Source organism: Hydractinia symbiolongicarpus, chromosome 4 (assembly GCF_029227915.1).
Source record: "Hydractinia symbiolongicarpus strain clone_291-10 chromosome 4, HSymV2.1, whole genome shotgun sequence".
Taxonomy (NCBI): Eukaryota; Metazoa; Cnidaria; class Hydrozoa; order Anthoathecata; family Hydractiniidae; genus Hydractinia; species Hydractinia symbiolongicarpus.
In genome coordinates, this window is record NC_079878.1 from 48,993 (window position 1) to 193,171 (window position 144,179).

The following is a 144,179-nucleotide window of genomic DNA, read 5'->3' on the forward strand; positions in this document are numbered from 1 at the left end:
CTTATTTAATCAGAAAATAATGTAACTTTTTATTTCAGTCATCTTCAGCCTCTGTTTAAAAATGTATAATTTTATGACTTTTCAGATTATTGGAAACCCTGAGGTTATGTGGAGATCTTCAAGCCATGGCTTTTTTTATGCTTATTCATGCGGAAAGCATACGTCACCAACAGAGTTACTGAATAGAAATGTGAGATGTACTCTTTTATTCAACAATGTTCATGCAGATAATGTAATCACGATTAATAAGATTTCGCACATTTTTTAACTAAATATTTTTCACAGTATTTCTATGCTTGCTTTCTTTTTGTATGATTTATGTTATGAGAAATTTGCAAAAAACAATGCTTTGAAGGTACCATTTTAAGATTCGTGCATTTGCTTTTTTCCTGTATGCAAAAAGCCTCTCCGTAAATTACACTGTCAAATGAAACTTTGCTTTACTCTTCAAGCAAAAGACAAGCTGATACTTAGACAAAAGAAAAAAAATAACAAAAAAAATCTCTGTGAAGAAAAGAAGACATAGTAGAATTTTTTTCCGTTAGAAATAGCCATCATTGATTTAAGATATTAATGAATTGTTTTTAAAGAGCTTAGAAAACGGCTCATGTGAGCTCTCCGTCATGGATGTTACTCTCCATCCTCGTACCTTCTGGAGGAGATGTGTAATAATGAATACTCTAAAGATCAAGTACAAGTAATTATACACATCACAACTGTATAGTCAACCTGTTTATGAGCAATTTCTGTTTTATCTCTGCTACTTTTTTATTGTTATTTTTAAAATAACAATGGTAATAAAATTTTAGTATTTTCTTGGCGGTAAAATGTGCTACGGTCTATCAAAAATATCAAGTATCAGTAAATTAAAATTTTGTATTGACTAGAAAAGAAAGACAACGCGAAGAGCTATATTTGGTGAAAAATACTACGTTACTAGTTTTAATAAGGTAATTAAAACTCTACTAGCTAGTTAGCTAGTTCAAAAAAGTTTGAAGTTTACTTCATCAGAAAGCTTGATTTGATGGCTAGGTAAGTGGTTACATTGAATAAATTATGGATATTATATATACGACACGGAGGCTACTGTTCTGTTATTTTCGGTTACACTTATATGTCCATGTGAAAATTAAGATGATTTGAAATGTCGATTTTCAGTGCTCATAAATTTATTTACCGCCAGTAGCCTGACTTTCGTTTATATCACTGTTAATGATGCTGGGAAATGAAAAAAGAATTTTTTAAAAGCACCTTTACGTCTAATACCATCAATGGATGGCTTGCCAATGTTTACAAAAATTAAAAAAGTTTGTAGTTTTTTGCATATGCGCAAGCATTTCTATAGGTAAAAAATATGAGCAACAGAACGCAGTAACCAATGGAGTCCATCCAAAAATTGAAACATTCGCTAAAAGATAATTAGAAAAATTAGAAGAATATAGTTAAAATTTAATTTCAGTTCCTCTTATACTACCTAAAAGTCTTTAATCTTCATTAATAGCTTTCTACCCTTTGTGTGTCCTGTTTTTTACCTACACAAAAGTGCGCGCGGATGCCCATTGTTATCTATTATGTGTGATTTTTCCAGATTGTCTGTTGCGGAATAAGGGAAACGTGAGTGCTAGTTTAAATTTCAGCTATATTCCTTTAGTAAAAACATCTACACTATAAAAAAATAAACCGGAAACAGAATTCATGCGCACAGAAAGTTCTTTCCCCAACCTTTCTCTTCCGGTTCATCGATTTGTAAGCATTCTCCTGATTTGTCGTCTTTTCCGTTGAATGACCAAAAGAATTTATACGGGGCTGCTTTCTTTGAACACAAATAATTATTATCCCAACCATCCGTGTTATTCGATCCTGTGACTTTTACGCACTTCATGTTTGGAATGGTGCCTAAAAAACGATTATTATTAGTTATAAGTAAGAGGTCATATCTGTTTCATAAATTCTTATTTGGTCTTCCAAAATTGGACAGCAACAACTGAGCAAGGGTTGGAAAATACAGAAACGCAAGCAACTTTGACAAAGCATACAATTCAGCATGACTTGTAAAAATTATTGCTCGCAAAAATATGTATTATTTAAACAATTAAACAACTTAATCTGGGATTCAATTCTTTTAAACATTACCTTTAGTTGACCATCTCAATGATGGGTTTTTTTCTTTATCTTTGTAGCAGAGGAAGTTGTTAGACCATACAGGATTCTTTTTAGCTCCTTCGATCTTCACACAATTGCATCTGCAAGATGGGGCTGCAGTATTGCAATTACATGAAGATGGTAGACCATTATTTGACCAAGTAAAGTCTTGGGGCCAGCATGGATAACCTAAAGTAGGAAAGGAAATGACATCCCGTAAATCAAAATAAATTTTGGTATAGATGTTTTAAATACTTTCATGGTAATGAAAATAAGAGCCTTACTATCTATTAGTTTTACAAAATTAATAATACATCATTATACGTAAATACTATGACTAGCTCAATTGCAAGGCACATAGAAATTGCTTATGCTGCCATTAAAACACTGTTACAATACCTTTGGTCTTACCATCTTAACAACCATCAAAATTTCAGCTTATACCTCAATTGCACTGCACATGCATTTTAGTATATTATAAAACATTATATTATACTTTTTTTAGTATTCTTTTTTCAAAGCTGAAACATCTCCGTTGTATTAACAATGTGACTGAACGCGACATAAATATGCTAAAATGTTCACCACATTTTAAGCTAGTGGTAGTTATCCAATTGACCTTTATCTTATGAAACACATGCATACTACCAGTGACGTTTCATATTGTATTTATATCAATAAATCAGGCAAAATATTTAAATTAATACCATTGTTTGTTGTACATTGAGGTTGCTGCTGACAGCAAGGAGCTGCTGGTGCAGGTGCAGGTGCAGGTGCCGGTGCTGGTGCGGGTGCGGGTGCGGGTGCAGCTGGCAGGCAACATGGCGCAGCTGTTGTTGTTGTTTTCGTAGTCGGCTTTGCAGTAGTTGGCTTCTTTGTGATGGTAGTTGGAATTGTAACTATAGAAGTTACAACCGTCGGGACAATTTTAGAAACAACTTCTGTTACTACAGTTGGTATAACCTTTGTAACTTCCTGCGTTGCAGGAGCTGCTGTTCCTGATGCAGCATCTGCTGCTTTTGATCCACCATGTCCTGCTTTTGATCCAATGGCCCCGGTTGTTGATTCAGAATCTCCTGTTTTTGATCCAGTATCCCCGGTTTTTGATCCATCGTCTCCTGTTTTTGATCCATCGTCTCCTGTTTTTGATCCAGCCTCTCCGGTTTTTGATCCAGAGCTTCCTGTTTTCGATTCATCATCATCTCCTGCTTTTGATCCATTGCTGCCTGATTTTAGGCCACTTGTTGGACCTGCTGTAGCCGAAGCTCTACTGGAAATAGTCGGTCCAACTGTAGCTTTTGCTTTGTCTGACGAGCTTATGTCGGATGCTGAAGAAGCACTCGCTTTGCCAGTAACTGAATTCGTTGCTTTAGCCGTTGAACTACTTCGTGCTGTTGGCCCTGCTGCATCATCGAACTGTTTTTGTTTTGATTTGGTACTCGTAATTGGTGCATCAGTGCTTATTTTTAATACATCTGCGGGTTGTGTAGAACGAAGCATCGTTTCTGTTGATTCTGTTGGTGATGCAACTTGCTTGTCATCATCTTCCTTGGATTTTTGATTTTCAGAAGATGGATTTTCGGATGGTGATTTAGTCGTGGTAGCACTTTCTTCCGTTTTTGGGGACGGAGAGGTACTAACACCAGTAGCGGCAGTGGTAGTAGCTTTTTCATTACACTAGAAATAATGTCATGAGGATTATCTGTGCAGCCATAATAACTTTCATGAGCAAAATAATCGAGTAAGAATAATGATAGGTTAAGATTGCTATTTGTTTCCTCTTTTTCAGATAAAAAATATGTATTTGAACTTAGCGCCTTACGTAAGCATTAGAAATTCTTTGGATGTCAATGTTACTTAATCCAGATCTTTGTCCCAATTCGTCAGAACTAACGCTAGCATCTAATGGAATAATCGTTTTCTGCAGTCCTGCATCTTTACCAAATGCACGCTGGCCAAGATGCATAATTGAATAGTAGTCATACCTAAAATGATGGGACGTCAACTTCCTAGAAATATATTTTTGTTACGGCGCTAATTTTACTTTATAGCTTAATTTAAAAACTGCAGCCCTTTGAGAGTTCGCAATTTTTCTAACATACAGTAGACGTCCGGTAATTCGAATACCGCTTAATTCAAACTTTGCGATATTTCGAACAAATTGCCAAGTCCCTTAAATTTGGTTTAATAAAGTCTTATATTTTGAGCTGCTTAATTGGAACTCCGTTAATTCGAACATTTCGCTAATTCGAACAATTTTTTAGTCCCAAGGCTGCATTATGCTCGTTAATTCGAAATTTTGTGTATCAAATATTAAAATCTTATGGGAAAATAGAAAAAATTGCATTGCATCAATGGTGATAAAATTTCTTTCAATTTATCAATTAAATTGGCATTTCCAATAAAAGTTTACAAGGAATTTGGAGGCCTTGCCCATCGCCTAGGTTTACTCTTTTCCTTAAAGTTTTTTTAAAGTTGTAATATAAAGTTATATTAGCATAAAACCTTTAAACGTTTATTAAAATTCTTGTTTTTTCTGAACTTCCGATAATTCAAACAAATAAATAACAAATTCGGACGTCTACTGTATTTAGTGGTTTTATAGTCTAAAAAGTGATATATATACTTACCTAATCATGTAAGAGTTTTTACTTACGAAAAGCTTCGTTTTTTTATTTGTACATTTTTAGATGTTCATAGGAGGATAAAATTCTATCCTTCTAAGGTATTCTTATTCTAATAATGTCCTGCTATGAATTTCTGCGCATATCGAATTTTGATTTGATTCCATGAAGGTATGCATGTATTATTTTTATAAGCAACTCCACTATTGTCCTTGAACTTTAGGTTGATAAAAAAAGTGGTGTAATTTGAGAGATAACAAAAACTTTGCTAAAAATATGTCTAAAACCCAGTTCGAAAAATAAGATAAAAGAGATTTCCTACAAATGCGTATAAACAAGGGTCTCGGAGACACTGAAAGAACAACATTTCGTTATACCAAGAAATCATTGGTTGCTAAGCGGTCGTGCAAATTTTATAGCAGTTACTTATAAAATATACGTCTGAGGAAGAAAATTAACCTAATAAAGGCTTACAGTAAAAAAAAAGAATCAAGATGCAAGTGATAACATTTATGTTATGTTATGCAAGAGTAGAATTGAAGACGTTTTTGAGCAGCATGAAACATATGATAACAGTAATCTAATAAAAACACGATAATAATACGACACACTATTAAAAACAAGGTTGTCACTAACAGAAAAAGCTGCAAAAACCAATATATCAAACAAATGATCACATAAATGCTTTGACAGAACACAGGGTGAATGTGTGGTCGACAAGTACGGTGCATTAAACCGCATGCAAAAAAGAGATAAGTTAGAATGCAAGAACTACCATTTTACTGGAAAAAAATACAATACGCCTTCTCGTTTACGTTTGGCGAACAATAGGCGTAGAGATGGTGCGGAGATTGATACCTGAAAAATGCTTTAGCGTCTCTCCTTCTTAAAAATGACTTAATCGAATTTATTGAATGTTTGGAAGTTTGCACTTGTTACGCTTTCGATTGTGTAAAAGCTGTTTATATAATGCAGCAAGTATTTTTAAAGAATCCTTCCGTATATTCCGCAATAACAAACTATTATTTATTAGAATCCCTATTATGGATTTATAGGAATAACATCAAATAAGAAACCTGCACACAGGAACAGCCCTGCTGCCATGCCTAAATACCCTAATGTTGTGATATGTCAATGTTTAGGCTATTGGAAGATTAAAATGACACTTAAGATTCGAAGATAACAAGTCACTCTGTGGATTTTTTTACTGTAGGTTCACTGCAGGATAAAGACGTTACTACCAAAGAAATAATTACCTGGCTATTTTACTACGAAGCTTGTATTGTCTAAAAATATGATCTCAGAATCTGATAATTCGAGCTTGTTTTCAGAATGTCTGCGTAAACGAATGAAAGAGACCAGAAATAGATAATAAAAAGCTTCAGTAAAGGAGTAAAGAATGTTTTATGCTTGTCTTTTAAGATGATTGACCAAAAAATTAAAAGGAATTATTTTAACGCGTAAGAAATACAGTTGACTCCCTCTAACTCGGATCTCTATAGTTTAAATATTTCTATAATTCGAAAGAGTGCTCAGTCACCGTCAATTTTCCTTTAGAAACTCTTATAAAAAACTTTCTACAATTCGAATTTCTTTAATTCGAAACTTTCTCTAATTCAAACAGTTTTTCAGTCCCTTCGAAACGATTCTCTTCCTAACTCGAATTTTAGAGTGTCGTTTGGTGTCGACCTGAGAAAAGCACTTGTCAACGCAACTCATACTGTCGAAAGAGATCTTCTCTCCAATGTAAATTAATCAAATATCAACGGGTTTTCAAATAAAGTTTCTCTTTTGTGTGAACTATGAAAATAAAGATTGAATGAAACTTGAATTATGTTTTCTTGATTTTAAAATTAACGTAATTTCTCTCTGCAGTTCGAATTTTCACTCTCTGAAGCTAAAAGTTCGAATTATAGAGACATCTATAATTCGGATCTCTGTGTAATTCAAACAAAAATTATTCCCCCTGGCAATTCGAATTAGGGAGAGTCAACTGTAGTATTATTTGCTAATTCGCTTTGCTCAACCGAAAATAACCTTATTTATTTTCAAACTCCATGCGGGACAATAATAACCATATAATATCCAAGCTGTAAATACGTAAATACATAAGTGTAAAAATGCAAATGTAAAGCATAGATGACTTAATTGTCCTTATCAATATGTCCAATGGCTTCTCTACTAAGATCAGGCTTCAAAATATTGAATTTTAACCTATCCTCCCCTTTAGCAATATGCCTCCGTGGCTTCTCTACTAATCTACAACTTTGACTTATGCTAGCTAACAGTTAGCATTATTTTGATCTCAATATCACGTCTTTATTACACTTTTTCAAGATCGTTACAATTTTTTATTCGCCTTTTTTCTACTGATTTAAGTTTTTACTTAGAGATTTGCCTTTTTTAGGATAAAAATCTTTCCGATAACTCGTAATCAAACGAGGTTGGTTTCATTCACCTTTTTTCCGGAAAGAACCCATAGAAACGGCGTATTTCTAAGTTTAAAAGGCAATACCCTTTTCATTTTTTAGAACATTTTTAAGGGGTGGGGAGGCGGCCCTTCTCTTTAACTTGTTACAGCTCTGATGGTTAATCAACTTAGGAGAATTTATAACCCGTGCAACAACTCCCACAGTTGTTGCACGTGTTATAAATCTTAAGACGGTAACGGCACACAAATATTACATAAAAATAAATACAACTAATGAAGTTTTTTTTGGAATATTAATTACTTACGGACTGTCTTGTTGCTTTGCAATAATTGCGTTGCTTTCATGTATTTTGAAATTGTCTCTTTTGTCTAAATTGAAAAAAATAAAAAATAAGGACAACCCAGCTAATAAAGAGAATACCCCCTAAAACAAAATTGCCGTTCTCTCTTCGACTTGAAACGTACCATTTTGAGGTTGTGGGTAGAACGCCAAATATTTTAAAAAAATAAAATGTCATATGAAAGTACCATTGAAAGAGCCCGTGGAAATAACAAATATAAGTTTTTTTTCTAAATTTTGTGTGTTCAACAGCTAGTTGTGACATCAGCCATATTTGTTTTTAATTTATTTTTGGGTCGCCGCTTGTCGTTCAATTCGTCGTCATTATTTTTACGCGCATTTCGTAGTATATGGACTTTATAAGAAAATGAAGAGGAAATATAGATATCTTCTCTTCAAAATATCTAAAATTCATTTCAAAGTCAAAATTTGTTATTTACAACATAGCATTTAAACAAAAATACCTGTTTTGACATTTTCTAAATTAACTTTGATGTATTTGTCTCCTAAAGAAATAAAATTGAAATAGTGGCCAGCGTAATAAATTGAATATGCAAGGAAACGTTTTTGCGTTTGTATTGACTTTTGTATTAATAGAATTAAAACAGACATACTGACAGGTCTTGTATGTTCGTGAAAGAATCCAAGAGCGTGCATTATTTCATGTATTACAGTTCCTTTGAAGCCACATCCAGAACCAATACTTATGTCTTGTTTTCCACCAACACGTCCAACGTGGGACCAGCATCTAAGATTTTGCGGGGAAACTATACAGGTACAATAATACACGGGCGTAGATGTTGATTTTTTGTTTGTTTTGTTTATTTGCTAAATTTTTACTACGTTACAAATTATGCGACAAGGCTAAAGAAGGTTTTAGCGCGATTCACCGATAGAAATATTGAGCGGGCACGAAACAAATTCTACGTACTTCTTGCCATCTTTAACAAAATTAAGATAATCTTTGTCTTCAGCTCCAGGCGTCACAAATTTTAAGCAAGTATAATCTTCTAAATCCTTTATGGCGTTCATCACAACCGCTTTCTTCGAAGCCGCTATTTATGTTAAAAAAAGAGAAAACTTTTGTCAGTAAGCTTTTGCGATGGAAAGTTTCGCGAGTTCGAAAAATTATTTCAATAAATAGCCGACTTACTCATCGAACCATCAAACATATACGGAATTCTCTTATCCCATTTCGTATTTGCTGTTCCTGCTCGCTTGGAGGCGCTTCCTGACCTCACAGCTTTAACAAAATCATCATTTCGAATATCGCCTTCGACGAAGTTGTTCGGTTCGATGTCTTGTGCTTCAAAACGAATCAAATGTAACTCACACACGACGAGGAAAATATTAAGAAGAGAAAAAGCTACGTTAAGATAAAAAAATAAAAAAAATAAAAAAAGGCTATGTATGTACCTGCAAGTTCACGATTCAATATTTTCCACAACAAGGGTTGCAATTTTGGTACATATTTATCTAAAATTTTGCATTTGTTTAATTAGTGGATCTATAGTTGCCCAAATGCTTTAAACCTTAACTATCCAATGAGGTAAGAACAACTTTTTGTATATGATGTGCTGCATACCGACTAAACAAAACTAGTAAAAATAATAACTATTACTTACTGTTGGCAGTTCCCATAACGTTTTGTGATAATTTTTCTGCATTGCCTGCCCCAGTTACCTTATTAGCTAGTTTCTTTATGCCAGATAAAAATGCTTGATTTCGCTCCACAATGCAGCAGATGGTTACAAATAAACCAATTAGAAGCTTCATGCTTCTTGTTAGACTGCTTTACCGAAGAATGCAGTTTTTGATGACTAGTTTTCTTTTTACTGTAAGAAACAAACCACACGCTTTTTTATTTGGAATATTCATGTTTATTCTTATTGATCAAATCTACACCTTCTGAATTCTGTAACTGAAATTAAGCTTAAATTGATATTAAGGATTTTGCTTGCCAGTTGTCTAAAATTTATATTCTCGTGTTGTTTGCAAAACTGGGTCAAATGCAAAAAACAATCTTTATAGATAAAAATGAGTAAATTAAAAACAGGCCCGCCTTACCTTACTTCAAACGGCTTTAAAATTCGCCGGTTTTTCTTGTCAGTTCGTCTAACTAAAGCCTGCAACTGGCGACTGTTTGAAAAAGTTAATTTTTACTTTTACTACCGATTTTCACGTTAAAAAAACACAAGAAACAGAGAAAAACCAGTTTGTGGATTTTATAATTCAGTCATGTTAATCAATACAAAAACATTACCTGATTACAGCAGTAAGTAAAAGTACTGAGTAAAAAAAATTCATGTAATCCTAAACAAATATATGTCAAAAAAATTGCTACAGCAGAAAAAAAATAGAAGTGCAAATGTACAACCAATAAGCAACTTAAAAAACAAACAACTTTTTTCACATATTTGTACATCTTATTTAAATATTTTCTTCCTTTTCTTCTTCCGTTCTCCAGCTATTGCTGGTTATTCCAGCTAGCGCTGTTACCTACGAGAAAAAAAATCTTGTTTGTGCGCATGCTGTTAGTCGATGAAATTAAAAGCCGAATATGAGTTAAAGTAAACGACAATTTTGCGTTCTAACAGCGATACGCCATGCTAATCACACTCAATAGCAATTTCATTTCTTTTTATTTAAAATCATGCTGAATCTGAAAACAGAGGAACGACAGTTTAACTACTGAATTCGTTTTCTCACGTATGTGCAAATTCAATTAAATATCCACATCAATATTCTTCTTCTAATAATCATCAATATTCTTCTTCTTCTTCTTCTTCTTCTTCTTCTTCTTCTTCTTCTTCTTCTTCTTCTTCTTCTTCTTCTTCTTCTTCTTCTTCTTCTTCTTCTTCTTCTTCTTCTTCTTCTTCTTCTTCTTCTTCTTCTTCTTCTTCTTCTTCTTCTTCTTCTTCTTCTTCTTCTTCTTCTTCTTCTTCTTATTCTTCTTCTTCTTCTTCTTCTTCTTCTTCTTCTTCTTCTTCTTCTTCTTCTTCTGAGACTTAGAAAATTCAAGAATACCGGTTGGCGGGAGGATCCACAAGTTTGTTTTATAGCAGCAGCTCCACGTATGGCTATTTGCCTTTTAATTACCCTCCCCTTTTTCGCGACGGTATCTGATAGAATATTTTGCTGGTACTCAATTTTGCGAATAATCAAAATTTAGCAAATGTGCAAAAATCAATTTACGCGAAAATTAGAACCAAAAAAATATTTCACCAAACATACAAAGCATACCCGTTCGTTAACTTTTTTAAAATATATGTCGAAACTTTTAAATACTGCTTATAATGCACATCTCTGTTCCTTTTTCCCACCTCTTTTTTGCTTGAGTCTAAAAAAGTCAGTAGCTTTTTGCGAATATTGACACATTTATGTAGTTTGACATGAAAAAGCACCTAAAATGAAACAATTCGAGGCCATTTTAAAGGATCTGAAATCCAAATCACTTCTCGGCGTCTAACCATACGGGGGCACCGTTTTCTGTTCACTTTAAAACAATGTCGTCGGCTCTGACCTCCATGGCAAGTAAACATCATAGAATACGGATATCTCTACTTTTATAAAATCTTTATTTTAGCCGCGACAGTCAACGTTCTTAACCTCATTTTATTTATTAAATTAACGCAAGTCGTCTGAATTTTGTAACTACGTCGTTCTCTATCCTATATATTCATTTCAAATAAGTTGGAAAAAAGAAGGTTTTTATATCATTTTATTAAACCTATATTCCACTATAAAAATCGGGCATTTTGGTTTCTTGATAGGTTTGTTAATGCGGCAAAAAGGCCACACCTGGCGCACCTTGAAAGTAGTTGTACCGGCTCCACGGCTGTTTCAGAGCGGAAACTAAGACTGCGCATGCGTCAATAATTACGGCCACGTTGAGGCGCAAGATGGCGGGCGCAAATAAAAACAATCATGATAAATAAGTAACTAACTTTTTGAAATCGCTTTTGCATGATAGAATCTATTTCAGTGGATTTAATTTAGTTTTTTAAAGCATTTCAACACGCTGGAAGCTAAATCTTTCTTTTACCTTTGCGACAAGCATGCTGTTGGAGTAATACTGTGGCAGTTTTGAAGGCATACTTTTTTTTGTTAAAATTAACATGGCAACTTGTTCCAACTAATTTTTGGTTTTGTGGACGTTGCGAAGTTATGTGGCTGGTGTATTATATATTTTTGGAAAGCTGAAAGGCTCATCTACAAGGTAAGAAAAACGAAAAAACTGTATCAGTACTTCTGAAAGAATGCTAGAGCGCTGAATTCTGGCAATAAAAGTTAGTGTAAAACCTGAAAATTTTAACTCCCTCTTTGACATAATCTACTGTATGATTTATTGTAGGCATTAAAACTGTTGTAGTTTACTAAGCTAATATTTCACAGAATAACAACACTAAACAACATTCTATATAAACAATTCTGTAACTCTAAATAAGGTTTCTGCGTCTCATACACTACTAACGTAAGCTCGACAAAAAGTCAAATAAAAATGAACTATGCATGTAGTAAGCTAATTAACTGTTCAATTCTTTTTCTTTCTAGACCAGCTGATCCACCTTTGAAATAATGCAAAGACTAAAGGAGCTTGCAAAGTAATGCTAATATGCAGTTAAAGATATAACTAGCTATCTAAGCTGTAAGTCTAAAAGTTATTCTTCACGTGCAATTTTTCTTTTTTTAATTTTTGGTTTTAATTGGCTCGATTCAGGATTTACATTAACAAAATGTTGCTTTAATGTATTTCGTAACCGCTCGACTGGGTTTTTGATGCAGCTGTACCTGCTCGACATCCTGTTGATTTCATGATGCAAGCTTTCTCCACCTTAAAAATGTTATAATTTGACATTTAAGCTAGCTAGCTACACATTTTCTGAAAAATAACACATTTTGGTAAAAAACACAAATTTTGGTGTTACCAGGTTACAAATTTAAGTGGCTGTTTACCTTGTTCGCCATAAAACCCAAATCCAACATTCCATTTTGCTATGAACTCAGTGACATGATCTTCAAGCATATGCAGTTTTGGTGAAATATTAACTTTTGGCCAGTTAGTTCGCAGATGCATCATGAATTTATTAATTGAAATTTCTAGAATTATGTACTATATGTATATTATTCTTTCTTTTTGTTTTGTTTTTGGCACATGAAATTTTAAAAAAAACTTATTTATTATTAAAAAAAGGAACAAGTTTCTCACCTAAAGCCAGTATTTCCTCACATGACAGATATTTTGCCGAATTGTAAATGTTATGAACTTCTGCAAAGTAAGTAAATAACATGTCGTACTTATCCATTTCTAAATTCACACTGTGAATAAGCTGGTCATCATGCTTTTGTGCTGCAACAATCTCTTTAATGCTGGATGTTAAATTTTGGATGTTTTCTTTCTATAAGAGCAAGATTGTTTTTTTAATTTTCTTTAAATATGTTATTTTTAAATTGCTACATTATTGTTAGTATTAACAAACCTTTAGCAATTTATGTACATGGTTGCCGATAAAACTTTGGCCATGGTAGGCCTGACGTTCAACACCCATTTTTTGCAGCGTTTTATCTATTGAAGAAGCACAAGGACCAACACCTAAAATAAGATGAACAAACTATTAAACATAGCTTTAGATTGGAGAGAATATAAGGCTTGCATCATAAGATCAGAATGAAAATTATAATTTTGGAAAGTTTTTTTTCGGGAATTAAATTTCTTGGAATTTCCAGACAAAAAAACATTTGCGAATATCACAAAAAATTACTTAGGTAATAAAAATGATCATACCCACTAAAATTCTTTTGTTGTTTCCCAAGGTTGAGATTTCTAATTCTAATTCTGTGATTTTCTTCTCAGTTTTTATTATACTTTTCTCGTACGTCAGTATATTTCGTTGTAAGCCACCAGATATTACAAGCCAGTTTAACTGATCTTGCTGGTTTGCTAATTTGGCTTTTTCATCTTCCAGCTTTTGCTGCAAGTCATTTGTTTCTTTAAGGACTTCGATGTAGTCACCATAATCTGAATCCAGTTCATTGTCTTCTGTTGCCAACAGCAGAGCTATTTTTACATCATAGTCTTGGCAAGAAGACTCAAACATTTTAAACATCTTTTGATATACACCCAAGGAAATATGAAGACCAGGAATACAGACCTAAAATTAGGTGTTTATATAGATTTTATTTTGGGATTATTAAATCAACTTGCAGTGGAAAAGCATAAAAATATGATGTATACTTGATCAATAGGTATGTCAAAAAATATGTTGTCAATGACATTATAAAATTCTTTCGCATTTTTAGGGCTCCCACCACTTTCACGGAAATCTGCTAAATTTTCTTCAAGTGTCGCCAGTGACCTTTTCTTAAATTTCTTGCGAGTAAACACTGGGATGTTCATTAGTTTTGAGGTAATGTTGCAAAACAAACAGCTGTGACGCCCTAAACACAAATGTTAAAGTATACATATTTTATTAGAAACTTTTAAAAATAAACCATTTTTAACTATGCATTTCCCATATCTGCGTAGTAAAAACCCATTGTTAAACTACAGGAACTTTATGAAGTTGCAAAAAAAGTTCTGTAAAAATTAATTAATTTTGATTATCAACTAGCAACTTGCCCCAGATCTTAAGTAATTAATATTTACCATTTGCACCAGTTATACCATACATTGCACACAGAAATTCGTAGTCGCCATACATAAATACACGGAATATCGACTCTTTATATTTGACTTGTTGCAGCATTTTTATTTGTGGTCAAAAATTAATTAATTTTGATTATCAACTAGCAACTTGCCCCAGATCTTAAGTAATTAATATTTACCATTTGCACCAGTTATACCATACATTGCACACAGAAATTCGTAGTCGCCATACATAAATACACGGAATATCGACTCTTTATATTTGACTTGTTGCAGCATTTTTATTTGTGGTCGAAACCGTTCAAGGCAGACTCTTAAGTTTGTTCTTGTGTCTTTCCCTAATTTAAAAAAAAAATATAAAAAATGTTTTGATTTCTACTTTAGATCACTTAGATCATTTCTACTTTAGATCACAATTAGACATCACATGCATAGAATTTTGGAAATTCCAGTTTTAATTTTTTTTTTTTCATATTTGTAATATATTGCATTAATGTTTGTTACCTTCAAAAATGCTAAACATTATTGTGTTTTCCTTCTTGTTTGGGTTTAGAACATTGCCTATTTGATATGCCATTTTAAAACTATTTCCTCCATGGTCTCCACCAATTTTAACATGGATCTCATTGTCAGGAATGAAACTATGTTTTACAAGTAAATTGTGACATTCTAGCTTTTTGAGTTGATACAGAATGTGGCCAACTACATTATACAGATACCCCCAGGGCCTAGGTATAACGGATACCCTGTTTCCAACTGATAATTTGGTGAGAGGAGCCAGCTCAACTCTCAGTCCTTGGCCTACCCATTCAGCAGCGACACTTCTTGCTTTTTTTTCTGATTCAATTTTTATGTTGAATGTTTTCAACCAACGTGATATTTCACGTAGTTGATTCCATGGCATGTTTAAATTTGATTTCATTGCTGTGATGTGATTGGCTGGAATAATGACTTCTGTACCCAAATTTTTAATGATAGTATTTCTGTCACTTTCTTCCATAGACTTTAGCAGTGCTGTGGTCTGTTTTGTGACAGATTGGGTTTCTTCACCAGACATCAGATGGATTAACTCCTTGGCTGTATTTGCTCTTTTCCGCACATTCCTTTCACATGTTTCATCAGAAGACTTGCGAGGAATTCTAATGGGTGTTATTGTCAATGGCTAAAATATGGAACATATGTTATTAATTTGTTTTATGTAAAATGTAATATTACTATTAAAATTATCATATTGTTACAGACAATTATGTGTACATTATTTTTAATATAACATAGCATAGTTTTGTATTTTTGTATAAAGTAGTTATACACATTTTTTATATAAGATCACTTAACGATGTAGACGCCTTAGCATTTAGGGTGGGCACATCAAAATTTTAGTAAATCTCCTAATATATAGAATGGTTTTTATTGACCCCCAAAACTTCCTATATTCTGTGACCCCTCTAGCCACTTACTTATATTTATTATTATTTTTAATTATTTACTCTGAACATTTTAAAATTTGTCTTGTTCTTATTATGGCTTGTTTTTTGTATAAAAAATGTGTATAAGAAACATTTCACTGGAATTGTAAAAAAATGATAACCTAGGTATGCACATATATAGACATATACAAAAGCAACTTATTTTCAGTTTTGATTTCAGCCTTAAAATTGCTAAGATCAAAATTTTTTGCTTTATCAGCCGTTTGAAAATCAGTTGCTTGTTAAAAAAAGTCAATGTCAAATCACTTTTACTGAGTCCACTCCATACATAAGTAATCTTACTTGTGAACTTCCACTGGGCAATTGGACAGTTTTATTCGGCAAGTTTGACTGCTGCATTTTTATTCCAACCACATGAGCAATGCATTCTTCTACCTTTTTCGGTACAGGCTTGGAAGGGCTCAACTGCATCATCTCTAGTGTTGTAAATGACAATGCTGGAGAGCATGTGTGCGATTGTGCAGACAGCAGTTTAAATGAACAACCACATGTTCCCTTGACAACTCGTGTGTTTAAAATCCTGGAAATGCACAAACCAGGCGAGACATCCCCGGGTGTTGTTGGGATGCTGCAGGTGGGACATCTATTTGAATTTTCCAACCAATTTGTTAAACACAAGGCACAAAACACGTGGTTACATTGGTTTATCATTAATGGCCTTTTTAAAATATTGCTACACAAAGCACAAATCAGATGTTCCCAGTTGCCTTCACTGATATTTATGTCTGAGAGAACGTTTCCACTATAGTCAAAAAGTTCAGAGGTTTTTCTGTAAATTTTATTAAGTTCTAGGGGTGTCCAAGTTTTTTCTGCGGAATCCACAGCTTTGTGTGTTGGGTTACCACCGCCCCTTCTTTTCATAGGTTTGCCACCTCTCTTTTTTTGTGCACTTAATATGCATGTTTTGCACTCGGTGTCTTTATGTGTATACCATTTAACAGGCACAATAGCGGTAGCTGAGTCACGTTTTAGGACATTACTTATTGTAGCAAAGCACGAGTGACAGAATTTTTTTGGGTGAATGCCTGCCCGATCAGAATAAAAATCAGCTCTGAAAATACTGTCCAAGTTCTTTATGTGCTCTTGGACAATATGTGATCGTCCAGGCAGAGTGTTTCCACATATTCGACACAGCTTGTTCAACCGAGCTAGGTGTAAATCCCCAGTAGCCATCTTGAACTTTAACAAAAATTTTGAAAAAAAAGTACCTAATGTTTGATACAATATCAATTCGTAATGTACTGATACACCTACAGTTCTTTTTTTATTCGTATCTCGTAACTATCTTGGAATGATTTTTATAAAAATTATCTGTGGGATAACTTCGTATCTGAAAATATTTTGCTTTAAGTTGGCATGGTGTCCACAGTCTTCAAAATGGAGGTTGAAAGTTTTTGTTTTGTTTTAGCTAGGCAACAAGCGAATAGCTTTGTATTTGAATTAATCTTATTGGTATAGGACTATATTTTATTTAAACCACTTAGTTTCCAGTCCTTAAGTTGGTTTATGTGATTAAAATGCCTATTAAACCTGGTGCTAGCTACCCTAAAATTTGTTTACTTTTAAGCGCAACTCGCCCCAGTCCTTATTTTAAATTTTTTTTTGACATGCGCAGTCTGAGTTTCCGAAATCTCGCTAGCTGAAACAGCCGTGGCTCAGGGGTGGAAGAGAGCCCGGGGACAAAGACGCTGTTAACGAGCTTGCATGAATTAACTGTTACTTTGGCGCCTGTTAAAACCGAAGAGAGTTTGGCTCACCATTATGGCCGCTTTCTGTATTGTTGATCCTTGGTATGTTCCGTTTAGAAAGACGGATGTTGTCTTTCTTGGTTCTTCTTAAAGTCTTCTTGTGTGTAGCACGCTGTTCTTTTTGTAGTAGTTGTTCTTGTATGAAATCGATCCAAATCAACAGGAATCACTAACACTATAAAGTGGTGGGTAGCTAAGGGCTTGAAATCTGACGTGAGTCTTTTTAGACTCCTGTCAACTATGGAGATACGATGCCCATGCTCTCTAAGGTCGCAATCACAAATCATTTTGGTTAGGGTGCTTTTGACCTGTCAATTAAGGATTGGGTGGTGGATAGCATTTATGAAATATACAGGATTTTGGAATTAGGATCTTTAATTTTCTAACATAGGGGGCCAAGCTGGAATTTGAACCTTCCATACTCGTGCCAAAGCAAAAAGAAGTGCTAAAAGAAGAGGCTATTTTGAGAAGTTTATTATCTTGGCATGTTTTTGTTTACATTTGGGCACTATTATTAAATCCTGGAGCTCACCTTTAATTGTGTACAAAATTTTTAATAATAATAATATCAGAAAAGAGATTAGCTATAATACTAATTATTGAGAACCACTTTGGTTTCTTTGCATCCAATAGAAGTTTACTGAAAGTAACAATCACACACGCGCATGGTAAGGGATGCCAGGAACCTCAGAAGCAATATTTTTTGTTTATTTCATTTTATTCTGCACAACATTTACCCCATACTAGATCTTACACTGATGATTTTTGCCTCTACATGTGTCATATAGTGGAATTGTATATATAGACTTAGTGGAAGACCATAGTAGACTTCTGAATTTTTCCAATTATTAAAGTAAAGGGCACAATAAATGTCCGGCTGGTCAATCTCATCATCCCCAGTGCTGTTTTCACTTTTTGATATTGGGACTGCGTGCAAGAAAAAGTAGATTGTGCCAATATCCAAATTGCAAATATATATTTTTAATCAAAACTTCAAGCTCTTCATGTTTGATGCAACGGGTTGACAAATTTCTAAATTTTTTGTGTGCTGACATCTTTAAAGTAGCGGTATGGTAAATAATTACTTTTTTTACATTTTTTTAAGGGACATCTTACTTTTAAAACTGCTCTTTCCAATGAACTAAATTATATTCCAAAATGTTTCCTTAAAATTGAAGGATTTAGTGTTACAAAATCTTCCACTCCATATGTCTTTGTTCTGGTGATCAAATATTTCTGTGCACGAATGATTCACCTTTACTAAAAATAATTTGACCTTCAGCTTTGAGAACTGTTTCTGTTTACGCAATAATTATGCATAAGGTGTGAGATACGCGAGACAAAAAGTACTGAAAAAAAGTTGGAATATAACTAATGAATAATTAAATATTCTCTTTTCAATTTCTTGTAAACAATCACAGGTTGATAGAAAAAACTTTGTTAACGAATATCTCTAAATAATTTTTTTATAAAATTTTTGGTTGCCTACTCTTCTTATAAGAGATCTGTCTCAAAAATACATTAGATGACGTCATGAAACTTTCGTTTTCGGCTTCACTAGTGTTTGATCTCTACTCGCGTGTCTTATTTTAATTTTTGGTCAGCGGATTTGGATGCAGAAGTGATTGAAAGAAAAAGGAAAAAATGAAGTGTTATTTTAAGATCTTATAGATGATTTACGGCATATTTTTAAAACGATTAAAGTTGAGAAAAAATGAGACACACAATGTAAATTCAGGCTATGCAGAACATGTGGACATATTTTTTAAGGCTTTCGACTATATTTTTTTTCTGTTACAACATTTTAATATTTTTTTAGTAATATTGTAGAACAAACTTCTGTTAACAAGTACATATATACTTTTGTAATGTTTTTTTTAAATGGAAAGTTGAAACAAAATGCTTTATACAGAGAATGTGTAATTACCATACTACTAAAAATTCCTAAAACATAACTTTGTGATTGTTTTTATGCCTAATTGGATTTTCCATAAACTTATTCACAAGTATATATATAATATACAGTAAGTTTGTGACAGGCATAGCTGATGTATTTATTTTTGTTCAAGTCACTAAAAAATGCATGTCTCAAAATGTTAATTGACAAATATATGTGTCATGATGTCAATAAAGCTATTTTAATGTCAATAACCTAAGATGTGCATATTTTACATGGCTAACCTAAATTATATTAATAAAGGTATACCACAATGCTCTATTAACTTTGAGGCCAAAAACAAGGTGGTGACACCAGTTGCTTTTTACCAAGCAGGTAACTAGGCACCACCCAGAACCAAAATGGAACCAATTTCCTAAAGCTGGGTCCACCCACCTGTTTTAGAACAGACAGATGACCTCCTTTAAACCTTAATATCCATTTGTCAAAAGCACATGATCTTTCAAGCTCAACACAATGTAGGCACATCATTTTGATCAGTTTTTCAATATGTACACAACACGGAATGTTAAACAATTTGTAAAAAATTCTTTGTGTATATAAATTCAAATGACAGATTTTTCAAATTTTTTTCTGTCTAATTGGATTTGTTTGCTGGTCTATCAACTAGTTGAAACTAACAGTCATGTTTTCTTATGTATAGTCCTTTTTTGCCAGTCTGGGGATAAGTGCACTTACTGGTAACTTTGTAAACATTCGCAACTGACCTACTGTTACTACCAAAAGTCTTGTTTCTTCACACGGACTGAAACAGACACTTTTCCTTTGTTGGGAATTTATCAGATTTTTTCAATTCCTGTCAAAGTATTAGTCTGTGTCAGCAATATTTTGGTGCTTACAGACCTGTTCCCCAATAGCCCACTAACCAACTAAGATATTTCTGAGGCCAAAATTTTTAGACAGAGTATTTGACATTTCTTAGCTTATTTTTCTGATAAATCTCGGCTGTTTGAAGCTAATAAAATTGCCAAAAATTTATTGACAAGATGTTAAGGCAAAGGATTTTTGAAAAAAAATAATTTAAAGAAAGCAATTTCTGAACACTGGAGAGTTATTTTGTTAAAAGTTATTAAATTTTTTTATCTGTATATATATTTAGTTTTGACATACATGTTAGTATCATAAAAAAGCTTTTAAGATGTATATATGTTTTCCTCATCCAGGTAACGACGGTCAAGTGAATTTTGTCCAGACAGGTAAACAATGCTGAATACTTTTATTTACATTTTCATTTTTTGTATAATTAATTTGATGTATATTATGTTGTTCAGGTATAATAAAGTTTTTACTTCAACTTCATAATTTATGCATTATACTTTTTTTGCTTCTTCCTTACTGTGAAAAAAAAAATAATAAAAAGTGTAAATGCACAGGCTTTGAAGAAATCATTTTGTTAATAAATTGTACCCATTTTCTTTAAAAACTCTTAAAATGCCTAATTTCGGAAACTCAAGAAGTACAGCTAATGCCAAACTATGTTTATGCTATGTAATTGCTATAAATTGGCCTGAGAACATCCCATAAGAACTTTCAAGTTAATAATCCTCTTTGTACTTAATGGACCTGGGATGCTTAATGTTATGTCAACCCCTTGCCTTATGTGTGAGAGAATTTATACTTTTATACTTTTATATAATTATAATATAAAAATATATATAAAAAAATTTTGAATTAATAAATTGACTTTCTTGATTTTACTATATCTATATGTATAAAATTTATGATATATTTACATTGCTATTTTTTCAGTCTGCAAATTTTACATGATACTTTTAAACAAATTACATGTCCTTATTTTTAGGGTAGCCGTTATGTTTGGGAGAAAACTTGTCGTTTAGGTGGTTATTCCTTTATAAACAGGGACTGAATTTTCTTTCACTTTAAAGCTGACATTTTGTGTATTTTTATGTGATTTAGCTTTTTAATTTTGCTGACTGTGATACATTCAGACTACATTTCATGCAGTGGCTTAACGTCACACCAAACCCTAACACCGCCTTAACATCACACCTAAATAAATCTATGCTGCACAAAACTTCACCTCCTGTCCTGCGAAAAAACACTTTAACACTCTGTAAGTATATAAACAAGATACTTTTAAATTTCCTTTGAACATTAAGCTACAATAACAACAGGCAAATATTTTATTTTTCACAAAAATCCAGAAAATAGCATAAACGTTCCTGTGTCTTTTTTGCACTAAAGCTTCAACACCATTTGCTTTACTTGAATTTGAGAAATTGATGAAATAGCAAAACACAACAGTCTGCCCCAGACCAACCCCTTGCTACATGGTAGCATTTAAAAAAAATTAAGTAAAATTAGTCACAAATAAATCTTCTTTACAATGTTTTTAAACCAATCAGGTTTGTTTTTAAACCTGATATTTTTTTCAAAATCACAAACTTTATTATGAAGACAATAAAGTCACAGCCGCTGATGACCAGAACTTCAAATAAATGATATTATCCTTATCTTTTATAAGAGCTTTTTAATTTATTTATCCTTTTAATCAGAAAAATGATGTTGAGCTAAATTTTTTTTATTACTTTATTTGATTTTAGTATTTTTCTGCTCTATAAACATGTGTCTTTTTAAATTAGTAATCCTTCTACAGCTTTCAGCTTACAAGAACTGGCAAGAGTTTTGTAATCAAACAAACTTTTATTGTTGTTGTTGTTAAATATTTATTTTTTCACACCTTCTGTCCACATATTACAAAATACTGCAACAGAAGGATCCTATCATGTTCAACATGTGTCATTGTTAAGCATACCTGTATGAATAATTTTAATAAAATATGTATGTGGTTTTCAGAGTTTTAGAGTTTAACTTTTTATTGTCTAAATCATTTAAATTATGTTTCAAACATAGTTCAAATGAAAAAATTAATTTTATAGATTAAAAATAAGTAATACAAAATGACAGATTTAGATAGCAAGCTAAGAGGGGAAGAGAATATTAACTATGTATCAGATTCAGATGAGGAAGAATGCAGTCGGGGCAGAGACTTAGATGATGAAAGTTCAACAGCGAAAGTCGATGTTCCTGCAGAAATAAATGACCTGCCACAATTTGATACGTCTGGACCAAAGACTGGACCCAAAGGTGTTTTAGAAGATTATCGGAGATATCAGGAATTAAAAAAGTTACAAGATGCTGAAGAAACAAAGGAAAGAATTGCACTGCATAAAAAACATGCTTTCACTGTTGATGTGGATAAACACAAAGTTGAGGAAGAGGAAAACTTTGACGTTGATGATGATGATTTTTTGAAGAAATACCACGAGAAAAGGCTTGCTCAGTTGCAAAAGGAAATGGAAAACAAGTTGACAGAAAATGCCCCAAAGTTTGGTCAGCTGTTGGAACTAAATGGAAACAAACTAAGTGAGGCTATTGACAAAGAGGATCGCAAGGTCATTATTGTAATCCACTTATATGAAGACACAAATTCTTCGTGTAAACAAATGAATGCATGTTTAAAATGTCTTGCGAAGCAGTATCCATACATAAAATTTTGTAAAGTACGAGCTTCAACAGCCGGACTCAGTTTAAATTTTAAGATGAATGCTTTGCCAGCATTGCAAGTTTACAAAGAACGTGTCTTAATTGGCAATTTTCTAAAGATGCAGGACAAACTTGATGAAGAATTTTATGCATCTGATGTTGAAAACTTTTTGATTGATTCTGACATTCTAACAAATGGGACTAATTTCGATCAGGATTTGGTGGACAGTGATTATGAACTGGATTAAATATGAAAAAGAAGATTTATTTTTTACTAGTCAATATAAAATTATTTCTTGTAATAAAAGGTTTAAATTAGAAATATAACTTAAGTTCGCCAAAATTTTTCAATGAAAAAAAAAAAAAAAAGAAGAAAACATCTTCTTAGCTGGGAGCACTGTACGCCACTTGCCATTGATCTTTTTTATTGATTATGTTTTTGTAAAATCTATTAAGAATTAGGTCATACCAACGATGGATAAAAAATTGGATTCGCAATTTTAACTTTATTGTTCATTTAATGATTCACAAAAATGAATCCTGTAGAAGCCTTTCTCTAAAAATTATTTTTAATTCTGTGTTTTCTTACATGAGGATTTAGTTACAGATACATAATATGTATTAAATAAATATTTCCATTATTTTGATTTATTATTATTGTTGTTACTTCTGTAAATACAACTATGATATACAAAGTGAATTTAATTTATATATACTATAGAACTTATATGCATAGTATCTGTACATCAGTTGTGCTATTATTGTGACATGATTTTTAGCATTTGAATACTGTAAACTCGTGATTGCTTCAATGTTTTTCTATGCTTGATTGAATTAAGTTGCTTAAACTAACTATTTTAGGATTTTGGTAACCAATCTGTACTGAAAACGGTTTAGTTGTATTATGTAACACTTCTATATTTATCTCCTGTGAATCTATGTATAACCATTCAGGCATTTTAAATCTATATCACAGGTCTTTGTTTTTTTTATTATAGTTGCCTCCTTTAGTTTCATCGATTTGAGGTCAATGCTTCTAATACTCTATTGGGGCATACAAAAGATGAATTTCATGTTTCACTAATGTAATTAGCAGAATATTCAGAACAAAGAAAACATTATGTACTACTTTCGACATTAACATTTGTGTTGAATACAATACTTTTTAATAAGTTTCACATTTCCATGAACAAACTGTATAATTTAATGATCCAGCTAACTGTTGGCTTTATTCTACATCCAAATAATTACAATATTATTATCAGTGGGAAGTTCTGCCATAGTGTTTTATTTAACGGGCAAGTAAACACAAAAATTATAATTTAATTTTTAATAGAACTTTGCTTCATTAAAAAATGGGTATGTGGCATTGCCTACCTCTTTCAAGAATTCTGTATGAACATTGAAAAAATTTTATATCTTGCCAGACCCCCTTTTGATTTTCGAAAAGACCACAACGAGTTGAACTTATGTCACAATTTAGTGCGGAAAACTTGTTCCGGGCTGGAAGTCATGGGTGGCATTTTGTTGTTGCTTAGTACAGTGATCTCAACACATTTTACTGGCACTTTTGAGACATAATGTAAGTGGTCAAAAATTTTATTTTACAGAACTTGTTTTTCATCAAAATCAGTTGACTTTAAGAAATAAAAGTAAATAAAGATATTTTTAAATAAACAATATAATAACTTGTTTTCTGTCACTCTTTACCAGAGGTACTTTAAATAAATAAATGACATATGAGCCTGCCTTTCTGATTCAAATTTTTCACCATCAGCATTTCTTTACCAACACGAGTCTTCATTATACTATTTTGGGTTGGCATTTACCCATTTCCAGTCACCCAAAAAATTACGACTTGAATTTTTTGTTTTTATGAACAATTTACAATTTCACATCAGCAAAAACGGTGACATGAACTTTTTCTCAGTGTTTGACATCGTCAAATTACCTAAATTCGAGCTTTTTTTTCCAAGCTGGATTGTTCACATTTAAACTACTTTAATTCTAATTAAGGTTAATAAGCAAAATGCTCAGAAACCACTTTTATGATCTTATTTAATTCTTGCATGAAAGGAATATTTTCTATCGCTTTTTTTGCATCAGTACTTTTAGACCTGTTAAGAGATTTGCATTCAACCTTTATCATGTCCTTAAAATGTCTAAATTTTACTATTAGTTAAATATGACACCATAATTTATGCAGCATAATTAAATCTAAAATTCTTTAAATGTGAATATCTTGAGTACCTAAACAGCTTTTTAAAAAATTTACAAAGTTTTGTTGACCAACCATTTTTATCTCTATAATATAAGTCCAACATCATTTTATACCTTGGGTTCGCTTTAGGTTTATGCCTAAATACCTGCATTGTGGGCAATAAAGTCCCCTAAATATTTTTTTGTGTTTGTTACAGCAAAAGTTCCTACAATCCCAAGTCTAAGGTCTAAAAAATTAAGAGACAATAACAGTACATCGTCCAGGCTCAGGGAAGGCAATTGTTCTAAAATTAAATAAACACATGATTTTTTATAAGAACAGATTTATAAAAACACACACCTCAGATCCTGCCAAGAAGTAAGAACAGAATAAGAACATCTTAAGGCTCAAATTATTCTTGTCATGACTAAAAGGAATTAGACTATTATTTTCCAGTACTCTGTAAAACTAACGAATGGTTGTTTTCGTTACTTTTCTCTTGCTCGATTGTTCATGAACACATAGAGTCTCATTAGCAAAGAACATTGAAAATTCAAATTAAATTTGATAAGAAAATTCCATAATTAAAAACAAAATAAGCTATATATTTTGAAGTTGTGTTTTATTATTAAAATGTTTTACAACCAATCAGGCCAAAAAGACTAAGAACAGTCAGCAACAGGTTAGATTTTAATGAGTTTTTTAAAAAATGAGTGTAGCTTTTGGGAATATTGGCACTGAAAATGTATCTGAAAAAGACAATTTTAAGGGCTGGTTGTTGAATTGTTTTTTAATTAAGACTTTTTAACAAGCATCTTCTGTTACTAAGAATATCAGAAAAAATACCTTGAAAGTGAAATTTTCAATTTGCTTGCTTCCTTTTGTTTACCAAATGACTAATTAGAAATGTGAAATTATCCTAGATATCTTCTAGATATGTTTTTTCAAAAAAGAATGTTCTGTTTGCTACTCTGAATCTGCTAAAGTGAATTAAAATATGTTTTGTTGTTAATCTAACATTGTTAGACAAGGCTTCTTTGTATCCTTTTAGAACCTTTAAAGCACTAAAAAACAAACAAAAACAAGTGGTGAATATATATAAGACTTTGGTTCTTATGAGAAATAGTGTTTTGTAGTTTTTTTGGTATTATTGTATATAATAAAACATAGTTTCTGTTTCCTGTCAAGAAGTTATGACAACCCGAGGTGCACTAATCATATTAGAAGGTTGTGATAGAAGTGGAAAGAGCACACAATGCAAGAAGTTAGTTGACTATTTGCAGAACAATGGACAACAAGCTGAACTGTGGAGATTTCCAGGTGATACATGTTTCTACATTTATAATTGTTTTTATCCTAATTTTTTGTAATCCTATCCCTATTGGGTAAATTCACTCTAAATTTTCTTTTTGCTATAACTCAATGATGTCAAGGAATTCCAAAATGCTAAATAACCCTTGTTAGGTCTAAATAGCTGTTGTTAGGCCTAAAATGGGAACTTTCTGTTTCGTTTTTAGAACCATGGGGAAAATCAATGATGATGCCATAAGGTCAGCTGGGAATCTTTGAAGCGTAATATCTTGAGAACAAAATAAGATTTTTAAAAAATTCCAAAACACTTGATAAATAACTTTTTGTTCTTCACGACATGTAAAAATCATTTTTAGGAAGGAATCCCCTTAATAATAAAATTCATTGTATCCAAGCTGCTTATTATGATGAACATCATCAGTACATTGGCAGTTTATTTTTGAAAACAATTACTAGATGTATGATGGTTTGTCTGTATTTTTTTAAAAAAGCTAAAGGTGATTTAAAAAAACTGAACAATTTAAGATTAATTTTGATTGTGAAATCACTGTTTGACACCTACCAAGCCTATTCTTGGTACAGTTAACCTTATCTAGCAATACACCAGAACCTTTTTTGCAATTTTCAATGAACAAAGTCATTGCATTAACGTTGACAAAGTTAGGTCAATAAAATTGTAAATAGTAAAGTCATTATAAAATTTGGAAACAAATAGAAGTAGCTGATCTTTCCTGTGTTTTCCAAAAATGATCAAATTGTTCAAAGGGGGAATAACCCACCTAAAGCGAGAAGTTGATATAGGAAACAGAAGATCCTATACATTATTGTAATCCGTGTTCAAGCTCTTTACAACGATAGAAGTTTAAAAAATACTTACTCCATGCCCCACCCTAAAATTATTTTTCAGAATATAAACACCAGGGGCTCTTTTGAAGGTATATAATGTATAGGGTCTTATATTTTAACCACTGGAGGGGCTTCAATGACTCTTGCAATTAGATTTGCATATTGATCTTACATGACCTTATTTTTTTCAATGTAGAACGATCGACTGCAATTGGCCAAGTAATCAACAGTTACATTGCAAAAGAAACAGAACTGCATGATCGAGCTGTACATTTGTTATTTTCGGCTAACAGATGGGAATTAGTGTGAGTTTAAAAGTTTTTTTATGATTTTTACTTAGTGACTGACACACATCCACAAAATGTTCATTCTTGGGTGGTTATAAAGTGGTATAAATTTTTGGTTTTTTCTTTAACATGTACAAAATATTTTTTACATGCAAATTTAAAAAGTAAAATACTTGGGAATTCTTCTGTCATCTCTTCAACTGTAACTTTTAGTTCTAATTTAGTCAATTTATTTTGATAGTGTTCAAACAAAAACCTTTTAATTGTTCAAATTAAAAGCTTTTTAGGTCTAATATTTTATTTTTAGCTAACTCTATGAATTTTTTTTAGACCTTTGATAAATGAAAAACTTAAAAATGGTGTCACTCTCATTGTAGATAGATATGCGTACTCAGGTGTAGCATTTACTGCTGCTAAGGTTAGTGTTATTGTTCTTTTTTTAAAAGATTTTGTAAGCATTATATAATTTTATATTACAACAAGAAAGCACATCAAAACACAATCTCGAATTGTCATTTTTATTTTCTATTGTCATAGTTTGCATCCTGTTAAAAAATTCAAACTTACAGAAATTGCGACAATTGGAATAATGACAATTTCTATCATAACTTGAGCACGATAATGAAATGTCAATATTTTTGGACTTAACAACATAAGTTCAACATCATTTAGCACCTTAGATTCTCTTCAATGCGATATGCATTCAACCATGAGACACTGTCAGCACAAACTAATATTGCTTTCCTAAGCTAGATTGTTCTGTTCAGAGTTGGTTTTTTTAGCCAATGTTGGCTTTATCTCTCTGCATGGCACTGCTAGAGTTATAAAAGATATGAATATAACGTCTCTAATTTATATGTAATTACTTCCAGTTATAATTTACGTGATAATTCCTAAAGTGATCCTTAGGATATCATTCAAATCCTTTACAAGGAAATATGCAAAAATGATGGTAGTTTCCTCATTCACGGCCTTTTAAATTGTTAGTGATGGTCTATAACTTGGGATCTGTATGTTTAAAATAAATGTTAAACACATTGCTAACAGACACATCAATCGATTTATCACCAAATCTTTGAAAGGATTAAAATGATAGCGTGCTCACTACTCTGTAAACCACATATGCTCTTTTGACAATCCTTAAGATCTTAAAAATCTTAAAAATTTGACTATCCTTTTTCTACCATTATTTGGTTTTGTATAAAAATGTTTATAGATTAATCAATAACTGTAAATGAGATAATCTTTCCTACTTTTGTCTGCTATTTTTTGAGTGTTCACCCTGAATGAGTGAACTAAGCACTTTCTTCATATATGTATTTGTATTTTTTGCTAATCAAATAGACTGTCAGTTCCAAAATTACTTCTATATAATTGCTGTGTATAGTTCATTAAATCTTTTTTGATAACAGTATTTGTCCTAAAGAAATGATAATGCTGCATTTTAGGGTTTAGATGTGGAGTGGTGCAAATCATGTGACACAGGTTTACCACAACCAGACGCAGTATTTTACATGGACATTAGTGTAGATGAAGCAAGCAACAGGGGTGGTTTTGGTGGTGAGCGTTATGAAGTGTCTGATTTTCAAAAGAAAGTGCAGCAATTATTTTTAACCCTAAAAGATGATTCCTGGAGGGTACTTGTTTTTATCATTATTAATTATATCCGTGCAAATATAAAATGTTGTTCATTAACCTTTCTGGTTAAACAAGAATGTTCAAAGCAACTCATTTTTTTCCCATCTTGTTTGAAATTAGAATGTCTGTATTGGTATTCTCTGTTTGTCACTTGAATACATTTTTAGCACTTGAAATCAAAATTTCAAGAGTATTTTTACCGTGACTAAAAATTGGCAAAATAAACATAGTGAGGAAGCAGTTAATAAAATGTTGTCTTTGTTTTAGGTAGTTGATGCTAGACTGTCAGTGGAAGAGATTCATATGAGTTTGCGTGAGAAGGTTTGGGATATCATTGAGCAGTGTAAGCACAAGCCGTTGTCAATGTCACTTTTTAAAAAACCAATCAACGGCTGTAACTAAAATATTAGGCTTTTTTTTAATATATGAAAGAAAGAATGCTATTTAGGATTAGAAGCACATATACAAATATTTATTACAAAATTTTAAGCACTTGCATTAAATCAAGTTTTATACATTATATAATATATGCTTACAAATTCTTTGATTGTCCAATCTTTCTTGTGATTTACTTTTCTTTTTTACAGATTTGTCTTTTTCTGAACATTTCATTCCACGCACTTATAGTTTTACTGTAATCAAGGGAAGTAACTTTGCCCCACAATGAAATAAATACATTTTTTCGTCCTTTACTTTGTGTAAAATGCAAGACCATCATTGCTTTTATACTCCCTTTATCTACTGTATGCTGTTTTCTCCGGAATCCTATATTTATTTGCATAACTTTCTATAAATTCACAAGTATAGATATTAATAGGTATTGTGAGTATTTTTCTGCTTTTAAAAGTTGATCACAGCAAACAGAAGCTACCTTTCAAATTTTGACAAACGTCACGATTGCTTCTCATTTTCATCATGCTACACTAAACTGCAAATAAGAACATCCTTGCATTTGCATTTAGTGTCTGGCAGTGAGCGGCTCAATCTGCAGTCCTCATCACTGGGAGTTGCAGATAAACTAACAAGAAAAATCTTAGTTTTTTATAAGTAGTTGCTTTAAACCGAAGCTTTATCCTTTCAAATAAAGTCAATTTTCATATATAACTGCAAATAATAATTGAATCATTTCTTTTTCTGAAGCAATTATTTATAGAAACTACTTGCTATTTTTTATAAAGAATTGGCAACAAAATTAGTCCTTTGAAAAATTAAGTAGCCTGAGAAAGTGTTCTGTTTTTCTGAAAATAATTTCGATGAGAAATCGTTTTTCCTTTGTCTTATTTATAACAAATTAGCTTTCTTTGAAAAAGTATCTGATTAACAAAGCAACCTTGAAACAATCTTTAACCGCAGAATTCGCTATATAACAATTAATTGCTTATTTATCGTACAATCACTGTACATCCATTTTCTGTTCAAAATGTTAGGCTTTTTCTGTCCACTGTTTTTAAGGTATCAATGTTGGTCAGGACATTAAAAATACATATCTCTAAATTTACTTTCATTTTTTCGTCAATATAACTTGTAGTGATATACATAAGGATGTCATAGTCAAATTAGCAGCATCGAAAAGAAATAGAAAAGTTGGATCTTAAAATGAGTTTGTTATTATCTCAAGTATGGAAATCTTGTCTTCAACAGACCAAGAAGGATACGTCGACGTTGTTTTTATACTTAAGACGTGGTGTTTGCACAAGAAATATTATGTCATGCTGTTGCTTGGCAGCGAATCGAAAGACATGTGATAATAATAGACAACCTAAGTTGGTCTTTATTACCAGACAACTTCATGTATCCAAAACGAGACATAACACAGAGAAAAAGTTTCAAACCAAAGTTTTAACATTTAGCAATCCCATAAAATATATTTCGTTGAAAATTAAGTTATTTTTAATGCAGACCTATTTCGACCGTGACTTTCGAGAAGATCAATTTATTGCTGGAGCCAAACAGGTAATTTTTTGTTGTTGCGTTTTTATTTTGTTTCCAAAGAGACCTCTTGATCCCAAGGAATCCGGAGAAACTTTTAAAACCTGCCATTACAAGTTTCACTAGGCTCTATTTTGCAGAACATCAAAAAATGTACTTTCATGATTTTATCTTTCACCAAGGGAATCTACCAACTTAAATGAAAAAATATGCTATGCTTAATGGCAAAATGTTCTGTCCGCTAATTAAATTTTAAAAAATAACAATTTGGTTCAAATATATTAGATGACAAGGAATCTATCCTGTTGTTTGTTGATAATTTTATATTTAATTATAGGCTATTGTTTTTGTGTCCAATCATCTTTCAGATGGTAACTTTACTGGTTTAAATGAAGTCCTTACACCTGAGGTACGTTAGCACATGTACTTGTGTTTTGTATTAAGTTGGTAATGAACTTGTGTTTTGTATTAAGTCGCTGATATACTTCTGTTTTGTATTAAGTCGCAGATGTACTTGTGTTTGTATTAACCCGCTGATGTACTTGTGTTTTGTATTAAGTCGCTGATGTACTTGTGTTTGTATTAGCCCGCTGATGTACTTGTGTTTTGTATTAAGTCGCTGATGTACTTGTGTTTGTATTAGCCCGCTGATGTACTTGTGTTTGTATTAACCCGCTGATGTACTTGTGTTTTGTATTAAGTCGCTAATGTATTTGTGTTTTGTACTAAGTCGCTGATGTACTTGTGTTTTTTATTAACCCGCTGATGTACTTGTGTTTGTATTAACCCGCTGATGTACTTGTGTTTGTATTAACCCGCTGATGTAATTGTGTTTTGTATTAAGTCGCTAATGTACTTGTGTTTTGTATTAAGTCGCTGATGTACTTGTGTTTTGTATTAAGTCGCTGATGTACTTGTGTTTTGTATTAAGTCGCTGATGTACTTGTGTTTTGTATTAACCCGCTGATGTAATTTTGGTTGTACTAAGTTGCTGATGTACTTGTGTTTTGTATTAAGTCGCTGATGTACTTGTGTTTTGTATTAAGTCGCTGATGTACTTGTGTTTTGTATTAACCCGCTGATGTAATTTTGGTTGTACTAAGTTGCTGATGTACTTGTGTTTTGTATTAAGTCGCTGATGTACTTGTGTTTTGTATTAAGTCGCTGATGTACTTGTGTTTTGTATTAACCCGCTGATGTAATTTTGGTTGTACTAAGTTGCTGATGTACTTGTGTTTGTATTAGCCCGCTGATGTACTTGTGTTTTGTATTAAGTCGCTGATGTACTTGTGTTTGTATTAGCCCGCTGATGTACTTGTGTTTGTATTAACCCGCTGATGTACTTGTGTTTTGTATTAAGTCGCTAATGTATTTGTGTTTTGTACTAAGTCGCTGATGTACTTGTGTTTTTTATTAACCCGCTGATGTACTTGTGTTTGTATTAACCCGCTGATGTACTTGTGTTTGTATTAACCCGCTGATGTAATTGTGTTTTGTATTAAGTCGCTAATGTACTTGTGTTTTGTATTAAGTCGCTGATGTACTTGTGTTTTGTATTAAGTCGCTGATGTACTTGTGTTTTGTATTAAGTCGCTGATGTACTTGTGTTTTGTATTAACCCGCTGATGTAATTTTGGTTGTACTAAGTTGCTGATGTACTTGTGTTTTGTATTAAGTCGCTGATGTACTTGTGTTTTGTATTAAGTCGCTGATGTACTTGTGTTTTGTATTAACCCGCTGATGTAATTTTGGTTGTACTAAGTTGCTGATGTACTTGTGTTTGTATTAGCCCGCTGATGTACTTGTGTTTTGTATTAAGTCGCTGATGTACTTGTGTTTGTATTAGCCCGCTGATGTACTTGTGTTTGTATTAACCCGCTGATGTACTTGTGTTTTGTATTAAGTCGCTAATGTATTTGTGTTTTGTACTAAGTCGCTGATGTACTTGTGTTTTTTATTAACCCGCTGATGTACTTGTGTTTGTATTAACCCGCTGATGTACTTGTGTTTGTATTAACCCGCTGATGTAATTGTGTTTTGTATTAAGTCGCTAATGTACTTGTGTTTTGTATTAAGTCGCTGATGTACTTGTGTTTTGTATTAAGTCGCTGATGTACTTGTGTTTTGTATTAAGTCGCTGATGTACTTGTGTTTTGTATTAACCCGCTGATGTAATTTTGGTTGTACTAAGTTGCTGATGTACTTGTGTTTTGTATTAAGTCGCTGATGTACTTGTGTTTTGTATTAAGTCGCTGATGTACTTGTGTTTTGTATTAACCCGCTGATGTAATTTTGGTTGTACTAAGTTGCTGATGTACTTGTGTTTTGTATTAAGTCGCTGATGTACTTGTGTTTTGTATTAAGTCGCTGATGTACTTGTGTTTTGTATTAACCCGCTGATGTAATTTTGGTTGTACTAAGTTGCTGATGTACTTGTGTTTTGTATTAAGCCGATGATGTACCTGCGTTTTGTATTAAGGGCATGTCGGCCAGCCGTCAGCTGTATTTTAATGCCAAGAAGAGTTCATCTTCATTACGTGTTGATGAGTCAGATTTCGTGAATATTTCTATGAAGGATGTTGATTTCGAATATGGCGATGAAGGTTAGTTTTGAGATGTTTCGTTGCAATACAATGTTTTGCAAGATCGTATGCTAAAACCTATATTTTTGTAAGTTAGAGTACTGGTATATTACAGTATCCTGTCAGTGATTGTGAATATAATTTGAGTCGAGTCCCGTGTCTAAATTTTCTAAATTTGTCACTGACACCCATGTACGACAAAATTCGCAAGCACTTAACTTATAGGTTTTTGCAAGAAACAGTTTTTATCTCTACTTCACTGTTTTATTACAATTTACTGCAGGTTATGGTGTGCCTTCGGTGTTAGTAGTGTTAAGTTTGTAGACGACGATGATAAATGTAATGAATTAGGGGGAAGTAATAGAAGTAATTGACAAAAATACACATTTATTTTTCAAAATTGTTTTGTTTTTTATGTAAAACATAGCTATAGGAATGCAAAACAAAAAAGATCTCGGTTCCATGTCTTAAGTTTTAAAAAACTGAGATTAAAGATGTTGTTTGGTGGTTACTTGATATTCTATTGCTTTCAGTTTTGTTTATAAAAAGTGAATTTTTAATTGTCATAATATTCAATAAACTTGGAAACTCAATTTTTAAAATTTTTACCGTAAATGTTTTAAGGGCAAGGCCGTTCACAAAAGCTGTGCGTTATCTGAGTCTTTACATTGCATCTGCAATTTTTTCATATCTTACTTGTTTTTTAGGGCGTAAATGGGCGTATGTTCTAGTTGTATGTATCTGTACGGCCAAAGAAGCTGTGACAAAAACATTTGGAAATATTGATATTATAGCTACTCGCACTAGAATACTAAAATATTCGTAAGTTAATTTCTTAACTAGGTTTACTTACATGAGTCATGGACTATAAAGTTTAAGAATTCAATTTAATAAAATTCCTTCTTCAAATGAATTCATGGTTTTGCTTCCTTTTCGTGAAATAAATTTTTTTAGTTTTTAAACGGTACAATTTTCCGCTAATTTCCTTCATTATGCCATTCTAATTTAACATTTTTGCATTATACCATGACAAAGCCATCGTAAGTTTTATAAACCTAGAATTGAACTAGCTACCACAAAACGTACTTCTTTTTGTCATTTGAGAATTTGAATTCGGCGAAATTGCTTTTAACTAAACGTTTTGACTTGTATCTGCGGTAACTCCATCGCAGATATTTGACTCCTTCTATATTTAAAAATCCGGTTAACGTCTAAATTGGCTTTCCCAGTGAAAGACGATGGTATCTGCTAAGTGAGCGCATTTTCCTATTATCTGCTAGGATGTTTCTTTTTACGAAATTACGGCAGTTGAGTTCTCGTAAATATGTGTTCTAAACTTCTTTATTCTATTATCGAAAAATATATCGCCAGAAATGTACGCTAAGGGAACAAATTATTTGAGAAAGAAGTTTTTGTGTATGCATGGTCCCATCTCTATGCGGAGTATATTTTGGTAGAAACGAAATCATTTATTTTTTGTCTGAAATAAATTTTTTAAAAAAAACAACAAAGAAATCAGTGGCTTTCATTCCACAGAAAGTGGAAGTACGAAAAAAGCAAAAATTTTGCTGGCGACGTAGTTATTTTTATGGATTTTTTAAACTTTTGCTTAACTTCAATTTGCTAATTACGGATACTTCTACAAGAAAAAATTTCATTTCCTTAGGACAACAAGTTTATCAGCGTCTTCTGTGACAGGCGAGAAATAAAAACATCCCAGGAGTTGCAAACTTAAAAAAAAGTTGCAAGTTCGTAAAAGTTTCTGATTCTGAAGTATTTTTCTTCGTGTTTTAGATTTCGTCGCGAATATACTGCAGGTGTCGAATCATATTGGCTAGTTGATCGTCTAGAACATGCTTAGAAAAATGTAAATTCGTAATATTTTTGTTAAATACACACCGTAGGTTAAATTGACGATTTTATTTTATGTTTAATCAGGGGTTCTTTTAAATTTAGTTGATTATTGCGCAGGTTCTTTAAGTTAAATCAATGCAAGAGTATTTTGATAATGTCAGAAGGGGTTGTGGTCACGTGATGTGGGAGCAAAATAATTCTTCGAAGAAAGTGCAATGTAAAAAAACATACATACTTTAGGAGTAGAAACTTTTGCGAGCAAAAATTTGTCTCCCTAAAAAAGATTTGTAAAAGAGCTGTGAGAACATATCTCGCAAATGAAAGTTTTAAGTTTACCGAGTTGTGTTTAACTTGGCAAAAAAAAAACAGATTTAATCCCCAGTTTTTTGAAAAAAGTAGCATAGAATACTCCTCCAGTCCTTTATCGCCCGCCCTCACAACGCCATGTGGAAATTGGCAGTAAAAGGTTTGGATATTAAAGAGAGCGTTTTGTTCCGATTTAAATTGTTCGTGTAAACCACGCTCTGGGGAGGGTTGCGTCAAAGAAAAATAAAAAATGTCGTCGATACTTAAAATAAATGTTTATAAAAATAAGCTCTTTAAATTTCAAATGATATTTACAATAAATACGTTTTACAAAGATCATTTCACTCCTGTTTCGGAAGTCTGGAAACAAAGTTGCTAACCTTGATTTTTTTTTGTTTAGATATAAGAGACAGTGAAAATTTTAAAGTTTAAATTTAAACAGGAAGAGACAACCTCATACTTAAATCGCCTTTTTTCTCCTCAGATAACTTAACCATTCACATGCTGGATTAAAAGAGATGGGACTAGAAACGAGGTTGCACTAGCAATATGAAATTGCAGTTTAAAATACAAAACACTTTCTTTAGAGAAGGGAATATGTTTATAAATAATTTTAAGATAAAATATATTTAGGGAAAAACATTTTTGGGATATAATTTTATGGAGCAGTAGACTCAGCCTGGTGCTAAAATATTGTTGCCATGGCATTCTACCCGAGGTTAATTTTAAGAAGATATATAAATATAATACATTACTCATGAAAAATATACAAAAAATAACTGAAAAAATATAAAACGCTGTTATAAATTAAAATAGAACCAACTGTATATGACGAGACATCATGAACAATTTATATCAGTGCACCCACATTGGCGTGATTTTAACGACTGTAAGTCTATGTAGTTCTCTCAGGCTCTATATACGTTAGAAATTATCAGGCATGAAATGTCATAATCAGCTGTCGTATTTTCCGCAATTTTCCGAATTATAATCAGACCTTAGCATATCTCATAGCTTTGTGAATGAAGTTGATAACTGCAGATGCTGGTTGATCAGGATCCATTTCAGCGCATATGTGACATTCATTTTGAGAATTATTTGATTGTTTACGAACGACGAAACCAAAACAGCTAAAAAATAATGTTTTGAAAAATTAACATAAACTTGTGTGGTACAGTTAAAACCTTTGCTATCAGTTACGGTTGATGCTTCGTTGGCTGACTCCAAGCATTGCATTATGTCTGTATTTTTTAAAAGGTGTTGTCATAGTCGCAACAGAGCGGCGTAATGGTAAATATATTTTATCGAAAGTTTCAGAGCTGTTTCTTATTTAACATTCGCGACTACGAAGCCTAATTCTCAGAATGTGACTTATTTTTTTAATACTATAATATTATAATGGTTTTTAAAGGTGCAGATTAAAACCTTCCTTGAAATGAATTTTCTAGCTTTAGGCAGCGTGACTACGATATCCATATCCCACGTGTCAACCAGGCGTAGCCACCTAATTTATTAACGATTGTTCTGAAAATTTGATGCACACTTACCCGACTTCCCGATCGACGTCTCCGATAATCGGTTTTAAATTTATTTGTCGTCCTTTTGGATCGACACCACAGTGTATGACGTTTGCCATTTGGTAGTGACGACGGAAGAAAAGTCTGAAACGAAAAAAACAATATTGTGAACACATGACGAAGTTATTCATATTGCTATACGAAATTTTAGTTTCCATACCTCCTCTGATTATCAGTTAAAGTGATTCCTTGTTGGTTCACCTTGATATTAATGGTGGTTGTTTTTTGCGTCATATTTTGCGACGTTACTTTGTTCATCGCGTAATGCACGGCACCGTCGCCAGTTAGCGATTCGACGCCGACAGCTCCAAGATAAACTAAATTACACGCAGCGCCTTTCTCTAGTAGTTGAGATTCAGTGAGAGAGGATTTCATACCGTTCGCTGCACCGTCGACGGAGTCTATAGAAAAATTAAAATATTTGCAATCATGCATAGAAAGTTACGAACAGAAAATGTAAGCCGTAATAATTCGAAGCTAGGGTTAGGGTTACGCGGTTATGCGGAGGTGGTGTAATGGTAGCGCATTCGGCTTGTAATTACAAGGTTTCATGTTCGAGTCCCCACTCCGACACACTTTAAATGTAGGTTGTCAGCCCATTTGGTGCTATCTACTGAGCGCTAACCAACTTGTGTGGCAGGCAAGCAAGTTAGAGCAATGATATTTGTATCTCTGGTGGTAATGTAACATAGTTACAGTTAGAGGGGAGGAAGAGCCAACCATTAGGATGAAATCTCCATAGACATTAGATTTTCTTGTTATTTACTCACTTACATTTACTTACTTACATTGGATTGTGAATTAAATTCATCACGCAGGCGGTGTTTAAGTTATGAGATTCATTATAAAGAAAATCGATCTATCACTCACCCATCTCGGGAATGATGAGAGGTACAGGAAGCGCCATTTTAGTCAACGTATGTTGATAGATCAATGCTACCAAGCTTGGGAAAGCTGGTTCGTTGTTACTACCCTTTAATCGGACGCCTTTTTTGCACGGTTCGATCAAGAAGTGGCGAACTAGTTCGTTATCCAAATCAATTTTAGCTAAAAAAAATGTGACTGATTATCTATATGGTATTGAGGTATGTTGGCTTTCTCTTAAGATTGAAAAACGCATGCATTATATAAAAGGCCAATACACATGCAAAGCAACTTCGCTAGCATATATGCGCAGAACCTTCAAAAATTACTAATAAAACACATAACAAATGCATGAATGAATAAAAAAAAGGGGAACTTTAGTATCACTTAATGTTTAGCCAATAAGATTGCGTTTTAATGTTTATTCAATAACATCGCATTTTTAATGTTGACCAATACGATTGCGTTTAAATGTTTGACCAATAAGACTACTTCTTTCGAAGAACGGCGGCAATAATATTTAGGGTGCCTTCTATTTTTTTTTTAATACTTCAAGTTATCAAGTTCTTTTTTTGCTATATTTTTGCCATATTCTACGGTTTTTAGGCACATAGACAAATAGAAAGTTTAAAAGGTAAAAAGACACTACAAACCCCATAGAAAGTATTTAAAAAAACAAGCAAACCGAATTACGACGGGACATTATATTAACTAGGGTGTGTGCTCCCTCTATGAGAAGAGCAAATAAACAAACATGACGTCATTTCTATTGTTTTAATAACCACAATATGTGACGTCACACAAACAAGAACCACAGAAATATGTAGATATTTGTGAGATATTTTTTCTTGTTGAAACAGGAAGGAAGAAAACTTACAAAGGTCACCTCCCACTTGTTGAAGAACACCCAGTGGGGGAGTTTCCACTTTCACAGCTAAACCAAACGCTCCTTCATAGGACTGGCTGTCTCGCACAACAAATGCACCAGGTTTCTTCTCTCGCAATAAGCTCGTAGCTAAAAGAAGAAGTTAACCAATGATATGCCTGTTTATTCGTACCAGACCTCTCAAAATTAAAAAAAAATTTTGCATCACAGAAAGAGGAAACATTCTATATTTCTATTATAACATAACTGTGTTTTGCATATAAAAAATTTAAACACATTCATTCCCATTTAAAGTTTTTATTTGAAAGTAAACGAATTACTTCATTGTAAATGATATTTTCGTATGTTAAAAAGAATAAAATGTTGTTTATGAAGTCTTTTGGAATTTTTAAAAAATATTTTTTCGTTCTTATTCAGCTTCGAAGATTTCCAGCTGACCTTATGACATCATCATTGATGATGTCATAAGGTAGTAAGCATAAATGCATAATTTAAAAATCTTGCAAACTTGCAAAATATCAAATTTTTTAGCAGTGTGGACTTATGCTTTTGATAATGTCTTGACATATGTGAAGTTTGTGATCTCGTCTTTTAATTAAAGATAGAAATGTAACGTTAGCAGAAAAGTACTTATGACATAAGTTCTCAGGTTTTTAAATTTAACCTTGAAAACCTTCAAAACGAAAAAATAATTTTAAAAATCATTAAGGACTTGATAAACAGCAACGTTTTAACCTCCACAACATATCAAAGTATCATTTTCAATGTAGGAATCCCTTCAAGAAACGCAGATAAAATTCCCCTCAAAGAAACAACAACCGTTGCTCACCTTCGTCGCGCGATATATTCGGTTTATACCATAAACCCATCGTATCCTTTTCGAACTTTATCGAGGGGTATCGTGAAACTTCGTGAAATAATTCTAAACGAAACATATTTTTAAAGTTGCTACAACGAAGACGAAAATATTTCCTTTTAGATTTCTTCTTCCATAGCAATGAAAAGAGAAAAAAATATATATCACAAAAATAAATAATGAGTTAATACTAAAAACAATACAGTATAAATACACGTGATTCAAGAAACCGTTAGTATCGAAACCGCAAACACATCAATAATTTACCATCTCGATTGACGGTAGATCAAACATTTACACGACTCTATTTGCAACAAGCAAAAAAAAGCTATTGAAGACTTCCCATCATTATCATATTGTTAGAAGAGATTATAAATGTTTTTGAATTCACACAAAAGCGAAAATGAAGACACTTCGCATCTGATTGAAAAAATACACTTCCCCACAGTTTGCTGGTTTTGCAAAAAAAAAGCTTGTTGGTTATAGAACATGCAAATTTATGCGAAGGAGGATGTTGTGGTAGTATATTCCCTCCTATATTCCTCTGCACAACTCAAATATTAATTAAAATGACATTATATAAGAAAAACTAGATATTTTTTAAGCGAATAAGATGAGTAAATAGTGTTAGGAGAAACAACATCATGGAGACTTTGTAGTTTCCACTTTGTCATAATGACCCTGCTAAATTTTAATGCATTTTTCAGTTTTAACGTGGTATTTCCAATGTTTTTTTTTTAGAAATAGGATTGTAATATTTGGAGCTAAGAAAAAAGAACTTCTGGCACATAATTCATTATTCCAATAATATTTCCATTCTAGCGCAAGAATTCAACTTAGTAAACGCATCTAGAAAACATTTTTGATTGAAATTACGAAGGAAACTGCTGGGCACAAAACTCCACCACCACACCTTGACTGAAATCTGACACCAAGATAAGATTTTTATTAGTTTGGAGAATCTATAACACAGCCAGATTTGTTTTATCAAATCTACCAGTTATAGGTTCCGTTTCACGCCGTGTAGTAGGTAGAATAGTACTGTGTTTTTTAGTCTATGTAAAACTTGGCTTAGATGAGTTAAGACTTGTGTTACACAAAGTAAAACTTGGATCAGACGAGTTAAAACTTACCTCAAAATAAAGCACTCTCTACAATCAGGAATAAAGTTCTGTTATTAGACTATCGAAAGAGATTTTATGAATACGTGAAAATTTGTGAAAAATACTGGTTTTGAAACAAATATGCTTTGTCCTGCTCACATGACCACATAGCTACCACAATTTCGTTGTCGTCAAATGGAGAGAAAGAAAGAACACTACGTCATCAAGATTAAGCAACAGAAAAAATAAAAAGAATTTTGTTGTTGTTGTTGTTGTGGTTATAAGATTTGTACTAAGGGGATGTTAGATGGTTATCATCAACCCGATTTGTTATTTTTACATAGAAAAAATAAACAAAATAGTTGCAAAGACAATATAAAGATAAGAAAAGATCGTTTATAGAAAATAATAAATTGAATATTATAATGCAAGACTATACTTGGAAGAAACTCGGGACCGGTTAATTATTCAACTATATTGAAAATAATTGTTAGTAATCCATGAAGGGTAAACTATTTTTTTCTAACTAGTGCAAAAATGTAAAGGTTTTGTACGAGACAAGCAGACCATGTTAAATATACAAAAAGAATGTGAAGATTAACAACAACAATTAAAACATATTACAAGCATAAACAATTCTTGTATTTGATATGACTTCACGTCTACAGTAAAAATCTCTTCGAATCTTCATCTCATGTGATTGGATTTGTGTAAACATGAATATATTAAAAAGTTTAGATGTAGATAATTGATTAAAAGCATATGGAAACCAGGTTAGATAGAGAAACCATGTCAGATCGTCAAATGTAGTTTGTATGAACGTGGTATTCATAGACCAATGACGATTTTTTTATCTCCGTAAAATATATTTCCATGAAACATATCTCCATTAAACATATCTCTATGAAACATATCCCCATGAAACATATCTCCATGAAACATATCTCTATGAAACATATCTACATCAAATATATCTCCATGAAACATATCTCTATGAAACATATCTCCATTAAAACATATCTCCATGAAATATATCTCTATGAAAACATATCCCCATGAAACATATCTCTATGAAACATATCTCTATGAAACATATCTACATCAAATATATCTCCATGAAACATATCTCTATGAAACATATCTCCATTAAAACATATCTCCATGAAATATATCTCTATGAAAACATATCCCCATGAAACATATCTCTATGAAACATATCTCCATGAAACATATCTCCATGAAACATATCTCCATAAAAAAATCTCCACAAAGAATATTTTCACACAAAACGTCTTTCCATTGAAGTTCAGTTACTTACGCAATAAAAAAACAAAGGTTTTAAGCAATTAAACTTACCGGCAGACGATATTGACGAGTTACTACTTCCAGATCCACCTCGCCTTCGAGTTCTTAGAGTTCCAACATATCTACCAGGCGATCTTGGACTCGATGGTTCATCACTTGCAGAACTGCCACACGACATAGCACGTTCAAACGTCGGTTTGTCGACGAGGTGAACGCCATATCCATTCTCGAACGAGTGATCCGTGTCAGATGATAGATAGCGATTTTCTTCTCTTCGTGATGAGGATTTTATAGTGCTTTTTTTAATCCTGTTAGTGGAAAGCATGCATATTAATAAACTACTAACTCGAACTAAATCTGAATGTTAGGCCTTCTTCCACCTTTGTTTCTTATGAACAACTTTATGTTATAAACTCTCTAACATTTACTTACGAATTGCAGATAAACAAACGGGCAGGCAGATAAATAAATTTTTTTTATATATAACAAAACAACTTAGCTAAAAACAAACAAATTTTGCAACGATTAAATAAAAAATTCTACAAGAACAATGTTACCCCACCGCAAAGTAAAATATAGGCAAAAATATGCAGAAAAAATTAGCTTGTTTGGTTTTACGCACGCTTAGTCTGAGTTACCAGATTTTCTTTAACGCTAAAAGGCGAATGAAGCTGCCGTTATTAAATTCCTGAATTAAATATATCTAAACAAAACTTATAGCCTTAAAAGTTTAATAACCAAGACATTGTGTTTCCTTTTCAAAAAGTTGAATAAACAAGACATACGTGTTGGTATTTGGTTGTTTTCGATGTAAAACGTTGCCAGATATGTGGACTTCGTCTTCGTTACTCGACGTCGTCAAACGGTCGTCATATGCCGGCATTACATATGTCGGCATTCCTACTTCATTTGTTCGCTTCAAATCGTCAGCCAGTAAATGTTTGAATATATCTTCGTTCAAACACTCGACTTCTCGTTGTATATGCGCGGGTTGGATATGTTCTTCTACCACTGTTAAAGTACTATACGAAAAAAATAATCTAAACGTAACTTTTAAAGTTCGAAAACTCGTGATTTTCACTTTCCACCTTAGTGGGAAACGTGGATCTAGTTATAACCCCCAATATGGTTACAACTACACTTTTCCTTTTTTTAACTAAAAAAAGAAAAAAACTATAAATGGAGAAAAAAAAGAAATAAAATATAAACGTCGCAAATCAAAGATAAAAATACACGTGCATGCAAAAACCACTTTAACATAAAACAGAAGATGAATGAACAAAGTAAATATCGACAAAGAAAAATCACAACACTTGATCTAAATATTGACGAAAGAAACAGAAAGATAAAATGACATATTTAAATACACGTCTGTATCATTTTTTTACGTGAGTGTGGATATAGCTTAAGCGAAATATATTCCTAACAAACGAACAATCAAACAACCTAATAAACAGACAAACAAACAAACACAACGCACGTAGAAACATGGCACAAAGATTCCCAAACAACCGACATTCGAACACAACAACATCAAAAACAAATATGTCATGCTTTTTTTCTCTATCACGAAAGATCTTCATCAGATATTAAGTTGATCACAAATAAACAACACATCAACATTCTTACCTGGTCGATAAAATCTCCCATAACTGATCGAGTAAAGTCATCGCCCAAAACTACAGTTATTTAGAAGCTAACAAACTAATTCTTAAAAAGGAAAGCAAAGATTGTAAAAGAATACTTTTATACGCGCCACCGATATATCCTACAGGCTATCCAGTACCTTTTAATATCCGAAAAACACCCAGCTAATTTCTTATCTACTTTTCATAATTAATCGTGTCATAATTAAACGCACTCCACCGTTGTTCTCCACGTGAGAGAGATTAAAAGATTGCTTAACCGTAGAGATCAGAAGACGATGAGTCGTCAACATAAACAAGGCCAGCTTATTTTCTAACTTGGACAAATGAGTCAAAGTTGAACAAGTGAGTAGGTCCATATATTTATATGAGAATGAGTTAGCTAAGAGAAAAAAGGGTCTTTGTGAGGCGGAGTGATGGAGGGATGACAAAATATATATAACACAAAAACATTAGCTCTGATTCATACATCCTAAACATTATCCTGTCTACTTTTGTTAAGCTACCAAAAGTCGTGTGGTTAACAGCGTTTTGTCGGACATTTTTACCGACAACAAACACAAAGCAACTTTTAAAAACACAAAGATGTTGTTGTTCTTAGTTTCACCAACAACTCGTAATAAAAAGGAAGCTTTGAAAGAATTGCTTATTCTGAAAATGTGGAAAGGAAATTTAACAGATCTTATATCCTTTAAAAGAGTGAAAAATAAAGTTGTCATCGCTAGTAGCAGTAACATCAAGATCATTGTTCATGTAAAGAAGAAATTCTAGCTGACTAACTGCACACATTTACTTGGGTGAGTATGAACATGACAGTAAGTGATGAATAAATGTGTTTAAGAAAGAATTTCTTAAAATATCAACGTACAACATCCTTTGGTATCTTAAGAGAGAGATTAATTTAAAAAAGAAAATATTAAAGATGAACATTAAAAACCCGAAATAAAACATTTTTTTTTCCAGAGGAACATTTTATCTAAAGCATTTTTAGTGCATTGATAAACGATGAAAAAGCTGAAATGCGACATGTGGCGTAAATGGTTTTTATAATATCAGAAATTAAAAATCACAAGATGACTTCACTGACTGAACAGAATAGACTCAAAGATTTCGCAGCGACAACACGTAATTATCAGTTCCAACAACGGTATGTGACCAGTATTTCATCATTGGTGTAAAAAATAAAATTCATAATAAAATAACTCCATAATTTTATTTTGCAGCATTTGGAAGTGAAAATAGTTTAACGTTTTTAACATTTTCTTTCATAGCTAGACCCCAATCCTCTATGCTCCACAGACCTGTCAATAATCCCAAACGAACCCCAAACGCTACACATAAAATTTAAATGCTTATACCATGATGTCATCAACTCATTTTTTTAATAAGAAACACAAATCTAGGTATATATAAGATTATATAGCTAGTTAGTTTCAACTGAGAACTCGCGACATACGGAGAAAATTAATTATATACCAACAGAAATATTAGGCTCTTTAAGCTTCCAAAATTATTTTGGACTAATCGAATCCAAAAAGTATGATTCTTACAGAAAATATAAAAAAAACGTGTTGGTAGCTAAATATACCTAAAATATTACTATCTATATCTAATAAGTATTATAGCGTCTGAAGGTGAGACAGAGTTGTCCCGCGAAATTTAGAAGCATAAATTATAAGAAAACTTACTAATTTTTCAGCGAGATAAAGTTATACTCGACTTTAACAAAATGACATGAAACATATAAACAAATCACATTCTCATAGGTAGAATTCACTTGACAATCAACTAGTTAGTTGCAACACCATCAAAAGAACTGAGAAATTAATTTTTCAACACAACACATTACATTTTAATTATGTTTAATTATTTAATGTTATATTTCTTTTGTAGGTGCGTTTTTTAAAAAAAGAATTATGTGTGTTAAGTAAGAATGGATGAAGCTTGAGACATCTCTCAGCTTATAATTATAAATTATAATTTTATATAATTATAAATATCTAATCCAAAAACACGCTCGTTAAAGGCAAAAAATGTAAGAAAACACTTGGAAAAACAGAAGAGAATTCTAAACAAGTGTTTCGACCAATAAGTCATCAGAATGAGAAAAAAGAGGAAGGCGCCACGAAAAATAAATAAGTAAACTAAAGTATTTTCAAACCTTTGAAATATTCCTTTAATCAATAGACACAAGACAAAGCTGATATAACCAGAACAGGTCTCGCAACGTTTGCAACATATAACTTTTCAACTCTACATCAACGCACAAACTTAGATCAGCGATGGAATTAAACCCTGCCGTGCAAGAAACAATAACCTTTTGTTGACAATGTTATCAAGCATCATTTCTTATCATTTCTTGATTATATGCTATCTAATCTATCGAATTCAAAATCAAAAGAAAAAACTTATGCATAGCGACTTTAACGGATAAAGACAGTAATGCAGAACTCCACCACACATGTTTTTTACCAACGCCATCATGCGCCATAAAAATGACCGATAAGAAGTGATTTACACAAGAAACGGTTGAGACGGTGGAGATTTTCAAAGATGTAAAAGGAGATTTTCACGAAGCGAATTGTGAATGGCGAATTTGGCGGCGAATTTAAAATACTGGATGTAAGCACACTTCTTTCCAGTAATGAAATTTTCTAAACACTGAAGATTGTGTTCTGATTGGATGAAAGTTTACAGCGAAATACTTCGCCGCTGAAAGTGAGGACCGTTATTACTTTTTCGCGAAGCGAGCCTTTTGAAGTAAAATCAAAATCAAAATAAGCAAAACTGCGCATGCTCAGATACATCTCGCCAGCGAATTCGCCGTCTAGTTCGCTTTGTGAAAATCCCTCTTAAGTTACTTTAACGCTGCACGTATGGAAAGTTACGTGTGTGCTAGCAATTCGTCGAAATAAGTCCTCTGTGGAGGAGATTTTTTAATGAAGTTTAATGTTTGGTTGCAAATTACATGTTTGACAAGTTGCCAACATTGCATAGAAGAAAACAAATTCCCAGAAACATTGTGTATGTTTCATTTTCACGTGCAAACGCAAACAAACAAATAAACAGCAGGTCACGTGACGGTACAAACAGACATGGATGACAAGTTAACATGTTTAACTACAACATACGTCAAAGTTCAAACAATTCCCGTGCGTAACAACTGCGCCACAGGCATAACTTTAAATACAAGCAACACGAAAGGTTGAAAGCTAGTATATAGCTAGCTAAAATAAATAGGGAGATCTAGAAACAAAGTTGCTGCAACAGCATGCAAGGACACCAGCAAAGGATTGCATTCAAGAAATACCGCAATCCTTGCAAAACATTTGCTGTTTCTTGTGTCGCTTAGTTGTGTGACATGTGTTTTTATGAAAAACATAACTGTGATGTACATCGATTGTTCAACAATTTATTTATGTACAGAATCCAAAAAAACAAAGAAGCTACCCGTACATAACAACTGCGCGTAAAAACTTGTCAGACTTCAGTTCGTATGAATTTAATGTCTTGTTCAGATTGCATCGCTAATAATTCCATGTAAAAAAACTGGTCGTGCGATTCTCGGAGGAGGTGAATAACAGAGAATAAGATAGGATATCACAAAACTTGGTGTGAAAGATATCACTTGGATAATAATTTTCAACAAACATTCAAAAATGACCTTTTCTTCTTCATTTAAAATGATAAACAATAGAAAATAGTGAACGAATCAGATAATAATCTCCTGACCAACTTAGTTCTTATGCTTTTTTTAATTCTTTCAAAACAAAGACTGGGCACAAAGATGTTAACACAAAAAGAAAAAGACATGGAAGAAGCTGATTGGACGAAACAATAAGACGCCATCTTATTATTAAATTAAAAAAAACTTGTTTTTGTTGCAATGAAAAAGCGAAGCAAGTCAAACACGCGATTAGTAAAGAAAAAATAAGTAATCGAGACAAAATCAAGACCATGCTTAAAGTAAGGCGAAGCGGAGAGAGAAAATATATGAAGCACTCACCGCTTTGTTGAGCGTTGATATGGGATGGTTTCCACTGCAGGAACTGCTTTTAACTGAATGGGAATGGTGTCTTGAGTTGATTCACTTTTACCTTTAACAGGCGTATACTTCACCGGCACCTCAGGCTCACTTTGAGTGACTGTTTTGTGCACAAGTGGTTGACGCTTGATATCGTCGACTTTCACGTAACCGGCGCCATCTTCTTCATATTCTAAGCTGGTCATACTAGATGTACGGCTACCGATGCCTAAAACACCCAACGAAGAATACAATTTGACATGCCAGTTGAAAACGAGACAGTCGAAATGTAAGCAAAGTTGTTTTCTTTACTGGCACTCAAATATCGTAAAATATCGCAAACTGAACATTGACAAAAGCTGAATTTGAGAAAAATCATACATAATGCTCTATGCTGCAATCTGTCAATATTGAAAAAAGAGAGGGAAAGGATAGTGCAGTCTGTGTTGGGTCTGCTAAATTACTTGTCTCGCATTGGCGCCTCACTGCTATGTTTTTAGTAAATAACGTACCTTGGGTTAAAGAAATTTAGCAGGTTTAAATGAGCGAAAAAATAAGCTACTAAACTTTTACTCACTTACTTACATCTGTCTTATTTTAGAAAAGTCATTCACAGAATAAAAATGAAGTATCAAAATCTGCTTAGAGCAACGCGGAGACAGAAGAAATTAACAATATGGTGTTTTCACAACAATAGAAGTTGTAATTCACAATAAGTTAACTGGAAAATAGACTTTTTTATAAACAAATGATAATAAAATGTCGAAAAAAAGAATAGCCTGGCGAGAACGTCTGTAATATAAATTCTTTTGCGTGCAATTTACTGATAGAATTATGTTCTGTTTAACTTTTATGTGTTTGTTATTTCTCCCTGTTTTTCGCACACACGCAACGTATAAATAAATAATACCGCTAGAAAAAACGAACACGTGAACACGTGGACACGAAAGGCATATAATTTAATAGACTCTTTTCAGATCTTCTTAAATTTTGTTTAAACAATGTTAGCCATTATAATATTTTTAACTCAGTATATAGTCAATATTGTTGCTAAGGAAACCATCACGAAATATATAATAAATGTAAATGTAGCCTTACCCGACGACTTTCCATTGTTGTTAGTATCCGATCTTGGGCTGTACGAATTACCTACTCGTTCTTCATGACTCGGGTACGTACTAACGTGTGTGAACGGCCCGTCAAGATGGCCGTCGTACGAACGACTGACGGGCGTCATAACGGGCGACGGCGAAGAACTTCTCATCGATTCTCCATATGCAGAATCTGATCGCGATAAAAGTGTCCCTCTAGAAAGTAAACACAACATGATGAAGTCTTTCTCCTTCCCTTGAACACACGACACGACTTTCTCTACAACAAACGACACTATACTTCTATACTATATCTCTCCTAAATAATCGTTTATAAGTTTCCGCCTTGAACCACAAATATTCTAAATGATCAATTAAACAACAAATGAGATGTAACAGTCGCCAAACAGAGAGTGATCTACCCATGATTCATTGCAGGATTTTCCGGTTGTAATTGTTCATTATAATTCAACACAAGAAATGAGGATAATTTTTTTTATTTTTTTACAATTAGGTGCAATTTTATTTCCTGTTTAAAAATAAAATTGAGTTTTAACGTCTTTGACGTCAATAAAAAAGTTACTCAACTTCTCTTATTCTATTATTATTAAATACTGCTCTCTCTCCCTATACTCCTAGATTACTATAACTGCTACAGAGAGAATTAGCATTAAGGCGGAAGTGATCAATCGCTCAGTACGACGTATTTAGCGCTGCGCAGTCGTGCGTCCAAGCAACAAAATATTCACTGGAAACAGAAATGCGTTTAAACACTTTTAGCACTTTGATGCGTGCTAAAAAAATGAAGAAAACTTTCCGTTTTATGGGTATTAAGTTTGTGCGGGTTATTTTATCACGTAGTTCGCAGGTTTTTATTTCATTTCGTCTAAAATTTTTTAGCGGCTTGCAATTCTTATATGAAGAAAAACTTGTTTCCGTACCAACAAAATTTCATTTGATGGTTAGACTTCTCGTCTGAAAGAGCGTTTCAAGGCAAATTTCTCTGAAATTTTTGGAATCTCCATACAGTACAAATTCTGAACAGTTCATTTTCTTTATGACAGTGGATTTTTAATGGTGCACTTTTTACATAGCAACTAAATTTGATTGGTTATAATGTGAACTTATTTGACGAACGAAAATTATGAACAAAAAATATCATATTTTCATTCATAAGAACGCATTGTATTCATTAAGTTGAATGGTCAAACGAAATAACATAATCTCACTTTTGTCGTCTCTTCATACAACATGGCACGAATAAAAGCAACCACGGGTGAGAATAGTACAATTTTTTTCCACCAATCAAATACACGGATTTTGTCTTCATCACAGACTATTGAACTATTATTGTGTATTATTTTATAGCAAAGTTATGTCTTCAGCTTCAAAAGTAAAAAAAAATAACTCTTTAATCGCGTAACCCTAAATGCAAATCCTTTTACTGTATAACGACGACTAAATGGTGAACAGCTTTATAAGACAACTTCAAATCGGATATTTTTGTTTTCACTTCCCAGACATATATTTCCTGTATTTAAAAACAAAATATGTGTGTCCGTTACACCAAACCAGTGTCCTTGTCACTGGGACATACGAAACTAAAAACCCATCCCTGCATTTACACCCTGCGCGATTTCTACCTTCCAGGTGAAAGTCATTTTTTGCAAAACATTTTTGACAATGGCTTTAAAAAATTATTAAAATAAGACAAAATTGAGATGTATCGTAATTATGGATGAGTTTCAGCCAATGTTCTTAGACAAAGAAACGTAAAACCTTTCCTTCCAAATATATGACAATAATAAGCGTCATATTCTTAAAGTAAAAAAAAGTTTCGATGAAGTTGCGCAATGATCATACAGCACCCGTTTTTTAGAAGTAAATTATATGCACACCAATAATACTGCACGTAGTATTTGAAATCACAACGATTAATCCAAATCCTCGTAATCCATTTTCCACTTCTTGTTGAAAATTCGACACAAATCTGTCCGTCTTCTCTAAAGTAAATCTTTGTTGTTTGACTATCAGTTACACCTAGTCAGTTTGAACTGTGAACGTATATATGGTTGCTACTTGGATACACATTTATCACTAGGTACGCAACTAACAAAACACATCCCAGCCTTCAGATATGACATCAAAAAGAAAAAATATTTTCGTTCCCGGGTGTCAAACTACGAACTTTACCAGATTTAAACCAGGCTAGTACAAAAACAAACAGTGCAAAATTTCTCTTCATTTCAAAAAAAAAAAAAAGAAGTTAACGCTATTGAGAAGTTACCATGGCATTTTCTGTTGGAGTCAACTAAAATAGCAGATATAAACAAAAAAACAGGAAATTTATTTTAGAAACCTCCACACCATAACGGAATGTATATGCAAGCTTAAATGCTTAACTAGGATAATTGTTTTAAAACCAAAACAAAAGTTTATTTTGAGAAAAAATGTTTAAGAATTCCATACATGAAATGATTAATTTGTAGCTATGACATTTCGTAACGGTACGATTGGTTAAAAAAAATTAAGTTTGAAACCCATGGTTCAAAGTAACGTAACAGATAAACTGGAAACCCATGACTGATTTAATAGACAAATAAAAATTCAATTTCAAAAATTCTGTAAACATAGGAGACACCGCACACACTGTTTCACCGTCTCAAAATAGGACTATGACGATCCTCTTCGTACCTAGCCCTCTACATTTCCCGTGTTGCAACAGAGCTTAAAAGAAATATTCCACATTCCATCCATCCATTTTGTACGTTACAATTTCCCGACCTACTTTCCACTATCACAAGTTTCCATGATTCTTTCATTTTATATATGATTAACAAATTTCCGATGTGCGGCTTTCATTCTCTTCACAAGCACGTAATTTGGCTACATGCCTAAAAACCTTCTTTGCGCAGTCTTAAGCGGAAAGTCGGGTATTTTTATTATTTGTTATTTTATTTTATAATCCGTATGAAAAAAATAATAAAACATCACGCTAACAGTAGAAAAAAATACAATGATTTTTTGTTAGACTTTTTTTTACAAAAAAGACTTTTGTATTAAACAGTTCCTTACAAAAAGTATTGGGACTTTCTAGTTTAAAGGCCAACTTACACATTGCAAAACAGATATGACTGCACATAATTTTTATATAATAGAAACATCGAAATACTTGAAATCATTCCATTGCATAGAAAATCTACGCAACAACCCAAGCCTCTGAACTATCTAACTAAATAACACACATTTCTTTTATAAGAACGTCTAAATTTCAAGTGTGCTTATTTTTTATAGCTACTTTTCAACCTCAAATGTTTTTGCTTGTGTTTTTCCAAAAAAATTGCAGATTAGATATTTCAACCAAAAAATAGGGAAGTGCATGACCACACTGGTGAGTTATTTTTCGGAAAATATTCACGTATAGTATACGTGTAAAAAAAGAAAAGAAATAATTGCTTTCTAGTATCTTCGAAATCTAGCAAGAATTTATAGGCTGAGTACGTTCTTATATATTTTTAATTCTTGTAAGTACTCATCGACCCCGTTTTCATAAACCAGATACTCTTAAAAGTTTATAACCCTTGTCTTGCATAATAATAAGAACAGGGAAAACTAACCTCGCCTGATATTTTCGTTGTTAAGTCGAGTGATGTAGCAAGAATGAAAAATTTATCATACAAAAAATATATGTGTATAGATGCATGTTGAAAGTTGTTTGGCCTTTTCTTAGAAATAGAAATTGAAAATAATTTCTACCATACGTTGAAAAAACGTTCCATTGTTGTTGCGTTTTATGGTTTCATAGCAACATGTTTACGCGCATGCGCACAAAAATATGGCACCACGGCTTTCATCTGGTTTAACAAAAAATTCCCCCTGTGACTTCAACAGAAAATATCTTCTATGATATGTTGCTAAACATACAGCTGGCTTATCAGACATACTCAGACAGTTTTCTTCTAAGCGTGAGACATGCGGTCGCAAAAGTCCCGCATAATTATCACACCGGAGTCATAAAAATCTAACTTTAATTTCGTTTTTCGCTATCCTCATTTTAACTACAGAACAGGTAAGTTTAAAAACTTCTTATAAATTGGACTCGATAAGTCAAATTCAAACTTACGTTTTTGATGAATAATCTTGATCCTCGTGATGGGATGGTAGAGACATATCATCGCTTGGCATATCATGAAAGTCACTATCATGCAAAACATGACCATTTTGTTTGGAGTGGTCAAACAACACTAAATAAATTTTTATATCCTCTACAATGGTGGATTCGCATTCAATATGTCTATCACAAAAAGGATTTAACACGCAGTACGCATGCGCCACAAAAAAAATAATGGTATTATTCTTATAATTACTTGAAAGGTCCAAACTAAGTGGAGTCTTATATAGCAAACTGGCCGAACATTTTAAGTAGTACAACAACAAAATGTTCCCGCTACCTGGTTGCCTAGTACCAGCATCCACGTGATCAGGTTGATGTTCATAATTAATCTTGGTCATGCCACCTTGACTGTGATAAATCTGCGAAGGAGGAGAGCTGCAGTAACCAGGGGCAACCGAGCGACTGTTAAACTTGGTCACTTTCTGTTGAACAACATCCGGTGAATTAAAACCAGCCAATGGCACTCCGTACTTTCGTTGGTACTCATTCTCTTCTGTGAATAAAACTTTATTAAGGTTCCGAACATGCTGGGCTACCATACCGGGATGTATTTCCATTATGCCATCAACGGAATCGTTTCTACTTGTGTCACTTCGAAGAATATGTTGGTCACTTTCACTGCCACTACACAAAGAGTCGTTATCGTAAGAAGAGGCGTTTCTCTTCAAAGGCTTGCGCATGCCGTAGCTACTGTTCAAAGGAGAATGATCTAACTCATACAACAGATCGTCAACGGTTCTTGCACTTGGACTGTTCGAAAAAACGTCATCAGACACTGACTTGTGTTGTACACCAGGAGCTTGGTGCAAGACTCTACGCTGTTCGACAGCAATTTTACCCTCCATAACTGGATGAAGTTGTAAACTTGGAGCTTGGTGCAGAATCCCACATTGCTGCATAGTTATTTTCCCTTCCACTGGCGGAGGAGCGTGTTTGGTTACGCTTGACTTTGACTTTCTTGCGCCATGATCTGTGACGTCAACTGTGGCAATTTTCTTGCTGGCATAGGTGTTTCCGTTTACGTCCGCCTTACTTGTTAGGTAATTTATCTCTCCTAACAAATTATCCAAATCTTCTATGCCAGTTGTTAAATTATAACTGTCGTTTTCTGGCATAGAGGGTCTGGCTCGAAGTTTCTCTTTAAGGATGGGATCAATCTGAGCATAAGGGTTTCCATCTACTGGACCAGCTACATGTTTCGGATTTGTACGATCTATGGAAAAGCGTAGTGTAACTGGCTCCTCACATATATTTAATTATTTCTATTAAAACTGGATCAGTCATAGCAAATTAACAAAACCTACGTTTAGTTGTCTCGACCATCCCAGTCATTTGTCTTTCTATATCGAAGATTCCTACACAAAAAAAAAGAAATTGATCATTTTATTTTTTAAGTAAAGAAGATATATATTTCAGAAATCAAAAGGGAACTTCTGATATAACATTTAAACATCGCCATACTTTTCATAATTTCGAGCAGCGTCTAAAATAAACATACCGTAAATACTCGACTAAGCGCCCACTCTCGAATAAGCGCCCACTCTCGACTAAACGCCCCTCTCGATTAACAGCCCACCCTTTTTTTGTAATTTTTTTTACAAGTGCTCCTCTCGGATAAGCGCCCTGGGCTTTATTTGAATGTAATACTAGAGCCAAACGGGGCACCTTTCTGAATATTTTGGAAATTAGAAACGACCTTTAACTCAAAAACAGCCTTTTTTTTGAAAATCATCTACAGGATGAAATTTCATGTCAAAATGATTATATCTATCTTTTCGTTTAAGTAGTTCGCTACCCTACGTTCAAGTATTTCCATAACACAAAAATGAGATTTTTTTTGAAAGCGTCCCTCTCAATTTACCGCCCATCTCGAATAAGCGCCCTCCTAAAAGTCAAATTTTGAAATAAGCGCCCGGGGCGCCTAATTGAGCATTTACGGTAGGAGTGTAAAATTGAATGCAAGATCACACTTACGAAAAAAATCGATCATTCCCTTAGACGTTCTAGGAAAATCGTCATCACAACGACGTAGTGAATCCGTCATTTTAGTACTAGAGATGCTTAATAATTTGTAATAAATAAATAAATAAACAAATAAATAAATACATCAATAAATTTATTTATTTACATATTTTTTGTTAATTTGTTTACTTGTTTGTTTATTTGTTTGTTTCTTGGTTGGGGTTCATGCACGCAACAGTAAAAGAAAAGGGAAAATTCACGAAATCATTGTAAAATCTAAAGGGACTCCCTTTAAACCAGTTACACAAAAAGTAAAGGCTAAAACACACTTTGATTTTTCAGTGATTATTCAAAAATGACGGTGTCTTTAAGCCTTACCTTCGTGTTTTCAATAACTAAGATGGGTTCAGGCCACCACCTCGACTTCACACATACACAGAATTCGGGAATACGTTAGAGAAATAATACTAGCTAATCCTAGGAAATACCGTTAAACGAAGGATGTGAGATTAAGGAATATTAGAGTGTTTTTTATCGCGTGTTAACGTTTCCACTACTGCCAAGAACAACGGACGAAATACAAAGAGTTTTAAAAAAATTGAATTTTTTTACTTAAATCACAGATAATAGCAATTCTATTATGGTGTCTATTATGCTTATCACTTTCGAAAGGAAAATTCTACTCACTAGAAAGCCGAAGTTATAATAGACAATATACTTTATCTTTCATATAGATATCGTAAAAATTTTGAATAGCCCAACCCATCAAATCATCACAAAAAAAGAGAGAAATGCCGTCTCTTTTACCTTTTGACAAAGTCAAACATTGCTGAGCTGTCAAATGTCCTGGCAAACGGAAACTCAACTCAACAGTGAAAAACGTCTCATCTTCAGAACTCGCCATTTTCGCGAACACAAATCTTCTTGAAGAAAACACCCAACCCTCGCACTTTGTCTAACGTACTTCTAATTAGCTGTCAGATTTTAATTACTCTCATTAGACTGTAATTAATTTGACTTAATTACACCTAATGATACGTTGATTGATTGTTTGAAAGTTTGATTAGCCAGTTTGTAAATATTAAACGACACATGTTATCAAATGAGCTATAAAAACACATCCAGTGAAGTTGAAGCTTATAAACCTGGTGTATGGAACACCTGTGTTTTTACGTCAAAAAGAAAAAAATTACAGTCTTGATTATACTTTATTTTATATTTTGCTGTTTTGAAAATCTTGTTCTTGAAAAATCAGAACACCTACGACAGAACGGTGCGATAACAGTTATCAACGTGTGTCAGAATAATTGTTGAGTTGATTTTTCGAGCGATATAGAAGATAGCCGAAGGAAAAAACAAACAAATTACATTCTCATCTTAATGAATGGGAAAACAACGTTTTTCGTGTGGAGAGTAGCATAAGTACTTTTTTTTAAAGCTGGGAGGGGGACATAACATATTTATTCCCAGAAGTTTTAGCAGGAAGAAAATAATTAACTTTTTCCATTTTCAGCAAAATTTAATTTTTAATCATCCGCGGGAATAAATTCCGCAAAATCCATTTAACTTGGTCAATAGCGAAAATAAATTCCGCAAAAATGTCGCATTTTTAACACTAACAATAAAGTGATGATAAAAAAAATACGACAACGAAACTTAAACGAAGAAACGTGATGACGTCATTATTGCGTAAACATAAATAATAGTTCCTTTCGACACCAAAGTTGGCATTTGCGACAAATAACGGCATAAACAATAATAGTGTGGTCGACAATTGTGTATAAAAACATTTGCCGCGACGACACTACTTTTGCGAAGCAGATAATCCAGGATTAAAACGTAAGCTAAAAATACAAGAACATTAATACCATCGTTACAATTTGTCTGGTATGACATCTACAGACACACAACGAGTCTTAGAATTAACCTCACGCTGTGTGTTAGCGACTTGTAGTAACGCTTAGTAATTTGTTAACATCTGATAACGTTCTTTTTATACTACAGAATGGTGAAGATGATATGTAATAAATTTGCAAGATTATTCGGACCCACACGGATTTGGTAGGTTTATATTCAGTGAAGAAAAAGTTTAAGAAAAAAAACTTTTGCGAATTTCGCAGTTATGGGAAAATCGCAAAAGTTTATACCGGCAAAAAATTCGATTGTAAACGCGAAAATGTTTAAGAGTAGTCGAAAATAGATGAGAGATTTCGTACAGGCTTTTTCCCCGTAAAAAATGTAATTTTGCAGAACCGCGAAAGATTCTTCCGCAAACACTTCCCAGAAAGTATAAATGGCTAAGAATAAATATCAAAAGACGCACGCCGGCGCAGTTAACTATTTACAACTTCAAAGCTAACACGTCGAAGTAATGTACAATTAAGCGGTCACTTAAAAACAATTCCAAAAATGTTTAAACTCAATAAAATCGATTTATAAAATATATAAGCAATTTGTCACGTAACTCATTTTTACTTCAGTATACTTCAGTATACTTTACTGGAAGTTTTAAAATTGCACTAGTTAAGTTAAATCAGAGAGAAATTCTACGGCTAGTGAAAACTGCAGTAAAGTTAAACGATACCTTTCTTCTTTTTTACTCCACGTGGTATGTGCATCCACGATATAAACATGACGCATTTGGAGATTTCTGCGTTCGCAGTAAAAACCATTATAAATCAGAAATTAAGTTTTTTCCGATATTAAGTTTAAATTCTACTCTAAGACCATAAAATTCTGAAAACAAAAATGATTCCTCTCTGTACAAGCGATGTGGTTTTGAATGATACCTCTTTGACAAACCGCCAAAGAAATAGTCGTTTCTTCTCACGTGAGTTGCAATTCAGCTTTATGTAACACCTTTACCGCAAAAGGTGACATTCAGGCGCGCGATGAAAAAACCTAAACTTCACAGAGGACTCGAATAAAAACTATCATTTTCTGCGCCTAGACCAAAATCAATATTTTAAGTCAAACATAAAGTAAACAGAGATGGTTGTATATTCACAGTTTTCTATATTTTATTTACTCTTCTAGCTTGAATCAATAAAAACGTGCGCGAGAGAAAGATATTAAAGTCACGACTTAGAAGCTTCTGACAAAACAAAAACAACTAATAATAAGCCAGTCTCGACGAAGTCACGTCGTATATTCGTAACAAAAGTTTCAGCTAAGTTTTTCGCGCAACTTCAGGAAGTTCTTTAAAGGTTGTTACTCTAAAAAATCCTGTAACAAGGAACATATGGTTAACCGTTCTATATTTATCAGCCAAAATTTACTAGGTAGGTCTACGTTATCCCTTTGATTCCATCACCACTGTCGCGAATAAAGTTAAAGCCGCAAGCTATTGTGGCATTTAGAAACAAACAAACAAACAAACAAACAAAACTTCTTCTTTCTTCAAATTACCGTAGTTGTATTTTTAAGTCACAGACGTGTACGACTTTAAATTCTGTCAAAATAAACCTGGTTTCTGCATGAACTGGATGTGCTCTTCTGTATTCAACGCAAAAAAGTAGAGAATTGAGTTATGGGAAATACACAGCCTACTTCTATTTGCGGCATTTTTCTCCAAGTTATTTTTGGAAAAAAATCAGCAATGCTTAAAAAGACTATTCATGAATTTCAGCAATTTGCCCATCGATAAAAAAATCCACGGAGAAACCATCCCCCTCAATTACGACGAAACAGAAGCTTGGAAAAAGTAGCAAATTAAGGCAAATTGATGAGCCTAATTAGAAGTTCTTTGCTACTGGAGTGACTAGATGTCGCAGCTATGTCCACCATTTTTTAAATCAGAACTAATATCAAATTTAACAGTTTTGTTGCAAAAAAAATGTTATTCTACAAATAAAAAAGTGAAAAAACGTTGTTTTCATATGCCGTTATATAGCTCCACATTACACCAATGAAATTTACCATTACACACAATGAACCTCATCGAGTTGAAATTCTACTTAACAAATGGCGCCAATTCTTACCACGAGAAAATTTGCAAGTTCCATTTTTTTACCAGGACATTAAATGCGACTAGCTTATGGAAGAGTAAAGTCGACAGATTTTTTTTCATAGAATCGAGAATACTTTTGTGCTTCATATACAGAAGCAAGCTGGTTATAAAATCGCATGCCATGTAAATTGGTTACTTTGACCTTTCTTATTACTTGTTTAGATAAAGCTTAATTAAACTAATTTAAAGCAGGTATAGGCGTGTCGCACGATAAGAAAGAAATATAGGTGACATATTGGAAAATCAAAACTTCAAACGAATGCGTTCAAATGATCTAAATACTTCATCCAGTATATAGTATTAAATTTTGAAAACTTAGTTTACAATCAGAAGGGATCAACAAAGAGGCGGCATATAATTGAAATCTCATTGTACTTTAATTATGTGTGAGTAATTAGCTATTAAATTTGTTTGTTCTCTACACCTTATATATATGGTAAGTAGTTGTACTTTCGCAAGTGCTGAGAATTTACAAATGAATGGTGTAAGAGTGATAACATCGTAGTTTTAAACTTTTTAATTTCTTAAATAAGCGCCGACATGTTGAGGAATTGAAGTAACTTTTGTAAATGTTATCTTTTAAAAATTGTTTTTTGCATTTTTTCATGATATGAAAGTTAAAACCATATTGTGTTGATCATTTTCTGCATTTATAAAGTTTAGTGCTTATAATACTGTCAATCTAGCCAATTGCAACTCTTTGAAGTAAGAATGTTCAAAAGCTGCGTTGCGATTCGAAGTTTAACTTTAAACTCCGATCTGAAAATGAAAAACATTCCTCATGTTTATTCTTTTTGTGAATTTGAAATACACGGAACTTCAAGCGACAAAGTACGGACCAGGAAGCAATATACACGTTTTTTTATCAACCTTACCAATCTTTTTTTAGAATCAAAAGCGCAATCCAACTCACAGACAGACTGTTTAGGAGTTAAATTTCCTGCTATGACAGACAAACGCTATGGTGAAGAAAAATTCGTTGTTGTTAAAAAAATGGTTAGATGATTGGCCTTGTTCTCAAGTAAAATCAATGTTTGAATAACACATAAATAAAAATTCGTTTCAAATTGGTTTTAAAATAAAACTACAAGTAATTTCAGTGATGAAAGTGAATCTTAATATCGCTTTGCATAATCTTGAGACATTTCTGGCAGGAAGTTTCTTTAACAACATTTCACTTTCTTACTGATGTAAAGATTTGAGATTGGAGAAGGCCCTCCCTTCTCCAATTTCAAATCTCTGGGGAAGGAAATTTTACGCAAAATTCTTATTTTACGCGAAATTCCGCTTTTACGCGAAATTCTGATTTGTCTCAACGGTAATTTCCACGATACATGTGTAGAAAATACAGACATAATGTCCACAAGAATATGAAAGTAGTTTCGAAAGTTTGTAGCCAATCAAAATGCGCAATTTCTTGGCAAAAAGGAAACGCAACTCGCATTTTCTGTAAACAATAGCTTGCGAGAAAGACTGCAGAAGGTTTAATGGGTAAAATTAACCTGCAAAAATATTATAATCAAGTCATGAGGTAAAATCGTAAAATAATGAACGTTCAATATAAAAGAACTTAAATACCAACCTTTATTTTGATCAATATTTCTCAACTTACATTTGTAACAAGCGCACGACTTTTTTCATAACATTCCTTCGAAAGCTTCGTTTTAAGTTTAAGAAAACAAATTGGATGCGTAACTAGTTCTATACATAGCAGCTAAATATGATTAATTAGTCAAACAATATTTTCCATGGTAATTAGGTATGAACACAATAGCTAAGTAATTTGAAAGTTTTGCATCTTGAAAGCAAGTTAAGAATCCATCCAATGATATACAACCAGATTTTAATGAACAGAACTTTATCATGCCAAGTCACTTTTAAAATTCTGCAAATACATCTCAGTAAAATTAAAACTTAGGGTACTGAAAAGCCTATGCAAACAGAATCTTCATTTTTATCGACCGACGCCTGCTTAAATTGTTATTTGTCAAGAAGGTCAAAAATTTTTAGCAATAGTTGTTAATGTGATCAAAAAATCTGTTTTCGACCAACAGGCACTTGCCAAACATTGGGAGATTTTACCACAGTTGACATGGACAAAAATAAACAGCTATTGGTGACAAAATAATTTGTTGGAACTATCGTTCTGCATAGTCGTTTATATAATTATGCAAAAAACACTGGGTTTTTTCTCCAACACCTTTGTCTGTATAGGTAATTTTATGCAATCGCCAGTAGTAGGAAGCCCAAAAAATTCTCTGGTTTTTCCTACTTTTTAAGTGATTATGTTCAGAAGCTATTTTAGGTTTCTCGTGTGCCACCTTAAATTCTTAAATAAAAAAAAAAAATTCCTGAAAGATAGTAAAATCATGTGACGGATTAATTGGATCCGAAGCGAAATTTTAAATCTTCGTAAAAGTTTCAAAGTTCCTGCATTGTGGTTCGCACTGTCGTAAAGATTTGAAACCGACGTAAGTGTTACGATTGTCGCAACATGTAAGTCTTACGGCGCAAGTAAATACAAGCCAAAAGTATTGCTGAACGTAAGGATAGAAAAAGCAATTATGTCGAAATTATACAAGCAACAACAACAGTAACGTAAAAATCATCAATGCAACTACAAAATATCAAGATATAAGACAAAAACATTTTCCATTTGGTTCAAATCAGCAGGCCAACATTACAGGTAGTGAAAAAGAAATAATAATTACCTTTTTATCGATTTTTTTATATCGTCATCTAGAAATTTTTAAATGTTATACGCTTACTATGATATAATTCGGATAACAATATTTTATCAAATGCGATTATAAGAAAAAAAGAAATAATGCTTTCTCTTTTTTTCTTTGACTTTATAAGAAGCTTTGATTAATTACGCTCTCTTTTTAATTCGCACATACCTTACGGAATTTTACTGCCGTATTTAAACCTGTTCGCAATGCGGCTTAAATAACGTATATATTAAGATGTATACATACACGTAATAATAGTTTTTTAGTTCAGAACGGAAGTGATCAGTCAGAAAAACCTCGCTTACTCGAATAAAAACTGCAAATTACTCTCACAACTATATCACAATGCTTATTTGCGACATAGAAAGGAAGAGAGGGTCGTCTTTTACACAGCCTGATACTGAACAATGCGGTTGATTTAAGTCAGATTGAAATAGAAGAAAAATGTTGTTAAACTGCTTAATATGACACCAATAATGGTTATAGAATTTGCGGAAGTGACGGCAACAAAAATTTATAATCAAAATGCACTTCCGAACTATACAAACTACTCATTTTTTGCTTAGAGTAAGAAAAAAAAACAGAGAAAGGCTAGGATGGTAAAAAACGAGTCGTAAAAAACGAGTCGTAAAAAACTGTTAGGTTCGGAAAATTTGCAATGTATCAATATCCGCTACTGAGAAACAATAAAGTTCCGGAACTTACAGAAAAAGAAAGCAGCTACCTGGTTGCAACAAGAAACTTCAAAACTGAACCAACTCACACAAAGTTATTATCGATGGTTTAAATGTTACATGCGAAGAAATATGTTAAGTCTCAATGACAAGACATCTCACTAGGGGTACTTAAAACTTTATAGGGGTGCAGATTAGTGTTTCTTAACATCATATGTTTTGGAGATTTAGCTGAGCTTAAGAAGTTACTTAAAAGAGATCAAGCAAATTGTAGAAGACAGAAAAATCATTACATAATCACGTGGCTCGTTTTATCATATTATTGTTTTGTTTGTTTGTTTGTTTGTTTTTGTTTGTCTAATTCTCAACCTACACTTTTTTTCTCCTTTTAAACAGTTTAAAGATTATCAAAAACACAAGAACATTTACAAAGCCGGAAAAAAAGTTTTGATGATTTTTTCACATTACTGTTAAAATAAACTGAGTAAAGTTTTTATCGTAAATTTCAGAGCAGAGTGTATTAGGAATTTTGAGACAGATCAAATCTGTCAGTAAGGTTGGTTTTCTATAAAAATTGGGAACATTTTTTTTCAATTATCACTGCAACATTTTAAAATTCTTTCAGGTAGAAAAACACACATTCAGCTAATGTTTTTTTTAGCAATTCATCGCAGAATATCTTGACTAGGGCATAAAGATTTTGGCTTTTCAGAGAGCTAGTATAGTCGAAAACAAAGAAATTTATTCTTCGTAGGACGTGAACTAATTAGTGTGAACATATGATGTTTTTAAACATGATATGTTGGACAAAAAATGACATCACATGGAGAAACATCGATATTTTGATGTCGCTTAAAAATATTCACGTACGGCTAATTTTTTTCATAATTTAAAATTCTGAATAAGAAAAATGATTCATTATAACCTTACTTGTGTCATAAGGACCTACCAGCCCAATTACATTTAATCGTGTGTTTGTTTCAAACATTGTGCTATCAACACAAGAAAACAAAAATCAGTTTTTCTGAGATATGGCTACAAATTATTTGTTTACACAAGAAATTATTAAATTATTGTTAGAAATACTATTAGAAGGAGGAGCAAGCCATTAAAGAAATATTTCTATTAAATTTTGGATGCAGATTTGAAGTGGCAAGATTCGATGAATTAGAAATAATGAGAAAATACGATAAACATCTCTGTAAAAGACACTACAGATCCTATTTTTTTATTTAGGGTAAGTTGATAAACTTCACAAAACTAAAGCTCACAAGTTACAGGCGACCGCCACTTCTAATTTTAAAGTAGCGGAGAAAACTAAACAAAAAAAGAAGAAAAAAGTTTTATAATGGAAATTATCCTTCAGCTGTGTCCAAGGTCTTTACTGTTCGTAAACAAGTACTCTTAATTTAACAATTTTGGGAGCTTTCGATATATGATGATCATTCATCATTTATTTATATTCGGGAAAGGAAAAAAAAGCGAAAAACAAAACATAAAAATTTAACGTGCTGTAAAATTTTTAGTTGGACATTACACGAACTGGTTTATCGCTCATTTAATGCTTCATTCTTGTTCACATTTGAAGCATGATAATTCAATAATCCGAAAATCTATCACATCGGAATAAAAAAATGATCACAGAAAAAGTGTTAAAATTAGTACAATCTGTAATGTTTACATGACATCGTTAACTACAAATGTATATATTAAAATGCCCGTATACGTCTGTCTGTCACTTAAAATGGTAACGCAAGTAGCAAGATGCACGCAATGCGCTATAACAAGGACGTGCAATCCCGTGGATTTTTTAGTATTCCTCAACAAACGAAATTCAGCTAGCGGATTTTCAAGAAGCGAAAGTCAGATAGTGGATTCTCAAGAAATTCAGTTAAAAGATTTAGCGAATTTTTAACAAGCAAAATTTAGCCAGCGGACCTTCGGAATATGTAACTATATACCTTGTTTTCTTCAATTCGTCAAATAAACTGCTCGCTTAAATATAAATCAAATTAATATAAAAAAAAATACAAAAGCCTGATTAACCTTTTAAATTTTTCAATAAAAGTGGTAAATTTGATCCTTGAAATAAATTTTCTGAATTTTATGAACAGTGAAATCTTCTTTCCGAGAAATTGCTGATACTACCTTATGATTTATCTTTGCGGGAATTTCGCAAATTTTATATACTATCGCGAAAACTAGTCTGCGCAAATTCCTGTAAAAGTCAATTTGCGTACATATATCTTCGCGAATTTACTAATTCGGTAACAATAATTCTAGCAAAAATTTTTGAAGAAAAGGATTTTTACTTTTTTTCTTTTCTTGCTTTTCGCGGTAAATATATTATTTTAATTAAATCTAGACAGGGACGTGCGTGTAATAAGTACTGCAGTAATATATTAGGTACGGAGACGCGTGGGCATTAAATACTACAGCAATATTGTGCAAACGGGGACGTGTGTGTATTAAGTCCTTCAATATTATAATACAGAAGGAAATGTATGTGTAACAAGTACAACAGAAATATAGTACAACAGAGAAGTGTGTATAATAAGTACTGCAGCAATACAGTACAGACGGAGATGTGTGTGTAATAAGTACTGCAGCAATATAGTACAGACGGAGATGTGTGTATAATAAGTACTGCAGCAATATAGTACAGACGGAGACGTGTGTGTAATAAGTACTGCAGCAATACAGTACAGACGGAGAAGTGTGTGTAATAAGTACTGCAGCAATATAGTACAGACGGAGATGTGTGTGTAATAAGTACTGCAGCAATATAGTACAGACGGAGACGTGTGTATAATAAGTACTGCAGCAATACAGTACAGACGGAGAAGTGTGTGTAATAAGTACTGCAGCAATATAGTACAGACGGAGATGTGTGTGTAATGAGTACTGCAGCAATATAGTACAGATGGAGAAGTGTGTGTAAAAAGTGCTGCAGTAATATAGTACAGACGGAGACGTGTGTGTAATAAGTACTGCAGCAATATAGTACAGACGGAGATGTGTGTGTAATAAGTACTGCAGTAATATAGTACAGACGGAGATGTGTGTGTAATAAGTACTGCAGCAATATAGTACAGACGGAGATGTGTGTGTAATAAGTACTGCAGCAATATAGTACAGACGGAGAAGTGTGTGTAATAAGTACTACAGTAATATAGTACAGACGGAGAAGTGTGTGTAATAAGTACTGCAGTAATATAGTACAGACGGAGACGTGTGTGTAATAAGTACTGCAGTAATATAGTACAGACGGAGAAGTGTATGTAATAAGTACTACAGTAATATAGTACAGACGGAGAAGTGTGTGTAATAAGTACTGCAGCAATATAGTACAGACGGAGATGTGTGTGTAATAAGTACTGCAGTAATATAGTACAGACGGAGACGTGTGTGTAATAAGTACTGCAGCAATATAGTACAGACGGAGAAGTGTGTGTAATAAGTACTACAGTAATATAGTACAGACGGAGAAGTGTGTGTAATAAGTACTGCAGTAATATAGTACAGACGGAGACGTGTGTGTAATAAGTACTGCAGTAATATAGTACAGACGGAGAAGTGTATGTAATAAGTACTACAGTAATATAGTACAGACGGAGAAGTGTGTGTAATAAGTACTACAGTAATATAGTACAGACGGAGAAGTGTGTGTAATAAGTACTGCAGTAATATAGTACAGACGGAGAAGTGTGTGTAATAAGTACTGCAGCAATATAGTACAGACGGAGAAGTGTATGTAATAAGTACTGCAGTAATATAGTACAGACGGAGATGTGTGTGTAATAAGTACTGCAGTAATATAGTACAGACGGAGGAGTGTGTGTAATAAGTACTGCAGTAATATAGTACAGACGGAGAAGTGTGTGTAATAAGTACTGCAGTAATATAGTACAGACGGAGAAGTGTGTGTAATAAGTACTGCAGCAATATAGTACAGACGGAGAAGTGTATGTAATAAGTACTGCAGCAATATAGTATAGATGGAGACGTGTGTGTAATAAGTATTACAGTAATATAGTACAGACGGAGAAGTGTGTGTAATAAGTACTACAGTAATATAGTACAGACGGAGAAGTGTGTGTAATAAGTACTGCAGCAATATAGTACAGACGGAGAAGTGTGTATAATAAGTACTGCAGCAACACAAAACATATGCAAAATTCACTGGTGTAATAGAGTACACAGAGGACTATAAAAAGTTTCTGTCGAATTTTACTACTGAGTCTCAGCAGGACAATAGTACCAATAAGAACTTAAGAAGGTTATGCTGGGTATAATCAACAAAATAACAGACTCATTTTTTTTTAAAAAAAAGTCAAACGTTAATTTAATGTTGACTAAATAATATAACAAGATGTAGCAGGAAAAGAAGAAATTATGTAATACCCTTTGTTTTAGCATCCCTGTTGTTTACTGCCCCCCTCTCCCCCCCTCTCCCCCACCTTTCGGCCTTCCTTAGATATCTAAAATTTGCTTCCCTTTGTTATGGTGCATGACTACGAAGACATCGACCAAAAGAACAGAAGTTCAATATTAGATGCCGAGTTATTTTTATACTAGTATTTATATTAACTTAAATTTGAAAAAAGAGGCAAAATTTTAAACCTTAAAACGTACTTTTATATCCTTGCTTATTCAAAACAAATTAATAAAAGATTTGTAAAAATATCAACAAAGAATAAATTGTATCAATGAACTACACCATTTGTCGGGATGTCACTTAATAAGGTGAGAGACAAGAGCACAGATTCAGGAAGAAAAACACTCAATAGATGCTTAACCAAAATAATAAACGAGAGAAAAGATTACCTATTGTGTTTCCGGGTTGGGGCGAAGACATTTTATTTATCAAGTCATCAAGTTCGCTTGTAAAAGAGTGTTTATGTTGCGTAGTTACTTCCTGTAGCCTACTGTCTATACATGCAGCTAGAAACGTAAGATTAATCTCATAAAAACAAAGTGGATATAACACATTGACGACTTTGCTGAAACTTGACACCCCCTGCGAGTTTTTTAAAAGTCAATTTTATGGAACTAGAGAGGTTTGAAATTATGACTTTATTTACAGTAGGTGGAAAGTCGCCAATGTGTGTTTATAAAAAAACCTCACCGCGTATTGTCCGCAAACAACCAATCACTTCTCTTTTTTGTGTTTCCGGACTGAGAGGGTCAACCAAACATGTCTCCTTCACAAGTTCTTGTTGTCTTTCTTCAAAATCTGGCACAACAACATAGTCTGACTCATCGTATAATATCAACGGAGCAGGTTTCGTTTTCTTTGCCCTTGAAGGTGTTGAAATTGAGTTTTCCTTAAACTTAGAGCTTAGCCTTTGGTTAACCGAGTCCACTTTATTATCCTTATTCACTGTAAAACGCTGGGTATCGGAGTCAACAATGAATTTGTTTTTATCATTGACTGAGTGAGTTTCTGTCAATTCAGTGTTGACGTTGTCCTCAAGTATAAACAACATTCCTGTTGCATCACTCGCCTGTGAAAGGACTTCGTCCATAAAAGATTTTTCATCCACGCTATCAAACTTACGCTCGTGATGTACCGAACAATCACGCTTATGATCGCCTGTATTTTCATTGTTATAGCTGTTATGTAGTTTAAAATCAGCATCAAATTTCGAATCATAACGATCGTGAAAATCTTTCATGTTAACTGAATGTGACGGATGGTCGAGTTTTGTTGATATCGGTGTTGACATGTTCGTTGTTCCTGCTTTATTACGCCTTACGCTTTCGTTAATAGCACATTTCTTCCTTTGCGGGGGTTCTTTTACTAGATTTCGTATCAAGTTGTTGTTTTCATCCATATTAGAAAGTCGGAACCAGTATTTTTTTTTCTATTTCGCTGTAAATTTGACGGATATTTTTTAATAAATAAATTTCACTATTTTTCATTCACAACAGCATAAATGACATCGATATTAAAACTTCTTAAGAAGAAAATTTTCATCAAGAGTAAAAACTTTACTAAATCCCAAAAGTCAACAAACTTGTCAATTAAGACTACTTGATGTTCCTGCTTCAACTTTTTCTACAGTCAGCACATCATTTAAGAAAATATGAAATCCGAAATCAATCTTATTATTTTTTGTTTTATGAAAAACCACTTGGAATGTTATCAATGTTTTGCATACACTTGAACAGAAGTTAATGTTTTCAAAAATCTACTTCAGAATGGACGTAAATAGAAAAATTATGACGGTGATTAAGTTCTTATAAACATTACTCTACACAAATGTAAAAGACAATTAAATCCATGTTTTTAACTTAAATGTTGTAATCACTAATCACAGTGTAGATTTCTGGGAATAATCAATTAAGTTTTAAAAAAGAGCTCCGTGTGCAGGCGTTTAGGGTATAAGACTAAATTGTGATTAGTTAATGTTTTTTCTGTTGCTTTCCCGCGGTAAAAGTTGAAATTATTGACTTTCCCCGCAGTTAGGAACGGAAATTGAGAAAAAAGAAAAAAAAAAATAAATAACAAAAACGGTAGCAACCAATCAAATAACAGCAAATGTTGTCGCCTAATTCGTAAATAATGTATATGCAGTGAAAAAATCCAACTATTTACGCGGCAAAAGACTGAATTTTTACTGTGACGAAAATTACGTACAACGGAAATCTTGGTCTGTTTATTCAAGCGCCGCTTTTTGTTCAGCTCCATATTTTTTTTTAAACACTTTGTATTGAAACCTTTGAGCTGAAGTCACCACAACGTGTGAACGTGGGTAATAAAATGTAAAATCTAGCTAGCAGTACTATCTCACTAAACAGCCGGTCTCCGCTAATCTCACAAACAACAACAAAAGTCTGCTAATTATAGAGTATGTCAATACAAATCAACCGGAAACCGAAAGCAATAGCAACGCTCAGATTAAAAAGGCGTAAACCACACTCTTCATGATACACCAAACGTAGAACAAATACAAACGACAACGCACGCAGGCAAACAATATGGTGGCGCAGAAGTTACGTATTATGGCTAAGATGGCGGTCGTCCTTTGACTGTCCGTAATTCGTGTAAAACTAAATTGCTCTTTCTTTCACACAATGGTTAAGCGAGGTTCCATCTTGTAAAACGATGTTTACGTCTGAGAAGTTACATCCGGATGAATAGTAGGGGTCCGGATGAATGGTAGGGATCCGGAAACACAAAAGCTGTTCAGTGATTGGCGTAGCGAAGAAACAAAAAATGCAACGTCATCAAAAAATAGTGACGTTATAGAAAAACTTTTACCTTGCTCTTGTTTTCTTTGCTCTTCGTCTCCAGGCGCGAAAACAAATTCGATATAACATGAATCTGGAAATCGTGGATCTTAAAAATAAAAAAATTGTAGCGTTAACTACGAACGAAGCAAAGCATTGGCCAGCTGGAAAAACAAAACAAAAAACGCGCAGCATCTTCTAGAGCCAGTCATTTGCAGAAAGCAGATAAACAGAAAAAACAAAGCCCTAAGCTACACAGACTTCTCCAGCAACTCCACTTGTGATTTCAATAAAACTTTCAATTAGAACACACGAAATATAAAAAGGTTTTTAAAAAATTCTCGCTACACAAACCTTCGTTTAGAAGCATTTCAAAAACTGAAGCAAAGTTAAAATGAATGAAGAAACTTCACGTGAAGAAACGAGTTTTGACATTATAAAGAGTGAACTTTTTTTTTCTTTTCTCCTATTAAAGTTGTAACATGCGAATTAGCTTATAAAAACAAACAGCCAGCGTTCACTAACTGTTAATGACATAACTAAGTGAACAGACACTATGGGGAATCTTCTATTCATTAAATGAAACACGCAGGTAAACGAATGACCTAGTGATCATGTATAAATTTTATCATGTTGATTCTATTATATAAAAAAGGAATTTTTGCTAAGACTGAAGAGACATAAAAAAGAATGGTAAGAATTGCCCTAATTTGAAATTTTAGCAGTTTTTTTTTACTGCTACCATTTTACAAAACAGAAGTATGCATGCCCGAATAAAACGCATGAACGTGCTTAGTCGCTCTGACTTTGACAGTGGTTTATTCTTATTGAACACCAGTGCGAGGGAAGGAAGGGGTTGAAAGCGTCCGCGGCCTTTTGTTCGGCATGTAAAGACTAAAATTTTGTGACTTCCCCTAACTTTTGGGGCTTGTGATAAAATTAAAAATTTCTTTTAATTTTTTTATATTATATTGCATTTGGGGTCAATCTAATGCAAATTTTAAAAAGTACCGACGTGCATGTAGGATGTTGCATCGGTTATATAATTATTTATTGCATGCATGCTCGTGCATCAAACATCATTAAATGCAATTTTCTAGACATGTACCGAGTTTAATGACATAAAATGAATACTTCCTGGAAAAACGGACCATTTTTACTTTACATAACATAAGGAACTTTTGTACGCATTTTTTTTTATCCCAATGACGCCATTCCTTCTGATATTAGTAAATTAGAGGGGAACATTAGCAACTAAAAAATATATCTTTACATTTTATTCTAAAAATGCTGACATTGGTTGGTCAAACTGTCAAAACAATAGCGGACTTGAGAAAAATATGGAAGTTAACATACAATGAACAGGCGGTAAAGGCGTAAAATGAACAGGCTGTAAAAAGCGTAAAATGAACAGGCGGTAAAAGGCGTAAAATGAACAGGCTGTAAAAGGCGTAAAATGAACAGGCTGTAAAAGGCGTAAAATGAACAGGCTGTAAAAGGCGTAAAATGAACAGCCTGTAAAAGGCGTAAAATGAACAGGCTGTAAAAGGCGTAAAATGAATAGCCTGTAAAAGGCGTAAAATGTACAGCCTACCCTTAAACGCTTCATCTAAATCATATTTTCCGAAAACAGCCACACAACCATCAACAGCGTCTGTGTGAAATTGCAAACGGAAGATGACATTTTGTGTTGCGCTGCCCTTTTCAATACACTTGACCTAAAACATAAAACACCAAAAGATATTATGTCACATTAGAAATTGACAAAAATAAAGAAATCATATCATATTCCTAATCTTACTCCATTGTTTTCCAAAAGCGCTTTTGATTCTACTAACACCTTCATTGTTGTACAAAAAACCTTGCGGGGTACTTTCTTCATCTGCATTAAATTATACCAGCGGGGCCTGGGATTTAACTGCTTTTATTCGCGTCTAATCAAAAATGAATTTAGAAAATTTATCAAACTTTTGGCTCAGCGTATAGTCTGTTGGCTAAACCACCAGGGATAAAATCGGTTTTGTTGCATCTTTACGCTACTTTAGTGTATTTCCCTTTCCCTTGAAGCTATCTTATCTTCGTCTAGTTCACAGTAACATTTAAAATTGCCAATGATAAAAGTATTCTTTTTATCATTGATTACCCTTGCAGAAAAATTCAGCTTGCAGAGGACTCTAAAATAGTGAATGTAGCACCGGAGGGTGAAAGTCCCCTTTAATCTCTTAGCACATACATATGCTATACACATCGGCCAATGAATTTGTTTGACTCGCCGCCATTAAGAGTTTGTTTGTGCATTGGTCGCACAACCTCACAACACTAACCACGCCTAACAAATGGACTTTCACCTAGTGAAATCAGACATGCTGTTCACGTTAAATTTAAATTTACCATAATATCTCCATGTAGTTGCACTCCATCTTCGATAGAAACATACGCTCGTTTCGAACTCGGTGATACACAGCTAAAATCAACAAACGGAGCTGTTAAAAGGACAGCGTACAGAAGCCAATTGCTTGATTTCTACAGAGCAATAATCTATTGTTTATAACATCGAATACGCTGGAAATAAATGATAAAAAAACGAAAGAAATATTTTGATTTCCGTCTGTTTTTCTTAAATGATGTATTATAAAAATTAAGCTAAATACTCACTACGTCTTCGTCGTATGCTTCAAAAGATATGCTTGATAAATTTTCAAATAAAACTGAAATCCTGTGCTGTTTCCAAAATAGGGAATACCATGCATAATAATGTTTTGAAAGAAAAGACGTCTAAAATAAAATTCATAAAAAAAATATTTATCATCACGTAGCGATTCATCATTTACAATTCTTCTGTTGTTTTTTAAATGTGAAAGCAGGTATAGTACAGCGGCTTTGCGTTGCATTTCTTCTATTAACAGAAATTTGGTTACCGAAATCAAAAACCACAGTAGAGCAATTTTAAAAGAGGTGGAAATCGGCGCTGTAAATTTTGCATTCCCATGAAAACTCATTGTGTCATATCACATTGAATTCAATGAAATTTGATCAACAAGCTAAGCATAGTCGCAAAAGAATGATCCGGGTGAAGGAAATGCAACTTCAAATATCGAATTTGTTGTCACGAAAGATGTTTGTAAAACGAGTGCTTTTTTCTTCAATACAAATACTATTATAATCATAATATTAACTTAATTTTGAGTCAGAGGAAAACTTTAATGAACCAGTACTTATCATTGTGCAACCTGTTCATCTATTTTTTATCCTAGTCATTCAGAGTACCTAATTTAGTACTGTGGCGCAAGTGGTTTATTGTATTTTGGAAGAGCAAAGTCCTATATTCACACTACCCACCTTCCTGTCAAGGTGAACTTCTTTTCATACGCACTGCCAAGATAATGCACATATCTATAAGAGAAAAAATTTGGTAAAACTAGAAACTGCATTAGGAATAAAATCGTTTCACTATCATTATTTACATTCTTCGACACAACGTTGCCAACAAGAGAACAAACTTTAAGATTCTGTTAAATCTGCGCTGCAAACATTTTAAAGAAAATAAAAATTTCTGACATTTCCTCTTGGCTAACAGGCACTACCTTTTTTGTGATGGTTGAGTTGCACCTTCTAGTTTGGAATCATAATATCGTCTCAATGCAAACCAATCAAGTGCACCTTGTGGGCTGAAATAAAAATGAGCATCTAGCTAAATACCAAGATATAGAGGAAGAATACATCATATCAATGAAAGATTGACATTGTAACGATCACGTGCGAAAGGATGTATTGGTATGTACACGTTTCTAGTTACAATCACCATACACCAGTGTACTAAAAGTGTTGCCAACCATTTTGGGACATTGACGAAACGCAATCCGACCTGTGTGGCAGGTAAGACATTCACAGCAATGCTGCACTATCTTCAGTACTGATGGGTAAATTATCCAAGGTAATTCCTTAATCAAAGAATTAGAATGCATTACACCAACGAACTTTGTCTCACCTTGGAGAATTTTTGCTGAATTGAATATAAGAAGCAATAACAACACCGATTCTGCTTTTTCCACCCTAAAAAAATTACAGACGATCACACAGACACCAACATAAATACTTAGATAGGCTAAAGATGGAACCGAAATTTAATCTTTATATTAAAAAGATATGTGCGAACCGCGCATGTGCCAAAGCTTTTTATTTTGGATGCGCAATTTTTTTCTACATCAGCAATAATTTCTAAAAGTTTCATTTCACCAGAAAAAATGTAAACACTCGAAATGGAATTTCATGTAAGGCTCTCTTAGACTCAGGTTTCATCTCATTGTACATTACTCCCACAGTGCTGATGAATGACATGAATAACATGTTTATGTTCAACCCCACTTCCCTTCTGCAGCTGCTGTCAATATAATTGCTATAAACACCAACACCCAACTCACCTTACAATGAATAACAGCAACATTTTTGGAATCACCCAGCAACCAAGCATGTATTGATTTAATAATTCTAAAAAGAAGAAGCACATAACATTATTTGTTCATTAACCTCCTATTTTTACTTAACTTCTCCTAAAAGCTAGAATTCATTCCCACAAAAAATTGTTACTATCAATGATAAGCCAAGTAAAGAACCATTGAGTTTACACTTCCACTCTATATATATGTACATCTTCTTTTACTATTCAAACGCAGTATTGGAAGACTTACCAATGCATGGTTATCTAACAAACATCGTCAGATGTTTTTATTAAAAAAAAAGGTTGTTAGGAAAACCTTAAGAATAGTGAGCCTGATGGCTGTGTTGCAAAGAAATGTTTCACCCTGTTGCTAGTAGTCGCAAAGGCTTCCTTTATACTTTCAAAATATTTTTATGCTATTTTATCATTTACTTACTTACTCGATTCTGCTGTATCTAGAGCAACCTTGGAGCATCTATTATTTATAACAGTTTTTTAATTTTTGGAGAACATAATTTTTATAGTGGATGAACATCTGGTATATACCACTTACAGTTTATTAAGAAGTGTACAGTGAATGGCAACGAACATCTGGTATATACACTTACTTATGCAGTTTGTCAAGAGTTGGAGCCAGATGATCAGGCCATCCATAATCAACAACCTGAAAACGAAAGAACATCAGTCGATATGAGGAACAGATATTGGTAAGGCTTTGTTATTGATGGTATCAATAATTTGACAAATATAAAAAAGGACAGATCTAATCAAATCAATATTTATTTGATACGAATATTTAGCTGTTACCAAAAAGTAGTAGCTGGAGATTTTTTTTTTTGAGCAGTTTCATCTGTACACACACAAAAATCAACACAAGTATTACTCTTTTTATTGGATCACTGAATTGTACAATTCGTAAAACGTATCGTGTGCCACATAAAAATGTAATGTTGCCTTCATTACGCTACAACTTTACACTACTTCATTACGTTGTTTTCATTACAATTCTAAAAGTATCTTGAATTTTACGATTATTTATCTTTCTTTTTTAAAATGACTAAAGATATATACACATATAAAATTATGTGGCGTTACTTGTGCCAGTAAAAGTAACTTTTCTAGCGCGAGATATGTAAGAAAATCAGCAAACAGAATTAAAATGTTTTTAAATAAATCGCATTTTATGTATCCACCTCTTATTACAACACACCCTATAGATGTTTTATCTATGGTGACATATTTTACCACTAAGATGAAATTTTAATGGTGAATCTATGAGCCCGGAATCACACTCAAATGATCGTGCTTCGAAATTTTACAATATATGTATGTCAAGTGAATGGGACTACTACTTATTTAAACATAAAAATACCAATGAAATAAAGATATAACTACATAAAAGTGCCATATTCTGAATCAACTACCATTGATATTAACATAGTTAACCAACCTGGCCAGGTTCATTAAGCTGCAAAATATCGTATCTTCTTTCTGACACGTTTATTATCTTGTACTTATCTAAATGTTTCGTTTGCAACATTTTCAACACTTTCAATAAACTGGTATGATAAACGGATTCCAAACCACTTGCAGGAAACGACATTGCTGAAATTTAAATAATCATATTGCTAAATTTGTCTAGTGGACAAGAAAACAAATGCTACTTTGAGAATGCTACTTTGAAAATGCAAATCGTTAGAAAAAGATAGGGTCGGATGATTTAGTGCACATTTCACATAGATTCTGATAATTACACAAACTCATAATTTCCCTATTATACGAAGTTAAAATGATAATGATTGCATTGCTTTTGGCTAGACTGTATTAATTTTGGTATCTCTATCGATCGTCTTTTATTGTTTATAGGGTAGGCAAAGCAGAATTGATGTTGTTATCGCCACGTGTATCCAGCAAAAAATTGCCAAGGTGAATTATGGAGCCTACATTATGTCATAGAAGCCATGCAATAAACTCTATGCACATCTTTTTATAACAAAAATTAGAATTACAAGAATACTTTTTATACTAGCTCAAAAAAAAGAAAATTGAAATTACACACCAATTAACCGATCAGTGATGTAAGTTAAATCGAGCTCTGCAGCATCATTACATGCAGATGTTTTTCCAAAGTATGATGATTCACTAGCTGGTGACATGGCCCTAAATTTCATAAACACATAATAAAAACAAAAATATTTATTTTCGAAAGAATATTCCAGGGTATAGTTGTGTTTAAAAGATTTGCAGAAGTCATACAGTGGCGATGTATTGAAAAAGTAACCTAAATGGAATGGTAACTTTTGGTTTGACTAAACCCACCTGTTTACTTAACAAAAGTCATTTGTCAATTGTTCAGGTAAGGTAAGTTCAGTCACTTTTACATGAAAGTAGGGCAGAAGGAATGGCAGTACCCTCAGAAGACCGCAAATAATGTTGCATAAGAAAATAATTAAATAATGTAATTAAATAATGTATACCTGGATGAAATTGGAGATGTACATGGAGAAGCATTTTGAAGCTGAAATAAAAACACTTAAAAAAGCTCTCACACGTATTTAAAAAATGATATCAAAAATAAAGTTCAAAAGTACTAGTTACTATACAAGTTATATATAACCAAAGAGTTTCCCCCTTCACCTACCAATCGAGCATCACCAACTGCATAATCACGAGTGCACTGTAAATAAATTTAAATCAGAATTACGCAACTAAAGTTATAAAACATTGAGACATCCACAAAATATAAACAAATAAATTTTCCCTACATTATTATCTGGTTGTGCTCAGTTTTTTTCTCACACATTTTTTTTAGTAGCAAAACTGGAGGATAAGAGAGCTTATGCTGTACGCACAAAGGTCTGGAAAAGGGTAGCAATCCAGAACCATTGTTTTAAATAAGAACTACTTTCTACTCTATACCATTCCAACTCATTAAATAGATGTTTTAAAAAAGGTTCTGTCCTGTCCCATCAATACTTACATACCTCTCCTACAGATTTTGTTTCACGATACATAATTCTACTTTCGCAATGGCTTGTCACCTGCAAAAAAAAGTAAAATAACTTACACATGAAAAGCAAGTCATGACCCAAATGGTAACAAATTAAATCCAAAAAGAGTGCCTTTTTAAAAAGAGTTCTTATATAAGACACTTTCCAAATAAATTTTATTTGATGTGTCGCATCATTTGCCAAAACAAAGGAAAAAATAATAAAAAACTGTACAAAAAGTTTGATAACAAACAAAATTCTGCAAATAATTAACCTGCTACAATGGCTTATTTAATTATGTTATATTTGATCTTTGTTAAAAAGTGAGGGTACTAAGAGAAATTAAGAGATCACTTGGCTGTAACAATAATACCTCCAAAACAAGACTGGAGATTTAAATTTAAAAAAAATTTGCATACATACTAATTTATAACTGTACACAATTCCAAGATAATAAGAAAAAAATGAAAAATTTCGAAATTGAAATTTAGGGCCTATTAAGTAAGTGTCTTTTTGGACAAAAGGTACTTGAAATGACATGGGCAAAATGCAATGTGAATGAACACTACTTTACAATATATTGGTACAGTGAAAATGTAAGTTTTTTAGAAGAAATGGTTTTTCTTTTACCAAAATTCAACACTTTATTTGTTGGGATAGGATATCTATCAGCACAGAAATTAAGCTCAGTTTTTAAATATAATAAATTAGGCAGTAATGGGGTCATTAACAAAAAAATCTATGAAACCAAATGCACACAATTAATTGCCTTTTTAATGTCTAAAATGAAATTTCACTCTAATACTATGAAAATAAGATTAAATGGCGGATATAATACAGAATAACTATTATAGCCAAAATATGAATTTAATTTGCATTGCTCCACACCAATATCTTTGGCTTAGTTTACCACATTTGGCAAAGAACAAACGACAGAATGATATCACAAAGTTTTACAGCATTAATTAAATTAAATTAGACCACTTCTTGACCTTAAGCAGAAATTTAAAAAACCACAATCCAATTTACAATATAACTTAACTGGCCAATAAAATTTAAGCTGTTAATTAACGCATGACTACACACGTCAATACAACCAATATACGTAAAAGTAAAATACCTATCGGTAAAACTTTAACTGTATCCTGGTACCCACATGCTTGTTTTTTAACACAAAACTTTTTAGAATCATGAGATTGGATTGTATAATGGCTGTTATAAAACATGAGCGTGACAATGCTGGACACATACACTCATATGTTCTTAAGGTTTTTTAATCAAAACTAGTCGTTAGCCGTGGAAAAATTCACGAGTTCGTCCGTCACAGCTAAGCTACCATTTTGCGAGAACAGACAGACAAACAGAGGGACAGACGTATACGGGCATTATAATATAGATATGGTTATAATAAAACATTTTATTTATAAACAAAACTGGTTTAGTAACAGAAGTGAGTATGCAAATCAGAATTGTGGTAGTACCAAAGTATGTCATGGTGCTAATGTACTGGGAATTCTATGAAGACAAAGACAAAAATAAAACCTTGACCATATGCATTCTGTTTCTCTTTCAACTCTGATGGATTAATTCACAAGTTTTAACCCCTGACACTTCACATAAAATTTATTTAACGGTGTCTAACATACACATACTTTCTTCTTTCTAAAAATAACTTGTTTTTTTTTTACTTGGAAATATCATCTTAGTTTGGCAGTCTGAATATTATTATTCAAGTGACGGCATTATTTTTAAATTTATGTTTATTGAATCCAAAACAACAACTATACACAGTCACTCTTCAAACAACACCACAAACATCTCAATATAAAATATACAATTTGTTTTTTGAGATTAACACAGATATTTTAGGTAAATCTTAACTGGATTAAGCAGCAAAGTATAAAAAGTAAAAGGTTAAATATTTATAAAAAAGTTTAATAAATAACATAAAATATCGTCCACCCCTGCACGATTATCCAACAGTTGTAAATGCTAAATTTTATAATTTACAAACTTTTTTAACTGTTACATTGATGTACCAAGACTTTTTTAAAAGAAACAATAAAATGTATCACTGTTATGAACAATCTTGTCAGTCAGTGCATTTCAGACATTGTTTACGTGGTCTACACTTCTGCTAAAGTAAAACTTCAGCAGCCCAATGGCTGTAGAGTACAAGTAATGCTGTTTGGACATTTCAAGAAATAGCCAAAAACCGTCATTTCCACAAACATTATTATCCAGGGCTGTTGAAACATTATCCTATGCCATTAAGGTATAAAAATTTATCTTGTCCATTGACTAAAATATCATTTAGTACAAATTAGATTATGTGAATTAATACCTTTGTAAACCTAAAACCACAAAAAAAAACAAAGCACAGAAAATAACAAAGGATAAAATTGACAAAAATTTAATTATATTTATTCTTTATATAAATATATAGATGTTATTTGTACATTTATAAATTCATTTATAAATTCATTAAATGACCAGTCGTTTAGCATTGTCATCAATAAAGGGCAGAGTCCAAAACACTTATCAGTCACTAAACACAACTTTCATTTAATAAGAAAAAAAATTAGGTAAACAGAGAATAGGATGCATTATAGCACAAAGTTGCACAGGCTTGATATAATCATTTATACACATCTTAATACATTATTATTAATTACTTGAAACCAACCAAATTAGTTACAAAATTAGCATCAGCTAGCACATTTAATTTGTGGGTAGAAAGCAACAGGAAAGTAAAATTAATGAAATAGTGGTTTCTCTGATTTGCACATACAATACTTCAACCTGGAAGGCCAGGCAAACTGTTCCAAGCTAATCATAATCGTTTTCGGATAAGTAACCATTATGAGTGAGAGCGAAACTATCTGTTTTTATAAAAAAGCAAAAACAACCTTTAAAATGCAAGGAATACTAATTTTTAGTATCCTTGATTATTTGTCTAGTATCTTGATATTTTATCCGTTATTTTATTCCGCGTATATAACATTATGAGCAATCAAAATGTACATTATACAAAACAATATAACGAGACATGCCTGAAAAACCAAAATACATATATTTATTATTTAATAGTACGTATGTAATGTAAGGATTATACATATATTTTCTTTCTATATTAAGTAAATGTTTTATGTCAATAAAGTTAAAATCAACACACAGTTCCTACATCTTTCATAGATCTACATTCTAAAAGCTTAAAATAAACAAAAGGAGTAATAATCCTCAGTAATGGATTCATTCTTTTGACAAATTAATTTGTTTTATTAATCTATCATTAAATTAGTTCCTGCCCAAACTATCATTAAAACATGACCGCTATATCTCATTCAAGAGGATAGTATAATAGCGCTGATCAAAAGAAAAGCTCATCATAATAAAAACAACTTTAAAATCACAACTTACAAGACTTTGACATTCTACATGACAGATATACCAGCAATCTAAAATAAAAAAAACAAGTTGTGATAAAATTTAAATGTAACACAATACATAGGACCAGTGATTTTAACAATTGAATAAAAGACAAAGATACATCTAATTTGAATATTTCGTCAATATAAAGTAAATAAGTTTTATTTTGCAAATTCTTCACACTGGAAATAAAGATCAGAAGTAGAGTTCCCACTTAATTTCCAACTAATTCTTAAAGAATATTTAGGAACACTGTAACTTTTTTTGGAGATTTTTTTTATTAGTGGAGAAAATAAACACAAAAATTTAGGTGATTCTAGGAGATTTAAATTAGTCAAAGTAAATAGAATTACAAGAGCCAAGGGTGTTAATTGAACAAGAAAGACAAATTGGAATAATAACATTTCATTTTCCATTAGTTTACGCAGAATAAAAAGATTTTGGACTTAATTAGAAAAAAAAACATAAAAATTGAATTGGACAAATGAATGTTTCCTAAAAATTTAGGAGATTTTTAGGAGTTCTCACGTAGTATCAGGAGATTTTAGGGCTTTTCAGGATTATTTAGGAGGATTCTATTTTTTTCGAATTTTTTAGAAATATAATGTATGGGAACCCTGACTCTACACTCTTCTAATATTTATACTTTGGTGTCGTTGTTGTTAAAGTCACTCCCCCATGTTTAACTTTTTTACCACTTTTATGTGTTTATACAGTCCTATTCCCTAACAGTACTGGGAAGAAGTCATTTTCTCTTTTATTTCTCTTTTCACACAAACATTGTACTCTAGAAACATATAATTAAAATAAAGTATTCTCAGTGTGGCTAAAAGGGTGACTCTTTAGACCAGGTCCAAATTGCTCACCTTCAAAACTATTCTGAGAAATAATAGCAGAGAAGCACAACTTCCTCGCAAATATAATAGATAAACACAGTTGGTAAATTTAAACACATTTTACAATGCGTATACACTATAATCTAATATAACTCAAAGTTCAGTAAGTCAATCTGTTACATGTTAGTTATAATGGTGACTTGGGTCAAAGTCTATTTCTACGGATCCCTTGGTCAAAATGCCCTTCCATGACTAGAACCTAGGAAGAAAAAGGTTGACATTGCAAAAATAATAAAAAATCATTTACTTATAAGAAACGTTTATTTGTTTGTTCCAATAAGTCATACTATTTTCTTGATCCAAGGTTGATACTGCATATCATTTTGTAGTGGGATGAAAAGTTAAATTTATTAACTTTTCATGATTTTAGCCTGGCTTTTTGTGATTATACTGACCTATAGTGGATTTCATAACAAATGTTTTTTTGCCAGTATATTTTAATTTTTTTTAGATTTTTAGGCAAACTCTACCAGGAGACTGTAATGGAATCTTGTTTATTTCTTCAGAACACAACATTTATACAAAATGCTTTTTTTGATTTGGTTAATCATGTTTACGACAAAACTAAAAAAAATTGAAAGAGATTCTTCTAACAGTAAATTATATTATAAGTGGAGTAGACAGTTATATAAACATAAAGTAATAAACTTCATTAAAAAAGCACATGCTTAAAATGATAAACACACATCGAAATATCAAATTGTCACAATATTAAAAATACACATAAACATATAACTTTAATAAAAAAAAGTTTCAAACTAACTTGTGATATGTATTTTATATAAAGTCAAGATGTAAACAAATCCAAGCTTAACTTCAATTTAACTGGTTTATGTTTGCAAGGTTAAGCAGCAGTTTAACTTGCAGTCTTTTGCTTGCATTCAAAATATTTATTTAAGAAAAAAAACTCATAGCCGATTCCTATTAGAACAAAATGTTTTATCAAAGATACATAAAAAACACAGTTTTAATGACCAAGATATGCAAACACAACAACAAAACTGTTTTTTTTTTGTGTAAAACCATTGTTATACTGAAAAGAAGAAATTTATGTAGATATGCTAAACTTATCACACCTTCGTTGGTCATGCAAAGAAAAAAGATTGATGCTATTTTCTTTTTGTGGTAATTCAGTACAAACAAATCGATTGAAAGGAACTACATTAATGCTGAAATTATTATGCTTAGATAAAAAAATAATTACATCTGTGATGTCCAGTGGCTTACTACATTCAAACTTGCATATAAGTAACATTTGTTTGGAAAAAAATTATATTTACTTCTTTGTTATTATGATTATATTTAAAATTAGTTTAAAATCTGAAGAGTTGAGGGAGATAATCATAGCGAAGTGTAGAAATAATGATTGGTTTATGAATATAATAACTCACTCTGCTATAAAGGTTATAAACAGAAGTTACAAAAGTTAACTTATATATAGAATTATAGTTACCTATTTTGTGTCAACTGGATAAAAATAGCAGAAGAAAAAACTTTATATACAAATCCAATTTAAATTGTATAGCTTATAATGTCTAACATCTTTCGTTTTGGTGAATTCAATAAAATGTAAAGCAAAAGGATTAAATTACTTCATAGGCAATCAGTGTCATATAAACAAGCTTTAATTGGATTACCATGGTAACAGGATATGTATAGACCTGCTTGAGTTAAGGTATATATTTAATGTATTCAAAAATACTTAACGATTATTTTAGGTAGACTATGTTTAGCTGTACAATGAATGAGTCTGTTGTTGTTTAGAATAAGGGGTTTTACACGGGTAATATTTTTTTTTTAAAAACAAAAATATTCAAAAACTGTCCTTAAAAAATAGGTAGTAAATAAAATGTTATGTTCTAAAATAATTGTTTTAAAAGTGAGGAATGGAAACAAAACATTAATTATACCTATACAAAAAGATATCCCTCTTGATTTAGTTTTAGTTGTTCCTGATTGCAAACTTATTGGAAAACAAAGTCAAAAAGTACAAAGAACATTATTATAAATAAATCACCTAGGCTTCATATTTTTCACACTTTAAACCCTACACTTTGGAATAGGTAAAGATAATCTTCTCTCTTTTAATTTATTTTACAAAATACATTTTACAGTTTTAAACTTTACAGTTTTAAACTTTTAATTTATCATTCTTAATTAAACTCTTAATTATACTCTGCATTTTGTTTCTTTTGTCAACAACTGCATATAGTTTTATTTTAGAAAGTGCATGTTTTTGGAAAAAAGAAGGAAAAATCTTGTCTTTCAGTTGCAATGTTTAAAATACCCCAGACTGAATATAGTTTGAATAGACATTATAAATGCAGCTTGGAAAATTGGCTTTTTAACATTTTCAAAAATGGCATAAGAAATAATTATACAATATTATGCAGCTAATTTACACGTATCAATAGTTATTAAAATGTTGCCATCTTGAGATCAAATAATCATTAACAGAACATTTAACTATAACAGTAGCTTGAGAAAAATATGCTTCGAAATTTGATCACAGGTTTCCTAACAAATATATATATATACCATATATATTTACTTAAATCACTTCCTTCCCACCTTTCTTCTTCCCACTTTTCTTTTGTTTAAAAATACTTCATGTGTATAAAACCTCAAATTAGCATGCGTCATCTATTTTTGTAAGGTGTTTGTTCTAAGATATCATGCTGATAGGGGATGCTAGGAAATATTCAAATGGAGTCAAAATAGGACTTAATTTATTTTGTAGAATAATTTTTTGTGCATATACCCTTTCTATAAGAACAATTTTATAACAACACAAGTCTTCTGTTTTGTTGAAAAACAATTCATTTTTATTGTATACTTTTACTGATCTTACTTATGATAAAATAATAGTATACATTTAGGATACATTTCTCGACCATTCCTCTGAAACTAGCAATTGCTTTTTGTAGCTTCTTTTCTACAGCTTAATTGTTAACAAACAAGGCTACTATAGAGCTGCATCTCCATTACTAACAAAAACACAAGCTTTAAGAGAAAAGAAATACATAAGGCTCGATTCTTAAGTTGTATTTTTACTATTAAAAACAAAATAAAACAAAACATGCTGAAAAGGCTTGAAAAATAAAAATAGACAGCCTTAGGTCAGATTTTACAGGTCCTTTTACAAAAAACCTGTGAAATGGTATCCACATAATATTTTCAGTACATACATTTAATGAGCACCTGCTGTGCTCATTAAGAGCTCCATCCTGGAATGAATATCCCTCCTCAAAGTCCACAAATTCAGGTATATAAATATGGCATTTCTTTAGTGTGTTTCAAAAAATATTAATCAAAGAGACAATAAAGGTAAATTATACACATAAACACAATATAAACAAGTGCTTGTTAAAGACAGATAAAAGAGGTATATAAATGGCTAAAGGACCGTTATACAGGGAAAAGTTGGTTTTTAAAAAGTTTCTTTTGTGTAAATGTTATGTATAGTGATAAATGCAAAAGTATATTAGATGTACGTAACATACCTGTACATAACTTTGCGCAATTCCAAATAATATCACCACAGAATTGACAAACTTTTGGAACATGTTCATTCACGGTTTGTGTTTTAAATTGATGGAAAATTTTCAAATGAAACAGCTGAAATAATAAAACATTATAGCTTTTAAATAAACATAGATTAAAAACACAGATACACGTATATATAGCTAGTTAGTTATAATTAAAAAAACCCACTCAACACTTGCCCTTTCTCAAAATTTTAGCTCTGTTATTCTAGCTAGCTGTAGCTACTAGCTATAATATGTGTTAAACACTAAGGCCAGAATTACATTATAACAAATTATTTTTTACTGTACAAGTATTTCCTTCTTTTCAGCAATTATCTTTGGAACTTTTTGACCTTGAAAAAACATTTTTACATCTCTCTGTCACAACTTAAATTGGCCAGCTGGCGCATAATGTAAGACCCCTGTTGTAGAGGTGCTACTAGGTATAGCTTGTCATATAGCTAACTATAAAGGGGCTTTCACAACGGTTTTCGGTTTTAATGTAAACCCAAGGCAAAAATTATTGATTTATTTTCAGATTTTTAATGAGTTATTGTTCATTCTAGTTTACTATTGCTTATAAATACAAGCACGGTATTTCTGGAGCCGTCACAACACAACCATTTTGAAAGTGAAAGCCACGCTACTTTATAGGTCCCACATTTGCAGCTACCATTTTGCGTTGATTTTTTTCTTGGAAATCTTCCGGGGGAAGTAGTTCTAAACTGCCGCGCATCCGACCAAAACAAACAACCTGATATTATTATATAACATTGGTTCAAATATCTATAAAGATATTTCAGCGAGCTGTTACTTTTGTAGCTTGATACAAATCACACGGAAACAAAAATAATTTACCTTTCTGTTATTTTGTCGAGCTGCGTATGCAACGGAAGGCGAACTGCGAAGTCTTCCACGTTTGTAGCAACTGTGAAAAGTTTTCCAGTGTACTGACAGTTTTTCCGAGTACGGAAACTTGACCACGCATATTGGACACAAGAAACCCGGACAAGTTCTTGGTCTTTGATTCATATTAAAAGCATGAAATACTTTTGTTTGCGCTTGATAAACGCCATATCATATTAAACAACGTGTTGTTATACTTTGTTGCTAACTTTCTTGTTAACACTGTTCTACATCTGTCCCCTAATTTATCTTTTACAATAGAGCATATCAAGACCTGCTTCACCTTCTGCCAGAAGACAACGGGAATCTAAATCCTGGGAATTATCGAAATGAATGAAGAGTGTGGTTTCTACGTGCGGCTAACAGTTTTTCGTGTGTGTTTACATGCAACGCGCAAAAAAAAGATTTTAACAGCGTAGTAATTATTTTGTTTTTATAGTAAAAGTTTTTATTATTGATCAAATTCAGCAACAAGATGTGAAAAAAACCTTTTGCTGTGAAATGTTTACGTTTAAAAAAAAAGCAAATGGTAAAATCGGAAATACTTTTCATTGATATCACTAATCTAGTCATTGAGTCGGAGTTTTTCATCTCGTGTCTTTAACAACTCAGCACGAAAGATTTCGACGCCTAATTATTGCTCGTGTGTATAATATCACTGGCGCCTTAACTCAAAGAGGTTGTCGTTTTTGTAGTAAACTTCATCGCTAATATAAAGCATGATACTCATAAAATATTATGTCCACCGTAAAAAAAAAGTTACCCGAGACCTTAGAACACTATCAACGGCTCCATTCTCGGCCCTTAGAGCTTAGGTTTATCACCAGGAGTTCTGAAGACGAGAATAGATCAAGATTCGCACCCCTACTGTTTATTAATTGAACCCTGGGGGCACATCTATAATGTAGTGGTCCGGGTTACATTCGTCATTTGTCTTTATTTGAGTTGTCAAAGAAACAGGAAGCATGAGTGCAACATGTTTTCCCAACCTCGTCCTAAGGGCTCTTTTTTTCTTTCTGACAATCTGAGAAGGCGACATGTTTTAATAGAAACGTGTAAATTTTCACTTAGGCTGGATGTAATTATTTTTTATGAATAAATCGAGGCTAAAACGTTCTTACGTTCCTTAACCATGCACAATATTTCGAATGTAACAGGTAATTTACACAATAAGGGGAATAAATCCTTTATATGAACATTATTTTTGTTGTTTCGCCACGTATTTTTATTATTCCTGATGTCACTGACATGTATGGAAAACTGGCGATCTTATCTTTTTATAAAGAGAGAAATTGAAGCATACAGGTTCAGTATAATCTTAAGATGTTTTCCGCCTGTTCTTAAACTATCGTTCTAATAAATTAGAAAGCCGTGTATTTGACATCCTTTTCGCAGATTGTGATTCGTTCTTAAGGCAATCTTGTGGCTGCGAATCAGCCAACATTATATCAGCGGTGGAAAAAAAAGATGGCTGGCATTATAATAAAAAGTTATTAATCAATCAATCAATCAATCAATTAATCTGATAATCACATATGCACAAACCAATTTTAAACAATGACGGGTAAAAAAATATAAAATATACCAACCTCGTTTCCACTTTCTAAAACTAAATTTGTGGTCATAGAAACAACATCATGATAAAACCTCCTTTCCAAAAGAAATCTCGATTACGTAAGTTCAAGATTTCAGATGGAAAATGTCAGCATGAGAATAGAATTGATATCTTAGGAGATTGTCTAGTTGAGAACGATCGCTGTGCTTGCACGACATTTTACCTCAACTAAAAAGGGAGCTTCAAATGTACTAGGACCTCCATCGCAGAACCTTTGCTGACAGCAGTACTAATAAAAACTAAAGAGGCAAACAATTTCAATAATAAATATAAATTAATAATAAAAATAAGAGTCGGGGAGGAAGTGATACGTATTCGCTAAATATAGTTTTATAGTCAAATCAGGCGTACCGCTTCTTCTTTCCTTATCTCTCTCCCTCTTTTAAGGTCAAGTTGTAATTATGTTAAAAAAAAATTACGGGTTCTTAATTTTGCGATCATTTGCGCTTTGTAGGTGTTAATGCGAAAACCCTAAGATGCATTAGACTGAACCTCGTTTCCTGATTCTTTGTGTCTAATCGGTGCCGCGTTGCCGTCCGATATGCAAACAGGGACAACAGGTCCTGGGATCGAGGTGGGCAATGGACTGTTTATTTAAAAAAATTCAAACGGTGACGTTTAGAGAGAAGCCCGACGACTTAACCTAGGAGCGCTAATCGTTGCCAACACAGTCGGTCGATAATATTGGACAAGTGTGTCCGCTGCTATATATGAAATGTAGAAACCGGGCCACTTTTTAACTCACTATCTTCTCACAATTATGACGATCAGCCCTTTACTTAAGTGAAGAATCTTAATCTTTGGTTAATGTGTTAGTGTCATCCAAAATTTCGATGACGATGTCAATAACATGCGTCATTTGTTATTTTAAGCACAACATAAGTCACTATTATTACTGGCACAAAATTCAGGTAACAAACATCTTCAAATGGACGATCAGAGATCTGTACAGGGGACTTGTAAAGTATCAGAAGCAATAAAAAATATATACGATGTTTTATAACAGGGTATTTTTATTAAATCGACTTTTGGTGAATCATTTTAAGGTGAATTTTAACATGTGTCTTGACTACGTCCATACTGGAAACAAATTTTCTACAGCAAAGTGGTTACCAGGGTTTTTCACACTTTTCTTCAACAATTTTACATTAAAGTGTTGAAGGGATTATCAGCCCAAAGAGGTTCACACAAGCCTGTTTTCTGACTATGTTAACATAACAAAGTGGGATGTTCATATCGTTCAAGCATAATGTAACACTAAGCACTGGGAACGAACGTGTAAGGAAATCCCGTTATTACGCATCTTCATCCCAAAATATTCTTGGCCCCTAGGCTGTTATAAAATTAATCAAAAAGTAAAATGCACTGGGAACGAGGTTTATTCTCAGCTAGGCGCTCGCAGAAAAAGGCACATTCATAAAGGATGTTAGCAGGCCTCTCGTTCTTATATAATGTGGATGAAACCGGGCAAAAATAATAGGAATTTTTGGAGAGAAAAAAGGGACACTTTTCCACATTTTTGAGACTTGATAAGAATATCAAAAGTAGAAATAAATGCATAGAATATCTGGCTGGCTATTTCTAGAATAATAATATCCAATTTGTCGCAGTTGAAAGTTTGAAGAAGTGTGATTGGTCTAGATTTATGGTGTCCTTGGAAGCTGAAGTCCGTCTGGTAAACATTTTTTGCACAGTGACGTAGACAGCTATTTAAATGAATGCAGCATTGCTGGTCTTTAAAGTTTCCTTGAGCTTTTCGTCAAAACAATGTTTTACACTATATATCCAAATGACAATAAAAGAATTTTTTCAACTCTTCAGTCATGCAATTGTAACTACATGAATATAAAAAGTAGGTAGCAATTCACTATAAGGTACTAGTTCACTATACAATGAGGTCCTTTCCTTTAATGGTAAGGACTCACGCCCCAGAAGAAATATTTTTAATACCCTACATTGGCTAATGATACATCATCTTCACAAATATCTGCTATATGAGTCATGGTTGCTAGTTAAGGCCCTAAACTGTAACAAAAAACATGCAAAATAAAAAAAAAAAACAAAAAAATTAATGAAACTAAAGGACAAACTGGACAAATCGTTAGACAAAGAACGGAAAAAAAGGTAAGCAAATAAAGGAAATGTACAGAACACGAGAGGAATGGGAGCCCTGGGTGAATACTACATGCACAATGATAACCACAACAACAAGAAGAAGGTGGAGCAGGGTGAACCACAAAAAAAAAAGAAGTACAAACTCTAAAATGAGAGTATGTTGTTTTCTTTCCATGTAACGAGCAGTTATAATAAAAATCTATAAATAAATAATGTGTGATAAAAATGATATAAAACAGAAAAAAAACACTCAACAAAATAATTTTAACAAGGTTTTTGAAAAAAATATTATCTTTCGTGAGAAATATCGTAAACCTTCATTTACGTGATTATAAACAGTTAAAAAAGTCACACAAAGAAAATGCAACGAAGAAAATAACTCGACAGAGCAACTAAACATGACAAACAGGTTGCTTTAAGAATATAAACTCTTAGCTATATCTCAAAACAACAGGCGTGAATATGTGATTTTTATTCTGTGGCAATGTAACTCAGCCCTTCTTATTCTTACTTGTTATTTTTTTTATTTATCAAAATTCAAATGTCGAGAAAAATTGCATTTTCATAAAAAGATATAATTCTTCACAATGCCAATAAAACAAATATTAACGAGGCGCCAAATACGAAATATTTTGCCGTAACGATTGGGGTATAGTGTACGCTTTCTCACATTGATCCAACCAAGTTCGCAAAACGAAGCTACACTTTTCTGGATCACTTGGTGCAATATCCAACAAGGTGTAAGCAGTCGCAATGTGCACGCTTTCTGCTACTAAAGAAGAAAAATATACTATATATAACACTTTGGGGTGAAATATGAAAAAAACCAGGTTAGATTTTGTGTTATTAACGATTAAGGCAAAGATTGTGGCGAGTTCAGTTTGATATTTAGTGAATACTTTAAGGATGGCTCACTTTTATTACCATCGACCACAAGTAGAACGACGCGATTAAGTTCTCATGCAAACACATGGATGACAACTTGACCTCTCTACGTTAGGAGACAATTTTAAAAGAAGAGTACTTAGAATCTTCCCATTGACATTTTTCGTGCGGTTTTCCAGGTTGTTTGCCACCATGAATCGTTAGCAAAGGAAAAAAATAAACAAAAAAATTCAACAAGAAAAAAACAAGAAAAAAGAACAATTATGTGCAACGAACATACGATGAAAAGAAGTGTTTACAATAAAAATAGTAGCTAATGAAACATGCTGAAAGGGGAATTAAAAAAATAAAAATTTACGGACGTGTTAGCCCGGCGGACTACTTTTTCCAAGGCGGGACATGCGCACTGTTAGATATTGCGTAATATTTTAAAAGTAGCGCGAAAAATGTCGAGACGTGTGCAATAGAATTAATTCATGCTTTTTGCTGCTTTAAAAATTAACCAATCAGAATGTGACCAGGCGTGTGCAAATTTTTAGATTTTGAGATCTAAAAATGTTAGTTTTTGTTTTTGTATGTGTTTGTTATGATGTTTAATCAAAAGCTGAATTAAAATAAGGATGAACAATAAATACAAGCTTTGAGCCTAGTGCAACAAAATGTAGAGGTAGATATTAATGAAGTTTTAACTTCTTGAAATAATAGAAACTTCAAGTGGCTGTGGCTGAAGATTTTTTGTCGAAGGAATAATTTTTTCGTGGAGATACAGCCGCGATAGTCTTTTCTTTTTCCCTCATAAGATATTTTTTAAAGAAAAAAAGGTTTTACAGCAATCAGGATCGTTTTAGAGAATAGGTTCCAAAAAATGCTGGCTTTTGCATCTAAATTACATTCGTCAAATCATGGGGCAACTTGATACATAAAACACACAATTTTTTTTTTTTTTTTTTCAACTTTCCGATTTTTTAATTACTCGAAATATTTAATTCAAATAAAAAATGTAAATTTTTAACAGAGAAAAGATGATTTTAATTTTTTACATCTTTTCAGTTTATTATCTTATGACAAAAAAAAGAATATTCGATAGGAAATATATTTAGATATCAGATTTATAAACTTTTATATCACAGATTAGGATATATAGACAGTATCCTCAACATGGCTAATAGGTGCTTCATACTTCCTTAACTTATAGGAGAACACTCCAAGTTGAGTTTTAGGTATAAAGTTTGAGACCAAAAATAAAAATATTCCCGTTCGCATCAGTAAAACAAGATAAACACAATTTAACTTCGAAATACTACAATAAAAAAAAACAACAGCGAGTTTTAACTTTAAATTCACCACCTCTTACATCGTATATAGATTAGCATTCTATATCTTCAAGAATGTCATAAGAACAGTACTGTCAGTTGTGTGTTCACTTATTAAAAAAAAAGAACTCCGACGAGCAGCGGATGTAGCAGTTTGAATATTACATACGTACCTGGTACTATAGTATACTAAAATTAATACAAATACAATTCGTACCTGTTTCGCAGTCTAAAATCTTCTGCAAAAAAGAGGACAGAGTGCTTGCCAATTCAGTGAAATCTCGATAACCACAAGCGAAACCGCCACGACAAAGATGACCTGAAACACAAAAAACTCCGTCACTTTCAGTACTAAATTTTTCGTTAACGTCAAAACAGATATAATTATTTTGCAAATTCGAAATGCTATCCTGAATTATATGAAAGAAAATCTATGCGAAGTAGTAGTCTTGCTAGGAAAGGATCAAATAGTTATTCAAGAGGAGAGCACGGTCCAAATTTTTGTAACTTCTTTTCATGTGGTACTTTTAGTTAGCACAAAGCAGGCCAACAAAGCAACAATTAACACAATAATAAGTCTAACAATAACTTTAACACTCAACACAATTTTATACGAATAATTTAACACGATTTTAGGAAATGTTGGTAAATTTCAAGTGTTAATATCTAATGATTGTATTCGTTTTTCAGTTCTATAGCTATTAACATTTAAAAACACAAATCTTAGCACACCAATAAAATAATATTGGCTGGTTTCTATGCACATTGTTACTCCAACTGACATACTGAGATTCACAGGCATTAATGATTTGGCTAAACTTCCTTTCTCTACTCTCTTAAACGCTGAATACAAACTGACAAGAAAAAGGAAATTCAAGAAGCTTTCAGTAATTATCTTAGGAGTTTACGCCACTTTCTTTCAAGAGTAACAAAAAGTAAAGGTAAACGCTTTCCATAACACGACCACTAAAAAAACAAAAACTGAAAAAATACATTCCAAAAAATTATTTTCTATCAGTATTCCAGTTGTTTCCAGGAATATATTCTATGTCCACGAGTTTCGGTGAGAGTCCTGTAGTTTCCATTTTAAAACTTGTATTTTGTGACAAACGCCCTTCCCTTTCTGATAAATCATACATCAAAACGCTGTCGATCGCCTTGTCTTTTACAAGACAAATGACTGGGCGATTACTGGCAAATTATTGTTCTTCTGCAATACATTTACAGTGCATATGCAGCATTCAACATTCTCTGACTTGATCATATATGGAGGAGCGATAATATCTCAGACGATATATTTCGTCAAATGAACCAATAAAATAATTCGCAACCAACACGTCCTACATAGTGTTGAGACTTACCTATTAAGCGTATAACAATAGCCACAGTATCATTACACACACTTTTTTCACCCTCCGACCACGCCCTCAATACATTCCACGATTTTTCAACAATAAGCACATTATAGCACCATTCCCAACCCAATCGTTTACATAACACCTGCATGGCTTTTATAACTGGGAATACAAACTCACACATCACCAAACTTCCATCTAAAAAATAACACACGTTTGCGAATAAGTCCCCGTGTAATGTTTATTAAAGAAACCTCAATTAATGATATTCGGTCACAACGTCACTAAAACACTATAGTGGTGGGATAGCTTATCTCACTTCAGCCTACCTTCTGATTTCGTCACGTACGAAAGCTGGGAGTTGCATAGCAGGGAGAACAATTCACTGGCTACATCTTCATAATAACATGCATTTGATGACCACTTAATGTCAAGTAACTTCTCCAAAATCTAAAAACACGAGTTTTAATAATCAGTTTTAAAACTTGGTAGGATGGTGAAATGTTTCGATTAAGATAGTTTCATATAGGATGTCTGCATGCATGTGTACAGGAAAATAATGATCTCATATTTAAAAGGTGTAAAAGGGTTATTTCAGTTATTAGCATTTTTTATATAGCTGTCGACCTTAAGACCACGTGCAAGGCGCCAGTCTGATACAACACGAAACATTTCACAATTTACTTCAACTTTTACTTCAACGATTTTGTCGATTATTTAATTTTTGCAGGTTTAGTTTTAACAAACTGCCAAATAAAACGACAACTTTGAAACTTTTATTATGTGCAATGGCTAAAGATTTTTTATACCGTCCTTTGACCCTCTCAACTGTAATGAAAACGCTACAAAACCACTTTAAAAACACATTCACAGTTTTAAAATAAATACAAAATCTGGAATAAGAAAAAAATCTGTTTTCCAACTTAGTAAAACGCATTTTTTGGACAAGATTCCAATAACTTAAAACTATAGGTAAACAAATGCACCACACTGTTTGTCTAGAGGAACAACTGCAGTCGACATTAAAGTATATTTGTGTTACCTTCTGGCACGTTGATTCCTTTCTGGCCACTGCATCTCCTAATGCAACCAGCTGAAGAACAGCAGACAAGGGAGAAAGTTTCACTTTATACAACGTTAGCTTTTCGCTTTCATCTTGATTGTGTGACCAAATATCTGCCCTTGCGAGAATAGAAGGCCATACGGAATAACAAGTTACAAAAACCATGGGATAGCTGATTGGGAGTGAATCGTACGCCAGTGAGTAGATGAAAGACACCAGCTCGTCAAGTCTGTCATACACACGACACGTTGCTGCATAAAAACGGCTAAAAAGGGAAAACATTGCAAGACTGATTCAAACTAAATGTAGCCCTTTACAACCAAGTTGTGTTACAAATAAAGGTATAGAAATGTTAAACCTAGCCAAAGAATTCTCAGGGAGTGATTGCATAAACTACTAAACCAATAGTTGACATTTGTTTAGAATGAAAGATGCAGACGAAGCACATACCATAATGCCATTCTCTCACAGGAAAGCATTTCTTGGTTAGAGAATATTGTTTCGTGTAGCAGGTTAAGCAATGAGTTACACGCATTCTCCAGATGTTTTTCTCTTGTGATTTCTTGAAATATCATTAAAAGACTATGTTCAGCTGGTGTTAAAATCGGCGTACACAGTTTCTCAGCTTTCGGATGACAAACTCGAAAAATGTTTTTTCGAAGTTGCGCGTCTAAGTCCAATTCCCCACTGTTTTGTTGTGAACGTCTTTTATTACATTCGGTGCAAAAGTCAGGTAATTCCCTTGGGCATTGACATGTCAACTGAGAACAGACTTGACACATGTTACCCTCGCACTCACAAATTGAATCACCCGTCTCCAGACATCGCAATATTTTCGGCAGTAGTGTTTCCTCGCAGGTACGCAACAACAACAAATAAGCTTTGTTCAGGTTAATCACGTGACTTAAATTTTGACGATCTCTTAGAGCTGCAATCAAGTTATCCTGATTTATTGATGTGTTCAGATACTTTTGGAGCAGTTTTAAAGTAAAGCCAACTTCAGTTTCTTTAGGGTTGCGTTTCTTTTTATTTTTGTCCAGCTTCTTGGAGATATTGGTGGGAAATCGTTTTACTTTCCCTGGAGCAGCCACTACGGAAATTTCCATATTGCCAATTGTTTTTTTCTGCTTGTCAACTTCAGGTGCAATCCTTAATGCTTCTTCATCACTGTTAGATATTTCTCCTTCTTCTTCTTTAGTTTCTGTAGCAGAGATTTTGGCAGTTACCTCTTTTTCTGATACAGGTCTTGTTAAATGTTCGGTAAATTTATGTGCAGAGGAAAGACTCTTCATAATCGGTTGCTTTTTCTTTGGAATAGTAGCTTTTTGAGGTTTAGAACTAGTTTCGTCTTGACTTGAATCTTCTGTGATAATTTGCAAACAATCATCTTCAGAACTGCTAACGTATCTCGATGAATCGCCCTTCAGTAATGGTTGAGGATTTTGTTTCTTAGAAACTGCACCAGACACAATTGGGTGTGATACCCTATTTTCATGCTTCCTGTTACTATCTCTTGTTACTACTGATATCGTTGTACCAATAAAAACGGGTGTAGCCTTAACGATACATTGTGGCATGGTGGTAAGGAGAGAAGAACAGGTGGTTGTACTGCTGCATGTCGTCGCACTGATAGCTGGTAATAAAGAACTGTTGGAAGTTCGTGGGACAGTGATATATGTATGTTGTAACGTACAACTATCCATAGCTATTGATGTAGTAGTACATGTAATTGGCAACTTAGCAGTAACAAGGGATGTTATTGCACTGGTAACTACTGACGAAGTAGTGACTAAAGATAATGATGTACAGGTATTCATGGTTACTGATATGGTGGTATCCTTAGGTAGTGACTTAGGTTTGATTACTGTTAAAATCGGACTCTTTTTATCTGATGTACAGTCATTCATAGTTGCTGGTACAGTGGTATGCACTGCAACAACTGTAGGTGTGGCAACAGATGATGATATACTGTTAACTGCTAGTGAAATAGTGTCCACAATAGGCAAGATACAGCTATCCAAAGCTGCTGATACATTGTTACCCCTAGTTGGTAAATTAGGTGTAGTTACAGGTGAAGACACACTTGTCACTACTGATGTAAAGGCATCCATGCCTGTTGATACTGTACTATCCACTGCTGGAAGCGTAGGTGTGATAACAGATGACACACTGGTAACTGCTAATGAAATGGTTTTCGGTAATCGAGCTAAAGGAGTGGCAGTTGGGTTTTTTGGTAGCATTCTAATATTTGTTGCTTGAGACATAATTACATCGGTGACTGATGATACACCTGTGTCCACAGCAGGTGATGCAACGCTGTACATCAAAACTGACGTCGTCGTGAAGGCAGCAGATGTGGTAGTATAGGTGGAAGATAATTTACTTACTTGGTTTAGCTTGGAAGTTGTTTCAACGACTTCTGACTGTTTAAAGGAAACAGATGAAGTAATCGTCTTTGGGACTTTAGATAACGGAGCCTTTGAGATTGTAGATGAGTTGCACAGCCTTTTTGTGTTATGGCCTTGTTTCTTGTTCGAATTTGATAAGAAGGTTTTAAGTTTTTTAGCACAAGCAGCATGCTGCTCATAATGTGATTTAGAGGCAAAATTTGCATCTGCCCTTTCTATGATTTTTTCAGCAGCATTTTGTCTCATTGGATTTGAAACTAATGGCTTGTGAACTTCTAAATTACCTTGTGATGTTGCTGTACTAGCGACAGGTCCTCTGCTAAAGTTAACTATTGTACCGTCCGTATTTTTAACACTGTTAGCAACTGTCCTGGAAAAGTTCAATTCTTTAGCAGCATTCAAACTTTTATGTGCAAGAGGCTTTGGTACAAACACGGTGCTGTTATCAGAACACAGTAATGCAGAACCTCTTATTAATGGAGGTGAGGTAATTTTTGGCGAAGGAGGTAAAGGCGAAACTGATTCCGGTAGGGGTGTTGTAGGTAAAGGGGATATTATGGGTGTCAGCATTGATCTTCTCGGGGAAGGGGGTATCGGTGACAGTGGTGGCGAAGGTGGTTTAAACATACTTGGACTAAGCGATCTGCTGCGATCAATACGCTGTGCTGGAACCGAAGAAGTACTACTACCGCTAAACAATGAATGTCTTCGCAAGACTGTTCTTGTTGTTCTAGTCACACTTGCAGGATTTGTTTTTGCACAAGTGAAAGTTACTTTTGGACAATTGTGACTTGCAATGGTGGTGAAAATGCTAAGCGAAGTCGCTACAGGGATCCGATCAACAACACTATTTTTGTGACTATCCTCAGATGTAATTGGAGATAAGTAAATATCACCAGTTGCTTTATCTGGGTTTATGTTGTTGCCATGCACTTCTTTTTTATCACTTGTATTTGTTGCCAAATCAAAGGAGGCTACCTCCGAATCATTGGCATGCTCTTCGAAAAGAGAGGTCTTAATTGCAGGTTTATCGTCAGAAATGCTTTCTAATAATATAGGCATTGCAATAGACACAAAATGTTTTCTTTTAGTGATTATTGTTCTACGTTTGTTTGTATACTTTTTCACACGTGTGGTAAGTGGCTTTTTCTTGATCACAATAATCTCATCAGATAAATTGCTTTCCACTGAACCACTATCATTCTTCTTCGGATCAGTATTTTTCTCTAATTCAGTATCATCCGGATAAATAGTCTCTTTTTCCTGTTCTGTATTTTCTTTATCGTCATTCGTATGCACTGTAATATTTTTATCAACAACCCGACTTTCTTTTTCATTCACATCAACTGGTAAAGGCGATGGTGTCAACTTCATTTTGGTTTTAGGGGAGTTAAGTTCACTTGCTGAAGCTTTTCTTTTCCGTAGTGATATTATTGATGGAAGAGATTTGTTGTGTGTAACAACATCATGGTGTTTCGATTCCGTATCGTTTGATACACTGGGTGGTTTATTCGGAATATTGTTAGTAAAAGAGCAAATTGTTTCACTTTCATCAATGTCTTGATCTTTAACGCTACAAGACAGGTCCATTGTTGTTTCAGAATTAAGATCAAATGTTTTACTAACATCTCGACAATTTGTAATTATTGAATTTCCTGTCTTCGATTTTGATAACGATTCCTCCTTAAATGTGTTTCTATGTATTTTTTTGTCTTCGTGCTTTACAACATTTTGCATTGCTGAAGGTGGTTCTGGTTCAATATCACTACTGGTTTTTTTAACCTTAAAATCTTGACTTGATGTGTCCTGACTTAGGAAAGTTATAGATTCATTTTTACTGTTAAATTCTTTCTCAAAATGTTTTATGCACAAATTAGATATACTTCGAGTAACTGGCCTAAAAGCAGAGTCTGAATTAGTGCCTGAAAATGACAGTGATCTTGAATGGTGGGGTTGCATTTTTTTCTTGCCAACCAACTCCGTACAATTATAAATTGCAGTCTGTTGTTTTGGCGAAGATAAATTATATCCCACACTGGAAACAACAAAGTCTGTCTTGGTGGAATTAAGACTTTTGTTTATAACTTCAGACTCGTTAAAGGTACATTTTTTTTCATTATCTTGTTTTTCCAAATTCTCTTTCTCTTTTGCTTCTGTGTTGTTTAATGTATCTTCAGATTCTGTGTTGTTCATTGTCCCTTCATATTCTGTGTTGTTTAATGTTTCTTCATATACTCCATTGTTCAATGTCTCTTGAGATTCTGTGTTGTTCAATGCCTCTTGAGATTCTGTGTTATTCAATGTTTCTTTATATTCTGTGTTGTTAGTAAGAGAATTATTTAAACTAATTGTAGTTTCCATAGGTGTACCCAGTACATTCTTAAAACTGTTTTCAGATAAGTGTTCTATTTTATCACTGCTTCTGAGAACATTTTCATCAAATGAGTTTGTGTTTTCGATAGGAATATCAGCTAAAGGTGTGAAATCCTCATCATTATCTGATTGACTGATATCACCAAACAGTGTAGCCTCATCATTCATTGCAATGTCACTGTCCTCTATATCAACATCAGCATCTGGTATCTTTTCTGCTTCTTCGACTAAAGGAGAATTGCGATTAAATTCACCCTTGTTATTATTATTACTATTTGGTACTCGTAGAGGTGATGGAGGCATTGGGGATAGTGGCGGTGATAGATATGTTGGTAGGCGAAGCCTTGTTGAAGATGTCATTGTAGAACGTAATATCTGATTCAACCGATATTTTAAATCGTCATCTACATGTAAAGAAAAATTATTTAGCTTTCAAAACAGGTATAATTAACGTACATACACCCATGAACACAATATTTATAAAAATAGCTATTTTAAGCTATTCCTTACAATGGTTAGTTAAACAGCATCACCTAGTGAGTCTTCAGTGGCCTGTAGGCTGCAAATGTTTACGTTAGTAATAAACAACCTCGGAAATGTGTTACCTACACTCCCTATAATGTTCAAAACATGGAAGCATCTACACCACAGCCAGGAGTGTTGAAATTGGCAAAGTTTAGAACTGCTTAAGATTTGGGACTCATTTAGATCCACTGTGAACATACAGGTTCAGAGTGCACGCTAGATAGAAATAGCATTCTCAATTGCTTATGGTTACAATCTTCAAAATTCCACACTCCTTTCCAGGTGATAAGAATTTAGGTTAGAAAAAAGTTAAAGAATTTAGAGCTCCAACTGGAAGTATGTATAATCACAAAGTTTTCAGAAATTTTCCATGTGCTTTTTAATATGCAATGTTTTGTAGTCAGTTTTGGAGTCCAACTTCATCCAGCCTGCACTTAACAATATGTTAAATCAAAAAAAAAACTTGGAAAATAAAACTCACCACTTTCGCTTTCACTATCGCAGCTTGAATCACTGGATGCTGACGAAGACGAATGACTTTTCGATTCCTTCTTAAATCTATTTAAAAAAGAAAAGAAAATGCAAAAAATAATAATGTACAAATATGTTTTAATGAATTCTTCATCAGAATAATGACAGAGTAAGTTCTGGTATAAATAATTTGAATATAATAATTAAAATGGCAGATCCAATGTCTTCAGATTATCTTCGTGAAAGGTACATACACCATGTTCTTTAGAAGTGTTTTCCTTTCCTGTCCTTGATTATCTATTGCCGTGTTATGGTGATAGTGAGGTGGAGACGGTGAAGGAGATAATACCCCACTGGGAGACTTTCGGCTTGCCTTACCTAAAAATATTTGAAGTGAATTCTTTGGTAAATTCTGATTCCACATTGCAGGCATAAGGAAAACAGAAATTAGCAAAAAATAAAGTTAGAGAATCACATCAATCAAAAATTTTATTCTCCAAATATTCTAGCTAAACTTGAGATTTTGAATGCTAGTCATAAATTTCTCATTATATATTAGTATAAAAAAATTCTAAGAATGCAATGTCAAAATGTGTTGTTTCCAGGTTTTAACGGCGGCTTTAAACAAGATATATTTTAAGTATTGAAGAAAACAATCAATAACTCCACAAACAAAAATAATAAAAAAAATAAAGATTATATTTTCATACCAGATGTCAAAAGAATCTACATAAAAATCTCATCAGATCTTACTGTTACTGTGGAAAGTTTATCATTTCTTGAACATCAGATCTATTTTCTACTACCAAACTACGTTTGTTAGATATAAAAGATAACAATGCTAAAAATCATACCAGGCCTGGGTTTCTGCATCGATGTTCTGTTCTTTGTCTGAATAAAAAAAGAGATAAATATACACATAATGAAGATATTTTGAGAAACTTTTAGATGAGACAGGTTGGCAAAAAAAAATTGCATGGGTGCCATGGTTTCTTGAAATTCCAAAGACTAATATTTAAAATAAGTCTTAAATGTAGAACACATCATGCTTGAGTAAATTCACTCTGAAAAATAAAAAGGACGTTTTAAATTAGGTGTCAGCTTTTGACCAGAAATCAAGATGCTGCAGTCTGATCTGTGATCATAGTGTGTTATCATAGTAAATCCAACGATAACATCTTTTAGTCGTAACACAATTATAAAGATGAAAAATAACTAACAAGGAGGTTAGCAAGAAAGCACATTACCTGCAGTTTATGAATTTCTTTTGTTAACTTTTCCTTCTCCTTCTCAAACTGTTTGCGTGCTGCAATTAAATTCTTCACTTGTACTAAAGATGAAAATAAAATTTTTATACCATATTATTGCTATTAGTGTTACTGCTCGATGAAGCAAGCGAGACAAAGACAATCTAACCTCGACTTTGTTTTAATTTTTCATTTAACTTGTCCACTAATTTTGCTTGATTTAATACTCTAAATAGAAATGCAAACAGAATAAAAGAATGAATAAGATACTGTAAATACAATAAAAGCCACCTTCAGCTTCTGAAAAGTTTATTACTATATAAAAAAAAATGCATGCATTGCAAAATAATTTGTAAACTCTAAGTAAGCATCCATCTTGAAATGTAAATAGAGATAAATAGGAGACCATAACTTTTTGCAGAATTTATTTATGCAAATTTGGACCCTAGTAGCAAAATTAGATTCTACAAAATTGCAACATAAAGAGCAAAGCGCCAAAGTAGGTAAGTTACAAAATTAAGTTGTGCATTTTTAAAAAAAAATAATATATTGAAACGTTAAATAATTTAAAATTCTTGTAGACGAAGAGTAAAACGCTAATCTTTGAAGAAGGTAATTTTCAAATGATATCATGTTGCGATATACTTCACTTTATTTTCTTATAAAAAAATCTAGCTAGTAAATATTTCTTCTCTTAAGGTAGTATAGCAACGTCAACAAAAAGGTAAACCTACTTTTTCTTTTCTTTTTCATGTTGTTTTATAAATTCTTGCTTTTCCTTTCTCAAGGCCTCTTGTTTCATCTTGGATGAGAATATCAGTTCTTTAGCCTCATCAGCATCAGTCTTAACATTAAAAAATATATCACATTTTAAAACAATTCTTGTTATTAAAAAGGGGTTCATACAAACTGTCCTGAGTTTATTTAGCAAGATAAAAAGATATATTTTATTTTTTTTAGTTTTAGCCTTAAACGGATCCTGAGGTACTTTTACAAGTTGGACTTACCTGAAAGATTTATATAAGAAATTTCCAATGACATATTCACTTTTTGTTAAAAGTTCATGTAACCCCAGATATCGTTTTTTAAATATTTGTTTTTGTTGCCGCCTTTATGGCTGCTTCGATCTTTTTGTTGGATAAAAATTTCAGACTAGCTACAGTTCTTTTTAGTGGCACGTGACCCTATTACATAGTATTTCAGTAGCGCTCACAAATTAATGACTTTCACTCTCTATTACTAATGACTTATAGCCAAACACAATTAATATACTGTCGCAACAAAGTTAAAAAAATTCGAAACTTTTTATGGGCTTATAGTCACACCTTGATATTTCGTTACTTTTATTTGCCTTCCAAAATATATCCTTTTAAAATAACAACCATATACACAAATGTGTGACATGTTATAAATGATCAGTAACTTTCACAACCAGCGTCTCAAATAAAAGTCCTTTGAAATAAAAATCATGCACAACTTGGGTCTCAAACAAATATCCTTTGAAATAAATATCATGCATATTTTATTTTTCGTTTGATTGCTCAGCTATGTGAGGACATATGCAGAATAATTTTAATTTTATTTTAAAAAAATAATTGTTCGTAGAGAGGTTTCGTTTCACTTTGTCGCGCGAAGCTATTTGTTCTGGATATTCAGTCAGTAATAATTAAAGCCCTACTAAAAGAATACGTAACAGGGTCACATGCCAAAACAAAAGACCGGAGCTAGAATGAAAATTTTTACCAAAGAAGAAGGTTGAAGATAACCAAAATGGTGATCGAGCGACAAGAAAATAAATATTTAAAAAGCTATATCTGGATTTACATGAAGTTTCAACAAAAAGTGAATATATCATTTAGCATTACTCATGCAAATCTTTCAGATGAGTCCAACTTGTAAAAGTACCTTGGGATCCCTTTAAGGTAGTATGTAAGATAACTAGTTTAACTTACACACTACTGTGTGAACTAATTCGAATCAAAAACTAGGATTTCTCAAATATTCTTTAAATTAAATTAAAAATACATAAAAAGTTTATACTTGGATAGAGGCCAAGTGCTTCTCTATCTCTCCTTTTTCCACTTGTGCAACAGATTTCTCATATTCAAGTCTTTGTATTGTCTACAAAAAAGGCTCACAGTATAAATAACAATCCACAATTTCTACAAAGAAAAAAAGGATGTGGAAGAATTTGAAGAAAAAGAATAGCATTAGTGAGTTTTGTATGCTTGACAGAACTGGTCAAAAATCATGATACTTTTTTCTTTTTGGATTATTTATAAGTTTTCGTATTGCATGTAACATTTTTTGTAAAAACCATGCCAATTGCCAGCAATGTTAAAGCGTTGACATATAAATATAGTTTTCGATGTTGTAAATTTAAAAAAACAATTCTACTGATTATTTTACACTCAGTGTAAAATGGTTCTGCATTGATTTAGCACTAGTCTAACGAACAGTACAAACAAATTCATTTTAACAGTGCTTTAAAATAAAAAAAGCTTTTCTACCCCTAAGCACCTATAACCGAAGTGGTGTGTTTTTAGGCTGTTGGTGCTTCAAGTTGTCAATAAACTAATTTAAAAAAATGTTCTGCCCAGATATAATCTGGATTCCTCACTGGTGACATACCTTTTTCAATGGTTCATTTGCTTGCACAGTCTTCTCAAGTTGAATACGCAGTGATCCATTTTCCCTGAATAAAAATAAAAAGTATTATAGCTGCAGGCAAGCTCTACATAAAACTGTCTACCCCAGTCTTACATGCACTCACACTGTTCAGAGGTCCTAAAAACCTTAAGCTCCTTTCAAAACTTCCTTTTTTGTTCCAACTTTTTGATGTTTTCTATCTTAGCCAGTTGCTGTATTATTTTTATTAGAACCAGAATTCAAAAAGGGTGTTAACAGAAGCATATAGGAAACAGATTAGCATATGTTACACGTACAGCAAGTAACACCTGACAAATTATTATGGAAATTGTATTTATATGTTAAAAAATGTTTCTCAATAAAATGTGTTCCATATTGTTTTCTAAGTAACCCATTTTCTAAGGTTCTACCCTTAAACCGGGCCAAACATTAAAGCTTAACAAGTTACTTTCAGATAAAAGAGTTTGGAAATGTGTTAAAAACCTTGCATAGCTCCTAAGAATTTTGACTTCAAAGTTCTACTAAGCAACCTTCACATCACATTCATCCTGTGATCACTTTTCCCAGTTGGAAATTGTGTTTTCAGAAGGAAATATATCAGTGAGTGTACACAATATAGTTATTCTTCATGTGTGTTTACTACTGGCAAATATACAATTCCAAAAGGTCAAGGTAGATAACCATCTTGACATCCAAAAAGGCTCTTTACCCTTAGCAACCCAAGATTGTCTTTGAAAATGAGGTTACTTATAGAAATCATGTACATTCAAGTGTAAAATTAAAAAAAAAACAAGCTCTGGTTGTTTGCAGTTGAAATTAAAAGGTAGCAAGTTAAAAAAAATACTGAACAGACTTAACTAAATTTACTAGTTCATATTTATTATGAAGATGTTTTCAATAATACTTCATGCATGATAAATTAAATAAATTAATAGAGTGTGACAAATCAACATCATACTTTTCTCGAAACAACTTCATCACAAACAGAAAAGAATAAACACACTGTTTATATTTTCAATACATCAGAAAATAAAAAATATTACCCATAACAACTATCTAGTTTTTTCTTTAAAGCACTGTTGATTTTAATCTGTTTTTCAAGCTCTAAAAAATATTGACAACTGTTACAGAAATCTTCTAAACAACGAACATTTGCTTGCCTTTTGACTAAATTGTTTTAATTTCTTCTGTTGGACAGTCTAATTATTTATTTGTGCTGTTGCATCGCATTGCACAATGAAAAAGTAAACTGTAGCTTCTCAAAATATTAGGAAGAGTAAGCAGAAAACATTTTTCAAAAAAAAAAAATTCTAAATACCCTGATTTTTCTTGTGATACTCTGTGATAAGTTCACTAAAATAAAATTGAAAGTCAAATAATTTTACTGGCTTTAAAGGTAAATTCCCCAATGTTAGGCATGAGATAAGTAACAAAAAAATTAATATTAATAGGCTAAATTTGTCTGGAAATACTGAATATATATTAGTTTAACGACTATTAAAACATTTTCATCTTCATCTGGGACCAAAATGTTAATCTTAAATAAAACCATAAACCCTAATATCACTTCAAATGCTTGTCAAAGGCACATGATCCTATACATTTTCTTGATCACCTTTTCTTAAACTGTACATAATTGTACATAGGCAAAGTTTTAAAATAATTTTTTTGTATCAATGAGTCATTGCTGACATTATCAAAATTTAAATGACATATCTTTTTTATGTCATTCTGCCTAGGATTTTTCCAAAGTTTAGTGACTAGTATTTAAACAAATATTACACTAACAATCAATAAAACGTCTGTTGCAAGGGAAAAATATGACACATACCTTGTCGACATTAATTTTTGCTTAAAAATGTGAAAGTTTGAATGTGCTTGTTTCTTTACTGTATTCATTTCCTAACAAGCAATACACATGCAGTTAAAGTTACTCCAAAAATATGTAAAGCAAACTATACACAGAAGGTCAATGTTAAAACTACTTTTCTATAAGCTAGACTTTTTATGGGTCCATTAACAGTGCTCTCAAGAGATCAGTGTGTAAATTTGATCATTGATTGTACTCGCAACTAATTACCTCCCTCAGTTTTTTACAGTTCGGACAGACATCATTTACAGTCTCCTCTGCAACAGTAATCTCATTAATACCATTGCTAACAATGGGTGAGTAGCTCAAGGGTTTCGTCTCCTCAACATTAATATTTATTTGCCCCACTTCTTTGTCACAGTTTTCATTGAGTTTATTCTCACTTGTCACTTCTGAAGTCTTTTTTAAACTTTTCTTACTCAATAAATGATTTGGATCTGTGATAGCTATGACAGGAACTTGGCTGCTAACATCAGCACTTTTTAAAAGGCTTAAATTTTTTTTAGATATTGCATGAATAAGACTTTTTGAAGCCATTGCTGAAACTTCCTGGTTATTTAATTCATCTTTTAAATCGTTGGTTCTCATCTCAGTTCTGCTATTTTTAACTTTATCAACAGCACACACTGCAAACTTAGAGTGCTGAACAGTAGAACTTGTTTCTTCAGTGTCCTGACAATTTTGCATAATGCTGTGGATAGATCCTGTTGATGATTTGTCGATTTTTGGCTTTTCCAATTGGACATCGGCAACATCATTTTTAAACGTGGTAGTACCAGATTTTACAGACAACATAGAAAGTTCTGCAAACTCAGCAGCAGCTTGTCGGGCTTCATTCTCTTTTTCATTTTTCATCTCAAAATAATCTTTCCAACTGCACATAACCTTGTATTTTTTGTAAATCTAAAATATTAAAAAAAAAGTTTTGCAGATGGTAAAAGCAAACATTTTAGGTAAAACTGTAATGTGTTTTGCAACTGTAATTTGAAAAGTTTGAATTTTGAAAATTAAGGAAAGACCTATTTTCTCAGAAAACTTTGTTTACATTAATTATGTCATGGCAAATATTAAAATTTTTATACAGTTGGGGGACATGTAATCTAAAACTTATTGCAGGGAACCACAATTGAGAGGATGAAAAATACATGGGATATTGAATTGGCGTCACACTATGTAAGCAATTGTTGCAAAGTGCCAACTGTGTGTGAAGATAGTCTACAGGTTAGTAAGAAAATCAAAAACTAAAATAGTTCATCTGCAAATTAAGATAAAAATACTCGCATGCTCAAAAACTTGTCTTTAAAAGTTATGAAGCAAGAATTTTTTGTTGTTGTTTTGGGAGTTATTGGCAAGATTTTTTTTTTAATTTACACAGCAAGAATTTTTTTGTTGTTGTTTAAAGGTTATGCAACAAGAAATATTCTTGTGCTATTTTGAAAGCTATATATACAGCAAGAATTTCCCTGTGCTGTTTTGAAAGTTAAACAGAATATAATTGTGTTGTTTTAAAAGTTATATATATATACATCAAGTTATATATACGTGAGTTCTTTGAGAATTTATACACTCAAAATAATGAAAAAAAAAAGAAGTTATTTTCATAAAACGTTTAGTGTTCTTTTAATGTTTTTGCGAAGTCTTATCAAAAAATCTAAATCTAAGAGCAAAATCTTTATATGGACCGTAGTTTAGTCGACAATATTTAAAGTTCTTCACAACATAAAAATTATTTATTTAAAATTCATAACAGAGGAGTGTGTTACGACAAACGTATTTTACCGTGTCTCTATTATTTTTCCTAAATAACTAAAAGTCCTGCAGTATTAAATTTTCTCAAACGCAAATGTTAAACATATATAAAAATCCTAATGAAGGAGGGTGTTACGACAATAATAATTCTTTTTTCACAAGATTGATAAGAAAATGTTGGTTTGTTTTTCTCTTTTTTTTCTTTTAAACTTTTTTGCTTTATTATTTTTTTCTTTTCGTAAAAATTAGGATCGGTGGGGCCCGTAGGGCAACTAATTAAGTTGGAGTCATCTAAACAAGAAGGAAGCTTACGATGACAAAAGTATTTTTGATTTAAAAAAACAACAAAAAAACAATTATTTATATTTAATGGTGTTATTCTCTCATGCGTTAATTAAGTGATTATTATAATTTTTAAAGATGTATCATGACAATCTCCATGTGGATCGCGAAAAACACAATGCATTGGGAAAGTCGACCTCAAAATAGAGTGCAACTTTCACGATGCTAAAAAAATATACCATCAAGACAGCATCGCGAATCGTGCGTGATGCGCATGATATGCGGTCCACTATGTTAGGAGTCCTGATCCCAATACTGTGTATGTTTTTTTGAAACAAAAACATTCTTACATGATTAAAATAACACGGGATAAAAAAAAAATTCTTACTTTGTTATGTCTAAAAATTTGTTTCGATAATCACATTAACGGTGAACACCATTATTGAACAAAAGCCAACTTAGTACATACATATTTTTGGTTTCTTACGACATCACGCAGCATACATAGCTCAACAGGACTTGTAAAGATTCACTCACTTTTTGGTCATCCTACAGTGATTAAAGTTTATCGCGGTTTCGGGCAGTGAGGAAGACAAGCGAATTTCTACTAGGTAGCAGAACATTATTACTGTAGGAAAATTAATTTTCAAGAATTTAGCAACATGCGAAAGAGGGTAAACAGAGAAATTTACAACTTTGAGACTGTTTTTGTTTTGTTATCACAAAATCACTTCCCACAAAATCACTTTTATTACACTTTATTGTGTATAATCATTTGAAGTTTTGTTTTCAAATGTAGCAAACTAAACGAGGTACCTGTTGTCTTTCAAGATGTTTTGATACAAAAAAAATCATGATAAATATGAATATATACATGCAGCAATATTTATTTTTTTCCGAATGATAACTCATGTTTAAAAATTTTAAAACTTATTTATCACAGTGAAACATCATTCTATTCTGCAGAAGATATTTATTTCAAAACATGATAAAAAAAAAACTTTTAGACAATCGCAAGAGCCACAGTTTAGCATTCCCTCACCTCATTAATTCAAAATGCGTATGTCACACAAGTGACACCAAACAGAATGTACTAATCAACACTGTCATGGCGGCGACTGTGGGACTACTTTGACCCAAATATCTCAAGAAATAAAGCTCACAAACATAAACAAGAAACCGGGTCGGTTTAATATCACACATAATAAAAAACATTTCAGCCAACGCGTTCCTGCAAAGAATATGTCGATATGATCTCAATCCAGATATTATTGAAAAAATTATAAGCTGCGTTTCCAGTTGCATCACTTGCATGTCCGTAAATTGTGTATTTGAGAAGGGCGAGATAAAATCAAAACTAAATTGTTTATGAAATTCGTTAGAACATGGTGTGTCAAAAAAGAAAACTAGATAAGAGTAAACCCGACCTCAAACGTGTTGATGAAGAATTTAAAGAATGCAGTGTACAAGCTCGTCAAACTTTCTGCATGTTTTTTAAATTTTATTAAAAATTCTTATCACTCCGGACAAACGCTTTTTTTTCAAAAATACATAGTTGTTGTATGCAACCTTTATCCTCTGTGCGTGAGAGCTTATTTTAAAAGAATATGCACCAAGAAAACAAAATCAAATACGAGTTTTGCTTTTGTAACAGCGAATGTAAAAAAATAAAATAAAAAACATACACCTTATATAGCTATATTTTTCAAAAAGTTGAAACTTTATATGGTAATATAACATTGTCCAGATAAGACACTATAAATTACACAATACACAAATTCTTCCCTACGAATCTTAAGGGATCATCTCCAAGATCCTTTTAGTTTTGATACGAATTGAAACGATTTTTCATCGTATGGAAATCGTTTCAATATTTTTTCACATCGTTTCATAATCGTATCATAAAACGAATTAAATGTTTCATATATTTTATTTGTGAAACGATTTTGTATAAACTAAGTAATAAACTAAGTTTTGAAACTATTTTGAAACGATTAAAAAAAATTCTGAAACGATTTGATACGATTGTCAAACTATTACTTGTGATTACGATGTAAAAGTCTTTGAAGTTATTGAAACGAATTTTGAAACGATGTTGAACTAATCAAAAACCAATTAAACTTATATATAAATGTAAAATAATTGTTTCTCTTTCTTTTATTCAACACAACATCCACATCATCAACAACATCTTTTATCGTAAATATCGTAAAACAGTTTTTCAAAAACTAAAAATAAACAGTTTTTCTTAAAACTAACAATTTCCTTAATGTAAAATATTCCGATGAAAAAAAATTTAAGAACGAAGAACGGTGATAAAATGCTTTTTCAGATTGCATTTTAAAAGTTAAATAAACTAGCGAAAAGGCATTGTTGGTTGCGCGGGTTAAATAAAGCTTTTAAGCGATAGAAATTATTATATTTTAACAAAGATTGAAACTTTAATTTTGATAGAAAAGCTATTTTAGATCGTGTTTTAGAAGTTTAAGAATGAAAAAACGGCGATAGAAATGTTTTTAAGATCGCCTTTTCAAAATTTAAGAACGAAAAACGGCGATAGAAAAGCTTCCTTATATCACATTTTAAAAGTTTAATAACAAAGAGCGGCGATAGAAATGATTTTTTAGAAAGTTAAAGAATGAAGAACGGCAATAGGAAAGCTTCGTTAGATAGCGTTTTAAGTATTTAAAATGTTATCAACTTTATCAATGTAACACGGCAAGCCATTGTTTGATAGTTTTATAAAATAGACAGCAAGATGCATTGTTTAAATCTTCTAAGAGATAGAGCTGTTGCGCGCTTAAAAAAACAAAGACAATGTTTTTAACAATAAAATGTATTGTGATACTATAAAACGTCAAAAGTTACATTTTTAGATTTTTTCTTTCTTTGGTATTAAAATTTAATTTGTTTTCGAAATCTTATTGCGAAGGGAAAAGTCCCGAACGTAGGGTTTTTCCGTTTGCATTGCTAAACGTTGCTTTTTATAAAAAGAACTTTTAAAAGTTTCGCATGTTAAAAAATATGTTTTGACGATAAAGAAATATTGCTAAAAGTTTTAAAAACAGCATTATTTTTTTAAAAAATATTTAGATCATTGGATTTGTTGTTTTTTAAAAGAGCTTATGTTTTTTAAATATATCGAGATTAAAATCGTGTTACTATAATTAGTTTCGTTGTTAAAAAAAATAAAAATTAAATGGCCTTCGGATTTTATTTTTTTCTTGCGCAGAATATTGTTTTTAAACAATGTTTCTTGCTATGTTTTTGTTTTTAACACAAAGCAATTATTTACACGCAATTTGAAAGGATCTCGCTATCCTATTGTTTTCTTTAATGAAAGCAATTATTTTTGCAAGTTGAGCGTACGCATACGCCTACATCTGGACTGTACTGTAACTTTGGATTTATATATAGTTAATTTCTCAGTGACGAGGAAACCCTTTGCTATTTACATCTGTTATCTAAATGCTTTTTTCTCCTAGCTAAATGTTTTGTTGCTACATTCAAACATTATTTTTCTTCCTAAGCATGAATTAAACAATGAACTCTCGAGACTAAATTTGGCCAATCGCATTTAATTTTATTGTTTTGTAAGTAACCAAAAATAAAATGTGCCCAGCAGGGAAATTTGAATCCAGTGAGAATGATGTGCACCCGAATTTTGAGTGACTTCCCTAATTACTATAAAATGGGTTGTCATAAATTATAAGTAGCTTTCAAGTCTATCGTGTAGCCAGCATTTCGCGGAAAGTTTAAAGGAGCATTTCAGTACCAAATTTCAGCACTAAATTTTATTTCTATGAAGCTTTATGTTCTTATATGAAAAATGTTATTAAAAATAACGTATATCAAGGATATGCGTCTTAAAAAACAAACAAAATAATGAATTATTACAGATCGTCTATAACAATGATGTACAGAAGATTCTTTCTCATGTTTTTATAATTTTATTATCCATTCAAATCTTACAAATCATAGTGTGCATAATAAAATAAGCAGCAGTAATAAGTAGGACAAAGTTTGACGTGTTTTGTGAAATTGTATTTTTAATTTTTTTCACATATTTTGTGGGCACCTGTAGTTTGAAAGTAGCGAATATAAAAAAGAAAAGAAAGAATGAATATCATTCAAACTAAAATTGTTACATTTTTTACTGTTTTTTAACAGCATTTCTCAATTTAGTCCTAGGCACTAGCTTGTGAAATACATGTGAATAACTCGTAAACATGATACCTGATATATTGTTCTATTACCAGAACCAAATCATTTCAATATTCTCAATGTTATTGCAAAGATATAAATAGATTAGAATAACATTCAACACAAAAGAAAAATTTATCTCCAGAATCGTGTTTTAGAGAGAGTGAGGAGATCTTTATAACGCAGACAACTGAATTTCATTTCTTATTTTTAGACTTAAAATCATTTTTCAGAAGTGACGCTGGTTTGTTTGTTTGTTCAGAAGCAAAAGAGTTCGCTTAAAAGTTACAACTTCGCCGTAAGGCAATTGAGGTTATCCCTCGTTCTGGCTATCATATATAGCTTGCGTTTGTGCGCACTTTTCCGCAGTTGAGTTGAATATAACGCGAATCAGTTTAGACTCATCTGGCTCTTCAGAGTGTCAGGTCCCTGTGTCATGGTTCCAAATGGGACTGCTGATTCGATTGTATAACAACAATACGCCAGGGCTTAAAGTGTTAGCATGTAATCTCATTACCAGTTTGAACTCACTATTGAACATAGAAAACTAACGAACGAAGAAATTAACACTGTAAAAATATGTTTTTCAATAAATCCAACACCAACATAAAAGCATATTGGCCGCAAGTGCATTCTCCGCCAGTTTCTCGTTTAATTATATTGTTTGCCTTTCGAGCACGCTAGCGAGTACTGTAGCAAAAATGTGCGAGTAATTTTGACGTACTCATACTCGCATTATTCTCGCCTCGTACTCATTGAATACCCACTAAAGAAATTACTTGTACCAGTAGTTTAATACTCATGTATAGTTACTCCCGATTGATACTGTATGTTTCCATTGTTTTAAAATCGTATTATGAAACAAATTCCATGTTTCATATTTTTTTTGAAACAATCTTGAAACTAATTTGAAATGATTTTAAAAAAAAGTTTGAAACGAATTTTATATATAGCTAAAGGTGAATTGATTAACATATATTATTTGGACAAAATCACACTCGTTCGCTTGTCCCAGGCCTCTTAATTTTTTGCTGACGACCCCATAACTTGGGATCTGCATGTCAGAAGAAACATCAAACTTGGCAACTTTAGTATAGAAGCTGCTCCTAACTAGTGTCTTTTTTGCTATAATGCAACTAGCTAGCTATATCTAAACCTGCTTTATATGAAATGCTTTTGAGCAAGAGGCTTGTCAATTTACGAATACACTTTTAATTTTCTCAATATTTTACAAGTAAAAACGTGTTGGACTTGGTGTGTATAGCTTAAATTTGAAGGAGAAGATCTCAAAGTTATTTCATGAAAAACTTTTTCAAAATATTCCAGGAACATATTTTAAGCGAATACAATGCTAACTCAAGCGAACCTTGGCAACGAAAAAATCTTGTGGATAAGTTAAATACTTGCACCAAATCCAGAGCTCTCTCCACCATCTTGGTTCCAATCGACAAACGGCAATAATTAACAGAATACCTTACACCACATATGAGTAATTCTGTTTAATACAAAAAATTCCAATTTAAGTCCCGATGCCCGAAAAAAGTCTCTTGGAAATTATTTTATAAAAGTTTTTTTAAGTTTACGTAACGTCTTTAATATTTTTGCATATTGTAAAAATTTACTGAATACCAAAAAAATTGATGATCATTCAGCTTTTAAAGAAGATAGAACAAAAAACTTCTTTATAAATAGCCTGTTTGTGCTATTTTTAACAACATCTTTGTATCCTTAGCTTATGAAAAATCTATTCTTGTGCTTTTCAACGAGGGGTCACTCACCCTTCTAACATTTTTCGTTCCAAAGTTATGAAAATTTGAAGATACCTAATTGGAAAAAAAAATAGACAAATTCCTTGGTTGACTATCACAACATTGGCTGTCATATTGGTTTATGTTCTTCTGCGAACCCACACGACAGCCAGGCACACCGGAAACATGGTATACAAAGCCGATCTGGTAAAATATAGTAGCGGCCGCTATTTTGAGATTGCAGCTACATGTGGGCGGCCGCTTATAGCAACTTATAACATGCAGCCGTGTATTATAATTCTTGGCCGCGAGCAATATACTCAAACAGTCATGACCGCAGTTAATAGCTCATAAGTCGCGGCAGCGAGTTATAAGTCGAGATCGCGTTTTAACAATTTGCTGAGTCACTACATGACATTCACATTCCACAGACCAGATCCACACTGCTTATGGCGGTGAAACAGGTGGCCGCGACTTATAACTAGCGGCCGTAACTTACAACTAGCGGCTGCGTGTTACAAATATAAGTCGTTACATTTGTAACACGTGGCCGCTAGTTGTGAGTTACGGCCGTTAGTTATAAGTCGCGGCCGCGAGTTTTGCTGCGAGTTTTCCAGCGATTTTTACCGCGATTTTTGAACTAGAATTCGGTTCGTCCAAATCAGCCACGGTAACATAAAGTTTTTGGGATGTTTTTATTAACATAAGTAATAGTACAAGTTTCTTAATTTTTTAAGGTAGAAAAGTTCATTACCGAAAGTACCTAAATTATTTTCACGCTCCAGCATTTAGTTTCTTATAAACGGGTTTCTTATAAAAAAATACCATTGTCTGTCTGAAATTTAATTTCTTTTAGTTCTAGAACGAATTTTAACATTTCGTTTAAAGTTTCTGGTAGCCAAATAAAAGTTTGGTTTAATGTGATTTTCTAATCGGCACCATTGGTTTTATGCACATTTCGATTCGTCCAAGTGTAAAAAAAATTAACCTAAAAAATCGCACATGTTCGGGTATTAGGCTTAAGTTTCGTATTCAGTAGTAGAAAGGGGATAGGGGCGGGGAGGGTTGGACTGGGTACATCTTTAAAATCAAAAAATCAATAGAGAGTAAATTATATAAGACAAGACGACAATAGCATGATCAATTTAAAGAACAAAATGTTTGTAAATATGTTACTAGTCGATAAGGCCCGTGGAAAAATCCACTCAGGCAAGGTACCAATGAAAATGAGAACCATCACTTGCAATTTGGATGACGTCAGCAACGTCTCACGAATGTACCAAAAATAGTCGTTAAGAGCTTTGTTTCACCCTTGCCTCTATCGCGTAGAGCTTCAAACGCTGACCAAGAAAATGTAGGATCATGCACTTTTTATGTAGCTATAGGCAAATACAGCTAAGTTTAGGTTTTCAAATGTTCACTTTAATCTCCTTTTAGTATATTTATGCTTTAAACAATGCTGAAACTATATCCTACTACACGTTGGATAACACGGTCCCTAATACAAGATAAAATTAACGCGATATCTTTTTAAAAATGTGGCTATATTGTTATAATTTTGGATTCTTTTTTACTTCCAACCGCCTCCCCTTTTCCATTGATTTATAGAAGAGAAAAGTAGTTGACTTATATTCTTACTTAAATTTTACTCGAAATCATATTGAATCAGTATATCTGAACACAGGGAGAAACAAGTCAAGAATAATATTGCACTGTCATGATAATTCAAATAACTGAAAGCAACAACCACAATTTTTTTCCAACCCTATTCCTCTCGCCCATTTTACATCAGTCCTCCCTGATTATTAATTTTCAATAATTTTTTTATCCCCTTCCCTAACAACAAACCAATTCAATTTTTTCTAGCCTTAGATGCTACAAAGAGAAAATTAAGTATTCCTGCGATGAAGGGCAAAATATAAGGCGAATCAATGCATAACCTAAATGTATAGCCTTCCTTAATTTTTCATGTCTATTTTAAGTTTCTTTTTAGTTAAATGATTACGTTGTTGTCCATGTTTTTTACAGAAACGGAACGGAGTTTTCAAAACACAGAAAATTAAAGAATGTGGAAAGTGTTTAACTTTATCGCACATATATCTACAGCACTTGCAAGCTACTGGGAACTTACTTTTCAACATGTTACTGATGATGCAAAAGTACTAAACTCTGCAATCTTGTCTACAACTCATGTTCAGCGTTTAACAAGTTGCTTTTGGGATTGTATTGCCACACCAGGTTGTGTTTCTACAAACATTCTTCATCATTTCAACAACAACACGTTTAACTGCAGCTTGATACCACAAACATGGCACAAATACAAATTGGAATATGCTCCTGGTTACATGTTTTATTCTTACTTAAAGAAGAATTTTCAATTACAGTTAACACATGGCATAGGACTTTGCATCTCGCATGAAGATTCGTCATTAAGGCTTGATTTCTGTTCCTCCAAATACACATATGTTCAAATGAATCCTTTTATAAGATTGATGGTCAATGATTTGTGTGTTCATGCCTATAACGTTCATTCCATTAGAGAAAAATTCGTACTCACCGAAGACTGTACTTCAGGCTGGATGTTTAATTTCGTTGGAACAAAAAAAAAGTTACATTAAAGTCATAGCTGACAAAGATCTTTGTGTACACGTCAAGGACGCGAGTTACAACAAGCAATATACTGCATTGGTTTCACATTACATTTGTGTCTCTCTTGCTCAAACAGAATTCCGTAGGATTGAACAGTAACATTTTTGCAAATGGTTTGCCGTTAACACACACATCGAGTTAAGAGTCATTAAAGTTTGGTCACGAATGTTATACAGTCAAACTTTATCCAAAAACTTCTTTAAAACAGTTCCCTTCAATTAACATGGCCGAACTTTTGCAGGACCAATCACGGAGGTTATCCTTTAATAAATGTTGTGAATCTGTTGTAATGAAAAAAATTGAAGAGAAGCCTTGTTGCAATTTGGAAAACAATTTTTATTAATAAATTCAGAACAATCGTTGAATTCTAAAAATAGACGTTTTTTTAATAAAATTATAATTTACTTATTTTGGGGAGAGATAAGCATTGTTTAACGTCCTCCGCAACTAATACCTTCTATTAATGGCTAGCCACAGTCGCTCTCTAGAAGTGACCGCTATAAAAACTTTCACCGTATTTTTAACATATAAAAGGTAAAAGAATTTAAGAGCACTTATTTAGTTTCTGTAGCTAACACAATTCGCATGTAAATATGAGCACACTCTATAAAATGAGCACAAATCGCAAAACTTGCACAGCATTTTATTTTGAAAATACACCAATCAACACAAAATGTATTTCATTATAAATAGGTGTGCACAGTCAAGCACAATCATTGTATGGTTGTTTTAGACTTCCTCGTCTACTGGGCTCTTTCACAACTATGACGTTCTGCCGGTACAGCTCAGTAATGGCCCTGGTATAGACTGATAATTTACGGAATTGCGAGCTGGAGTAGAGACAGTAATGAGGCAAGAAAATGGTGGCACGGAAGAACACAGAAAATTTGGAGCTAGTCAACCTTAAAATGTCAGGAAATATTATTTTGTGGTTTAATTTTAAAATATAAAACAGATGAGGTTGCATGTTTGGTGTGTGTAAAACTGGCACGTTGACGGGGCTAAACATGGTTTAGTACTGGACATTGCGATGTCTTCTTTATGTCTGTTGTTCTATTGGCTTACTAGTCGATAAGGCCCGTTTGGAAATCCAATTAGGCAGAAGGGCAATGGAAAAATAGGTTGTTGATGTTTTGCTGACGTCAGCAGTGCGAATCTAAAAAAAATTGGCGAAATTCAGGTTATTCTTTACCTGTAACGTGTAGACGTTGAAACGCTAATGAAAATAATGTATAAGATATGTTTTCGAGGAACGCCTAAAAGTTTTGTTGACGTCAGCGAATGCATTTTTATACCTGTTGCTTTCATCGTTTACATCTTGAAACGCTGACTAAGAACATGTATAGGATCATGTACTTTTGACAAACGGTAGCAAAGATATTAATGTTTAAAAGTTTTTGGATGACGTCAGGGGTCGATTCGGGGACCCAGGTTTGGGAAACTAACCGAAATTGGTTCCAGGCGGTCCCTAGTTACCCACACGGTAAAAATGACTGACGTCACCACCTCGTTTTCAAGTTATTTAGCCTCAAATTTTTAGGTGCACTGTAACGGGTTGTGTGGCAGGTAAGCAAGTTACATCAATGCTATACGTATCTCTGGCAGTAATATAACATAATTACAGTCGCAGGGGAGGAAAAGCCAGCCGTTGCTAGACTATAGTGAGCGAGTTTATTTACATTTTCTACAAAAAAATACCAGCCGTAAAAAACGGCAGAAAAGGAAATACACCATGTCGGGCGGACTTATGCTACCAGCTAGTTAAAGTGGTTACGTAGTTTTTAAGCTAAACGATAGACGCTGTTTGTTTTATGAAAAAATCGTTTGGTAAATTATAACCTTTTGAATATTTGTTAAATAAAAGAAACAAGACGTATGATATACGCAAACAACCTCGCCAAAAAGTTTATAAAAAGCTGAAGTTAGACACGACATATTTTGCTATTCGGATAGGCAATAATATTGATAAAAAATTTCTCGAAATTTCAATTTTCGTTAGGGTAGTCTGTAAACACGTCCTCGCGGGCGAGATAGTAAAAAGAAAAAAAAAAGTAAAAATAGTTACCAAGATGAGATTCGAACACACGACTACTCCCGTGTCGGTGCTCAGAGAGGCAAAAATTTCCATTCTTGTAGGACACATTTGCGTTTTAATACAAGCTCACGAGCTTGTAATAAGATCATTAAGCATTAACAAGATAAACGTGACAACAGGTAAACCTTGTCGCACATGCTTTTAAGCTTACTACGCTTTTCGCAACAACTGTATTACAGCTTTGGTTTACAAAACACAGGATACACTCTGTTAAAACGCCGGGTCAAGCCACAAATAACTGTGATATCTAACGGTGACACACGGATGAGTGAATAATAAGAACCGTCAACTGTGCCACAAATTCAGGTAAAGCACTTTACTACAGGTATATAACTATAGTATATATAGTATTTAGTAAATTAAGTTAAGTTGACACAATTTTATAGTGTTTCCGGCGTAATATATTTTTGAAAACTTAAGCTACAAGATAAACGTAGATTACAATTCGTTGTTACCCCATCATAGCAAAAGAGCTGGCCAACCTTTTTAGTTTATCGGAGAGCGTTCCCGGTAAGAAGTTAAAAAAAATGTTACTCCGAGCTGAGCGCTTAGTGCAGGCAAACAATGTGACACATCCATATAAGTGTTTTCTGAAAAAAGCGTTATCGCAACTGCGGTTAAACTGAAACATCGGAACAGCCCTTTTTTAACATGGGCTATACGCTTAGTTAAACAGTTGAACAGGTGTATAGGTGTAACACCCTTTTTTCAAAAAAACCTCTCTGCAACTTCTGTTTAAAAAAAACACAAGAAACAGCCTGTTGTTACCTGTCCAGCTAAAACAATCGCTCAGTCATTTTGTTTGCGGAGAAAGTTTTAAAAAAAATAAAAAAAGATGTAGCTAGCTACCTAGCTAACTACCTTTAGCAAAAGGATTATTGTTTACGAATATTGTTGTAGCCAAACTGCATTTTTATACCCTCCCTTTTTAGCCAGATATAACTAAGGAGCTAGCTAAATAGTCAAAGCGTCAACATAAAAATAAATGTTGGCTAGGATAAAAAGTTCTTATACTATACAGAATAGTATAAAGTAAGGCTCTACCTGGCTTCGAAGCTAGCCTTCAAAATCTTCGTCCCTAGCCGAAAATCCTTAAATTGGTGCGTTTAAGATCTGTACGTGGCTAAAAAACGTGAAAAATATTTATCTTAACATTGAAATCAAAGAGAAAACAAATATTACATAAATATAAAGCTTTTAAAAGGCCTACAAACAGGCCTACAAACCTCACACACGACCACTTTCAAAATCAAAATGGCCTTTCTCCGGATTCTTGAATTGTTTTTAAAGAATCAGGCGTCGTGATTGGTGTACTACTTGCGAGCAGTCAAACAAAGTCGGCAAAAATATATCGCATTTGGTATTCGTGCGTATTTTAAAAATTTCGTGTTTCCGTAACAGGACTTGTCTTTCGCGGACACACAGACAAAATAGGGCTATTATTAAAAAAGAAATACTCATGTCATTAAAATTGATACAGAACACTGAATGTTAGGGTGATCAAGGCAAAAAAAAATCCATTCGTATCAGGAATTTACTGGTTCCATATTTTTAAAACCCAATCAGTATTTTATTCCTAGACCTTGGTAACCTCCTAGCAACCAAAATACGGGTTGGTAATACAATATCTTAGATCACTCCTACGAGAATTCTAAATACATTCTAGAAAAAGTTAGAAAATTTCAGGGCCATACCTTAACCCTATTATATGAGAGGTGAACCGTCATAGTTCGAAAAGTGCTAAGGGGTTGTTTGAAAAGTTTTCTTTTTATTTTCAAGAATTTTAAAATTGAATTTAACCATGTTGCTGCAACGCTTCAGCAACAATTAAATGTTGCATATGAATCGCTTTGTTTGTATAATTGTTACTAGGTTCCTAAAATTTTCTCGCAAATTTCATCAACGTTTTCGTAACAGCGGGAGGCACTGTTGTTGCTGATTTCAATAAGCTTTTTATGGTGAAGCCAAGTAATATGTGGCCGTAAAAAAACTGCGAGGACACGCGAGTGACTTGCATACATGAAGAAAAAAAAAACACCTTGGATACCAGAAGATGATAGCCCATTGGTGGTAGGACATGTCTTTGTATGACTAAAACCTTTTTGGTATGACAAACAACATTTGAAGAAGAACATAAAGTGACATCTTGAGATACGTGACAAAAAAAGACGTTACTAATAAGTGTTGCATTTTAAGTATGTTAAGTAACCTTTACGTGTACGCGCAAAAAAATTTATTTGTATTTACATGGAGTTTTGTGTCGGGTTTTGCAAAGTGGACATGTACCAGAATTTTGTACGCGTGCATAAGAGCTTTGTACGCATGCGCAATAATTCCATTTCCGGTAAATTGTGTGTACATGAATATTTTATGAGTTAAAATAATTTTCTCATTTCGCTCGTTTTGACCAAAATGAAATCAACACCAAAATGAGTTTCATTTCACTTCCATAAGAACTACACAAGAGGCCGAATTTCGCTTCCGAAATTAAATTAATCCTCCGTGAAGTTCGTTTAACACTTTTTTATAATATAATAGATTAGAAATCACGCCATGTCAAAAGTTGATTTAAATTGTGACATAGCTGTGATACATATTTCATGAAGAAATTCAATTGTGGAATGTCATTTTCGAAACTAGATAACAAATGCTAACATCCATTTGAATAGAAACTATTTGATATTATACAGCTAGTCTAAGATACAATTTGCTTTATTACGAAGACATACAGCTAGTTATATACATTTGCTGAGAATTATTTACTAGCTGGAAGCCTCTGGAAGAAACTGCAGTAACCGATATCCATTAAATAAGTCGTCTTACAAACTAGTGAAACGAGTCTTTAAAAACATAAAAAACACAAGTATGCACCTGCAATGGTCTAACGTTTTGACAAAGAAGTGAGAAATTTAAGTGTAATATATTCGTATAATGTCTGACAACGAATCTTGAATAAGGAAGGATAACTCACACACTCCCAACAAAAAAAGAAAATTGAAGAAAACTAACCAAAAACCCAACCCTTTCCCACGTTTTTAATAGCCCCCTCCCTCCCTCTAACCTCAAAAGAAAGGTTTAAAAGCTATCACGTCCACCATTTTGTCTGCTTAACGACATATTGGGAGCATTTATTGTTAGCTGTATTTTCCCAGAGTACACCAGCACTATTGGTGAATAATGTTTTCAAGAATGCAAATGAAAACCACAGGAAAATACGGCTGAAAGAAGGAAATGCTATCTCAAAATCTTCGGAACAGAACAATAATTAAAATTTCCAAAACTTCATTTGTTGACTACTCTTTCTGTTTCTGATGCGAATCAAAAATAGAAAGCATTTAAATTCCCTGTTGAACGGAACGGAAACATTTTGTAGGACAACCAATCAGATTGCAGTGTTATTTCCATTCCTTTCCATTCCGGTTTTGCGCTTAAAAATCCTTACTCACTTATGTTCCGGCGTAAATTGCAAAAAGACAGCTAATAAATTAAATACATATCTTCTTATATTGGAATAATATTTCATAGCTTTTTTATATTTTGAGTGTGTATAGGTGCATTTTTTATACTCGTCTCACAGATTTTTTAACGACTACATACGTACAGGCTCGCAACAGGTGTAAAAAATCCTAAGATCTCACAATAAAAGTCAAGTATAAATAACTGTTGTTGAAAAAGCCCTCCAAATTTCACCTTTCGGGGTTACAAATCGATGATTGATTGTTAGCAAATTACGTCACCAAATCGAATCCTGTTATTCTGACATTATGAAAAGCTACTACTATAAAAGAAGAAAAGAAATGTGTAAAAGTCACTCTTGAAAACTAAACTGTAGTATTTACAAGAAGTAGAAACTGCAAAGAAGATGTTGTTCTTATTTTATCTAACTTGTTTACACTTCGTTGTGGTGCATACTGCTACGGTATTTGTTTTTTTATTTCTGTTATGTCATTGTTGTTGTTATTTGTCTAGAATGCTGGAAGAATGTTACTTTTTAACATTTTTTGCTTTTTTTTGAAGATTTTTATTTTCTTTTACTTTTGCTTTTTAACACGCACATCCCACAGTATTGATTTAAATCTTTTTCCGACACCTGTAAATATTTGACTGAACACTTACATTAGTGGTAGTAATACTCGACTGAATTTCGACGTAAAACTTAAAAACTCATATGAATCATTGTATGATGGCCCTTGGCCATGCACTTCTTTTATTAGTCAAAACACTTCTCCCTCTTTTGTTCGAAGCACTTCACTTTTAAGTGTAAGACACAATTTCACAAAGTTACCAGGCCCAATTCTAGCCCTAAAACCTCCAAGCTTGCGAACGATTAATACAGTGGAATCCCTCTAAAGCAGACACCATCGATGCAAAAAAAATTCTGCTTAATCGGGATGTCCGCTTTATAGAGATTTTGCCGAAAATTTAGTTTTAGACTGGATTCTACTCAAAGCTTTTTAGTCCATTCTTTTTAACAGAATACCTAAATGTTAACATATATCGTGAAAAATTGCATAAAAACATATTTTGGTCCAAATCTATGGGAGTTTAACCTAAACTCCGTTCCAAGCATCACTGGCCCTCTTAATGGGATGTCCGCTTTGAAGGGTGTGCGTCCTAACGGGATTCCACTGTTATATTTTATTCATGCAAATGCTTACTGGAAACTGCTACAACAAAGCTGCTGGTAAATTGAGCCACGTGACATAAGCCAAGTATAATACTTTCAAAAAGTGAAAAAATACAGACTATGGGTGCAGCATTGCGGACCAAATTTTTTTAATTAAGTTGAGAAGAAATTTCAGACTACATACAGAGAAATTTTAAGCGCAGAAGAAAAGTGTTTTCAAATTGGAAAAGGAATGAGCCATGGGGGCCATCTTAACAAGCAAGCTTAACCCTTTAATTGTCATCGCCATACCAATTTTTAATACGGTATTCATATGACACGCAAATACGACTCATTATTATCAGCAGTGGGTCGTAAATAAAAAAGGGACATGCATCAACAAAGGCTTCAATGCAACCCAGGGCTTGCTTCAATGACCTTATTTTCAAATAATTACCTGCTTACTGAAACTACTAGATGTATTTTCTATTTTTCTATATTTGTTGTTATATTTATTTAGCTTTCACATAAAAACCTCGATGACGGTATTACAAAAGGTAAGGCAACCTTTCTTTTATCTTGTACCAAATATCACTTCTGTTCCTAGTGTTCACAATATGACATTTGTCATCAAAGTACTTATTCTGTAAACACGACATGCGATTTAAATTGGCTGTTTATTTCGTCAGATTTTTGAAGATTTTTGAAAGATATTTGGAGTTTAAAATTTGTACTTACTAAAAAAAAATTGGTACTAACAGTTGAACTGAAATCTTATTCTTTTTGAGATTTATTTAAAACAAAATAAAGAAATATGGAACCGTACGCCCCATCCCGTTCCCAGAAAGAGAAAAAATAAAGCCTTAAGGACGAGGTTGTTATATGCCCACAATGTGACACTAAACAATATAGAACATATCTCTTTAGGCTGTGTAGGTGCTGATAACAATCCTAATGGATACCCTGGTCAAATCCCGACAAATACAATAACAGGTTCCTGTAGAAAATCTCATCAATATGGCGGATATTATTTTTTGATCACATGGGGTCAACCAATTGGTATTAACAATAATTTTGCCCATCTAACTCGAATATGATATTGAGAATATATCTTTTTATCAGCTTTTTGTTTTCGTTCAGATGGAAAAACGAAACCAGCCAGCGGTTATCAAGTATCATTTGATTATGGTTCGCCCGTCTTCATTTGTTTCCAAGTAAAAGTGAGTTGTTTTAAATACAGAGAAAAAAAATGGTATACTAACTGCCTTCCTTCCAACTAGTATTTCGAAAAACATGCTTACATTTGCCAGACAGGGGCCACAAGATCCGTTTCATACGTTGCTTACACATGAGCTTTTGTTTCTTTCTAGAACAACACAAATCAGTTTATTTTTACAAAGAAGAGAGGTTTCGTGGAAGGTCAAATTTATGATTTAGCGGTAATATATTATCTAATTTTTTTAAAAGTATTTATTTACCCTCTGCTTGTATTGGCTACCTTATTGATGTTTACAAAGTAACATTTAGCCCCCGTCTTAAAGGGCTCTTTTCGTTTTTTCTTAAATTGGGAATGCCGCCGTCACCAATAAAAAAGCTAAAAGGGACACGCCTGGGGATGAGGTTGAGTAAAATTTAACTTTTTTTTTAGATTATTCCTCGTCCCACACCATATGCGCTTTCAACAAGGATGGTTCGCATCGGCAAATGTCCAGGTAAGTTATATTAATACACAAAATATTCAAGGTACTTTTTATTTCACATACTAAGAAAGAATTAATATAAGAAAACATGATCTTCCATCTTTGTTCCCAGGGGCATTTTGCCTTGTTGATGAAGTTGATAGCAGCGAAAAGTTGGCCACTCCGTAATAATAGAGGGGACACAAGACCCTGGGGACGGGGTTAAAGATCGTCGACATTTAGGAGATCATGGTGACCCGCCCCGTCGCCCATTTTATGTCCAAAAAAAATTTTGTAAAAACTACTCTGCAAGTTATTGAATAAGAAGTGAGATTATAAAAAAGACCGGAGAAAAGTTTGCGAATTTCAATCTAATTTCAATGTCGTATTTTAGGAGGGAAGAGTAAGGGGGCTTGGTTCTAAACTTACTGTCTCCTCGAGGGCAAAACATTTCTGAGGAGATATTAAAAAATGGAAAGTTTTAATTTTTTGGAAAAGCATTGAAGTTCAATACACTCTGCGCAACGGACAGCTTTCAGGGGCTTGGGAACGGTATTGTTATTTTTTCTGATTCTTATTTTAAAGCCATTCTCATGACTTTGAATTTACACGGTTTATTTGACCGTAGGTATACTAAAAGGAGATATCCATGAAATAACCAATAATTTTTATTTAATTTTTATTTTTATCCTGTATTTTCTTTTTATAGCTGATCCAAAATACCCAACTCTTATGACACGAAAAGAAATACACACAACATCTACAGTACAACCCAAGGTTTTTGGAAAGAAAGCAAAAAAAGCACGTGTTTGCGGTTAATTTAGTTTTGTTATATAAACGTATTTAGGCAACGACCTTTTTATAACAATGGTGACAGGTGACCAAAAAAAAAAAAAAAAATAAATAAATCGTAATTTCTGGATTCTTTTTTGCGTCACAAACTATTTCTTCGATATTTGCCGTCCTAGCCGAATTCCCTTGGGAGAATGCACTAAATCTCCCATTGAATCGATGTATGGGATATCAAACAAAAACATACAGTAATTTAAATTTTTAAAACTCACAATTCAACCTCCGGGCTCCTAATTATTTTATAACGGAACGGCAAAAAGCCCTGGGATTGGGGTTGCTCACAATCTGCATTATTCTATATTTATGCTTGCTAAAACAAAAATTTTAAAAAATATAAGCAGGTGCAACAACAAAATAAAAATTAAAACATAATAAAAATCCAAGATGCTAACAAAATCGAAATTTCTAACAACCGTTATGTAAAAAGCTAAATCTGCGAAAACTACATACTTGGTTTGCCATGCCAGAGTACACACCGGGGAAAATAGTATACCATTAAAAAAACCCAACATACTTCGTTAAGTCATACAAAAAAGGTTATTACAGAATCTCCATAATAAACAGTTCGTAATGCATCATACTATATTTAGTGCATTGCATACACAGCAACCCTCCCAAAATATTACTCAAAATATAAGAAATCAACAGTCAACAACAACACATAAAGAGAAACATCTACCGCATTATTCCAAACCAAAATTATAAAAGATCAGTTTGCTTTGCAGACTCATTAGTAAAAAAACCAATTATTTTTATTTTATGTATCAAGAAAACAGCGCAAATGTGCCTGGCATGATAACAATGCAGCATTTTCGAATTTAAAAATCGAATATTTTTCGAGCGATCGTAACGTAACAGATAACATCGATTTAAGTTTGTTTACATGCAGGTTTATTATAACGACATCAACACTGAATCACCCACTTCGTAGCGTTGAAAACAGTAACAGCGGAAAAATTTCTTTTTACAACTTATATAAGATCTTTTCTATGATATACACGATGCATTTTATGGGAATAGTGCTTTTTTTTTCATTTCAGCCTCAATATTCTTAACTTCCAAATCCTATCCTCATTATTCTTATATTCTTAGCATGGTTATGGCCTGAAAAATATAATAAAATAAAGCTCGCTATAAGTTGGTATAGCTATTGGCAAATTTTATATTTAGAACAAACAATCAAAGTGGGACATATTCTTAGGATATTCTTAACTTCTTTACATTGTTATAAAAAAGTGCTTAAAAATATATGTTCAGACTCCAGGACACTACATGGAACTTAATATTTAAGGGAAAGTTTAGCTCTGGAAAAAACGGCTAAAAAATCGTTATACTCCTAAATTCATTTTTGTACCGGATACTCCAAGCAACGCACCTGCTTGTCTTCTCCCAGTCGGTCGCTAGCTAGCGTTCTCTGGATAAAAGTCCAATAAGTTTTTAACTTCGATTATTAAAGTTCGCTTCATCCCAAAGAGAATAAATTAAAAATGTATAGCTACAACCATCCATAGCCTATAGCAGCACTGTAAGGCTTCGTTCTAGTAAACATAAAATGGAAAATATAGAAGAACAAATAAGCTTTGAGCTAACCTCGATAAGCAAACACTGGCATGTCTTGTTTGAAATAGATTTTTTCAGGATTAATTTAAAAAAGAGACAACCTTCTTCGCTTTCTGTTGATAAACAACTTGTTCTGTGAGATACGGCGCACACATAATAAACCTAGAGTAAAATCAAATTATTCTATCCATAACTACCCCGTACAGCTTTTAACATCAACAATAAATAAACCCCCGTGTGGCAAGCTTTTTTAACTTAATAAATTTTAGCGCAATGACACGCTTTGGGGAGACTATAATTAGTAATAATAATTATGATTGATAAAAGCAATTATCTGTTTAAGAGCTATGTCTGATTTTGCTTATTTGAAAAACTGAAGAACAAAAGCTGAAAAGATTCATAGACGACTTTTTAAACTCTTTCATACATAACCAACTTTTTTTAAGTTGCAGGTAAGATTTAAGTATACAATTTGAAATAATTATATAAGTTATCAAATATTTCAAATAATTTTGATGACCAAGAATAATAGACCTACTCTTGAGGTATCCAGGGTGCTATTCTAAGTTTACATAATCCTTTGTGATGGTTTGAATCCATTGTGAAAAGTTGTATACTCGTCAATGTACATTACCAGCCCATAGTTATGCTACGTCTTGTTGCTTGTTGTTTGAGTTGAATGTCCTAAACCAACTAAAGGGGATAAAATAAGATAAGGGGATAAAAGGGAAACATATGCGTATTCTAATCAAAATATTTACGTTTTTAAAATATACATTAGCATAAAAGAATTTGTATTTAACAAATGTTTTGAAATTAAATTAAAATGTAATTTATAATCGAGCCATTATTTTCAGTTTCTCATGGTATATTTGCTTTGTATATTTGCCAATATTTGCTTTGAAAGGCCAATGATATGTGATAGTATCTATGATTTTTTGTTATATCTACTCTCTGTTTTTCCACAAGGGAGTGTAGCAGAACAGCAAACTTACTTACCATTTTAGATCTACAAGATGGTTTTCTGACACATCATAGTTAGTTGTGATACATTTTGTGAAAACACGGCTGATTGTTTGTTTCAACCTTCTCATTTGCCTCAGCAGCTCACTTGTTACTTGTTTGTTCGATGTTTTCATCGCGCTGTTTTTTGAATTGTTTCCGCACGTATTCTTTAAAGGATTTATTGTTTACACATCACACAGGTAGTTCTGTTTACAAAAACAGTTTTTTTTTATTAAAACTTTCTTTTTACATTTGGTTTGTTGTGCTCTATGTATCTTCACAGAGGGTCTTTTCACTAGATTCTTGAGTTTCGGGATTAAAAATTATATTTTCCCAATGTTCGTTGATTTGGCATTTCATTATGGTTTAAGCGCACCACGCTTTTTTTAAAAAAGCACTTTAACCCAGTTACGCGTCTCTTCTTTTGAAATTTTCAAACCTTTAAACAGAAAAATTGAAGTTGGTGTCAATCAACGTATCCTGTTACAAAAGCAATTAGTTGGACATTCCATTGTCGTCTATTTGGATCGACCTGTCCTCTACGCACTCAAATTTCCACAGATAAGAAAGAGATGAGTCAGAAAGTGTATGAAAGACAAATACGAATTAAATGAAAAAAAATAATATCTCTTTTTTATTTTTTCTACCTTATTTATGAGTTTATGAGCTTATACGAGAGCTCTTTTGTTGGGACACAGATCTACATCTTAAATTTGTTTCTTGTCTCTGGACTTACGCAAAAGAACAAAAAACGTCATCTCGTGTGCTAAATGGCCCTGTTATATCTTTTTCTCATATTAGAGCACTATTGGCGAATTTGCGTGTTACGTAACTATAGAATGGCCACTTCTAAAAAAGGTCAATGTCATCTTAAATATGTCTTACAAACATCTAAAATGCATATTCTGAAATCTGTTTTCTGACGTCTTTAAAAAGATGCGTTTGAGAAGATATCAAATGACTTTTAAAAGATGTCTTTGCTATATACGAGTTTTTTAGCAGAAATCTTTCCTGAGACGTTTGAAGGACGTTTTAAACTGGTTTATTTTTGTTTCTTCAAGTAGCAAATATTTTTAGGCGGTTACAGATCTTTTTGCATATGCCTAGCAATTACATATCGGCTTCCGTAAATTACATATCGGCTTCCGTAAATGTGGAGTAATAAGAAAACATAAAGTATTATGCACAAAATTATTATCTTTGTTTCCCTGAATATTTCCCCGAATACAATTCAATTTGAAAAGTAATAATAATAACAACAACAACAACAATAACAACAACAACAACAACAACAACAATGACAATGACAATAACAATAACAATAACAATAACAATAACAATAACAATAACAATAACAATAACAATAACAATAACAATAACAATAACAATAACAATAACAATAACAATAACAATAACAATAACAATAACAATAACAATAACAATAACAATAACAATAACAATAACAATAATAATAATAATAATAATAATAACATCAATTATCATATTGCATTTATGTCTGTGCAGGTCAAGATTGTCATTTAAAGTGTTCGCCGTTTCAGCGTAATTTCTAGTGAAAAAAGATAATATAAATTATCGCCTACTATTAGTTCATGGATATGAAATTCAATGAAAAAGTCTGAAATGTCTATTAACAATATTTTTCCAAAAATAAATGGTCATGTCTAAGTAAATAAAAAATATCTATTGTTATTGATTCTATTAATAGTACGGATTAATGGTCCAGATTAATGGTCGGGGTGGGTAGGTCGAAAATGTCGATTTTTTGCAGTGTCAAAGGTCGCATTAAAAAAGGACGTTACTTTAAAAAGATGTAAGAAAAGGTTGGCAGGACGATGAAAAGGTTATGAAAAAAAATATGATGGTTAGGATTACGATTTTTTGCATCATTTCTATTTTATATTTTATTGTTCATACTAACATTTTTGTCTTCAAGTGGAAGAAAGTAAGTCATCATGCATACAAATAATATGACGTTATCAACAATCAATGATGCCCTTAACCCCTTTTCCGACTCTCCCGACAGTTCCCCTAAAAACTTAACCCTAATAGGGTTAAATGTTTTTACCTTTCTTATTGCTTCTTGTGCTTTTGGCGTTGTGATGTTTCATTTGTACTTTGACCTCGTGTAAAATTATAGTGTTTGTATGCCCCTTTCATCATCGTTTCGATAAGTTTTTAAAAAATTGCAACTTTATCGCCAGAGTGAGCTATTAATTGAGTAACAGATTTTGATGTTGTTATCTTCAATACGCTTAATAGTAAATACTATTTGTGGTGATCTTATTGTGGCAGTAAATTAAATGCTATCTAGTAATACATTTCTAATGGAGATGGTATATTTTGTAAGGTCAAAGGTTTCTATCAAAGTGGGGCAATGAGTCGTAGTTTTCTTAATCGTTGCTACTAATTTCCTGGTGTTACCTGTCTTTTTACGCTATAAATTCATATTCTTCGCTCTTTTTACCTTTGCTTCCTTTCGATTGAATAACCAGCTTGAAGCGTTGTCAATGCATGATGGCGTAGTTAGTCTACAAAATATTGCAGCTTTGATGCGAAATGAAAGAGCTGCTACATGATTACAAGCTCCCAACATTTCTGTCATGCATTGGCAGTGCAAAGTTTTAATGGAATCTCCTTTATTCATAGATCATATCCATACTTTCTGTTCCAGTTTACTTACACTCCCCCCCCATTGATTTCATTTGTAATTATTAGAAATTACAACTTAATCAAGGATATCGTTACAGAAATCAAAGGATACAGTAGGGCTGTTAAAGTAATAAATTGATGTTGGAATTAAACAAAACTTACTACATCCCTTGAAAAAATTATTAGAGCTCAGAATACGTTCAGCTATATCTAAAACAGCCACATAAAAATCCACTCCTTTGAAATGACTACATTAGGAACGAAAATTATCGGACGAAAAAACTAACGGATTTTTTTTTGTCCGAAAAGTTTTCTATCCGAAATTTGTGTCTGCCCAAAGTTTTTTTGTCCGAATATTTTGGTTTATCTAATTTTTTAAAAAAGGAACAGTGTATAGAAATTATATTAGGGTAATCAGAATAAAATGTCAAAAAAACTGCATTTTTTAATTTTATTATTTTAGTTATTTTCACATTTGGCTAAGGCTCTATCTATAAAGTTGGATCTTAAAGTCCCCTTTTTTAGATCTTGATTGAATATATGTTCACTATAAATGCTACAGCCTTCTTTTTGTGTTATTTCCCGTAATTATCACTTTTGAAATTTGGGTAAAATTCGTTCAAAAGATTTACCCATACATTTTTTGATTTTATAAATCTTGTCGGAAAATTTTTCTGCTGAAATCAAAAATTGCGTCCGGAAGTTTTTCCATCGAAACATTTTTCGCCAAAAATTTTAGTTCTTAATGTACTCAGTTTGTCTATTTTTAAATTATTATAAAGTGGACAAAACATGGCGTGGATTAATTTTAAGATTTTTCTAAAAAAATCTAATTCTAAAACGCATGTAAAATTTCAAGTTACGGAGTTAAATAAAGTTAGTGGCGATCTACTTGTGGTAGACCAGTGTATTTACGCCAGAGTTCCATTTGCAGAAACTTTAATTTAATTGAAAGCGGACCAACAAATTCAAAAAGCAACTATATAAATTGCGTCAGGCGATTACGAGTAGTTTACCGACAAAATTATGAGAAAGAAAATTTTAAACCTAGTGAGAACGAAAACAGCTTTCGAAACTTCGGCGAAAACGCAAAATATTGGAATCATTTTTATATTTTCAGTAAAGCCTTCTTAAAATCATCATGTTTAAATCATTAGTTAACGTAGTTAACGGCAACCTAAAATTGTAATCTAAAACGTAGAAGAGAAGAAGAAAAAATACGCCTTTGAAGAATGTGGACACACTGAAACTAATTTCAACTTGGGCGTCAATGCAATCTATATAGTATGAATTACATTTAATGTTGAATTAATTTAAGTATGTGGATATTATTCAAAGGCGTAGTAACTCACAGATCAAAAACAGAATATTAGCAACCAATCGATAGTTTATGATGAACATATTTTTGTCACTTTAACCCACAAATCAAAATAATACGATACAGATGATTTTATAATGCCTCTCTAATCACATGATAATTGTTTTAACTTCCGATGTAAATCGTTGCGTAACCTTACAGCTGAAACGCACCTCATTTCAGCTGTAAGGTTACGCAAAAGTTATTCGAAATGTGAATTTTCAAACAAATACCGATGAAATAACAAATGCGCAGATCAAAGTGTTATTTTATTAGAATTAGACATTAGGGTTTTATTCGGCATTCTGATTGGTTTAGGGCTTTTAAAGACATGACGATATGAACCAGTATTGCTGGTTATCTAGATAACTACACATTGTCTATAGAAAAGATGAGACGTCCAGTTTTATCAAAAATACTAATGAAGGGCGACGAATTTGTAACACAATATTTTCTTCCTCAATTCCACTGTCAATTCTTTCAGCCTTTTAGATGCTCAGTTAACGTAAAAATCTTCAAAGTCCATTCCATCCAGAGCTAGGTAAAAGGTAGCTTCAATATTTCCTAAAATTAAACCTCGAAAGCAGCGCATTCTCGTGTTTAAAAATAAAGAAATTTTCAGGTTACATAATTTGTTTACATTAGAAAATCTTATAGGTCATAGAAGACTATTCTAGAAAGAAAAATTAGGCGAAACACGTACATAAGATTGGATGGTTAGGGTTACAACAGCATATTTTATTTTTATTTTAAATTTATTTTGAATACATTTCTGAAAAAAAATGAAAAAATTAGGAAATTAAAATTTTTATCTTCAAATACTCCACATACTGTCAACTTCAAGTGCTTATTTTTGAACCTTAAAAAGCAAGAACAAATGTCATGGAATGACATATTTCATGTAACCTGAAATATTTTTTTGAAACTTTCTTACCCACCTAAATGAGAAAAATATTCTCATGTACACAAATAGACTATTTCCTTAATTTAAGACATTCCGATTTCACACAATTAAAAACTTCTCTTTTGATTTATCAAGACGGTGGACATCATTTTTTGTCGGTTACTCATTATATTTCCTGTTTCAAAAAACTGGTATCTAACCAACTTGGTGACGTCACTTGTGTATTCCTTTTTTAACCAGGATATTATCGGTGGATATTTCCTATTCACACGAACGTATTGTTCTACAAGATTATACCAATAGTCAAAAACAGCAAGTGCCTTAAAAGAAGTAGAAAAAAATAGCATTTTATATTTTTAGGAAACTGTGTCATTTCCTATTACTCTGTTTTTGCTAAATTTCATAATTCATAAAATTTACGAATTCAAAGTTACTAACTATTTGTATGTTCCACTTTACCATAACATAATCAAGAAAAAACGCAATGAAGTATGAAAACGCAATGAAGTATGAAAACCCAATGAAGTATGAAAACCCAATGAAGTATGAAAACGCAATGAAGTATGAAAACCCAATGAAGTATGAAAACCCAATGAAGTATGAAAACACAATGAAGTATGAAAGCCCAATGAAGTATGAAAACCCAATGACGTATGAAAACGCAATGAAGTATACTATAATAAAAACACAAGTACGCTGCATTCCCATTGTAGAAAAATGCAAAAAACATTTTAAATAAATTTGATTGCGAATTTTTAGTTAATTATTCTAACACTCGGCTTCTCTGAAATGAGAGAGTTACCTGCAGGCAAAACTACTCACTGTTTAGAAATGAAGAAACCATAATGAGGAAATCTTAGAAGATTTTTTTAGTTATAGTGAGAACTTAAAACTTGCATTAACGTTTCATTTCTGAACAGCCCGTCACATCACAAATTGAATTTCTAAAACGTTTGGTATGCTTTCTACTGCACCTTTCTCGACCATATAGTGAAGAAGTAAAAACCCGGACCGAATAGGATTATTATACATAGCTAGTTTCTAAAAAAACAATAATCAGTGAATTAAATAAACGTGAAGTTTTATCGACTCGTCGGAAATAAAACACAGTCATAATGTTCATATGACAATTCAACATGTAGGATATTTTACAAACAATAATTGCTAACTCAGAATATAAAATCTAGCTGCAGAAAAGAATACCACCTACAGGTGTTACGACTGAGATATATAGATAGATGTGCATATATTTTACATGTCTTGCCTCACAAATATCGAGGGAATACCCTTCTATTATTTTTATAGACGTAGATGGCGAGTCCTATAATATTTAATTCTTGTTTTGTGCTACACAGACCAAAAATAAACAAGAAAATGCAAAGACAACACATGAAACTTTGTTTTTTTGAAGAGATAGTTAATGATGAGTCGGGAGTGGTGTTTAGTGGATTTATTTATTCCTTGTTTGATTCGCTCAAGATATGAGACATTAGGAGAGAATGAGTTTTGTTAGCTCCTTTGTAGCTTTTAAGGAAGTCTATTTTTTAGTTGCTATATTGAGCGATATAAACAATCTCCATATCTCATAGCATACTTCGTTTTTTCAGAAAATTGATCTATTTTATCGTACTCTCAAAAGCTTGAAACAATTAGTTTAAAACTTGAATTTTCTATGAATATTTTACAGCATTGGAATAGAAAACAAAGTTTGTTTACCTATTTTCATCTATATTATAATGCCCGTATACGTCTGTCCGTCCGTCTGTCTGTCACGCAAAATGGTAGCCTAGCTGCGCAATAGCGAGAAGCACGCAATGCGGTATAAAAAGGACGGGCGAACCCGTGGATTTTCCACGGGCTAACGACTAGTATTGTTAATTTGTATAATCTTTCGTGCAAGCAACATTTAACAGCACAAATTTAAAACAAATCAATTTATAAAAGATGTCTGCCACCTCAATGAACTTGTCAATACTTGCAGCTTCCCCTTATTTGCCCTCAATTTTATTTCGCTTCGTTGTCTGGTTCCCATTTCGGTTTGTTAGCACGTGAATTGCTTATATATTCTATAATATTTTTACTCGAATCGTGGCCACATTTGCCATAATTTGTTTGGTGATGTTTTAGCGTTTTTTTCCCACAAAAATTTTTAACTAGAGAATCAAAAACTCAAAACTTTTTCTTCCACCCCAATCAAGGTGGAGTCTCACAGAGTCAGTAAATAAAATTTGAATCTCCCGTTTTTTGAAACCTTGTGGTTGGGAGGTATTTTATAAGGAAAATGATCTGGAGGCAAACGATGACCTATTGCTATGTTTTTACGAACGAATTAAACTGGCTTCAAGACCTCCGATCCTGCACAACAGTTCAGAATGGCAAATTAGTGAATACTGTGTGCGCTGTAAATTTAGAATTGATGAACTTGATGGCGTATGTTATATTCAGTTTCCCCACATTAAGGACAAGAGTTACATCATTAAATGGGTTTATTGATAATCAGCTCAAGAAAACCCGTCACAAACTCTAGTAGCTATTTCGCAACAAGCAGGATATTTTTTGGGATCTATTGTTACAATTTCGAACCTTGTTACTAGAAATAAAATTCACAATTTTAAGAGCCAATCAGAAAAATGTAACAATTGAAAAATATTTAAAATTTTAACCCTATTCATGCCAGGGAGAGGGGCAAAAATATCTACCTGGCTGAAGTTTTGTCATTTTGGTATAAAAAGACTAGCAAAAATGAACTTTAAAAATTTCAATCAGGTGGTATGTCACGCTCATTCAGGTCTACCTTAAATTTCCTGAGTTCCTTGGTATTAACCACTTATTAAAATTCTTTATTTACAGTTCGTACATTCATGGATAATCATGGATAGCCATCTAAACTTGAGCTCTCACCTTCAACGAATGTACAGGCGGGTTAGTTCAAGGCTCAAAATGCTCAAGAAAGTAAGACATAACATTTCACCAACTGTTGCTGAGAAGATATTCACGTCAATGATTCAACCTCTAATTTTCTACTGCTACCCTGTTTATGGTGGCATGAGCGATACATGGCGATTGAAATTCGAATCGTTATTTCTGAAAGTAAAATTCATTGTCAAAAATGGCCAACTTTCACAATACGACTGAAAAGAAAAATTGTTATTGACGTCTTCAAATCGTTACATTTCGAAACTGATGGGAAATATGTTATGATCAACCACTCGATAAACACTCGAGGAAAGAACTGTTCACTTCGGCTCCCATCAATTAAATCTGAAGCTGGGAGAAAATTATCATATTATCAGGGAGCAGTTATTTTTAACTCCCTACCTGTTAGTATTAGGAAAGAAACTAATTTTAATTTATTTAAAAAACTAATAAACAATTATGATTTTTAAACTTTTCTGGTTCATCCACGATGTGGGAGGGAACGGTTGACGCCATCGACACAAACAATACAATTTCCACGTCCTCTTACTGCCAAATGTATGGATTGTGTGATGACGTCATCCGTCGTTTCTTACATCGTGTTTCTTGATATACCTGAAAATTTTTCGCACAAAGTCTTTCACAATATTTTTAATTTTCTCATATATGGTTCTCAATGTTTATTCTCTTAAATTTTTCAATATCCGCGAATTTTTATTTCTCTCTGTTTAAATCTTACTTCGAAAATTTTATATTTTGTTATTTTTGTTTTACACAGGTCTCTCATTGATAACAGTAACATTTATATATATAAAGATAAATAATAATAATAATAATAATAATAATAATTATAATTAGATCAAACATATTACTCACTTTGCTACAAGCACACATTTTCCGGGCGTTAATTTTTTCCCAAAGTCACGCCTATTTACTGCTATTTTTAGAGATTCCAAATCATATTTTACTTTTTACACTCGTTACAAATCTATTTTAGCGAAGTTTATTATGAAACCATTGTTTTACAAAAATGTTTTAAGGCTACATGGCTCAGAAAATGAAGAAATAAACATCCATTTTCTAAAAAAAAAATATGTCGGAATGTTAGAGTTTTAACATCTGTCTTGATCAAAAAAGCATCTTTCTAACCAAAAAAGCACAAAATAAATGCTACATCCTATTAAAAAGGTGTATAGAAATAATGAATTAAGTCCGAGTAGCTAAAATGACACTCGAAGTATCAAAATAATTTCTGATTTGAATAATTTAAGTAAATATCACCAAGAATTTACGCCAAGTATCATCATATTTTTACATATATATATAGTTTATCTATAGTTCACGTAGTGTCTAATTTCTTCTTTTTTGTACAATTTAGGCACGGATAAGATATGTTATATTTCCTAGTTATATCCAGCTAGTAAGCTTAGCTAGCTAGTAGCTAATTCTGGTTAGACCAGTTGCGATCTTATACAAATTATATCACTATACTGGCAACAAAGAATTATTTTTTCTGCCAAATTTCAATTTCTTTTACAACGGCATTCACTTTTGCGTTAAAACCAATTATCTTAAAAAAAACACCATCAATCAAAAAATTTCAAATTCGCAAGTTCTTTGTTTTTTGTGCCGCCGTTATTCAAATTGCTTTTTAAATGTTAAACCTTAATAAGGTCAAATTGAAGTCAAAATATACTAAAAATTCTGAAAAAAGTTCTTTATTTACGAATAATAAAAATATCAACGACTATCATGCTCTTTCTGACTGCAACCAAACAATAGAATGTTCTTATCTTTTCGTTTAAACAAGATGCACTAAAACAGATTGCAAGGTCATTTTTGATGCCAGAACTAGCAGCAATGGTATCGACGAAAAAATTCTGAAAATGAAAAAAAAATTTCAGTAGATCACTATGAATCTGCTTACACAAATTCAACTTATAGTTTCCAGAAGTTTGAGATTAAAATCACCGTTCCAAGAGAATGTTTGTTTGACGCAAATTAACTTATGACAACGCTTAGTTGAATATTTACCAGTGGAATTTAAAGTTTGATCTAAAGGAATAGAAATGAACAAGAATTAGTTTCAGTTTGCGTGACAAATATATAATTTTTATCCAAGCCCTTTATGTGCTTTGTAAAACCAGCGATATCATTAAGGTGGATAATAAGAATCAACAGTAAAGGAGAAGCCAAAGTCGCGTATGTGACAGTTTTCAAGTCTCTCTATTGACGTTGAAAAAAATTAAAAGTGTTTTTATGGAGATAATAATCTCCAACCAACTGCTTCTCTTCTTTTAAAGTTTTTCTTCCACCCTTTAGCCTTTTTTCGGGTTGGAAAATATAAGATAACGTTATCTTGGATTGATTGGCGCATTCAATGGTATTTTATAATCTAACAAATATTCAAGTTTTGTATGCAATACGGTGTCTTCCATGTCACTTTCCGCTTAATAGCAACCTTGTCGCCCATAGAGAGTGTATAAAGGGTTAAATTTTCTAAGTACTTTTAAATATAGAGGACGAATACTCTCACTTTCATAGGTTTTAGTCTAACGAAATAAAAACAATAAAAAGCATGAGTGTACGGGTTAGGCAACAAAATTTCGTTGTTTAACCACTTAACCGAATGGTTAAGTGGTTAAGCAGCGTGGTTACTTGCGATGAGTGACCCATTTTGAAGATAACATCTAAAGTAATTTCGGCGGATATGACCAAGAAGAAGAAGAAGATGTTCAAGGTACAAATAAAAAAAAATTGCAGCGTGTTAGCGGTGGACGAAACGTGGTTTATAAAATAAGTATATTTATCAAAAAAAAAATAATAATGTAGAGTTACATTTATCTTATCGTGAGCTATCCAAAATCAAAAATATATGACAGTTGTAACGTTTTTTAGGTTCGGTGTGATACTTAGAAAAAATGACAATTCAAATTGTTAAGCTTCCTTGTTGGTATTAGCCTGCATTGGCTAATTAATGATAAATAAATTTAAAATATAATTTTTAAAAAAAAGATACTTATGCGATTGCGTCACTTGAAAGGATATCATTACGGAAATCAAAGATTACAGCAGGCAGGTCTTAGTGATATATTGATGTTGGAATTACATAAAGTTTTTTTTATCTCCTTTTATCCACCCAAGAAACAACTGTAGGGATCCGAATATAAAATTTTATCTATATCGAAAACAACGACAAAAAAGCCTTTTAAAAACAGATAGTTAATTTGTCTGTTTTGAAATTATTTGAAGCGAATCAAAAGGTGGAAAAATTAGCGATTATTTATCATTATTATTATCTATTTGTCTTTTTTACATTTTAAAATTTATTAGACAGAGTTTTGGCAAAAGATATCTTAGAAATTAGAGAATTAACTAAGACTTAAAACATTTGATAATTAACTTTAGATTTGTTTGATGAATTTTTTGTCAATATGATCCTAAAAAAAGCCCTGCTGCATGACAAATGAAATAATTTAACAAACATTTTAATACAGGCGTAGTCCTACTACGATTCAATGTTAAAAAAAACCCTGATCCCAATAACATTGACGTATATAATTTAAATAATTTAAAGAAATTAATCAATAAACCAGTATAAAAATATGATTAATTACTTTTGACTCATTTGACCCCAACATAAAAATTTCGTTAATATGTACGACAAAAAACATTTCTAAATTTTTGACATGTTCAATCATTGACCTGCATTTTCTAGGGTCATATCTAATTGTAAAATGTATACGGCCTACACAAACAGGAGGTGCCTATAAATGTCACTTAAGATTCCTTCCTAATTAAAAGTATTTGTTGACAAATGTGACTTTCTATAGAAAGCGGGTAATGATTTTATGCATTCTAAGTTATTGTCGAATTTTCTAATTTTCTGGTCAACTTCACAAAAGTGAAATAGTATGTGATACCTAACAGCGTACTGTTAGGTGCTAGCTAGAAACTAATTTTTTTTTATAAATTTTGTGTGTTATGATAACCCATCCATATGCGGTCACGAACAAAGTCTTTGTAACAGCTATTCTCATTAACCAGACACACTTCGACAAGCATTGAAACACAAAAATTAATAATTCTTACATAGTCTTTCTATTTTCACTTTGGAAAAGACTATGTATAACTGGTATTGTGGTCAGCATTTGTAGAATTGCATCAATCATATTTTCGTCGATCTTGAACACAAAGCTTCGATATAAAGGTGTCAATCAGCTAAAATGACAGCCTCGCATTTTCGTTGTTTGATAATAACATTACCAGTGGTGTGACTTGCCACTGCTCATTTTTACACTACATTGCCCAAAGTTTTTTCCTATAAAAAATTTAAATAATCCACAATGAAATAAAAAACATTAAAATAATGGAATGTACATGTCATACCAGTCCCTTTAAATTCTGAACTAAGTTCAAACAACGATCTTATTTCGCATAGTAACGTTGTATCTAGGAAGTCAGTAGCTAAGCGATTTAACGGCAGATCACGATGACCCTGCTACCACGCTACTAATTTCCGATAACCACCCACATGCAAGTTATAACTTACAGGATTTTGGTTTTTGGATCTCAATCGATGTCAGTGATGTGTTCGTCTGACGCTATAAATTTATATCATTCTTTTCCTTCTAATATTATGGTCTCAATAACAAATTATATGTATGGCCTTACATTTTCGTAGAACAATAAGATTGGTGTAAAGAATTATATTCAAGTTTTCTGTAAATCATAGAAAGATGGTGGGGGCCGTTGATAAAAATTATGTTTCAGTATTCCACAAACTGAACCAAAGGGACGCAAAAATAAATGACGTTGAAGGACGGTGTTAGACGAGAGTTGTGCATGTATTGTATGCCAAACATGAGTTCCAATCCGAGACGAGTTATATTCCACAGAAATTTCACAAATTTAAAATAAAAATATTTCGATGAAGAATTTAATAAAACAATCTTTTCTCAAATGGCATTGTAAAAGTTGCACTGACAATATCATTAAAATATAGAGAAAAATTTCCAAGTTGCAACAAATCAAAATTTTGAGTTGTTTTATTGTATTTAAGCACGGAGAAAGCACTTGTCAGATAATTGACTCCCACGAAAGTAATTCAAAGAAAAAGGCGAAATGCATGTGGTTTTTGAGTAGCGTTGAACCTGATGCCATGTTTTTGCCTTTACTCCTCTGTAAAAACATACGCTATGTCATATGCTTGAAGCAACCCTTTCAACATAAGATCATCCTGCCAAAACCGCTGCCACGTCAATAAACTTCAACTATGTCAAACATGAGCACAATGACAGTAATTGGTTGTATGGTGGAAAAGGTTTTATGATGAAAAATAAATGTTAAGGTGCTTAGTTACATAGTTAAAATAAGACATAGGGAGAATTTTTGGAAAATATAACAAAGGTGATCAAGATTCTCTGGCTTATTTTCAGAAACGTTTGATATCACTCCCTCTATATCTTTCGGCTAATATACCTTTAATCCAGTAGTACGTCGACTGTGAGTTTGCAAAACAAACAAAGTGATCAAGGTTAATTTTAATTGTTCCATTATCTTTCAATTATCCTACTCTATTTGTTTTTCGTTATCTTAATTAACAGATCCGCGTTAGGAAAAAAGAAGCCTGTAATCGTGCGTCACTTATTGTTTTTTCACGCTAATAATAAAGAACTGCAACAAAAAAAACAGATTATTTAAAACATGTACTCTTTACAGGAATTTTCGATTTTGGCAAATTACAATTTCTTCTCCCCATGTTTTTTAAAATTCCAAAATAAGGCTTAAGAATGCTTTTGAAAATACTTTTTCAGGCTCAAAATATGCTTAGGTTATGCTTCATGGCAAAAAGATTTATTGGAATATGCTTATGAAAAACACATGATCAGGCTCAAAATATGCTTATTTGAAAAAAAATATTGCATTCGTACTTTGAACATCAGTAATTACAAGTTAAATCTCATAATTCAGACATAAGAATAAAAAGAAAAACTGGTCGCGAAACAAAAAACATTAAAAACTTTACAATATTTTCTTAAGCTTCACATAATGCTAGCATATGCTTAAAAAAGACCAAATTATAGCCTACGGATGCTTATAAATTTCATTTTTATAAAAAAACATGTGGCCTTTTAAAATTTGTCGTCGCGTATAATATTCTATAAATCAAAACAAATATATTTTTAATCTGCTGACATGAAAAGACATAACATTGCATCGCATTGCGAAATGGATTTGAACTTTAAAAACACCTGCCAAGATGTCAAGTCATGAAACAGGAAAAAAAAATGACATTTCGCTTTCGCATTTTTGGCGTGTCATGGTTCAAGTCCTGCTTGCGATAGCTTTAAGCACGTTCGATCCCAGGGGATGTCTTTTTAACTAACACGGCGTAACAAAAAATCACGCAGGTACTAAAAAAAGATGCTGCAATCTTTTGTTTAAGAGAATTTTAAATAAGGAAGAGCTACCCACGAGGTCAAAATATGTGAGTACATAAAGTCAAATTGAGACATGCCATTTCACTTTTTCAACAAACGACTTCGTTATGGGCAAGTTAACAGGTTCGTCAATCTAGCAGTAAATACACATCTTATCTAATGTGATTGTTTCATATTTGGTTTTGGTTTTATTGTCTAATATATTTCTTTAATACGAATTAACGCCACAGTGGTTCGAGAGGATATTTTTTTCTTTATCTATTTCGGTTTACTGTGCTGCAGGTAAGCAACTTACGTCCCTTCAAAAAAAGGAAGAAGAGGAAAGGAAAAGTACAAAATAATAATGTATCAGTTTTTAATTCCCACTACCTGCATAACTAGCGTTGCCCGCTGCATTATGTTAGGTTAGATCTACTTGTCAATGTACCACTTGGTATAATTTTTGCGTTGAACTTCCCTATTTTTTACCAAGCAAGAACAAGGTGTAGTAAAGAGAATGACTTACGCTATTCTATCATCTCATTGGAGAAGAAATATTTTTAAGCGCGATGATGAAGAACGTGAGAACGAAAAATATTTCAAGGACGAAAGATAGTTGCAGATTTTCATTTCTCCTCGTACTCTTTTACAAAGCCATGAGAAAAAAGACTATGTGGTCCAAGTAGGCATTTTTTTGGTGGTTTATTTTACCGCTGTCTGTATTTACAGATATGTTTGTCTTCTACAATTTATAAATTTGGACGGGCAAAAATTATTAAACAACGAGAAATCATGCAGAAAAACCTGGTGTTTCACAAACCCAATCTGGTATACAGACGCTCATGTTTTTATTTTTTAGCTTTTGCGTATAATTTCTCACTTAAAATTAGCGTGTGATTATATAACACACAAATATTTCATTTGGATGTGATTAGAACAAAACAGTCTTAATATATCGGGAATAAAATTTCGATTTGGAGGGACGTACTAGTTTAAGTTTCCGGATAGGATTTTCGGGATGCTTTGAACCACAATCGGAAGCGTTTAAGCATTTTTCAGTGGTTATGATATTCGTTAAAAATAAAACGCAAAATGCATTTTGATTGGATAATTTTTTTTCAAAGGAAATCAATAAATCAAAATAGTTTTTTATAAAATGAATTTTTTTTGCGTTTTCTTTTCGTGAGAGATTTTGAAAATGAATTGGGGAAAAAGTATGGCATCTTTAATTTGTATAAGCATCATACAATATGTGGTAACTTCAAATCGGCAAATTTTCACTGGTGGCAGTGTGATGAACAATTCACCTCTCTGTTACACCGTGAAATTATAGTTTATATTATACCTATTTTGTATATGCAAACACTTATGTTTTATAACCTCTATTCTGAAATGTTCGCTTTAGAGTGATTAGGCTTTCTCACAGAGCCAGC

The 144,179-nt window shown here is 32.7% G+C and overlaps 7 protein-coding genes across 14 annotated transcripts; 3 read left to right on the forward strand and 4 right to left on the reverse strand.

The window, feature by feature from the left end:
* Positions 1 to 1,622: 1,622 nt before the first annotated feature.
* On the reverse strand, positions 1,623 to 9,368 carry LOC130640718 (mucin-2-like). The gene is made up of 11 exons (XM_057447235.1): positions 9,163 to 9,368; positions 8,954 to 9,013; positions 8,691 to 8,843; positions 8,469 to 8,592; positions 8,152 to 8,285; positions 8,002 to 8,043; positions 7,503 to 7,566; positions 3,965 to 4,127; positions 2,850 to 3,819; positions 2,134 to 2,331; positions 1,623 to 1,896 (listed from the first exon to the last, which is right to left on the reverse strand). The coding sequence occupies exons 1-11, from the start codon at positions 9,311 to 9,313 to the stop codon at positions 1,694 to 1,696; spliced, it is 2,262 nt and encodes a 753-aa protein (XP_057303218.1). The 5' UTR covers positions 9,314 to 9,368; the 3' UTR covers positions 1,623 to 1,693.
* A 934-nt stretch (positions 9,369 to 10,302) lies between these two features.
* Positions 10,303 to 14,291, reverse strand: LOC130640719 (uncharacterized). Its single transcript, XM_057447236.1, has 7 exons — positions 14,184 to 14,291; positions 13,773 to 13,975; positions 13,323 to 13,689; positions 13,018 to 13,130; positions 12,747 to 12,936; positions 12,494 to 12,637; positions 10,303 to 12,371 (listed from the first exon to the last, which is right to left on the reverse strand). Exons 1-7 carry the CDS (start codon positions 14,281 to 14,283, stop codon positions 12,199 to 12,201), a joined length of 1,290 nt encoding a protein of 429 aa, XP_057303219.1. The 5' UTR covers positions 14,284 to 14,291; the 3' UTR covers positions 10,303 to 12,198.
* A 7,783-nt stretch (positions 14,292 to 22,074) lies between these two features.
* On the forward strand, positions 22,075 to 24,023 carry LOC130640720 (phosducin-like protein). Its single transcript, XM_057447237.1, has one exon. The coding sequence runs from the start codon at positions 22,297 to 22,299 to the stop codon at positions 23,128 to 23,130; it is 834 nt and encodes a 277-aa protein (XP_057303220.1). The 5' UTR covers positions 22,075 to 22,296; the 3' UTR covers positions 23,131 to 24,023.
* A 2,110-nt stretch (positions 24,024 to 26,133) lies between these two features.
* On the forward strand, positions 26,134 to 29,614 carry LOC130640724 (uncharacterized). The gene is made up of 5 exons (XM_057447245.1): positions 26,134 to 26,402; positions 27,436 to 27,544; positions 27,857 to 27,944; positions 28,975 to 29,163; positions 29,432 to 29,614. Exons 1-5 carry the CDS (start codon positions 26,276 to 26,278, stop codon positions 29,564 to 29,566), a joined length of 648 nt encoding a protein of 215 aa, XP_057303228.1. The 5' UTR covers positions 26,134 to 26,275; the 3' UTR covers positions 29,567 to 29,614.
* Positions 29,615 to 30,012: 398 nt separating this feature from the next.
* LOC130640723 (m-AAA protease-interacting protein 1, mitochondrial-like) lies at positions 30,013 to 35,585 on the forward strand. The gene is made up of 5 exons (XM_057447244.1): positions 30,013 to 31,117; positions 31,431 to 31,502; positions 33,573 to 33,696; positions 34,383 to 34,497; positions 35,470 to 35,585. The coding sequence occupies exons 1-5, from the start codon at positions 30,761 to 30,763 to the stop codon at positions 35,534 to 35,536; spliced, it is 735 nt and encodes a 244-aa protein (XP_057303227.1). The 5' UTR covers positions 30,013 to 30,760; the 3' UTR covers positions 35,537 to 35,585.
* Positions 35,586 to 36,088: 503 nt separating this feature from the next.
* On the reverse strand, positions 36,089 to 86,458 carry LOC130640721 (tensin-1-like). Of its 6 annotated transcripts, none has more exons than XM_057447238.1 (31): positions 86,113 to 86,458; positions 85,231 to 85,345; positions 80,823 to 80,860; positions 77,397 to 77,453; positions 77,054 to 77,089; positions 76,890 to 76,930; positions 76,472 to 76,572; positions 75,863 to 76,017; positions 75,021 to 75,076; positions 74,396 to 74,462; positions 73,963 to 74,027; positions 73,559 to 73,642; positions 73,314 to 73,367; positions 72,630 to 72,749; positions 72,366 to 72,438; positions 71,569 to 71,692; positions 70,006 to 70,083; positions 67,566 to 67,682; positions 54,666 to 54,716; positions 53,639 to 54,574; positions 53,311 to 53,431; positions 49,195 to 49,403; positions 48,079 to 48,325; positions 43,212 to 43,448; positions 42,478 to 42,734; positions 39,992 to 40,084; positions 39,154 to 39,291; positions 38,283 to 38,459; positions 37,573 to 37,813; positions 37,383 to 37,496; positions 36,089 to 36,965 (listed from the first exon to the last, which is right to left on the reverse strand). In XM_057447238.1, the coding sequence occupies exons 1-31, from the start codon at positions 86,284 to 86,286 to the stop codon at positions 36,827 to 36,829; spliced, it is 4,515 nt and encodes a 1,504-aa protein (XP_057303221.1). In that variant the 5' UTR covers positions 86,287 to 86,458; the 3' UTR covers positions 36,089 to 36,826. The 6 variants fall into 6 exon arrangements, with proteins under 6 accessions (XP_057303221.1, XP_057303224.1, XP_057303222.1 ...); XM_057447241.1 differs by lacking the exon at positions 86,113 to 86,458 and adding an exon at positions 85,559 to 85,676; XM_057447239.1 differs by lacking the exon at positions 86,113 to 86,458 and adding an exon at positions 85,564 to 85,665.
* Positions 86,459 to 90,035: 3,577 nt separating this feature from the next.
* On the reverse strand, positions 90,036 to 113,758 carry LOC130640725 (mucin-16-like). 3 transcript variants are annotated; one of them, XM_057447247.1, is made up of 19 exons: positions 113,650 to 113,758; positions 106,260 to 106,952; positions 106,011 to 106,081; positions 105,498 to 105,532; positions 105,223 to 105,283; positions 104,162 to 104,225; positions 103,571 to 103,651; positions 102,265 to 102,374; positions 101,700 to 101,758; positions 101,531 to 101,613; positions 101,138 to 101,174; positions 100,538 to 100,661; positions 100,294 to 100,370; positions 94,957 to 99,691; positions 94,486 to 94,771; positions 93,773 to 93,893; positions 93,450 to 93,641; positions 92,306 to 92,407; positions 90,036 to 90,659 (listed from the first exon to the last, which is right to left on the reverse strand). In XM_057447247.1, exons 2-19 carry the CDS (start codon positions 106,929 to 106,931, stop codon positions 90,496 to 90,498), a joined length of 7,074 nt encoding a protein of 2,357 aa, XP_057303230.1. In that variant the 5' UTR covers positions 106,932 to 106,952; positions 113,650 to 113,758; the 3' UTR covers positions 90,036 to 90,495. The 3 variants fall into 3 exon arrangements, with proteins under 3 accessions (XP_057303230.1, XP_057303229.1, XP_057303231.1); XM_057447246.1 differs by having other exon boundaries at positions 90,036 to 90,662; XM_057447248.1 differs by lacking the exons at positions 103,571 to 103,651; positions 104,162 to 104,225; positions 105,223 to 105,283; ... (2 more) ...; positions 106,260 to 106,952; positions 113,650 to 113,758 and adding an exon at positions 102,538 to 102,691 and having other exon boundaries at positions 90,036 to 90,662.
* Between the last annotated feature and the right edge of the window lie 30,421 nt (positions 113,759 to 144,179).

Coding starts and splice junctions, on each gene's coding strand:
- LOC130640718 (XM_057447235.1), bottom strand. CDS start 9,313: ATGAAGCTTCTAATTGGTTTATTTGTAACCATCTGCTGCATTGTGGAG. Junction 8,044..8,151: donor CGAACATACAAGACCTGTCA/GTATGTCTGTTT, acceptor TTATTTCTTTAG/GAGACAAATACATCAAAGTT. Junction 4,128..7,502: donor GCAAAGCAACAAGACAGTCC/GTAAGTAATTAA, acceptor CCATCATTTTAG/GTATGACTACTATTCAATTA.
- LOC130640719 (XM_057447236.1), bottom strand. CDS start 14,283: ATGCTGCAACAAGTCAAATATAAAGAGTCGATATTCCGTGTATTTATG. Junction 13,976..14,183: donor TGGTATAACTGGTGCAAATG/GTAAATATTAAT, acceptor ATTTGTGTTTAG/GGCGTCACAGCTGTTTGTTT. Junction 12,372..12,493: donor TGGGTTTTATGGCGAACAAG/GTAAACAGCCAC, acceptor AACATTTTTAAG/GTGGAGAAAGCTTGCATCAT.
- LOC130640720 (XM_057447237.1), top strand. CDS start 22,297: ATGACAGATTTAGATAGCAAGCTAAGAGGGGAAGAGAATATTAACTAT.
- LOC130640724 (XM_057447245.1), top strand. CDS start 26,276: ATGACAACCCGAGGTGCACTAATCATATTAGAAGGTTGTGATAGAAGT. Junction 27,945..28,974: donor TAGCATTTACTGCTGCTAAG/GTTAGTGTTATT, acceptor GCTGCATTTTAG/GGTTTAGATGTGGAGTGGTG. Junction 29,164..29,431: donor TAAAAGATGATTCCTGGAGG/GTACTTGTTTTT, acceptor TCTTTGTTTTAG/GTAGTTGATGCTAGACTGTC.
- LOC130640723 (XM_057447244.1), top strand. CDS start 30,761: ATGAGTTTGTTATTATCTCAAGTATGGAAATCTTGTCTTCAACAGACC. Junction 31,118..31,430: donor TTATTGCTGGAGCCAAACAG/GTAATTTTTTGT, acceptor ATTTAATTATAG/GCTATTGTTTTTGTGTCCAA. Junction 33,697..34,382: donor TTTCGAATATGGCGATGAAG/GTTAGTTTTGAG, acceptor CTTGTTTTTTAG/GGCGTAAATGGGCGTATGTT.
- LOC130640721 (XM_057447238.1), bottom strand. CDS start 86,286: ATGAATCAAAGACCAAGAACTTGTCCGGGTTTCTTGTGTCCAATATGC. Junction 49,404..53,310: donor CAAGATTATTCATCAAAAAC/GTAAGTTTGAAT, acceptor TTTACTTTCTAG/AGGGACACTTTTATCGCGAT. Junction 42,735..43,211: donor AAACAACCAAATACCAACAC/GTATGTCTTGTT, acceptor TTCCACTAACAG/GATTAAAAAAAGCACTATAA.
- LOC130640725 (XM_057447246.1), bottom strand. CDS start 106,931: ATGTGCAGTTGGAAAGATTATTTTGAGATGAAAAATGAAAAAGAGAAT. Junction 104,226..105,222: donor AAACTAGATAGTTGTTATGG/GTAATATTTTTT, acceptor ATTTTTATTCAG/GGAAAATGGATCACTGCGTA. Junction 94,772..94,956: donor TGTGAGAGAATGGCATTATG/GTATGTGCTTCG, acceptor TTCCCTTTTTAG/CCGTTTTTATGCAGCAACGT.